Genomic DNA, 144,179 nt, shown 5'->3' with positions numbered 1-144,179 from the left:
TTTTAAGAATCGTTTGACAGGACTGTATCCCCTCAGATTAAAGTTTTACAAGGAATTGTGGCAGGGCAGTATTTTTTAAAATTGCTGTTGTGGCTACAGAATAGAAAATGTAGTCTGGACCATTATTAAGCAGTGGACTCTTATGTGTTGTATATGCCTTTGTTTTTTCCGTTTTGTTTCAATTATATCTTGGGTTAACCCATTTGCGCCAACTGTGCCTGAATTGCACGGAGCGACTAATCTTGGGAGCTCTTACCCACGTGAACAATAACATGTTTGATCAAAGGATGCCACCGAAAATACTGGAGCAGGTGTCCATCATATATCCAACTGTTTTCAACATGGTGTTTCGCCAGCGCCGGCAGCGGGACACCCTTCATGTGTTTACATGAAACAAGGGAGACAACCACATCAGAAAACCTATTAGGACCACTTAATCCATTAGAACGATCACCGACCCAGAGACTCTGAGTTTGCCAGTGTTATCCTCAAAGGTTTCCTGTATTAAAAATAGGTTTAAAACTACGATCGTGAACCATAGTCCACCAAACTGTCACACGCTGGTGTTGGCTATCAAACAAAGTTGGAGCTGGAGAGCATGCCGCGCCGTCATAGTCTTGAATTCATGTTTGCAAGTCCAATGCAATGAGTGTGCTGTGTGTTCATCAAAATTCTCATCGCAGGGATTGTTTTTGGCGGTATATGGTGTACGATAGGTTATCGCCCATCCCTAGTGGTCAGACATATGTCGGCACGGTGGAAATGCCCCATAGCCCTGTGAGGGTTCTTGGACTGAATGCTCAAACTGTCAAGGGCCTGTACCCTGCTTCCGTTAGCAGCCTCAAGTAAGGCGTTCCTCTGTCAGCAGACAGGAACCAGGGGTAGGAGTCTGATGACATGCACTGTGCCGACCGTAGCAGCCATGCCATGCTCATGGTCAGATAGGGCAACATGGTGGTTTGTGAGGTTGGGTGTATGACAGGACGTGAGTTACAAGCTCCTTCCCACCCATAGAAAACCACTACCGAGCAGAGCTTAGTTAGATGATGATCCCAATTCACTGTGTTTGAAATTCAAAATTAAGAAATTGTGTGACACATCAATGGTAGACCCAAACATCGGCTTACATCTTTTATGCGCAGCTCTTTGTGGAGTCCTCCTCAACCCAAGTTATCTGATCCTTGGATCTCTTGAGTTGCAGGCTATGTGTTCTGGTGAGAGAGATACTTTCTGTGTGCAGGAAGTCATGCTGACGTCATCTCATTCAATGATCCGTGTATTTATCTCACTCAAAATACCGTATTGTATATTGGAAAGCATGAATGCTTTGTAAATATGTTCCTAGTCCTTTTTGGAAGCAACTGAAAGCACTTTCCTTGCTTGTGCGCGCCTACTAGGAGACCTGTCTGAATTGCACCTGAGCAGGCTAACACAGTGGCTATGCAACAAATAAAAATTGGTCAGCGATTTGTTTGAAAACATTAAAGAATTGGCCTAGCTTTGGATCCTTGATACTTCAAATGAGAGGGGAGAACCGTGTCGACCCCAATTAATGAACCGCTTTAAAAACGTGTTTTTCTCAGTAACTTCTATCTGAAGACTTTTTTTTTTTTTTTATTTCAACTGTACGAAGTGTTGGCTCAACTTTACCATATGTGATCCATTTGTGAACGTTACAGCTTTGTAAAACTTTTTCATTGGATAAAAAAAAAACAAAAAAAACTAAACATTCTCCGAAGGTGATATGGAATTTGAGCGAGTGACCTTTGTATCTATTCGGCCTTCATCTATGTTTGAATGTGAATGAAATAAAGGCTGTTTCACATCAGTGCTGCAATGGAGAACAGGAGACTGCTGCAATGACTTGGACACTCAAGCCCAATATTCTGTGAAATAAATCTTATATGCCTGTATATATTAACTCGTACACTTTTGGTCCGCGCTTGCAGGAAAGAAATTAAGTAACTTGTTAGCAGACATTTTAATGTATGCACTATCTGTTGCTCTTAATAATGAATAATTTAACTATATGAGTTAAGTTATTTGCTTTAATGTCACTGTAATTGTGGTTAGACTACAAAGCTTTGGAAGTTGTGCGTGTGTCATGAGAAAACTTGGTAACAAATAAAATCATTAAATGGACTCTTGCCAGAACCTAGTTGAGCCTCATCTTCACACCATTTTGACAATCCCAGTGGCTTCCACCTCTCTTCCCTTTCTTTCCCCATCTTGTCCTCCCTTCCTCTGCTCTGTCATTTCTCTCTCCGTCCAGGCTGTGCGGATGACAGCCATGCTCTCATGGCATCTGTCTGCTGCTCCCCAGCTTGTCTGCGTGTGATCAGCTCCTCTCCAGTTCTCCTCCACACTTTATCTCCTCGTCTTAGTGCTTCCCTCTTTTTTCTTTCCGCCGACCGTCACGCAGCTCTCTCACTGCCAACTCACTGTCGCTGTTAACTTGCATACCATCTTATGTATTGCCAAAGCAGATTGTGTTTGGAGGGCAAGCAATTAAGGGGGAGGCAAGCTCAAAACTGTAATGTAATTTTGGCTGCAATATTTACGGTGGCGACGGGGGAGGTTTGGTGGATGATTTGGGTGTGGAGACTGGGAGGGGGGCAAAAAAACAGAGGGGGCTTCAGCAGCTCGGACACTGCGGAGTCAACACCATTGAGAATTATGATTTTGAGCTGAGATTTAGTGGGACGGAATCTGGCACTTTCCTAATTACGAAAGGCCAAATGTCAAGCCTGCTTGCTGTCAGCTTGGTGGCGGGCTCTGCTGCTTTCTCTCACACTCCCTCCCTCTATCCCTCTGTTTTTTACTCTCTCTTTAGCATTTCTTTCCAAGTTTTCCGGGCTTTATGGATCTCATTAAAGTCAGTAAAAGTGAGATTTTTCACAGCCTGTGCTCTGTTGCCCTTCCATCCTCCTGTCTGACAGATCGAAGCAGACAGAGAAAAATCACAACCACTGGGGCTGTTTTTCTGATAAACACTAAAGAAAAGGGGCACAAAGAAGTTCAGCGGAATGGTTTGTAAACAAGTTCTTATTTTTGTAGGTGTGTATAATAAGCCCTATTCCAGGGGGTTGATAGTGGAAAGTGAGACTTGTAGGTGAATGCTTTTGGACAATTTGGTCTATTTGGTGATCACGGCATTCTTTTCAATAGAACTATTCTGCATTCAAGCCACCTATTTTTCAATTTCTGCTATAACTAGGTGTCGGAGTCAAGGTTCCTCTTTATCACAGAGTGAGAGGAAATTTCAGATCTTGCTTGCACGCTGATACAAAGATCGGCTTTTTTTCCCTTGTCTCAGGGCAGGTGGAGTTGGGGTGAAATGTCCTACCTTTTACACACCCAGCAAAAAGGTCTCTCAGGGAAATCTTGCCGAGTACATCTACCACTGAACAAGAAGCTTGCATCCCATTCACATGAAGGTGGAAGGTTAGAATGGCCAATGCAAAGTTGTATGAAAAAATGAAAAGGGTGTGTGTGGACCAGAGAAGAAGAGACAGCACTAAAAGCAGTCGAGCTGAGGCATTCTGTTCCACCGACTCGGTCAACGGTCGTGCTCCCAATTACACCAGTTCAATAGACGTGTAGGAATCACTTTGGCCTGATGTGTTTGTCCTCTTCTGCTTCAGTGTTTTCTTCAGATGCACAAACATGCTTCAACACCTACACAGATTGCAAAGGCATCACCACATTATTGTAAAAACACACATAAGAATCTGCACCATTTTCTCCAGACTCTGCAGATGGCCTGATGTTGTTGGTGCGTGCACCATCGAGTTGTGCTGCCTTGGGTATTGATGGGGAGCCCCCTTGTGACTTGGCGCAGGGAAGCGGGTGAGGAAGTGGATCGCGGGGGTGGAGACAGCAAGAGGTATGAAATGGTTTAGTTAGATGGGGGGTCGTCCTCTGGGGCAAAGAGTCAGCCAGAGGGCTGAGTGGGGTGGCAAGGACCTGACGGCGTTTAAGAAGGATGTTGGAATTGAACACTGATGCAGCAAATCTGTTTGTAATCAGGATTTTTTTTTCAATACAGATAATGAAATGCTTATTCAAATTTTTAAATGAATAAAAATTGAGCTTGCTGTGGCTTTTGGATGACAAGAGTTTAAAGCCATGTGAAAAAATGCTTGTTTTTCAACTGATGCCGTTTTGTTAGGAAGTTTTGGGGCATCACATCACAAAGGTATTGCATAGTATTGTGGCGTTCCTTAAGTGAATTTAGTTAAAGCCTATTATTCAAAATAAGTGCTCCAGTAGTTTCCAGTGCTACATCTCACCACAGATGCCTAGTCATTGACAGGACAGCCACTGTACTGGCAATGATAATGATACATTTTGTGGCAAAGCAAAGGCAATATTGGTGGGACTAGATCAGAGCCAGCTGTCTGGGCAAGTGGGCAAGGAATTATTGAAAGCAACCAAATGTCCAGGATGTGATGCCTTAATACTTTAATAAATCATTTTTGAAGCTAATTCATTTGGTGAATTTCAAGTTTACAAGTTCACGAATGACTGGAACGAAACAGCTATTATTCTGGTCTTTTGCCACATCCCTCCCTGGTCCCACTGCGCCATCATGCCTGGTGTCAGGTTTGCAACTGAGTATAAATATAGGAACCAGAGACATTGAGACGTTATTATTAGAAAAATGCAGACATCATTATTCGGACGTACTGAAGCACACATGCAAAACCTGCAAATCCCTCATTGATGGCAGGAGAAATAGGTGATCTGAGATGCTTTTGAGAGGCGAGAAGTGTGGTGGGGTGGATCCCCTACTGGGCATGAAGATGTATATACACACATCAGACAGAGCAGTGCAGACCCACCTTTGACACTAAGCTTCCAGAAGCAGGAACTCTTGCTCATCCCTCCTAACACAGACTGGCAGGTGAAGCTAAGCACTCCCTCATTTCTCCTCTACCTCTCCCCCTTTCTGTCTGTCTTGCACCTTTCTGTTTCTTTCTTTCTTTCGTTTATTACTATTTCTGTTTGCGGTATCCATCTGTTTCATTCTTTCACCTGCCCCCCCACTTTGCCTCTTCTCTTCTCTCCCTTCCTCTCTTCCCCTCGGCGGCTTCGGCTGGGGTTGAACTCATCTGTCAGGATCAGAAAGGGCTGGAGTGACGGCAGACTCCTGTTTCAGGAAGATAAACAGCCAGCACAGATCAAAAAATACTTTCCCTTATATGCACACGCGCTCATGCACACACACCTACACACAAAAGAGGCACGCACAAAGCGAGCGATCCATCTTTCACAACAGCGATGTCAGATTGAAGGTGTTAGCTCCTTGTCAGCTTAGAAAAAGGTGCCACATCCAAATTCAGGAGGCACCTGGTTATTTACGAAGTTAATCAGGGAGAATTCTGCTAAACTTGGCTGGGAAACTCGCTTGTCTGATGATTGACGGTGACCTAGCCACATTGCTGATAGAGATCTTTAGAAGAGACAAACACAATTTTTGGACGAGGCATAGAGACATCTGTATTCGCTTGTTGAGAGCGACTAAATATCTGAAAAAAAAACTTCCTTCTCCCTTATAAACTTGCAGACGAGAGATACTTCAACACTTGCCAAGATGACGACACTTGCCCAAATGTTCTATTTGATGTTTGAAGCCTGGAGAGCAAGTGGGAGAGTAATGCTGGAAGAGGGAGAGGAGGACGGGTAAATAGCAATAAGAGAGGAGAAGGGGGGAGAGAAATGAGAATGAGAGGAGTGGAAAAGAACATTAGCTCGAAAGATGCCAAGTTTACTATCTGCCAGCCTGAGGTGTGCGCAGTCCCGGCTGTTGTGCCGGTGATGGGGGAGCAGCAAGGGATGGGGGGGTGAGGCAAGTGGGTGTCAGGTATGTCTCTTTTTCTATCCAAGCTCTCCAAAGCATGATGCTTGCTGCAGTTGCTGCTTGCCCGGATAACAAATCATTCCCTACAGCGCCTTCTGGTAACCTCGTCATTCCCACTAATAACATTTGGAGATGCTAAGCTTGTAAATTAGCGGATCTGGACCGAGGAGATATTATTTATGCTTGTCTCCCGTCCTGAAAGACTTGTCTTGATGGGTAAATTGTGTTTAATTCTTGCAGGAAGCATTTTTTTTTTCAGCGCCCCAGCGTGAGATGAGATTAATCCCTTGACAACCTTTGCGGGTGCACTTCAAAATTGCTCCCAAATGTCACTGCCGCCACTGAGATTTGTAGAAACGAGCAGAAATGGGGACACATCCAACGCTCATGATCTCCCCTTGTACACACGCACAGACACACCTCCACACACACACACACACATTCTTCTTTCTCATCTTTCGGAGAAAAATAAAAACGCATAAACTCAAGGCGCTTGCCATCGCACGCCCACGTCCGCAAACACACACCTTGCACCCTCCTATAGATTATGTTCTTGTTATACTGACACACACATACTGTTGCAAATAAACTGCATCACTTTGGAATGAACGGTGACAGCAGACGCACATTCACACACGGCAGCAGTTGTCGAACACACACACACACACACACACACAACACATCTTGTTCCCCAGATTGGCTTTTTCGAAACTGTTCAACTTTGAAAATACTTATTTGATTGACAATATTGCAGACCTGCAAATCTTGTTGGCGGGATTTAAAGCACACAAAAAATAAAGGCTGTCATTAAGCCAGTTTACAATCGCATGTCAGCCATTTTTCTGCTCACCTAATGCTGCGAGTTGCTCCACATTACTATAAATTATCAAAAATAGTTGCTGGCATGATGTAGTAGCTTTTTGTGTTCAAACAAACTCACACTTTGCGACAGTACATTTCTGTGGACATACTGGTGAGTCATATAGTATGGTTGTGAGCTCTGTGTCAGTTGTCTCTCCTGTCACCCTGTTTACCTGATGATTACTAAACACTCACCCCCACCTATCAAATATTTTCTCACCTCAGCTGTGCAGACTGGTCTTGTGTGCAACATGTTCAATTAAAACACAGCAGACACTGCTTTGATGGCTGTTTGTTGGACCACCACAAACATGATGTTCATGAAGTATTCAAAGTGCACAAGATTTACTGTTATACTAACACAAAATACGATGCTGCTTTGTCACTGGAAGTGTAGTCAGAAAATAGTATCCTTGGCTAGAACTTCTGAATGAGTCCGCTGAATTTAAATGGAATGAATGTCAACATATTGTAATTTTTAACAATAATAATAATAATCCAAATAGTTATTCCAACTGAAAATGTGTAATTGCAGGATGTCCTTCTTTTCCTGTGAATGAAAGATGACTTTTTGTGACACATTTGTAGTCCACAACTTTACGTCCCAAACAAATTAAGTACAGTGATTGCTAATTTTAAATGTATATTTCTATTTCGTTAGTGCATATATGTGCTACCTTCTTTTTATATAATTAAACAAAAACATAAAAATGTTCCGACACATTACAGAAACTCTGGCCAATCTCTGCATCGTAACATGAGTTTAAACACAATTTATCTGCTTTAAAGGAGAGTTTAGAGTAGATAAACAGTTTATCTCACACTGTACCGTTGGTATGTGGCAGCAACATTTTAGCTCATAGAAAACAAAACAACGTGGAGTCTCAGGAGGAATACTGGTTGTTGGAGCTCTTAAATGTTTTGATGCCTGGTAAGGTGTATGTGGCAGTTCGGCTTGCTGTTATTCGTGTTTGAGTAATGGTGAAGTTAATGACTTGTTCTATAAATGTGAACAAAATATTATGGGGAACATACAGTTTGGTTTGGTTTTTGTGGTTGGGCCAGGGGTCGGCAAACTTTACTGACTAAAGAGCCATTTTGTTCCGCCTTCCACTAAAGAAAAATAGTCTTTAGTCTCATTATGTACTGCACAGCTACTAAACATTTTCAGCTGTTTAAAAATTCTACCTGGTGCAGAAGAACAGTTTAATATAAAAAGTATTAAAACACTGAGCTATACAGAAAAAGAGAATTCCTTCCATTATTTGCGTAAAACTGAAATAAAACCCATGAAATCAAGCACATTTAATATAAAAGAAAATGCTAGTTTCCCTTGAACTCCAAGAACACTGCAACAAAGTGTAAAAATAAATAGATAAAAATGTAAAAAGTTTTTGTTAATCCCATTTTTCTCTGAAACACAAAAGGCCTTTGTGACGAAGTGTGTTACTGTGCTATCGGGTGAAAGATGAACTCTCTCTGTGCTTGACTCCATGAGTAATAAAGAGAAACCATGCTTGAAAATGTGTCTGACTGGTTGTGTCCTTTTGTATGTTTTTTTGTTCCATTTAAATGATCATAGTTGAATAATGTAATCGTCAGTTTTGTCCTTCCACTGTTGCTATAGCTGGTGGGATTTGTGCGCAAACCAAACTGTAGTGCAATTGAGTGAGAGAAACCAGTTCCACTCTGAAGCGCTTCTGCTGTGGTAGGGTGCAAGGCAGCAAGTTCAAGAAACTTCCAGCCTGTACTGGGACGTGGCCGATTGTCACATCAGTTTTCTCTTATTTTATCACATTTTTTTTGTTAGTGCGCATGCTATCCCAGGTGTGACGTGCAGAAATGCCACCCCCATCGATGACCTACTTCAACCGTTGCACATTTGTCGCACTTATGCTTTTCTGGCCAACATGCCAAGTATTATAAGTTCAGTATTACTCAAAAATGACTGTGGCTGCGACTGTGAACACCATGAACTGTCAGTTTGATAGTGACATCGGATTCATCCTATACCTCGTTCACCTCACAACTGTTGGGCTTTTCTTTCAGCATTGACAATCTTTTGTTCGTCTTCATTTTCTTCTGTGAGATTATCAATCAAAACGTGTCAGTTTTTTCCCCTCTCATTAGAAGTTAAAACGGTTTGATGTATTTACCAAGAACAGACATTGCTGCAGAGCCTGAAATGCTTTTTTTTTAACTGCTAATTTCTATTTAATACCTTAAGCCATCTTTGCGAAACGTTGCGGGGCTACTTAATTCTGCTTCTCCACCCCCCGCTGCCAGCCCACTGGGATTTTTTGGACATGTTGACCTGCATGATGAGCTCTGGTACTGTTTCAAACTCCCCTGCAGCTTCCCTAGAGTCACCATAGCGGCAGCGGGGGTATCGCTTTCTTAATGACCCAAAAAGTGGCAGGCATACCAACTGTCATCATTCATCTTGTTGTCTTCCGATTCCTCGCTGTGTGGTCTTTGATTTTTGCTGTCTCTTGGTTATCGTTGGCTTCATCCCCTCCTCTCACATTCCAGCTTTGGACACACTGTCTCCAAAAGCTTGCATGTGTTATGCATTATCATCATCAAAAGGGGGCAACTGACCCTTCTTTCCACCACTTTCACAGCAGCACAAAAAGAGAATCACTCCGGAGTTCATTTTTGCACCGACGTGTGAAGAGTTCAGCGGGCACTGCAGCTCGACTGAAAACAATAAGCTCTAATGTGCAAAAAATGAGTCGCAAAGTGCCGTTACCCAAAGTTCCACTGACATCTGACCGCCACATTCAGGCACTAAATGACACGCCAGACTGTTTTCACGCAACAAATCATCTCTGGTAATTACAGTTATTTGCAGCAACCGTCCCTGAACATCAATTACTCTGGGATATCTGCGAATGGACACATTTGAGAGTGAAAAATTGTTCATTGCAAGACCAACGATACATAGAAATCTACCAGACAATATTACTTTTAACTCGTCAACTCTTCCTCCTCTAACTTCAATAACAGAAATTCACCTCTGACCTCTGCTTGAAGAGGATTTGTTGACTTCCTGTCTGTTGGTTTGCAGCCAGCTCAATTTCTGCAAGAACATGTTGACTTATTTTTGGCAGGACTTTGATGAAATATGTTACATGACGGGGGGAAAAACAGGGGTTTTAAATTTGTTTTTGCAGAGTTGACAAGATGTCATTTAAAGGACTATAATCCATAATCTGAATAGCAGACTGTCTGTGAATGTGTGTGTGTGTCGCCGTCACCACACCGCAGACTGCTTATTTACCAGGACATGGTGCAAATGAACATCTTCCAGCCCAAGTTGACGCTTTGTGTATCATTTTAATTCCCACAGACAAAAGAGGGAAAGGGGAATCATTCTGAATAAAATGTAATGACATTTTTCCCAACCATAATAACAGACCTGCAGGTGATGGCTACTATGTGATACAAATACAGAATTGTATTTGTATCATGTAGTGGTGGTGATTCTATTACACAGGAGTAAAATTACGTTGTCATTGTCAACTATTTTAACTGCACCTAAGCCAAATATTCTCACATTTAATGATGTGTCGGCAGCTTACATAAAACATGGTCAGTTGTGGTAGTTAGTATTGAACCAAGACGTCTTTATTTACGTATACCCACTTGTTTCTTGTGGTTCATCCATTTAGACAAATGGACCTACGCAAGAGCAAGAACTGCTCTGAGCTAAAGAGCAATGTGCTACAAGCCTACTTAAGAAGAACCCCAGTATGTTTGTAATTAAAAGCTCATAATTGCTTCAATTATTGACGTGAAGTATTTGGTGTCTCCAGATCTTCACAGAACTTGTATCCAGCACCCATGAAAATTGGTCTGCTTGTGCTGTTCAACTCATGTGTTTTCAAACATATGCCTTGTTCAAGTTCACCTTACTGGCCTATAGCTCAGAACACGCCTGAATGACCGCAGAAATGGCCAATGTGCTGTGCCTGTGGTGCTGTTCCAGTTTCACCCGATCAAAAATAACAATCACTAAACCACTTAGGGCAGCTTAAAATAAAATAACTTGTTAGTAAAAACAAAACTGTCACGTGTGTTCTTAGGTGACATTTCGGAGTGCATTAAGCATTAATATCGATCCATCTAGTTTTGAGCTTGTTTTTATGGCTTAAAGTGGAAAATAAACTCCATTTATTGTGAAGAAATAACACAAAAAACATGACTGATACTGATGGTTGATTTTGCCACACCTATCAGCTGAGAGATCCGAAGCACAAGCCCTACCTCATCTGTGCCCTTTTTTGCCATTGATGCTGCTAGAAACATGTTTGGCCATGTTGAAGGCTTATTTCAAGCAACAAACAGGCAGTATGCATGATACACAGAGCCATCAATGTTTGAAGTGCTTATTCTGCATGGATGCCGTTACTCTTACTGAGTGAAGCATAGTTTGTGCACAAAAGCTGGATTTGTTATGAATTCATGTTTGTATCCAGATTTCTTGATAAACACTGATGTTCATAAACCGACTGTATGTGGCTATAAGTAAACTCTATGTCCTCCATGTAATAGGAAATAATAGGAAACTCCTCTGTGATGTTTATTTTTTCTTCCCTGCATCACAAGGGAGTTTTTTTTAATATAGTGTGTCAAGTCTGTCTTTGAATGCCTCGATGCAAAGTGGTTTTCAAATTTTTTTTCTTCATAAAAGTGTTATTGAATTATAGACTGAATTACAAAACCTTTCAGCAGAAGTGTATCTGATCAATAAAGGTTTTGCCTGGAGGCATTTGTTTTTGTGTCGCTTACAATACTGGACTCAAAATATGTTTTTAAAAAAAGCTGTAAATGAATCATCCAACGTCCCGTTGTCACAAGTAATCCAATCTAAATAATATGTGGCTAACATATTGACAGGAAAAGGAGCTGTTTCCAGAAAAATCTCACTTCTCACTTTAGTTCATTTGTGATTTAGAATCATATAAGATGAGTCGCACTTCCACGATCACCTTATGGTGATTAAAAGCTGCTTTTAATACCAGGAGTTTGTCTCTCAACTTTTATTTTCAAACAGTTAGATTTGTCTTATATCACAGACCTTGATGTTTTTGTAGAGCTTCAGTGGCAGAATTTAAATCTCAGCTTCTTGTTGCTTGATCTTTTTAAATGCAGCCCTCGACTCCCACCCACGTGCGTCCTGCTCTGTCCTCTGCTATTGAGCCTTCTGCATGTGTTTATGGAGGAGCGTTTTGTGGTTGGAGTGGTGGCTTACTCATCCCCAAGGTCTTGTAAAGAAACTCACAGCAACAACCCACAATACCAGAACACACACATCTGTCGAGCAGCAGCATGTCTACGCACCAGATTTATGTGCGGTAAGCTACGGGACATCAGGAAGTCGAGCTATGTAACTTTGGATTTGTGCTGTGATTTGCAGCTCATATATAACCACAAATAGTTGTTCTTGCAGCTGTGGACAAAGGCCAGTTGTTACTGAACAAGCTGATATTAAATTATTATTATTATTAAATGAACACTATATAATTTGAACAACACAAAGCTGTGGCCCTGTTTTGAGTTTCCTAGGTCTAGTTTGAAGACCAGTGACAAATAGGCTCCCAACACATTGGTTCGACACACCTTAGTAAGTCTTTTGTGACCTGGCTGGAAAAGACAGGGAGGATTCTTCTTCTCTCTTCTTCTTCTGCCGAAATTACAGACAGAGGTTTCACAGCATTAATTGGTGAGATTGTTCTGAAATGATAGTGCGGCGTTTGTTTTTGCTGCTGCCTCTAAATATGATTATGCCGGGTACACACTGGCATGCAGAAGCGACACCTGATCAAAGAGATGATATGCAAAGGACTTCTGAAAGATGCACGAACCACATTTCCCTTTTTTTTTGATCCATGCGTCGAAAAGCTTTTTATTACCCGCAGAGCGTTTGTGCTACATTAAGAATTCAATTAAAATCATTTCAGGCATTTCAGCATGAGCATTGTGACGGAGATTGGATTGGGATTTCAATAATCATCGACACTCAAAGAGCAAACAATAGGGGACAGTGCAACGACCAGTTTTCACACACGCAGGCACACACACACACACACACACGCTGGTACTGTATCCCCTCTGATGGCTAACACATGCCGTTTAAACAATCACTCCAATCCCTCCTTATCTTCAGGAGTTATGGGCCTAAATCTACTCATAATACACAGCTCAGCGCGGGTGTAATCCCTGGGAACATCGGCATAAATCCACACTATATCCTCTACATGCAGACGAGTGGCCAGAGCCGGGGCCCATTATGGTCGTGCTGAGAAAGAGGAGGAGGTGAGGTTTAGAGAAGAGTGTTAATGGGCCGTCTATGAATTCATATAAACGTCCCCGCCATTAGGACACCTCCATCCAGGAAATCCGTCTGACCTTTGTGCTTCAGCAGCTGTTCTGAACTCTAAACCGACAATCCCTTTGCAATCTTCCTCTTTTTCTCTATTTTTTCCCCCCTTCTTCTCTTTACCATATTGTGGCTGGATTGGCCTGGATTTGTCCCAATCGAAAAAATCTTAACAATTGCACACAGGCCCAGGGGTATGGAGACGGAGCCAGCTGGTCATAATCACTCGCAATAAGATGGGACACAAAAGCAGCCGAGGACAAATATGCACCGACAACTGAGAGGGCAGTGCGTCTTTCACACAACCTCTGCCACCTCCTCTGAAAATACATTTAAGCAGCAAACAAACAAATCAAGTTGAGATTCAAAGTCGCGGGCTGGCTGCAGAGAGCCCAGTGGCATCTGCCTCGCTTCCACACATGCCGGCGAAATCCTTGTCATATATAAAAGGCAAACCCTGAAGCAAAGAGAGGAATAAGTGGGCTTTTAAATCTTGGAGCGAAATTAACAACGAGGCAATCTAATTAAATTTGCAAACTTGAAGACTGTCTGCCTTTACCCGGCCTGAGTGAGCAGCCTTCTCAGAGATTTGGGGGGGTTAGGAGAGGCCTCTGGGCTCTGTTGCTTCTTGGCTGGACGACAGTTTCCTGGCCTGAAGGGGTCAGCAGTGGGCTGTCTGAGAAGCTGGCAGCCACTGGTGCTCTTTTTTTGATAGTGGGGTATCTCCTGGCTTCTTGGCATGGACAGGACACTGACAGTTTCCAAATAGCGATGTTCCTGCCAGCCACTGCTGAGCTCTTACACATTACGTACGGGAACAACCGGAGGCAAGGAGGGCCCAGTGCTACAAAGCCCCTGACGGAATTTGAGAGGAAAAAACACTGCCTTATTTATTTAGGGTGTTGAGCCTGTAATGTTTCACAACTCTCAATACTCCAAACAATTATTTATCGCAACATAAGGGATTTAGAGGAGGACTGTTGGATTATATAAAGCTTTTTATAATCGGACCAAGGAATATCTCGTAACTTCATAGCATTAACTCATCTTAGCAGCGCTGCGGGAAATGTCCAGTGGGTCTCCAAAATAACATATGCAAGGTCAAAATATAATTTGTCAAAGCTTTTTTACTATGATTGATACCTTAATGTCTTCTGCGTTTGAATGCTCCATATTTTTGCCTGTATTATGCTGTATTGGTGTTTGTTTCATGACCAAACAAACAACGGTGTGAGGCCATGTACTGACATCGGTGGCATCCCGCTACTGCCATATTACTGGACTGAAGACTGGACTGCAGTTGCTTGGAACCCTTCAGACTGGAACACGAGTTTCTTTAACACTACTTTTTTGTGAATTAGAATTTAATAATGACTTAACGTAAATGTATGTGGCTTTATTTTTAGATATTTTTAAGAAAAAGACGGATTTGTTAATTGAGTCATCTCCTGAAAATGGAATTGGTTAAACTTCTGTATCTTCTCATTTAATTATTAATTTCCTTCATTTTGCTGGAACAAATATTTGGAGCAGTTGTAGTTGTTTACTTTAAAGAAACATTTGAGGAACTGAAAGACATGAATGTGTTGGAAATCAAAATTGATTTAAATGCAACTTGTTATTCAGGAATGCAACTGTACTGCCTTACTGAATACCTGAAGGTTACCTTCAAAAAAATATCAGCAAAAGTGTGTTTGAAAACCCACATCCAACCACACGTACACACTTGTTAACACCCACTCACCAGTACAGAAGCACAGCAGTGAACACACTGTACTGCAACTGTTTTTCTTCTTCTTCCGTTAAATACATTTAATTTATTTTATTTTATTTTATTTTGTTTGCAGCAACCATTGAGTACATAAGTCACCAGTGTTGCTCATCTTACTTTAAAAAAGTAATTACTTACAGTTACAAATGACTTCTCCCAAGAGTTTAATGAATGTTGTAACTCACTGTAAGAATATTTAGTAACTTAGCACGTAACGTGACATTATTTGCTATTACATTCAATAACATATTTAATGTCTGACGTTTATATTAACTGACTTAAGAATAAAAACACCACAAACTATGTACAACATTAATTTATGATTTGAATAACATTTTACTTCTGAACTGTAAAAATAACCTTAAATCTTTTAACTAAATCTCTAAACCTTAAACCTTAAATCACTGGAATATTGACTTCACGCCTTGTAGACATATAATTATCAATAACTTAAATGAAATCAGGGAAAGGAATAAAACATTGTACTGCATTAAAAATGGCATGATTCCAACCCTGGTCACACTGTAAACGGGCACCTTCGGCCCCAAAACTCTGTCTGTGTCAAGTGTTTGCGTTGATAGAAAGTTCAATGATCTCTCAAGCAGGGAGTCGATAGAAAGCAAAGCGGACGTTCAACACTGTTAGCAGACTTTGTATTACACTCTACGCTGTGTAAGTGTCACCAGGACGACGCAGCCTGTAGCGCTACACAATGGTGATGATCAAATAAAAAGAAAACGTGGGAAATGGGTCGTACAGTCCAAATCGTTTAGTCATCAACTGACCCATTGCGGAACCTTGTGAAAGTGGGTTGCAGTGCGCCAGTTTTGGAACCGTTGCGCTCACCTGGTGGGATGGGTTGCCAGGTATTTTTTATCCACCCAGCCAATCACCATTGCATTTGCAACGGTCTCCCACCCCTGCTGTCTTCAGGCAGCCATGTGCGGCCTTGCAACAACTAGAAAAGTAATTATTTGATTACACGTTATTGAAAAATAAATAACGCAGTTCGTAACGTTACTCCACCGCTGTTCTTGCCAATCACACTAACCTACACTTACCCGTGTGAACTATTCATTTTAAGTTGCCCTGGATAGAAGTTTCTGCAGCTTGTAATGTGTTATACACCGTCTTGGGATGTTGCTCGGAAGAGCGCTGTTTATTTAATCATACTTCCACCTATAAAATGTCATTACAGTTTATCGTTACATCATTTACGATTTACAATTTTGCTGTCATTAACAGCAATAATGATGTTGTTTGATGGAAACCACTGTAAATCACTAAAGTAATTATATTTCTGTTTTAAGATCTCCTGTTATTTGTAGTAAATTCAAACGTCGCCTTTCACTCCCCGTATAAACCCTGTACCTCTTAGGAGTTTTGACTTCTGACTTGCTCCCTCGCCTCTCTTATTCTAATCCTGTGTCTCCTTCGTAAACCTTCTTATATTCTTTCCCCTTGTCCCTTTTGCTTCACCGTGTTTTCATATCCCCAAGCTGATTCCCTCGTCCCCTTGCTTCCAGCCTGTTGTATTCCCTGTCTCTCTTCTCATCCGTTTATCACTGGCCCTTGTTCCGTTAATCCCCGAGGGTTTTGTTTATTTGTGTTGGAGCTGCTTTTACAGCTTGAGACTGACCCCACCTATTTTCTCACCAGTCATCTGAACAGCAGGACTGCTTTGCAGCTACTCCTCCAATTAACATAGCATTAGCATAATATTTGCATGTGTGCATTAGGGTGTTGATGGGGAGAGAAAATAACAGTTTTTTACAGTGCTTTTTTTCTCCTCATGTCTTCGAATTATATAAATATATGTCTCGGAGAATGACGTTAAAGCGCCCACGACCTGCTTTATCTCACTTGGGTGCTGCTGTTCCACTAACATCATGTTTTCAAGTTTGCTGTGATAAGTTGCTCGAGCCTGCCTCCCACTCATCTGATGATCTGATTTGTTTGTTATATCATGATGATCAAACATTAATGCCACAACATCAAAAGCCAGTAAATATAACACTTGAAATGCTCTTGTTTTTCAAATGTGTCAAGTAAGTTTGTTGTACTAAGTTTGTTAATCCATAGCCAGAAAACATAATTTTCTCTGCCCTGTATCAACACGACTCATTGACTCGTCTCGTGACTCGTGAAAATGCAGGTAATGCTGAGGTGACAATTCCCTAAAGAGGCTGTTGTCACGTATCGTTTTCATTTTCTGCATTCTGAGTCATGGAGAGTTTTGTATCGGATCGGACTGGAACTCTGATTTACAAAGACTCAAAGTGAAAAATCTGGACCTGCTAGGCTGTGAAAACTACGGTTTCATCTCACTTTTGAACCATGTTTATTATGATGTTAATAAGCAGCGATTGATGCTGGGAAGCATTTTGTCATTTGTCACATGTCACTTTTTTGTCGCTAGAATTGCTCTGTTAATCTTGTTTTCCCTCTTTCCACTTCTTTGGGACCCACTATGAGCAGTCTACCTTCAGTGCTTGTGTGCCCCAGTTTTAGAATGTGGGAAGTGAAAAGAATGAGGATCTGGTACCCAAATCTACTGTACATTAATTCTCGCTCTGTATTTTTTTTTGTGTGAGAGTAGAAAATATGAATGGTGATGTATCCTCTTCTCAAGAATGTCATGGGTCACACTCATCTTGAGGCAACCATGGAGCGAACCATGTTTGTGGAATATGTATTCTAAAGAAGCTTTAGATGGTTTCAGCTTCTCAGCTGAATAAGTGAAAGAAAATGAATTAACATCAGTTTGGTTGAACACCACCTATGGCGGACAACATGGCAGAGAGAGAGACATGAAAAAAACTGCACAAAATGTCACATTTGGTAAGATAAGGGTTTAAATTACTAATTTTTGTCACATTTTCTGTGGAAAAACATTTATTTTCCACTGTGTCAATGTTGGCTGTACGTTCCAACGGCCGATAAAGTTCAAGTGTGATGTCAGGTTGTGCCACAGAAGCCATTGTCCTGGGTTTATTGTCCTGTATTCTATTTAAATAATATTGGTATGAAACATGAGCTGCCACAATAATACTTTTTCGTTTATTTTTAAAGGTCACCTATTTTAATGGAATATTTTCAAATTGCTGTAACTCTGACATTTGTATCTAGTCAAATCTAGCCACTTCATTTTTAGAATAGATTAATCTGACCATGGTCCATTCATGATGGAATGTGTCACAATCAAACAACACAAGGTCAGCACACAAAGCATCCTGTTTCTAGGGAGTGTCAATTTCTTTTTTTTTTACTGCATAGTGTTAGCCTCCATTCAGAAAAGTAGAATTCAAAACTGTAATTCATGTGTGGTTTTCTTTTCCAATGTCTCTTCTTTTCATATAGAAATGTGCTCAATGGAAAATGATAGCGACAAAGGTTCAGACTTTTCTTTGTTATCTTCCATGAGAAGGCATTCAACTTTGAAGAAGGCTACTGGCCAAACTGAGAACCAAGAAGATAACGTACCCTGGTGAGGGAACATCATTGGCTGCCTAGATTAGAATAAAGTAAATAGAATTTATATAAATCAATATAAATTTTTTAAACGAAACAAAACCTGTGGAGCTGTTTCCGTGCCCTTCATTGGTTAGCTGAGTTCTTATGTTGAGGAAAACTTTCAACACGTAAGCGCAAAAATTAAAGCAAAGCCTTGAGAGATAAAAATAACAAACTGAAATGCTTTAGAATGACAGTGAGACGTTGAAATGGCTGTGGAAAACAATCAAATTAGGGAGCAGACAGTTGAAGGCAGACAAATACCTCCATTTTTGACAGAAAGACAGAAAACGGGGGGCAAAAGTAGGGCAGCTGCCGCCGCCCCAGAATGAGTCGGTGAGCGTTTTATGTGTGAGTGGCGTTTGAGCGCAGGGGCGACAAGTTAGGCAGCGAATGTGTTTTTTTCACGTCTTGAGTGCTGATCAGCCTGCGGGTCGTGCTTCTCCGTCGTGTGCCACGCCTGTCCTTCACGCACTTTGCGGCTCTCAGATCTGTCACATTAGGCTGTCCGTCAAAGGGCTACCGGCACTTCGCAATTGTCTCGAGTGGTGTTGGTAACTGAGAACTTCCCTAGGTTTTTTCCAGCCAGGTGAAACATTCATATAAACATGAATTAGACCTATCTTGAGATTCTACATCATTTTCTGTTGTGCACAGTATGCATCATTAATATAACTTTTAATGTCCACTGTAGTTGCTACGTCATCATGCTCTGAATCATGGAATGGGAAATTCTATGTGGAATGTGGAAAGAAGTCTAAGTAGCTGGTCAATGAACAATTACAGTATGAATGGTTGGTGCTCAGTTTGCTGCACTGTTAACTGAGATGTTGCTGTACTTAACACTGGACTTGATGTTTTAAACCAGGCTGGACCGTCATTGACTTTCCTGCAGTCTGAATTAGGTTTATTTCTCCCTGTCTCCCTCAGCTGTCCAATCTCATGACCCTCTTATGGCTTCACAGACTGACCCTCTTTTGAAAAGTAGCACACTCATTTATTGATCAAACTAGGCTCACACCCAGATAAGCATACACTGTGTTCACGTTCATTTTTTCAGCGATCGAAGGATGTCGAAACATCATGACGGTTTGATGTGATCATTAGTTTGTTGGTGTGCAACTTCGGTAAACAAGGGACATTTAGGCCAACTTTGACCAAGGTCAGTTTAAAGGTCAGGTTGTACAGAATATTTCATTTTAGCTCTGCAGGTAGCAGGTAATTCTGAAGTGCATTTCTATACGTTATCTGTCAGGCCACTTGGCCCGGCCGCTCCTGTGCTCTCAGTTCTGGAGCTGCTCTTGTCTCTGTGTAATCCCTCCTCTTCATGAATACATTAACGCTGGAGCCTTAAACTCAGCTTAGCTGGCGGCTCAGCGTCACAGCACATCCTATTACCGACTTTAAATCATTAATGTGACATCGTTTTCAGTCAAGTTCCAAACACCCACGGTCGAAAGAAACGACACGTTTTAACCGAACTCGTAGTCCCGCAATCGACCAGATGCACGAGCGATTGGAAACTCTTCCCTTTCGTTCAATTTTCGCAAGTTTCCCTCTGAGATAACTGCAGTCGACATGCAGAAAAGTTCAAGCTGTTTAATTTGAATATGTGCCGGCTGTAATAGTTTTTTGTCTTTGTCTCTGTGATTGTTATGAAAATAGCCAGTGGATGAACGTGATTTAAGCTGAGCTAACTCCTACAGAACACCTAAGGCTCTGAGTGTGTGTGTTTAATCTGTGTGTCTAGCCGTTCCTGGCTTCCTCTGGTGTTCTGCTGACAATAAAGGAAACTCTGAATCCCCTCTCTTGCTCTTCAACTATTCACACATAAACCTTTTCTCAGGTTTTTACCTCCAGGCAGCCTCTGAAAAATTCACAATGCCCAGAGAACAACTAAGTCCTCCACTTACCGTAGGAGTCGCGAATCTGCACCCATCGCTGCTCTTTATTGCATCAAAAGAGCTTTCTCTTTTTGTGTGCGGCTACGGTAATTAGCAAAGCGTGTGAAATCATCTCCTTAGAGTGCGTTTAACTGTTTTCATATGCAGTGTGTTGTACTTGCTGCTGATTTGTGGAACATATGGACAGAGATGGGGACGGCGTTTCCATGAGTGCGCTGAGTGGTGTTTTGTGTTTTTAACCCTTGAAAGTGGAGCGATGAACATCATCAACTTCCAGCGATTCCAGATTAGCCTGTAAATTGGTTGACAGCCGCTGAAGCATCTGGCTTCGCTCGCTTTGGAGGAGATCAACAAGACAGCGAAGAAGTACACACACTTACTACCCACTTTTGTTTTGTTTTTTTCCAACTCAGGCGCCACTGGCTTCTTACCTCTGTCTCTTGTTGAGCTTAATTGGGTTATCAGGCAGCTAACAGAGCGTAACTCATCTCCACACCCTCCAGCTGGCCTGCTCATTGGAGGGGTGAGAAGGTAGACTTTGTTCATTAACTTGTAATGGAGATGACTACTATTCTCCTCATAGATCTATGGATGAATAACACTGCATCCGACATTCAATGTCCTTTGCATGATGTTTTATTTCTCATACTCACCCCATACTCATACCATAGTTTGTTCAATGATACTTACTGTCATTTTTGATGTGAACCGCACCGTAGAACCATGTTGTGGTGGCAACCTGACAGACTGCTCTGCCAGTTTTATTTAGGGGTTAAATTGTGCTGTCTGTCTCTCTGTCCCCAATATAGCTCATGTCTCTCAACAGTTCACCATCAAATCACTCATTTCCTCTGTGCTCTTGAGTAAATATTTGACATAATGTAAATACATTATGGTTCATTCATATTCTCTTTTAAATACTAGTTTCTCTGGTGATAAAATATTTCCACAATTCTGTCTGATGAGTTGACAAGTGCGTTGACCGACATTAGTGCTGCCTATGAAACCGTCGAGGCGCAACACAGAGTGATGCGCCAATACCAGAGCGGATGTCTCTTGAATATCTGGTATCCAACTATTTTCACCTCTGTCCTTTGACAGTAGCGCTGTGGGAGACCCTGTATGTGTTGATATGTGTTGATGTACAAGTCAGACAACTGTGTCAGAAAACGTATTTGGACCACTCAATCTAACAAAACCAACTCTGAATAAGAGGCTTAGTAATAGTCTACTAATGTCATTATTGAAAGTTTTTTTAAATTCAAAATATGTTTAAAACTGTGATTGTGAACCACAATCCCCCAGACTCTCCACGACTGTCACTCTCCAGTGTTGGCCTTGCATTGCCGTGTAACATGCAAGTCCAATGCTGCAAGCACACCATGTGTTTATGTTTATGAAATTTATAGTGAACACCATGCCAAAGGAATGGGGAAATAATAAAGGGCAAACTACATGAAAGGGCACCTTAATGAGACAAACTACAGATAAAAGGCAAACTACCACTGGTGTTGATCCGTCGGTTCAAGGTGGTCACCATCCGGAGGCTGACATCAGTGCAACAGCCTAAATTTCTGGATGAACCCAATTTTGCAAATTTGCAAATTTATGAATTAATTATTCAGAGAAGTCGTGGTCATCGTTTTGTTCTTTCTGTTTTCTTGGTATTGTCAGAATGGCAGGATGTACGTAACTGTAGTTCAGGTCCCCATTCAGGAAAAAAGAAAATCAGAAATGAAAGATTTCTACCACGGAGTACAAAAACAATATGGTCATCTTTATTTGGCGTGTTCAGTGATATGGTTGGCATTCAGTTCCTAATTTACCTTCTTCTTTTTTCAATTATTCTTTCTCTCTTCACATTGTGGAGCATATTTATTTGGTTCTGCATTTAGTTTTTAGCCTACTCGAAAACAACAAGGAATGGTCTATGAGTGTCGAAGTTTTGAACTGAGACATCATGTTAGCCATTAGCTCTGTTCACCCTGTGAGCTCTGTTTGCGCTGTGAGCTCTGTGGTGCAAACTGTCTGGCATCGCAGTTCTGACGAGGAACAATCCATCATTATGTCGTGAAGGTGTGTGGTGAAGTTAAAAACAAAACTCGAATTGGGAAGTGTCTCGAAGTGACAGACGGATCATGGTGTGAGCAGAGATTTATACTGTATAGAAAGAATGTGACCAATTCCGTGTAATCTCCTCACATTGGTAGCTCCTCAACAATTCTTCACCATTTAATGTCATCATATCGCCCACCTCCATTGCCGGACAAATGAGGTGAAATGGGATCATTTGCCACGGCACACTAGGTTGAAAAACACTGCTCTTTATGCTTAATAGTGCTTTTAAAGAGAGTATAGCATCCACTTCATTCTGAGATTTTTTTGGAGTGTTTTGGAGTCCTGTCCATCTCTGACCAGTGACCATAAGACACTGCCAAGTGTGAGTCATTGCTTCCGCAACAACATGGTTTGAATAAAAATATTTTCCTTTGTTTACATGAATGCGCTCTTCTTTCTCGAAAATCGATCAAAAAATCATCAAATTCTCACCGATACTGTTGTCACTACCTCCGCGTCAGAGCGCTCATGCATTTGATACCTCCAGCTACGTCACAAGATGGTGGTGGCATTTGACCCACTTTCGAGAACCTTGTCAGAATCACGGTTTAATTTCTGGTACTCAGAATGAAGAAGAACACTTTCTCCTTTCTAATTCTAATAATGTTTGTTCACACACTTCATGGTGCTTAAATTCAGTGTTCAAATAACACTTGACCATTTTGTGTTACTCATAAGCTCAGTGGCTATTTAACACATTTTAATATCATACAATTGAGGTGTGTGTTTAGAAAATCCTGGCTTTCACTGTCAGTATTCTAGGTAACAGAAAAAAAAAATCTTAAAAAAAGGTTTGTATATATTTACACAACCCTCATCTGCGTTTTCTGTGCTGTAAATCAAAGTTTCTTGTGACCTTTTAAATGGAGAATCTTCATCAGGGTGTTACATGGGCTGTATTAACATCATATAGTATTTCTATATGATGATTGTAATACAGAATAAATAAAAAGGTCAAGCAGAAATAAAATAACTTTTTAGTTAAAAATTGTTAAAAAAAGAAAATGAATTAACAACTCAGCTTAAGCCGATTTATTGATTATTGGAACTCACCTATTAATGGGTGTGTTACATGGTGGTTTGTGTCATTTAATGTGGCGTTGTTATTTTACATGTAGAGATGATGAGCCATTTCTGGCTTCAGTTTCTTCACTTAATAAATAAATAATTATTTACAAATAATAATTGCAACACTTGTTTAACACTTAATCAAAACCCTGACTTCTTTACTTTCTGTCCTTAAAAGCAGGTGTTGTTAGTGTATATTTCAGAGTGTTGCTGTGAACATGTGCGTGACGAGGAAAGAAGTGACCAGCACCAACAAGTTTGTACCGAACACATTGCTGTCTTTATTAGAGCCTTGGCTGGCAGTAATACTGAAAAAAAGTGAACTTGGAACAGATGGTGGTGGCAGCTCGTGGCTTGTTTTTTTCTTTATTTCATCAATGTTTTTCTTCATATTTTTTTGTGCGAGTTCTGCGACTCCCAACTTTTCTGTGGCATGAATAACATCAATAAAAGAGACAGGGGGAGAGAGAGAGAAAAAGAAATATACAACTTATATTACACTGTGTTATGAACAAAATATAAATCTATAACTCTATGTTATATTTACATAATTATCTTTCTTGATTTTTCAAGTTGAGATGTTAAGATATTTATTTAATAATTCTCACTTTGTTTTGAGCTCCACTCATGACTTTGATTGTCTTAAATAATATTATTATCATTGTCTGGATACATGGGGACAGACCTAGCCAGCAGGGGCGATTGACGTCATCCAACTCCCACAAATGTCTTTCAAATGGAACCCGTCTGTCCAGCATCGTTTTTGAGTCATGTTGTGGTGACGGGGCAACTTTACAGCAAAATGAAGAGGCTCATTGTGTGGCAAACATCGCACCTGAAGAGTAGTCATGGCTCCTGAAGCATCACGTGGAGCTCAAACAAAGCAAACTGCTCCTGATAAGTTTAAAGATATTCATGGTCGTCCCTCCCACACACACAGATACACTCATCTATCTCACGCACACACACAGTGGAACATCCTGGGTAGATCACGGGAAACACTGCTTTCTGAACAAAAAAAAAACAAAAGAAAAAAAAAGATATCAGATATGTACAAGAACAAGACAGCATATGATTTGGTTGGATGTCATAATCTCTTCATTAAAATGTGTGTGTGTTCACACCGATGATATTCCACTGTGTCAGCGAGACGACCGAAGTAGTAAACAGGTTTCATAAAGGAAAATAAAATAATAAACTTCACATTTAAAATGATAATAATTACAAAAAAACAACAAATGATAAATCATGTTCTTCTGTTCATCTGACCACACGGAGTCTGAGTGCTTTTTCAGAAATGGGTTTCGGACATTTATAAAGGTCTTCAGCTCGGAGGAGGGCCGCGTCAAGTCCAGCTCGCTGACCTAACTCCATTCGCCAGCTCTCCGGAGAGGTCAAACTTATTCAGTGAAAGGGGGTCAAATTAATACGGGGAAGAAAAAAAAAACTATCTACCAGCTAGAATAATGTTTTATTATTTCATAAAAACTTGATATAGAGGAAAAAATAAATTATACTGTACATAACTTACTAAACTTAGGAAAACCTCCTTATATTTATGTTAATAATATCAGACTAGAGGCAGTTTGAAGAGAAATGATAAAATACAGTATTTAAATACAAACAGAAACACTGACTGGCTGAATGAGTCCGCTCCGCCCCTTAGGGGTCAGCAGGTTGTAGTCAAACAAGGGTTGAGTACAACAAGCTACATCCACGTAGCTGATTTTTGAAAGTGTTCTTCATTAATCTTAGTTTGGTAAAAAACAGGGTTTGGATTACATTTTTTGCTTTTCTGATTTAGCTCCTTACAGCATGCTGGTTTTAAACCAGGTGTAGTCAGAGAAAATGAGATCCTCCGTCCTTCTCTTGAGAGGACTATTGAAACTGAAGAGTGCCACATGTCTCTCTCTGCAGAAACCTCCTGCACCTTTTCTTGAGGAATTACGAAAGGTGTACAGTGTTTACCCCAGGTCAACATTCTGACAAGATACCCTTGCCACCTTAACTGGCTTCTCTCATTGTGGAGCAGCTTCGGTTCTTTTTTCTTGGGTGATTGAGTTTGTCTTTTGAGTCCAGATGCCCAACTTTGTGGGTTAATAGTGACACGGGATACTCAAATCCCATCCCATGGGGAAGGAGCTCATCTCAAGCCTCGACAGGACATTCTGTCCTTTTTCCAATGAGAACTGTGGTCTCTGACTTGCTACAATGATGCATGAACCGTTGATGTTCAACAAAATGACAAATGACATTTGACATCTTTTACAATTCATTTCAGTTAATGGCCTGTTGCCTTGTTAAAAAACAAATCTGGATCCAGTTTTTCAATGACATAAATACTTTTCTCAGAAGCCCTGCTGCGTGGATGTAGCCTCTTGTCATGTCAGTGTTTATCTCGCTTAAAATGAATAAACATCAACATAAATTGAAACTGTCTCCAGACTGTCGTTTTGCCACGGGACAGAGCAGAAATGGATAAGGTGGATTGTCTCACAACACAGTGCTTAACTTTCTGCTCTGTAATGAACCGCCTCTCGAAGCGGAACGGTCCAGGCTGCGGGCAGTCCTGGCTGGACCGTCAGGTTCCTTTAAAAAGGGGTGACAGCGAAAGAGCAGGTGGTCACAAAAAGGGGTTTTGGGCAGCGAGGTCTGTTTTTTTTTTCGTCTTTTCTTTTGAGGAAAAACGTCTTTTTGTTAAAAATAAACACGTCTGATGTCCTCCAGGTGCTTTACAACAAAAAGGGAAAAAAGAAATGTCTCTTTTTTCTATTATTATTCAAACTCGTAGCACAAAAACAACAAATCACATTCACAAGCCACTTATTGGCACCGTGTACCTGAGTGAGAATATTATAGAACCAAGAACAAAAAAAAAAGCTGTTTGTAAGCTTAAAAGTGTCTCTTGATAACAAACAGGTCCACCATCTTAAAGTGTCATCTGCCTGTCGATGTGCGACAGGTCAACTGCTCTTTCTGTCGCTTTCAAATGTTGCGAAATGATTCCTGCTCACGCTGCCTCACTTTTGCCCTCTCGGTGGTTTGGGACTAGATCCAGTCCTCCCTCCCAAACCTGTGTAACAGTCAGTGTGATTGACAGGCCCTGTGCTTCGTTTGATTGGTCCGATGCTGGTATCAGGACTCCAGTGGGTGGGGTTAAGGTTCTGCTCTGCCCTCAGAGTCTTTAAGAAAAAGGGGAGGTTTCTAGGAGTTGGCAAAAGTTGGCGTTCCTGGTTGGTGGCTTTTTGGGTAGCATGGCATTAAACCTGCTTTGCTTGGGGTTAAAGTTGTTCCGGCATTCTATTGGGTGATGTGATTCTCGTTATCGCTGACGTAATCGGCCTCTTCGTCCTCGTAGTCGAAGTCGTCGTACACATCGCCGTTGCTATCGTCCAACCGTAGGTCCTCCTCCTTTATACGAGGCTCGTCCCCTTTCAGGCCAGGCATATTGGTGGTGTGGTGGTGGTTGGCGTTGGGCTCCGGGCTGCTGGACATGCTTGAGTGCTCTGAGGGCATCTGGGGGGACGGCATTCCTGCCACGGACAGAGCGCTTGGGTAGACGACGCCCGCTGAGGACAAGGGTAGCTGACCTTGTTGCCTGTAGCACAGAAGAGGCATTAAAATAGCAGTTAGATGGGGAAGTTGCAGAGCGTGTGAATTCAGAACCTACATGCAGACTAACAACTTAGAAACACTGGCTAACTATGGACTAAGATGTTTCTCCAAAGACCTAGACGGATATTGCATTTTTTAAGAATAAAGAATGACAGCGTATTTGGGGCATAAAACTAATAATAATGTTAATAATGCCAACGGGTGATTCATCCATATTGTACCGACTGGACCTCTTACTCACACCCGCTATTCTTCAATAGCACGGATCCGCACATTTCATGTTCAGTGCTATCGAAGTAAGATACTGGCTTATAGCAATATTTTTCTAAATAAAAGCAGTAGGTCTAAGAACAAATGTTCAGAATGAAAATGTTCAAAACATAAACTGAAGAACGCATTTCAAGAGGCCAAACAAAATTAAAAAAAAAACATTTTTTTTTGGCCTGTGACTTTTAATCGAAATTAGTTTTTTCGCCATTTTTTCTACCACATGTTTACAGCTCTTGTGGGAAAAACAAACTATTTGGCAAGCTAGATTTAGCCCCAGTACCTTTTGACCACATGGGTCAAACTCAAGGTTTAAAGAGTATAAAATTCACGTCACTTGATTTTTTGAATCTACACAAATAATAATATATCTTTTTAAATGAATCTATTTTAGGTCCTCCGAGGAGCCACTGACCCCACGCTGAAGTATTGTCTCATTTCCTGCCGACGGGACCTCATGATGGCTTTGTACTCGCCAATGCGCAGCTTCTTGCCGTCCACCAAACAGGTGCGTTTGGGCCGTGGCTTGTACTTGTAGTCAGGGTATTTCTCTAGGTGCTGCTTGCTGAGGCGAGCCTGCTCCTCGTAGTACGGCTGCTTCTCCAGATTGGTCATGGCCTTCCAGCGGGAGCCTGAACGTGAAAACATTGTGTGAAAAACATGTCCCATCCCACATGTTTCTTGCACCTCATGATCAGTAAATGTTTTATCTGGTTGGATTGCTAACATAACCAAACCAGGCTATGAAAGCAAGCGCTCATGTGGTGGTCTTACCTTTAAGAACTTAGTTTTAAGTTCATGTCAAGTAAGTGACCTGTAGTTCTGCAGCATCAACAGTTTATTGTCATTTGGACTTTCAGGAATTCAGGTCAGACCACACAAGCAGAGTAACAGTGATTGATAAAATCGTGTGTGATGAACATGATTATTAAGTAATAGTTTGGTGATATATGTTACAGTTATCCAGCTGTAAAGAAATTATTGTTCATGTGCTTAACAAAGTGTTAAGATGCATACAGTATGGCTGTCCCAACTGAAATGCTAGAGGGGCAAGTATATACTGTAGAAGAATGGAACTACAGACCAGATGTGACAGATGACGACATTGTTAAAACATTTTTTGTGGCTGAAGTAGAATTTAAATTCACGGGCCATTGAATTAAAATCTATTTTTTCATCTGCCTAAAAATTCCACTTTGCACACACAGCACTTGAAAACCCATTATCTTTGTCAGAATCCAACGTAGACGACTGACACATGCTGGCTCAGCTCAGTGACATGTGAGGAACCAATGTTGCAAAGACGAGGAGAGTCCCAAACGTGGCAAATATTTCAGGAACACCAAAATACCAAAGCACATTAATGAACAAACATACCATGATCTGGCATGAACACACTGGTGAAGAGAGGGAGAGAGAGGAGGAAGAAAATCCAGAGGTAATGAGCCGAGCTACGAGGACGACAGGTACTCATCTAAACTAATGAGGACTTCACTTAACCTGCTGTCATCTATCTGCTCACTTCCTGCTCGTAGAATTCTCAAATCAGTGTGTGTGTATGTGCGCAAGTGTAATGGGGAGCATGTTTTCCCCTGTGTGTTTCATATCTGGTCTGAATTTGCACTTGACTACTGTATGTTTAATGGGTAAAAGCTGTCAGCACTTGGCCGTTCCCTCTCTATTCTGCGATCTGTTAGCAATTGAGAGAGAAAAATAGCAAGAAGGAGGGGGAGGCTTATTAAAACCAGATTTCCCTGTGTTATAAAACGCTTAGGAGCTCTTTAAAATGTCAAGGCCGATCCCGGCGGTCCGGGGGAAATGTCAGGCAGCCTCGTGCTGCTTGTTTAATGCATAATGAATTATATCATCATTTATCGGAGGCGCTCTCCCCAGCCGTTCATTAACAGCCACTTACACTGAAGACGCTGCGTTTGCGCGCTTTTTTTTTTTCTTTAGATAGAAGACGAGAGCATGCCACATGCCTGCGTGATTGATCGCAGACCAACAAATTCAGGATGCGTGCACGTGTTTACCGAGGATCTTGCTGATGTTGGAGTTGTGCATGTCGGGGAAGGCCTGCAGGATCTTTCTCCGCTCGTCCTTGGCCCAGACCATGAAGGCGTTCATCGGCCGTTTGATGTGCGGCTCGCTGCTGCCGCGACCCCGAGTCTCTCTGAATATTCTGGAGTCTGACACGCTCGGGGAGCCTGAAGAGGAAGTGGGAGGAAAAATGTGTTCACAAGCTGCAAATATTTAGCAGTTAACTTTAATGATCTTTGCACTTCACATGCTCTAGCTGCTTTGATGGCATCGGAAGAACTGTCAGTGTCTCGTCTGATCCGGTCTTCAATCATTTATCTGTGCTGGGTCACAACAGTTTCATTCATCCTTTCCCAATATTCCATCTTTCAAGTTGCCCCGTAGTTTGCCCCATGTTCTCCTTGAGGCTAAATACAGCTTAAAGTGTAACTGCCGTAGATAACTGGACCATGTTTGGATTTTCTGCTCTTGTGAGGAGCTCAAAGATTAAATAGATTTCTTTGTAGAGAGCTTAAAATTCACTTCGTTTTGCTTCTTATGGTGGTAAGACGATCTTGAATCATGCCTTTTTGACTCATGGCGTCATCCCAGCGAGACCATGACCCTATTTACTGATGAATGTAGTCACTACATTTTACACATCTGACTGCAAAACCAGCATCCTCATCCTCACATGAATGACTTGTACACGTGAGGGATTTCACTTCATTGCATTTGATTGTAACACTGATAATACAAATCAGACATACAAAGCTATTTATCGTGGGGAGCCTTGTGGATGACAAAAGTTGTATGTATGACAGCGGAAATACTTGACTCTATGCAAAACAAGTACAAGCTGAGACTTTTCCCTCGCACCTCTAGTCTGACTCAATATAAACCTTGTGAGTCACTCTGCCGAAGAACGTTCAGACCTGCTTATGTGCTATTGACCCGGAAAATAAATATACAAATTGGAAATATTGCACTTTTGACTTCATGTATGTGTGAGCACAAAGACAGTTCACATTAGAAACTGCCATGGAAATGAAATTTCCAAAAAGAAAGCCGGAAAATGACGCATTTGTCTGCGCACGCCGACAGATTAATCACATCCGTTGATGCTTCCATCTGGCAAATAGACATAGTCGCACCATCCTGACTGCTGGTGTTCTTTTTACCGTCAGAGTCTCCACTCATGGTGAAGTCCAGCATGGCGTGGTTGAACTTGTCCTCTGCCTGCTGCTTCAGCTGTTGACTCAGACTCTCCAGGGCCGCCTTGTCCTGAACGACACAACGTCAAAAAGTTAGTCAGCCACTGCACGTCAGTACGTTTGAACAGACATTTGAAACAGTCTTCTGATTGAATGCTGAAGTGTGACTTAAAACACTGCTTTTGACTCAAACATTTGAAGGGAGAATGATGTTTTTAAGGTGTAAACCATGTCTTTGCAGGTATTATTATTCATAATTTTGAATTTGGTTTTTAAATGTATTATTTAAGGCTCCAATGCAGGGCAACCGCCCAAACTGTACGGCAGCACTGATACAATTTTGTTTCACGAAAACAAGGACACCATCATTGCTTTGGTTCAAGATAGCGCAAACGTGAAAATAACATCAACTCACAGTACAAATCCAAGGGAAAAATAGGTCATTCCACTTGTCATGCACGTTATTATTAAAAGATAACAATTATCAGCAACAATAGACTGCTGAGTGATTTTTTAAATAATGCAAAAAAACACAAAACTTGGTTTCATATATGGTTAATGTAGCAAAGAGGACAGTACTGCTTATTTAGAATGACAAAAAAAATAGACTGTCATGCTAAAGACGTATGGCTCTGTCAACTCCAGAAACAAAAGTTTGTGCCATGACTATTCACAGCAATCGGGATTCACTTATATAACAGAAGCCCAGTTTTTTTTCTCTTATAACCTTTAAGTGATAATACTGTGAAGCCAACTTTAAAACAGTGTGGCTCATTCCTCGACTACACACGTGCACTCGTGTGTACGAGAGTGTAGAGCAACTGCTGGCAGCCACCTGCGCTCGCGGAGTGCTGCGGCTTGCCTCTCTAACAGAGGCCCCCGAGGGTCGACGCATTAGCGAGGGAGAGAACGGGCAGGCACGAGATCGGGGCCACGCCGCTCGGCCCCCTGGGTATTTATTACAACCAATAAAAGGCTGATTTACTGAGCATTTACATGCTTAATGCAAGCAGCCGGTGCGGCCGACACTCCAACGGCACCGTCCACACGCACACACAGACGCCGCAGCGTTTTACAGTTTAATTACACGATTATGAGCAGTAGCCAAAACACAGTCGTCTTCTAAAACAACCTTCCGCAAAGTGTCCCCTTACATTTACATATGAACCCTGGCAAGCTGGAGAGGGGTGAGGATGATAATGAAATCCATTTTCCCTGTTTTTAGCAGTTTAATTGTTAAGAGATAATTTAACCGGCAGTTTTGGATGAATAAAGCATTGAGCCAGATGCTGTTCAGAGGCACAATATTTATCAGATGGATCATATGTTGGCTAAAATATTTTAGCCAAGAATGTAAGGTTCCCATAGGGGGAATGCAAGTGATATTATGGTTCATGATATTTATCCTAGTTTTATTGCTGAAAGGGGTCCTACCCTTCTCATTTTAATGGGCTTTTAAAATGGAACTCTTGGGTTCAAACCAAGAATTGAGGTTTGGCCCCGCCTATTCTTCCAATTTGTTCTTGTCATGCATTGAGCTTGTGCATGTTCCTGCAGGTGGGATTCTCCCAATCCGCTGAGAGATCACTCCTTCAGAATAACACCTTTGTTTCACATGTTTCAGCTCAGAACGATATGAACGACCGACAAAATAACTTTATTGGGGCATTGATGTTCACCACTGTATATTATACATAATATTAATAATTATTAATAATGAAATATTTATTAACTCATTGACACTGTGACCGCTAACAACAATTCTGTTATGACATTCTTTGTTGTTCGACTGATCGATGATCTGTCTACTAAAAGAGTTTTGATGCTCCTTTAAATGTCCATTTTAGCTGTAAAAAACAAACTTTATCGATACCAAATTTCTGTTTTATGTTCAAAAGTGTCTTTTTTTTGTGGATCATTTGCACATCACAACAACTTTTCGTGTGTAGTTTTCCTTACAAACCTATATTTGACCAAGTGAGTCACTACTGGGTTGAGCACATTATCTTGTTGGTGATACTTATTAAACTACTATATTACTTTTTTGGCATGTTGATGTTTAGTCACTTATCAGTGTTAAATATATGTTTTGAAAAGTTGCCTTGTTTTTGTTTCATGTCCTCTGATGAGCAGAGTGGAAAAATGGGGCCAGAGAATATGTCTGCCATGTGCGATGCTCCAGATTAAAAGAGCGAGATGAACAGGGAGACGGAGTGGATGACAGCCTAGTCTGACATTAAGCCTCGGCGCGGTACATGAGAAAAGTGGATTGAATGGCTGACACCGGAGCCAAGACACAAAGTAGCGACAAAACTAATCCTCCGACTGTGTCAGTAGATGACTCTGTTGTATCCTGCGAGCTCGCCGGCTTCACACTCGCGTCGCACGCAGCCAAAAAAAGAGACAGAGGAAGCAGTAGTTGAGAAAGAACCGCAGCTTTGAGATTCACTCGTGTCTTGCTGCTACTGCTTATTTAGTTGGTAATTACAATCATAATCACTGCACCGTACTGTGATGTATTTGTATTTCACTGTACTGATGTCACCTTAGTCATCCTCAATCAACACATATACCACAATTACTCTTGCTTTATTTGTTCCATAAAGCAAGACTTTTAATCTTCATATACTGGTTTCAGACAATGTGTAAGAATAAGAATGTATAAAAACACAAACAATAATAATATAAACTACAAATAATAATAATAGCTACAGACACTGATCCATCGTAAACTGGTGAAAGAATTGCTGTGCTCTCCTGTCAGATGCATATTTATTTGGCCAAGGATGAACAAGCATACTTGGAATTCAGTGCCGGAAGATATTGTCTCTCTAGTCAAATTTGCCAAAATGAATATGGTGTGCAAAAACCCCCAGAGGTATAAAGTACCTTTTTAGTATGACAAATCAACATTCCGACACATTACTGACATCAAATGTTCTTTATGTTGTGCAAAATTTCTTTGTTTCGATTTATTTTGTACCAATTATTCATAATTTTTTGCATATTTTTTTATATCATTTATTTATCATTTTGAGTCAGTGACTCTCTAAATTGAGATGAAACTGACTGATGGAGCTGTTGAATGTCATCGGTGCAGATGCTTCAAGCACACAGTTTTCCCTGTGTCTGTGTGCCTGCGTGTCCTTGCACCAGCTGACTCCTGATGTGTTTAACAAATAATCACAATTTAGCCACGCTGCCGAGGAGCCGGCGCCGTCACTTCACATTATCGTCCCTGCGATGCCCCTCTCTGCCACACATGCGCGCACACACATACACGCGCACACTCGACCCTGCAGCGCGCCTCACAGACACACTCATTACCTCCGGTTTTTACCTTATCTGGCCCTGTTTAGCTTCAGCACATTTAAGCGAGCACTATGCGGAGACGCTTACCTCCTACATGGCGACGCGGCACAAGGCAGAAATTATTGCACACTGGCAATGAGACGCAACTGAATGATTGCGATGATTTATTGGCAGGAAATGTTTGAATAAGTACCGGAGGACAGGTGAAACTCGTTGTAATCTTTATGATATTAAGACGTTGTTGGTCATTTGAGACTAACAGCCTCCTACATTGTTGGTGTCATTTGAGTTTTTGCCTTAAACACATGAAGATGTATTTTACATTCCAACAGGCCTGCTCATGCACGCAGCCTTCTACACATTCTCTGACACACAGTGAGCAAGGACACAAATCACATGGATGTGTTTTGTAGTGTGAACTGCATCATAGGTTCAAGTAGCCCTAAAAACGGTGCTAAGTGGTCTTTTATCAGCTCCGCTAGTTAGTTTTATACAACACAGAGGGAAGTCTACAATTTATGTGTTCACACTGAATGATCAGAAAATTGACATTACATGAACGGAGAACATGTGCCAGTAAGATTCTTGCTGTCTTATGTACATTCAAGAAACACCCACTATTTATAACTTGCCATCTGATAATTTCTGCCTGGCAGATCCAACAGCGAGGATTCCACAGGACAGCCAGGGTGATGGGAGTTTATATTTTCATGAATATTGGATCATTTAAAAACATTTACACTCTGTAGTTGTCGGATCAGTCTGGGAATGCGCAAGTCAGGGGTTGATCATTTCAAATATGAATGCAATTTGGACAAAAAAAAAGTTTTCACCAGATGCTCTTTCATTATTATCTACTTGAATTTTTATGTTGTTTGGAGAATCTTAAAGCGCTGCAACCTCAAGCAAAAGAAACTAAATAAAACACTCTCAGAGGTCACTGCAAAAAAATAAAAAAGTGAAAAATTATGTTTCCCGTCTCACCTTGTCGGAGCGTCCATTGTTGAGGCTGAGGTTGCTGACGGCGGCCACCTTGGCGTCCAGCACCTGCTGCTCCCTCTTCAGCTGCTCCTTCATTTGGCGAGCCTCAGCGAAGGCCTTGGTCACGGCCTCGTGGTCATTCAGGTACGCGCCCGAGGACAACGAGGACAGCAAGTCTGCTAAGACCGACAAATGGTAGAAGGGAAAAATGGGAGAGAAGGATAGAGGCATTTAACTTGGTTTGAGAACAGGAGTGAAGAACAGTATGTTTAAATTTAAGGCCTTGTCTGTGGTGCTGTATGGACCTTCATTATAGAAATCTGGAAATTTCTACTTAATGAAGTTAAATCAGATTTATGCTGATTTCAAAATAATGATAATGATCATACTGGTAAATGTGTTTGAAAACACTAGGCATTGAACCTACAGTACATCGATGTGTTTATAAAATCCAGGATGCTTTCATTTTATGTCTGCTGTTGAAGTGAGAAAATTCCTTCCTTTTTTTTTTAATTAACGCTTGGATGATAAAGTAAATACATAAGAACACACTTGATAAGTCAGCAAGCACATACTCTGACCACTCGGCTTTTGAGAGCATCATGTGATTCAGTCTGTGCCTGTGGCTAGCCTTGCTACAAGCAGCCCACCGCCTCCTCACCTGCCTTCAGCCTTAAAGCTGACGCACACACACAACCAAACCCATCTACACACATAAATCTGAAAATGTGTCCACCTCTTAGATTTAAAGAATGCCAACATCTGCCCAGCTGAGATCACATCTCTCATTTGTGTAACTTCAACAGCAAAATCACTGATGAGGCATCTGATGTGATTTGTGTGTGTGCCTGTATCGCCCCATCAGATGGGTGAGTTCTCAACAAAGAGCCACTGCTGGTTTATGGGGCCTTTATCTGCGCTAATCCCGACTGTTAATGCCATCTCAGGCTAGATTACCAGCTTCAGATTGGTAATGACAGAGCCGCGAACTCTTTTAGAAGTCATAACCGCAAAATCTGGACGTGAGCAGGGCCCAAAAAAAAAAAAAAAAAAAAAATCCGATGGGGGAAGGAGGTGAGAGGAGAGTGTGATGGAATCGGGTGGCAGTCAATTTTAATCTGGGCTCAAACGGGAGGAGGGGGCAGACGGATATTCTCATGAATGTGTGTGTCACACTTAAACTGACAGCGATGCCAACAATTCAGACATGTGAATGTGACCCAGATAGTTGTGTGTGTGTGTTGCTCTCTCTGGCGACACACACTTTTTTGTCTCGTCTCACCACATCTCAGGTGTTAGTTCGGGTCGCAGAGTGTTTTTGTGACATGGAATGCATCAAATCCGGTGATTTTGAATGCCCGACTGTGACAGCTCTCCGTTTTCATTTCAAATGAGAAGATGCCGGCGGTCTCAACAACAATCCTCCTTCTATAATATAAATAGTAAACCACACTTCACTCTGGGCCCTTTTTTTGACCACAGCAGCTCCTTCATGATTGGAATTTGGCAATAATAAACATGGTTTAGACGACACTTCCATACACTTTATAAAGATTCACGTGATGGGAGATTTCTGACTTAAAAATCACTTGAACGTAAAGGAGCAGCTTGTTTGAGTGCCATCTAGTGGTGCCTCTTCTAATACCATCTGAGAGGTTGAGCTTGTTCGGTCTCCTTTGAACCCCTTTAAATGAATGCCAATAAATGAATCAATCAATGGATGTTTCAGAAATGGAAACACAATAAATTACTGTTTACAAATATGTATCAATATTACAGTTAATACAGTGTAAAAAAACAGTAGAAAAAGGGAAACAAGGTGATGATAAATTATATTAAACCTAAAATTAATAATAATAATGATATGAAGAAGAAGAATCTGTTCAGTTGAAACACAATTCTGCTTTGGTTTTCGATGAAGCCCACACACACAGACACAAACTCTTTGACATTAAAGCAAGCACATTTGGAAGGGCTTGTTTTATCCCCTTCCTCCCCATCGGAACCTATCACAGGAACACCAGCGCAGCTATGGGTCCACAATATCGGTGACCGTATGGCAACAGATGGCACCTGAGACACAAACAACAGCAGATACACGCGGTTCTCACCACACTCATATATTCATTGGGGCTCACACACTAACTTTAAATACTGTAATCCATTTTTCGGAACAAAAAACATCTGGGACCACAAATCCACTAATCTGATATTAAATCCACCGATTTGTTGAAAACAGTGAGATTAGCCAAGAAGTCAGGGGGGAAAAAATGACTGCTGATTGCATAGGAGGATTGTGTGCTCATGAGTCTTTGTGTGTGTGTGTGTGTGTGTGTTCTGTCATTGTGTCATTAATGCTGGGTGTTTGCGCTGTCCTGGCTCATGTAAGAGGCTTGTCTAATCTCATTGGTGATACCTCCTGTCTGTCATACGCTCCTCTCTTTATTATTCCCCGCTTCATGGCTTGGGAAAAAAAAAGAGTGTTAATCTTCATCCCCCTCTCTCTCTCTCCCTCTCCGTCCCCTCACTCTCTCTCGCGCACACACACTCACTCGTTGCCTCTCTCTTCTGTCTCCTTCACTCGCTAATAAACACGTAACAATGAAGCAGCCCGCAGGCAAATAACGACACGGAAAAAAAGAAGCACAAACACACCAATTATAGCCTCTTACATATGTGTAATTTTTGAACTATCAGCATTGCGTGAAAAATGGATTAAGAATACAAAATAGTGATTCATTTGTGTCACATTTAATGTACATGTGGTCCAGGGTGATTATGGTGCTGGCACTACCGACAATTGCAGCTGCACAACAAAACGTTCTATTCCTGTCGTGCCGGCACAAGCTTGGCTACTTTTACCTAAACAATATGAACAGTGCAGTTGTGGCTGAAGATTCCTAGCTATAGCTTTACGATCATCTGCCGTTCATTGGATTTCCATCAACCCGTCCATCCGGGGACACCCAAGACTGGTCATCAGTCTCTCATGTACGCACATCTAGGTACATCACTGTGTCATGAATTCATCTCTCTTTTTGGACTGTGGCAGGAAACTCGCTTAAAAAAGCTACTGAAAGAATAGTCATCGCAGTCCACCTACCTATTGAGCTGACTCTGCTCTGAGATCCTCCGATGCTGGAGGGGACACCGCCGTGCTTCATGGAGCCCACTTGACCCAGCTTGGTGGCGGCAGCAGCAGCAGGGACCTGTGGGGAAGTTGGGGGGGAGTTGGGTGACTTGCTCTCGGATGCCTTAGGCTTGGCCGACAGGTTCAGTGGCTGTGCACCCTCACTGTCCTGCAAAAACCAAAACAGCACAGTTTCGCCTGCTGTGACCAGCGTAGAAATTTGGAAGCGGGAGGCAGCGGGACCCAAGTCCTTGCCATTGCCCGCGGAGGTGATTCGATTAGTTCAAAACAAGAGCCCATGCATGGCGAACTAGAGCGGGACAGGTGATGCGGTGCATGCCACTGGCCCGATACGGAACAACAATCTAAGGGCACAAACAAAAACGGGATCACTTGGGTGCAAAACCACTGACATTCACATGCAAAAAGAGACTCATGCACATGCACAGTATGCCAGCTGCATGCCCTGGAACTCTGCGCCACATAACACCTCTGAACATCGAGGGACCCAGGACTGTGACTCCTTCAAGTAACAAACAGGACCAGAGAGTAGCAGCGGCTGCCACTACAATGTGCACTTGCTTCATTAGAAACTACGGACCTTCACCGCCATCATCACGGTGTGTGAAGGGAACAGAGAGCAATCAATAGCACTTCTTCTCCTCAGGTTCATGTCACAGGTGGCAACATCATTGAAAAGAAAAATCACGTCAGTGAAAGCGATGTACTTCATCTTGTCCTTCAGTATACTGTATGTTGAAGTTTGTAAACTCAGGAAATCCTCATTAATCAAACTTCAACTAGAACATTGTGTCTCTGGAATTTGTTTGTCATTATTCTGTTCATTTTCATTCTGTGTATTCCAGCGCTGATGGTGTGTATTACTCCCTTACTTCTGAAAGTTTATGGTCAAAACTTTATGATGGTGGTATTCTAACCACTTTATAGTTTGATCTTACACCCCTAATATACTTAAAGGAATTTTCTGGCTGAAGATCAGATCACAGGACCACAATGAAATGCTATTATGCAGGTCTCACTGTATGAACCATGTGGACCGCTGTGATGCTGCCCGTGACTGTCATCACATCTATTGTCATGGCAATGTCACTCCGACTGATGATCTCATCCAATAGGACCAAGGCCTCCCAAAGTCACATGATGTCACATGAATTAGATCACAGAGGGGCCAGATGTTCAAAGGCCACTCTGATGGGTAGGCAGTTTGACCTTAAGTATTTTTGTAGAGACAGTGTCAGAGACTGAAATAATGTTTCTTTTAGATCAGTGGAAATAACCAGATGACTCATTTCAGTGGTGTAGATTCCAGCATGTTGTCTAAAGTTATCTAACCTAAGATATTTGTCTAAAATTGTCCCATATGACATGTTCACTTTCTGGAATTTTTGCGCTAAAAATGTGATGTCCTCCACTTCCTCTCCTCTCCAAGTCTCCTCTTCCTCTTTCCTTGGTCCGAAACTGGCTTGAGAGCAGTAACACAGCTCGGGAAGAATCACATAGCAGTTGGAAATCAGTGCTCAGTTGAGTATTTTCTATTTTTTAATTTCGCATCATTAGCCTAATTGCGGCTTAGACCGAACAGAATACACTGGAAAGTGAGTGTGTGTGTAGGCGCGTGTGTGTGTGAAGTCATTATGGCCGACTTCCCCAGATTTCTGACTCCTTGAGTCGAACTAAGCCTTATGAGCCCCTCACAACTCAATTAAGCCCTTCCAATTAAGCCTGTACATGGGCGCCATCCTGTGTGTGCGCGTGTGTGTGTGTGTGCGTGTGTGTGAATGAGCTCAAGTCTGTGCAATGAGGCCTAACAGGATTGTACTTCATTAGGAGGGTATTTCTAAATAGATGGGGACCCCCAAAGATGCCTTCAGTGAGACAATGGGCCAGAGGAGAAGAGACGAGAACAAGTGAGCGGGATCTTCTCAATCCTGACCCATATTACGGTGGGCTTTGGCTTGAACGTTTATTACAAATAGATAATGCCTCTTGTACAGTGGATGGGGGAATTTGCTCTTCGCGCCAAGACAAATCCTATGGTGGGAATATGGCCAACGAGTATAATGCCAGTGCCGAGGAATTAGTTTAGACATTGTAGCTGAGAGGCTTGGACCGACTTGTTCATCTGTGTGTGCCACTGCAAGACATTGTTCATCAGGCTCTAAATCTCACAGCAGTCAACGGCACAAGTGTGTTTGAGGCCTCTAAAGCCTCTCGGAATCTCAAATTAATACAATTGCTTTTGTGTCTCTCTTGGCTGATGAAACTGTCTCCAGCTCTGGAAAACATGCAGAGTGACAGCGAGAGCCAGAGGGACGGAGACGGAGAGAACGCGGGAGGGGCGGGATGATCAGAGTGTCTTACTCCTCTGGAGTGACAGCAGGATCCTGTCAATGAACTTGGCAGCTTGATGAACAGGCTAAGCAGGTGTGAGCCACATCCTCTGTTAGCTTTTCAAGACTTCTCTCAGGCCTCTTCCCCTCTATTTCTCCCTGCAGCATTAAGTGGCTCTCTGATTATTAATTATATTGTCTTTCTTAATTCTGTCTGACAGACAAAACACACGATAACACGGACCACTGCTTCCTTCACATCCACTCGCCGTGTAATAACATGCGCGTTACACATCCCACTAATTTGAATTTCTTCTTCCACAGTCATCTGTCTCCATAAGGTTCTAACAAAAGTCAGATTTACTCACTTACTTTGACGTCTGTGCGTGTGTGTTCTGCATGTCAGCGAACAGGCTGCATATGGCGCTCAATCTCTTTATGGTAGAGGTGCGTATGCATGCTTGCCTTCATCTAAAGATCCAATCTTGCATTCAAGAAAGCTCCACATGCGCTGCACTGATTTGTGCTTGTGTGCGTGTTTTGTGTGAACGGGGTTGCTCGGCTTCTTGCCTGGCACAGTGCCTTGCTCAACACCTGTGTGCCTTTTGTGTGTGTTGGTTCCTGCGTGCTTGTGAGCGCGCGCGCGCCTGTGTCTCACCCGAGGGTAAAGCACTTAAGCGGTGTGTGCCTGAGTCCAAACAGCTGTGAGCAGAGGCGGACAGCGGGTCTCTAAATGGCTTGAGACCTGTAAGAGAGCCCACTGGGTCTGCACACCTCTAAAATATACATGTCACTCATCCAGAGAGGGAGAGAGAGCATGAGCACAGTGGTCAGTCTGAGGAAAAGACAAAAAGAATGAGATCATCTCATCCAATATTTGTCCCTCTGTGTTCCCAAATATTGCCACCACATGGTGCTGTAAAGCCAAAACACCACTCTGACCAGCCAGCCGTCCCCACTCCACAGGGACCCGCTCAGATCCACAAGGGTCCACTCCCTGGTTAGTAGCTCCTGCTGGACTACAGAGCCCATTTTTGCTCCCCACTTCCTTTCAGTCAGGGCCCAACTCTATATATATGCTAATGTTTGTGTGATTCAGGGGTTGATGGACACGAAGGCAGGGGTCCACGTTTGGGGTCAACCACAAACATAAACCTGCCCGGCCATGTGTGTACAGATTTCGAACAATCAATGAAAGTTTGACTTATGAGACACTCTGTGGGGTGCGATTCTGTTGTCCGACTTCAACTTCTGCCCTGACGGAACTCAGCTTGTCAGGGGGTCTGACACAGAGCAAAGGAGCCTTCTGAGTTTGTGTGTGAGTGTTTCAAGGAGCCCCGTGTCCCAAGGCTTGACCACATATTCATTGGTTTTTGCTCCGTTGGGCAAGGTTTCACGTCGGCCCTATTGGGCAGCCAGCCGAGAAAAAGGCACAAACACCAATAACTCCCAAATCCACTGAGACGATGGAAACTGGTTCAGAAAGTTTCCAACACTCGATTGGGGGGAAAAAAAAGGCTTTGTCAGAAAGAGTTTGGACGCATAAGACAGTTGCGTGTCATGCAAACAAAGAAGCATCACATTCCATCCAGCTGGTTTTTGAAATCACACTGCGTAACACTAAAAAGCTGAGAGTTGATGAAACATATTTTGGGGTTCGTTCTGTTGACCCGTAGAGGCCCATCACATTGGGTATATTTTGGGCGATAGCAAAAGCTTTCTTTCAGCGTTTGTAGTGTTCGACACAGTCATGCACAATCCAAATTTCTGTCTGCTCTGTTACCTTGGTCTTGTTTGGTGGTGGGGACGTTCTGGTCTTGTCGCTCTGTGAGTGTGTGTTGCTGGGTGGGGAGTGTGTGCCCAAGTTGCCCTGGGGGGGTAGGCCACCTCCGTGCTGCTTGGCCCCCGGGGAAACCTGCATAGCCGCCAATTGCGCTGCATACAACTGCTGCAAGGTCAGATAGTCAGGTAGAGAGAGACAGCAGGAGCAAAGTTGAGAAGAGGCAAGGAAAGAAAAGGACGAGAGGGGGAGAGAAAGAGGACAACATGAATAAATGAATACTTGAGAGCACACAAACAAAAAAGAAGATGCAGGCTAAAAAGCTCTAGAAGAAGAGGCCATTAGTGTCCCAGACTTTGTGTGACAGAGAAAGATGGAGAGGGACATCTTCACTGTCAACCGACTCCCTTCCCCTCCTCCCACTCCACCTCCCCCCCATGGGACCAGCGCTAACAGCTTCTCTGACAGGCCCAGAGATGGCCGATGTCCCCTCCAGGTGCAGCACAGGAAAACATTCGGACTATCGAGGTCATTCCGGAGAGCCGAGGTCACGCTCAGGGTGAAAAGAAGTGATGATGGCGGAGCAAACGAGAGTGAGAAACATTTATCAGGTGACACACCGGATGCCACTGCTTTTGGCTGATGTTCTTCTGATGACAAGAATTCAATTGCAACTCAAGGAACCATCTTCCCGATTTATTTGTTGTCTCAACTGCTGCGGGGAAGGCAGATTGTGCCCGATCCTTTCTGTTGTAAATGAATTTCCAATTAAGCAGAGACATTCTGGTGTGAGCCTCTGCATAGTGTCACTTATACCAATCATTGGCCAGACGCTGGAACAAAGAGGAAAAATCACAAATGGGAAGGAGTATTCATAAGCTGTCCTTCTATAGCGCAAAATTCTATCCGCTGACTTTCATGTGGGCTAATACAAATCTCCAAGATGCCATTTTTCCTTCCTCAGAATTGTTATTTCTTTCTCTGAAGAACGGCCCAACGCTTGTTTAGCACGAAGTAACAGATGTGTTGTTTTTTTTTTGAATAGTTATAATTGTTATTATTTATTTCTGGTGGGGGATTTTTCTGGAAGCGGACCATCTTTTTTTCCCTTTAGTTCAACTTCTGTCCTTCTGTTGATGCTTGGCTGCCGGCCACCGGCGTCAAACAAAGGCTGGCTTATGCAAATGGACAAGGAAGAGATGCTGTCTTTGCTATTTCTCTCGCTCGTTGTGTTCACTTGTAGCTCTCTCCATCAATTTTGACAGCCACATTTGCTCCAAAATAAAGACTTCAGAATAAAGGCACAAAAAAACTGCACATTCCGAGAATGCAAGAAGTTCTTCAAGGTGCTAACTCAGATTTGAATATAACAGTATTGCAGTCACTTCCAGGTTCAACTGAAGTAGTTTTGTTGATAAGACAATTTGCCTTCAGTGCCTTCCATGTTGATGGAACTCCTTCAATGTTTTGCCTACTTACAGAACAGGGAAGTATTCTTATAAATTCCACATTGTTGTAATAGCAGAGCCCCTATAGTCAGTGTGGGTTTGTCAAATTGCAGTCAGATTTGCATTTGGTTTGCCAGTAAAAACTGCTACCGCTGTCACCACTGGTGTTTTGTTTTATGGTTGCAGCTTACGTAGAACCAAAGAGGAACAACTAGCAGTAGCTGATGTAGAAATCAGCGGGAGATTGTTCTGCCGACAAAGAGGCAACACAGAGGAAGAACTGACTGATATCGGATCTTCCTCTGCTCACTCAATTGTCTTCAATTAGCAGCTCAGAAGCTGCAGGAAGAAGAAGGGGTAGCCCCTGTTTCCCCACCAGCCAACCCCTCCTACCGTCCACAGGCTGTATGTGTGTGTATACATGTGCATGTGTGTATCCTGCCATATTCGGACCAGTGGTTCAAAGGCCTCTTTATTTGCTGAGTGAATTGAGTTCCATTACAAGGCCAGCTCCCGTCACTCAAAGGCTGCTCAATGGGCCGGTGAGCAGCGACACACACAGATACACACACATGCTCAAATACACTCAGTACAGAGGGCAGAGGCACTGCCGAGCATGCCCAGAGCGTCGCCACAGCGACATGCATGTCAACAAACAGGAAGTGACAGCGCAAAGCCTCCTGGGGTGACTGGAGGAGCACACACACAGACACACACAACCCGATGAGTGCGGGGGGCAAATGCAATTGTTGTTGGTGGATGAGACGAAGGAATTTAAAATGTCAGTCACCGTCCAGGCGTGCTCCGTTTTTCTTTGTCACTGTGCCTTTTTTTCTTAATACCTAGTGCTTTTCAGTGCTGCACCTTCAGTGAAAGTGGACGGTTTGGAATCAAAGAAACAATTGAAGCATCAGATGTAATTGACTGTTGCAATAACTTGCAACAAATCAAGTCCATGTAACACGTGTGAAAGACGACAAACACGGAAGGCAAGTCTTGTCTTCACGTTTATTCATTATTGATTCCACGCTACTATCACTTAAAAGCATTTCCTTGCAACTCAATAAATTCAATCAGATATCAACACTGAAGCAAAATGACTTTTTCCATTCCAGATAAGGTTGTGTGGAGTGCCACATTGATTTCTAGATCTCCTTAGTGGAGCAGTTGTTTCCCCTCTTGTTTTTGTCCCCGTCATCCCCCACCCCTTCTTTCCTGCCTGTCCGTTGTTGGTCCATCTATCTCTCCGGTGTACACTGTGGTAATCCAGGACAATATGTTCCAACATCTGCCTCTCCATATGATGCCTAAACCCACGCTGTTGACCCTCTTTAGACTGCACACATTTTCTCTGCCACTCACACGTTCGCCACACTTTACCTCCTTCCTCCCCATTTCCTCTGTTGATCCTTTTTACTGATCATCCTTCTAGGTTTCATCACTTCTTCACGGCTTTCTCTCATAAGTGCGTTTTTCCCTTCTGTCTCTCACTTTCAGTGCATTTGTGTGATAATATCAATATTATTAAGGGTCAATTCAGAGCCAGATTAACATGCTCTAATGCACAATGTCACACTCATCCCAGCAGATTAAGATGCTAAATGCCAAACTTGCACACACGAAAGCTTGGCAGCCTTGAAAAACATGAAGCTTTCAATGGTTGTGAAAGCCTCACTGTAGTGACAGAGGTATCATACATAGAAAGCGCTTTAAATCATTAGAAGATTAATATTATTTCTAAGAACTGCACTTCACTTAAAAGTGCTGCTGTTGAGCTTTTTTTTCCCTACTCTGTGTCCAGTCGTTCCACGGTATGCTTACGCTGTGATCCATGAAAGCAGACCATTATCTCTGTCTGACGTCAATCTTAACTTTTATTCCAATGAGACCAAGACGCTAATTAAATTAAGACGGCGCGAAGATTATATGTCGCTTATGTTCGCTGAGCTTTATTTCTTTATTGCTCATCTCAATGGACATCAAGGTGAGCTACATGACAGCGTTTTAGAATGCAAGTATGGAATTCACTGGCGTTCATATATATATATATATATATATATATATATATATATATATATATATATATATATATATATATATATATATATATATGTAGCTCTTTGTATTTCAGGATCTAAATACTCACTTATAACTGAAAGAAAAGGATTTCAGATTCAAATTGGCTCCAATTGTTTTCTGAGGCATCTCACTTACACAAGGTCCAATTTTGGCTTGTTTGTTTGAGATAGTTGGGGCATCTTGTTGTCTTAACCTTGTTGTCTGGTTGCCAGGTCATGTTGTCTGAAAGGTTTGGCGGGCACTGTCTGGTTTTAGACCTTTCATTCGAAGCATTTTTAGAATGAAATACAAACATATACATTGCATTAGATATTCATACGCATGCTGTTTCAGGGCCAAGCTTTTGACTGTTTTTCTTTTTTTTTCTAGCCACCGTGTCGGCTTCGTGACCCACTAAGACCGTAGCAAACTACCATGTCCCTTCACACTTGCAAAATCACCCCCATCTCGAATGAAGGCGCGACAGACAATCCCAAAGGAAATCCCACCACGCTGAGATATTTGTCCTCGTGTTAGCCCAGTGCAAATCTGTTTCTTTTCTCTGACAGAGCCTTAATCTCAACTTGCTTGTTTATATGTGGGTGGGGGTGTGTGTTTGAGGGGATGATTGTAACGAAATCTGCACTTGTCCCTGCTGTTGGGGACACACATTCAATTTCAAGGTGGACAAAGCCAGATTTTGACTCGCTGGAACATATGGTTGGCTAGATTGAAGCACTGATAAGGAAAGAGTGACATTATCCTTGCAAAGAATGAAACAAGTCTAAATCTAATCAAGGACAATGACATGTCTGTGATAGAATTCTTCAGCTACCCTCATCGCTTTTTACCACAAATCATCACGCTGACTTATTTAACCCACACTGTACTTACCCACATGTTGACTCAGCCATAAGCTGCTGTTCTAGTTCATTCACTATTCCTGTGCCACTCGCATATTTCAGCCAAGCAACAGCACGCGTTTCTAAAAAAATCTGTCATTTCTTGAGGGATAAACTAGTTTATATGGTCAAGCATTCTTACCTGGAGTTGCAAGGGCCCCAGGCCCGGTGTGGCAGCCGCAGCAGCGGCCATCGTCGTGGGGATGAGTTGAAGTGGGTATGGATCACCTTCAACAAACCAGCAGAGAGTTGTCATTCAATTTGATTATTGGGAATGTTAAACCCACCACTGCCACCCCCTTGTCCTTCCGGCCTTCCCTATTCACGGTCCCCATCAACCCCTCGGTTGTCTGTGGCTGGCCCCTGCTCCAGCCAAATCTACTGCCTCCCACCTGAGTCTCTCGCTCGCTGCAGCTGTTAAAGCCAGCCTTTGTGCGAACTAGCAGTGGGGCCTTAATGAAAAGCCTGATTGTGTCCTCCCTCCTTAATACCCCTGACAAAGAGCAGCGAGGTGAGAGTATTCTGATAACGCTGGCCCGAACGCAGTAATTAAGATCGCTGCTCTCTTATTTTTTTTTTGAGCTTCAACTCATGGTTCTCTGCTTTTGTCGAGACAGAGCAGCTCACGCTCACTCACACTCCGATTCTTTTCCTTGTAATGGTCTTTGTTTTCTCAATCTAGTCTCCATGTGTCTTGTCTAACCCTCACTCCTACCTCTCAGGGCTTTTTAGGTGGACTGCATATGTACAACCAAGGCGTAGAAAACCACCACTGTGAGATAAGATGCAGGATAGTCTATGTTCCAATTACTCACAAAGGTCAGACAACTAGGAATGTGGGCACAGTGATGTACTTGATTCCAACAATTTAATGTTTTTTTTTTAGATTGCAAAGACCAAATGAGGGTGATTTCATAGGCCTACTACCCAAAAATACACTGTCTGAGGTTTTTATTGTGCTGTCATATTGACCTTTGGAGAGACATTCCCAAGCACTTAACCTTGGGGTTCCTTACTTGAACTTCCCATCCCAGCGGTTAGCATCTTGGCGCTGTCTGCACTACTGTTCCGTGGGTGTTCAACCAAGTGTCCTAGCTTGGCATTAACCAGACTTTCCTTGCAGCATATTTTCCCATACATCCCAACAGGCAGACAGCAAAGAACAGAAGGGATAACAATTTTCTGTGTATTCTGGAAGATTGCTCTTTTCTTCTTGTTCCCTTAGACAAACATTAGACGACTGGATATTTATGCCCCTCCTGGGGTTCTCAGTGACATGAAGCTAGAAGGACAGAAGAAAGCAAACATGTTGCACTTGGCATAAAGACAGGCCGAGGGCTCTCGCTGCTAAATGAAGGGAATTTAATATCTCATTATTTGATATGTGAAATGCATTTCATGTGAAAAGAATTTTCTAACCCTGACTCCTAAATCCTCACATAGTAGAATCGACAATCCAAAGTCCAGGGTTGTACAAATACTATATCAAACAGTTAAAGCTATGAACCTTTGTGAAACTATGTCTGTGCACAATGTTGCCCGTGTCCTATTTAGAGCTCCAGTAAGGCTCTACATCAGCTCATAACAGCTTTGAAAGTTGCCAGATAGTTTTCTCAGGGGCACAGAAGCCTGGCATGAAGTTTCAGTCCAGTAGGAGTTGGCGGAGGCAGTGAAAAGACAAACCCACCGCTTGATGGGGCTATATAGGTGGGCAGTGGGTGTGGGTGAAGATGGCACTAATTAAAATGGACTGGACTTGTTTGGGAAGCTGTGAAAATGGAAAGAAGGCTGGCGTTGAAATTAAAACAAAGGGGGGTGGGTGGGGTGGGCCCGTCGCACACGATTATATATTGCTGCAGCAGCATTCACATATCGATGTCCGTGTGTCAATATTTGTCATTTTTTATGTTTGCTATATCACAAAAAAATTTTGGCTCAACTGGGCGTTTGTGTGTATGTGCGCGTGTAGATGTGTGTGTGTGCTCTTCCTCATCTAAGTGTGGGCTATGTTGGAAGCATGTTCTGGCAGCGTCTCGTGTTAATGTGAGGAGAACCTGGGGCAGGTCACATTAGCACCCTCGCTCCCTCCCCGTTTTGCAAAACCCCCCATGGAGCATTTATTCTCAGCGTCTACTGGCAAGTACCCATCTCTCTTTCTCCGTCCTTCTCTCCGTCACTGTCTCACTAACTCTCTCATGGTAAACAACACATTGCCACACAGCCGGAGCGCGATAGCCAAAAAAGCAACAAACCCCCCAAATAAAATACTCCCGGACGCCTGGTTTCTGTCGCTATAATGCGTCAAAAAATAGAGAAGGAGATATGGCCAAAAGGAGTGAGCAAAAATGGAAGGATAGATGAATAGTGTGTAAACAGGAAGCGTATATTTTGGCGTTCTTCTGTTAACTAAGATTGGTGTGGTGGCGCGCTTATCTTTTGGGAAACAATTCGTCTGCCTGTGTGGGAAACTGCACCGACCTCGCTTGCCTAGGCATGAATTCTTTTTTTAGTGGTACTCACTGCAGCCAGGCTTGTAGTTGAAGCCAGGGGGCATCAGGAAACCCTGCTGGGCAGCGGCGGCCGCCAGAGTCCTCTGGTCTGGAGGAAAGACTGGGATCATCAGCGGAGGCAATTGGCCCTGGACCTGCTAAGTAAGGAGTGAGTAAAGATGGGGTACAGGGATGAAGTCAAGAAAGATGACGGGAGAGGGGCAGTTTCGGAACGAGGAATGGAGAGAAGGCAGAAAAGACAATTAGTGTCAGTTCATTGAGTGATGACCGTGAAGAATCAACATTTGCTGGTGCTGCAGCAGGTGTGAAAGTTCGGATGGGATCTATTGCATACATCTTTAGATCAAATTGGACACCGCTCTTAATAGTACCAAACCCTGACATTACTTTCTTGATAGAAGGTTCTGCCTTCCTCTTGCTGGTACCCCACCCACAGTCATCCGAAATACACACCAAAAGACTTAACTCTATCTCCCCGCTCATCGGCAAAGAGCCATGCGACTTCACAAGGATTCCAGGATTTATAAAGGAGGAGCAGAAAAAAGCTCCTCCGATGGGTGGCTTTGGCAGGAGAGACAGGAGATGGAGATAGAGAAGGAGCGGGAGAGAGGGGGAGACAGACAGAGAGAAAAGTACGAGACAGATGGTTGCACTAAACAGCGATCTGCCAAAACTAACACACAAAGACTTGTGTGTGATGGACTGACTGACAGTTTGAGAGGAAGGATGGGGATAGATGACGGGAGGAAGCGAGGAGAGGAGAGGGAGAGTGGGAAAAAGGTGAGCGGGGGAGCGAAACAAGTCATCTTATCTTTACGAAAAGCCTGCTGCCTTAAAAAAGGGATGATGCCCAAAGTGTCTTCACAAATCTGTCACTTTCACACGTTTTCTCAACCTATGATGAAGTGAAGAAAACTACTTTATGGGGCATTTTTTTCATTTATGAAACAACTTATCAAACACTTTAGTTGGAGATGTTCGCCGACACTCTGCTTTGAACTTGATAGATATCTACTGACACCCTGAGAGCTTCATGTATTGAAAAAGCTCCAGGCTTGACCTTGCAGAATGCGAACGTGAGTAAACTAATGACCAAGTTAAAAGAGACTTGACCTCACTGCAACAATAGACAAGCTGAAAGAAAACTAAATAACAAGATGGCGATATGGAAAACCCAAAAGAGAAGGTTGTATTGATGTTATTCCTGAAAAAGTATGTCTGGATTTGGGCTATCACCTACTACGCGGTTGTGAATTTGACTTTGGATTTATCAAAACAACATCAAGACAACAGGTGATCGTACGACTGGTATTTTGGCGGAGTCAGATTCTGCAGTCAGGCTACTATTTCCCTTAACAGCGCTAGGTGAATTGTTGGTTTGGCTAAAACAGCCTTTATGCTGTGTCCCATTCATCACTGTAAATGACATAAAGCAATGTCAGCAACGTCAGGTTGTATATTGTCCAGTCAAAATGAGTTGATGGCTAAACATCATTGGACCGGGCAAACCTTCTTCCATCCACCCCGGCTATTAGCTCAAGACCTCTTTTACGATGCACTGCTGCCTCCCTTATTTATTTCATTGAGTGGCAAGGACACAGAAGAGGAAGATTTAGTGCGATGGGCACGGCGGCCTAATCACTGTGATGCACCATCGCTGGCCCATGGTATTACAGTTCTATGGTTACTGGAAGAAGATGAGACGGCAAAAAAGTGGCTATAAGTCTTTGCAAGTGTGAATGTGTCTAGGAAGTACCTGTCTATATATACAGTATATATATGTGTGTGTGTGTCATCCCTCCTCCTACTACTACTGTTCCCATGTGTCGGCATGCGACAGCCAGCAGCACTGTAATCAAACTATCGCCGCTCAGGGGAATAGTGCTCTCTTCAAGCGGCTCCTGTTTCCCCTCTTACACCAAAAACAATAATTACTCCACCATTTTGGTTAACCATAAACCTTGCGCTTGCCTGCGTGTTGTGATCAGAAGGGAAAGGCGTTCCAGTGCGATGCTCGGACAGGACCCCCGCGGGGACGAATCACAGACAGAACAGTTCCGCTTTGCCTTTCAGGCCTAATTGGACATATGCTGGAGTGGAGCTGGCTCGAAATACTGTAATGTGCCGTTGGGAGAGGAGAGAGGTGGAGAATTTGGCTGGCTGATAATTGGTGCTGTACAATATCATATGCAATATGAGATAATAGAAATGTATATACTCTTTGAATATACTCATACTGATCAGTTTCTCAGTCCAAACTGGGTGTGGAAACTGAATGCAGCAATGTGGACGGCTGAACTTGCTTGTGGATAGTTATTTGCGTGAGTTATTTGCGTAAATGTTCCTGTGTTTGTTAGTGAAGGGGAACATCATGTAACTGGGCACAGTAAGGACTGGTTTTGTGGGGTTTATCAATATGTTGTTGTGCCACTTAGCGTTTGTTTCCCTAAAGGCCTCAGAAACATTGGTGTATAAAAGCCGAAAGTTGTATTTAAAAAACAGAGAGGGCATTTTGTATGTGTATATGTTTCTTCGGTTGACTCGGTTATAAGATGGACCGTAGCTCAGTGACATTAAAAATGTGATAATGTAATAAAGGTAGCACAATCTAATCCAGCGCAGTACTGTAGACCTTGCTGTTAGAATAGAGAAATGTGCCTCTGTAGACACAGTCCATGCACTGGTGAATCTAAATGTATTAATTTATTAAGCTTCTTTGTGCATTGAATTGACCCTTGTCCAAGTCTATTTCTTCTTTTTGTTTCACTCAAAAAGCCCTCACACACACTAGTCTTGACATTAACCAGATCACGGTACTTGTATTGTGGAAGATGATCAAGGAAATTTAAATGGTTGGGGGGAATAAAGACAAATGGAAAATCATTTTCTCCCATATGTTGTTATAGTAGTTTGAGTGTGTGTAACAGCTGCTGGGCCTTGCACGATCGCTGGCACACACCAGAGTGGTGACCTACAGTGGGTGAAACCCAATGAACACGCAAGGCTGGGAACATGTGTCTGGCAGAAAAAGACATTCACCCTCGAAAAACAATGACATATGACCTCAGTGTGTTAAACAATTCTTCACACTGGCTGAATGACTTCATGTCTCCTGATATTTTAAAATTAGCCACATGATGTAGACTTGGTGAACAAGTTGACAAAACGTGTGAGTCTTCAGGGGGAAAAAATATGAGCTTATGCGAGAAAGTGACTGAGGATCTATCAGACAATCTCTAGATCTCACATAAAGGAAAAGGCACATCTGAAACAGCGGGCACTTTGGGGAAAACACAGGCGCACACTTCAGCTCCTTTTCCACATCAATGTGAACATGAAAACCTACAACATCACACTGCGACTACTGTAGACCGCCGATGTACTGAATAGGTTTTTTTTTTTTTTTTTCATCTAAGATCCTTCTCCTCTGTGTCCAAAAGGGAAAAAAAAAGAAACAAAAGTGAAAAATCTTTAATCAGCCAGTGTGAAACAAAGATGGAAGACGAATAAATGAAACTTAGAATTTCCTGGAGAAGTTTGACTGGGGTGAAGTGGCAAGTTCACCTTGGCGAGAGAACTTTCTCAGGAAATAAACAGCAGAGAGAGAAAGACGAACGAACGAGGAAAGGAGGAAGAGAGGGGAGCTGGGTAATTGGCAGCAAGTGGAGGCTGCGTTCACCACGCGCCAGGCGGCACAGCTTGAACTTAAAGCGCCGCTGCGGCATAATGAAGATGTGGCCGCTAATTAACATATGGGGTGCGAAACAGGTTGGTTGGCACGCGGCGTGCTAAAAACTCCAAGGTAAAGTTATTATTGGGGAGTAATTAGCTCTATGAAGTTAATGCAGCGAACAATAGCTGCCAGCGCCACACAATATGGCTTGCATCTGAGCGCGCGAAAAAATAGCCCCCGCTAAAGTGCAAGTCCCACAGCTAAAAATCTGTTGGTGACCATATGCTCCGACAATTAATGCAAGACCTGGGTGACCTGACGCTGCTGAGGGGTTCGGCAAGCGATGGAACCATAAATTAATTTGCACAGTAAAACGTTTTCATATTTGTCCGCTAACTTTCCTCCGTTTTCTTCTAAAGGTAGCTGGTAATTGTATGGCTGAGAGAAAGGGTGAGCCTCAGTGGAGAACGGCTGGTTTCAGTCCGGTGTTACGAATGCGAGCACAGTGACACATAAAGTGTGTACGCGAAACACAAATGACATCGGTTGCTGTGTAATGGGAGCGATTAAACAATTACACAGGCGATTGGGTTAGCCACTCAGTACAGAGGTGTGCTGCGATTGTGTGTAGACTGGTGATGTATGTGTGCATGAAAAGTACTTTCCGCTTTTATGTTCTCAGCGTCACCGGAATGAAATTCGTCTACACATGTGTATACATGACGCGCTTTGTTTTTCAACTTTATACCTGAATGACTAAGAATCAGGAGCGACACCCTGCAAGAAATAACCATTGTTACATTTGTTGTCTTTTTGTGTGTGTTCAAGGAAAGGCTGAACTTATGGATGAGTCTGGTTAGACTCATGATTAAACTAAGGAGAAATGGACCAGGTGGAGATGCAATGCGTTGGCAAACACTTCTGTATTTTATGTCCTGCTATACAGATGTTTGACACAATGCTAAGAATTTGTTGTATCTCTTTTATTCTAAAAATAATATTTGATCACTCCTTTCATGGTACGGTATAAGTGCATTCATGGCTCAGACTCCTCCCCTCTTTTTAAACTTTGTAACGGTCCATTCAAGTTAAACTGAGATGCTTAAATTTTGCGATGCTAACCAAATTTCTTTCACGTCATCACGACCAATAAAAGTTTCCGCGTGATCCGGCATTTCCAGGTCAGCTCAAATAAGTCTGTTGAAAGCTTTAGCTTAGTTTGTACTGAGCCATGTTTCTGTGGAAAAGCACAAGGTTTGCAAAGCGTTTTCCTCTTGTCTTTAGAGCGAGGATTCAAGCACGTGACTCCATCAGGTATGACTCTCCTGTGTGTGTGTATGTATCTGATTGAGTTACAGACTCGGGCAAACCTTAATGGAGAGCTTGTTAGCCGCTGTCGCCATGGCGTCTGGCCTCCTAAACCAGTCAAAGCATCAGGTGGTCTTACCCATTTATTTTTCCCCCTCTCCCACCTCAAAAGACGGTTTGAAGCAAGGAACCCTGTGTGGAGGTTTACACACACAACATTTTTGTACGTGTGTTCCACTTGAGTGAGTTTGGATTCATTAGCGTGGACAGACTCATCCCTGTTTCAAACGTATAGTGTGCGTCTGCTCTCTATTCTATGAAAATGTGTTCTCAAGGTAAAGCCCCGAGCCGCTTCGCAGGTGAACTCCTTTCATCCCCGATGCTCTTCCCCGCTCGGCACCCACAGTGGTCTTCAGCATCACCGTGGGGAGCCTCTCACAGACAAGTCACTTAATTAGAAAGAGACAGGGACAAGGGGGAAGAGCTGAGAGAACTTTGAGGGAATGTGTCCATGTCTTGTAGCTTAACAAGAGGGCTCCTAGCAGGGGGGGGGAGCAAAGGATATGCCTTCAAATAGGTGTGTGTCAGCCAGTGTTTCCTCTAAGCTGCACGGTTACATTCCCCGCCTGGGCAAATCTACCCTGCGCATAAAGCAACACCTGGACTGTAAGTCAAGTGAGTGCACAACAATTTATCCTGTTCCATTTACCAGTCCGACTAAGTAGCAGGTGACAAGTAGTAACTACTAGTCGTAAGGGAAACCTAACCATAGCATGATTTAAAACTGTTCAGCCAGCGACATGATGCAGTTCAGACGTATTTCATGCTCAGGTGAAGTTTGGCAAGAACCTGTGAGACCAGCCGGTTGTCACGCGGCGCAGAGCCGAGGAGGTGATGATAAAGACGGACAATCATGGAGTTCTCATGCGCTCCTTCGTAGGCTTTTAATGTTTCATTTATTGACAACCGCACTCATCTGTAGGCATCGTGTCGTTTCCTGATGTTAACTCTGCAAGCATGGATATTTAACAAGGTGTGGCGAGGTGAGGCAGAAGATTCACATCATGAAATTGATGACAGAAACTAGTTCAATCAAAGCTAGACTTTTGATCAATGTAACTGTCAAATGCAGTTAATACACGTTATTTTCACAAATGTGTTAAAAAGACGGACTCTAGAATGTGGAAGACATTCTATTCTTCTAAGGACACTGACCCAGACCAGAGAGTCTGGCCACAAAAGTACACAACTGGTGAAAAACTCTCATTTTAAGCCATATCACTTCCTATTACTATAAATATTCATATGGAAATTGTTTCTGCAGTTTGAGTATTTTAATAAGAAGAGAGGTGCTGCATTGAAAAAAAAACAAGCAGCATTGAAATGCATTCACTTTTTAATTGATCAATTGATAATGTCTGTAATTACCTTTCACAGATTTCTGTATATTATGTGTTGATGTGAAATATTTCTAGTACCAATCTAACCGTCAGTCATGCCAATTTGATTTCGCAAAATTCACAGGGTCAAGTTTGAAACATAGGTTGCACCACATTGACAGCTGCTTCGGACACTTCACTTGACTCGTGTTATGCTCTTTTGTATTGAAGATCAATCCCTGTATTTAAATTCAGGATATTTCTTTTTTATATCTTATATAGAGTCAATAATCTAGCTAAGGTGCAAGCACCATTGCGTGCTCTGTGGTCATGTAAAGCCATAAGCTACCTGATAAAGCCAGCATACGTTGCTCCCCCTGCTCAGGGAGGATCTTGGGCCCCGATGCTGAGCACAGATCGCATTGCTTAAATTTGGGTACCGGGGTGAGGGGAGAAAAATAGGAAACCGGATACAAGGACAATAAATAATTTGTCCTCCTTTCAAAAAGGGATGTGTGTCACTCTCCTCTCTTTTTCATGAGCTTGATTATTCGTTTCATTTCATCACCTCTTCCAAGTGGACGGTTGAAAGCATTCTTCACAGGCCTTTGGGGGTTTGGGCCGAACAAAGCCAAGGACGCACACACACACACACACACACGCACTCGCACACATAGATACAAGAAGGGACAGCTGAACTCAGCCTCGTTAGGGGGAAACGCAATCACAAGGGGCTTATCATACAGTCACAAAACACACACACCCCAACATACTGAACCTGGTGCCCTCGCTCTGGCAGGCCATTGTATTGTGGGATTGTGCGGACAATCTCTTCATGAATGATTAAGCAGCGCGTTTCTAGACCAAGTCTTTGATGATGAGTGTGTGTTTGATCGTCGGGCCGACTGTGCTGCCTGCACTATGTGTGTGAAGCCATAAATGTACTACGTCTGCGCATACTTTGATGTGTATACGTGTGTTTTCCTCTCGCCCCTGTCGATTGCGGCCCTCTGCCTGCCCACAGCTGCCCCTTGCTTGTGAGAAACTATTGTTGGGCCCGTTCAATGGAGAGACGCTTGTTTGGGAAAAGGTTGCAAAGTCATGGGAAAAGAGAGCTTTGTCTCGGCGGGGTCGTGAGGGAGTGAATCATGAGCGGACGTGTTTATAGCTTAACACACACAGCTGCGGCGAACAGCGTACGCACGGACCGAGTGGCGGACGCTGGAGAACAGAGACTCAGAAACAAGCATGTGTTCTGGCTTTTTTTTTTTTTTTTTAATTGTCGAAAACAAAAGTGAACAATTCCGAATTTAACTCACACAAAGCAAATAAACACAGCTGCTTTGCACACAAATTTGGACACACATAAACACACGTCCCACCCACATGATATCACAAGGTCTCTTATCACATCAACTGTGTATGGCTAAAGTCTTGAGGGAGAGGGAATGTGTGTGTGTGTGTGTGCGCACACAGTGTCGGACAGGGAGGTTTTTTTTGGTGATACAAAGCCTGCCATTCTTAGCTCAAAATTCAGTGTCATCTGCCTTTACAAAGGCCTGGGCTATTCCTTCCAAGCCACCTGGACCAGCATAGAGACTCCAGTGTCACCCTTTCTGGAGAGTTACACACATCCCTCCTTTTATCTCGGCATACATTTCACTTAATAGTTTGCGTTTGCTAGTGTATTTAAAGTAAGTTGAATGTTGTTAACATTTCCTTGTATGAACAATTTGGGGGCTTCACACTCGGGACGACCACCAGAATTACTGCACCCGCAACCTTCCAGAAGTGGTTGCAGATCATGTTTCTCTTTTGGTTTTGTTCCATCAGAGTTCTAAGATCTACCCTTTTAGTTTGTGGTTCTCAACAAAATGTTCATCATGTTCTTCCCCAAGTGGAGAGATTTTGTTTTGGGCTCTTTTTAAAGCAGGAACATGATGTGATAAACACATTAGTGAGAGAAATAGTAATGGCTCTATTTCAGGGGGTACAAATACATTTGTAAGAAGGGCTTTCTTTTATAAAGATGGCACTTAAAGTCTTGAAGAAAAGCTAGATCCTCTTTTGACTTCACCTTCCATCTGTCTTCAAAGGTACAAAATGGACAGGGAACAATAAAATTGTCTATGGGAAAAGCTTAGGAATGCAGGCAGCATTTTAGTTGCCATGCCAAACCAGTGCCTCAACAACCAGGCAGGCTAACTGACTGCATCGCAGCAATGGCTATGGAGTAGGACGTCGCGGGGAAAGGATGCGGGCCCATAGTGTAAGCTGCTACTTCTAAAGAGGAAGGGGGATAGGTTTAGGAAAACTCCTTGTTTTCACTTGTATTGTATGTGCTTAAATGGTCATGACTGCGACCATGAAGTTCATGTGCAAACATCCAAGCCTTTTTGCCTCAGGTGCCTTTTACAAACCCTCCAAATCCAAAACCCAGACCTGGTAAGCACATTGGGGACGTGTGTACTGTATGAGCATTTTGAGTTTCAAGTTCTTGTTGGTCTAAGAAGTTGTTTTTAAGTGAGGGAACTGACTCGAAGAAGCAGTTGATGATGAGGAGGGTAATGACTACTCCATGTTTGGCACAGGTGCAGATTCATACAGTTAGATTTGAATGAATCAAACAAAAAAAAAGTTCCTGTCCTTACATAAATGATTTACAGGCTGCCTTGAAGGACGTTTGATTGTTAAGTGGCAACACAGTTGAGACAATCATAGCTCACGGAAATAACTGCCAATCAAGAACACAACGCAGAGTGAAACTTTGATTCTTGCCATGAATCATTTCGCTGTGGCCATTTTTCTGACCAGCCTTGTCTGATTACGTTCACTGCTGTATGTTTTTGAAGGAGGATCTGCTTCATGACAGTGTACACCAGAAGCTGAGAGTCACAAACTTGACATGCACAGAAGTCTCTCACCTGGATTTGCTGCTGCAGGAGGTTGATTTTGTGTTGCTGCTGCAGGAGCTGTTGCTGTTGTCGCGCAATCTGCGGAAAGAATGCAAAATATGTTAACAGAACGTGCAGCATTCGTGTGTTTTGATGTGTGTGTGCCAGGGGCCGAAGGGACATGCAACACATCTGCAGGTCTCAGAGGCCCCAGTTGCACGACAGAGGGTCAATACCCTGCTGTAAAATATTAAAGAGCTCATCTCATCTGTACTCAGCTTACAGCCAAATGGTCAGCGCTGCTGCATCGACATACTTATAGAGACAGACATAAAATCCATAGAATGGTGCCTCATTTTCACATTCCAAACAAGATGCAGATTAAAATAGTGGTGGATGAAAACACTCTGTAATCTGTGTGACACCAAGGCGTCTCAAAAACTCGGCTCACATATGGCATGCGCTTGTTCTTTGCCTTCGGGAATTATCATCAAGCACTTTAGTCAAAGTAATTTCCTCTTTTCTTATTGATATCCGAATCCACTCATCCATTTTGTCTAATCTTTGCAATAATGACTTGTGCTGTGTGCGAAATCATTGTTCTTCTTCTTTTGTACTTCAGTTGTTGCGCTACATCGCAAGAAACGCACAACAAAAGAAGACAAGCTTAAGATGCTCAGCAGTGTTTCTTTGCACACTGCGTCAACTCCAATACTGGAGACGCTCAGTTTGTTCAGCGCTGATCAAAAGGCAGCCAAAGGCACTTGTGCTTCCAACCCTGTACACTTCAGCTCGACCTTCATTTAGATAAAACACAATATTTTGGAGTTTCTGCACCTACATACGTCTGTTTGAGGGTAAAGCTACACAAACGGATTAGGAATAAGGATCATCATTGGAAATGAGTATGTGGAGTACATTTGTTTTCTTTGATAGTGACAGCAGAAATGACTTTCTACTTTCTACTAGCTCTACTGTAAACAAAATCAATTCTGTCAGTGTGCAATATGCCATGGTCACACTGGCCATCGGAATTCTGTTTTTGCTGCTGATTCATTGTTCATCACAAAGTCAGATTTTTATTTCTGTTGAGATGAGGGAATGCATCAACCTTATTTTTGACCTAAGTTTTGTACTTGAAATACAGTCCTGGATTAAAACACCGCAAACAAATTTGATTTTACTTTTTAAATTCCCAGTCATTTTAAAATATTTTTCCTACCTGGTCTTGCTGCTGTTTGGCCAGTTCCATCTGCTGCCGCTGCTTCTCCATCTGCGAGGCGGCCAGCTTCTTTTGCTCCTCGTGCGCTGCCAGGAGCTGCTCCCTCAGGCTGCTCAACTGGCCGATCATGCCCATAAGCTGGCGCTCTTTCTCCGCCAAACTGTCTGGGGTACCTAGAAGCAAAAGAGGGGTGGGGTGAGGGTCAAAGGTGAGGCTGAGTGCTTTGAAGAACTCTGGAGTGAAGTTGCGCTGTTAAAATTCTGTCATCGGTTCAGAGGGAAACTTTTTTTGTGTGTTTTGGACACAAGCTGGGCGGCTCGCAAGTGTTGGTGGCGCAGAGAAACTGAGAAAGTTAAAAGCTGTTCAGGACGAGCTGTGACTTCTCCAAGATTTTCTAGTTTTCAAGACTGCAAACAAGATGCTCCGAGTGCTGGTGGGTGTTGGTCACTGTTCCCTCTCACTGTGACCCTGTCTTATCGACTGGTTGCTGTTGTGTTGACCGAGCGGAATCGGATCGTGTTTGTAAACCAAGATTACATTGCTACATTGTCCTGTCCCTTGTCTTTATCACGCAGTAGTCACTTCATTTAAGAGAGTTGTCTTTTTATTGGTGCTGGATTCGCCACTTCTGCAAAATGCCAATAAACATTTGGAAAGCCATTTAAGCGCCATAAAAATGCCATAATAGCATTTAAATTGCTAGTTCTTATCAACAAGAGCCACTTTTGGAATCAGGTTACGTTCACAAGGCTGTCTTAAGCTATATACGCACCAGACCTTAATAATGGACTTAAACCTGCAAGACTCACCCATGGCCTCGTATCCAAAAGTGGACGGTTCAAAAGCTACACCAAGTCAGACTGCTCTCATTTTAATCACTTTATATGTTCAATAAAGATTTAAAAAATTATATATTGTGACATCCATCCAGCAGCTGAAGTGAAGAAGGCTAAACCTTTCTTTTCCCAGAAACCTCCTTTAGCCCTTGTGGTGGTATATAAGGTGTTCCCAGGTCATCTTAAGGTGATAGTCTGTACTGCGTCCCTGTTGTGTGTAACACACCTTCAATAGAAACAAAATTGTGCTGCTGAAAGAATTGCTGAACACACCCACAATTGAAACAGTGTCTTTTGTCGACTGTTTTTCTGCCTGTATTTAAGTAAGTCGAATCATTGTCATATCTATCTGAATATTGATTGTAATCTTGACTTACATATCTTAACTTACATAGTGTAAACTTTTAAGGAAATTTTAAATTGGTCAGTACTCCGATCGATGAAGGTATTTGCTCTGTGATCAAGTGGTTGACTTTAAATCAATAAGTCATTTTACTAAATCAACATCACTACATGTAGATGAACCCAAATTATTTATTTAAGAAATTCAGGATAATTTACACCAAACTAAATTCAAGTGTGAAACCACAACAACCAAAACTAGAAGTAAGTGCACCAGAAAATGTAAACACTTTTCCTGGCAAAAAATGTCTTCTTCTTCTCTGCGAGAGTTTAACGGCTGTCCAGAGGCCACTCAGAATTGCAGGGTCATAGGTCAGAGGCATGAAGCAGAAAGGCATAAATGTGAGGAACAACAAAGCACCATAAATCTCTCCATGGGCTTGTTGGTGCAGCTAATATATGACTGGTTTGGGGGATTTGGACAATCGAGGGGGTCAAGTTTTTGAATAGGGATTGGTGCTTAGCAGTTGTAAAACCAGATGTTCCTTTACTTTGGTGAATCGGTCCGCATCTATCACTGCTGTTGTGGCTTCACCGATAAGAGGAGAGAACTGGCAAAGATAAGATTTGTCATATACGCTGGAGAGACAAAGCCAAGCCAAGTTTTGTATGTTTGACAAACAGAATAAAGCTTCCACCAGGTTTAAAAATTTACATAGCTCGCTGTGTCTATATTTATTCCACTGATGCTCATTTTGGGTACATTCAAGGATCGGCTGGAGAGAGAGGAAGCAAGAGAAAACAAGAGAAGGAAAGTATGTCTGGTCTGTGTTTACCCTGCAGTCAGCCAACCTTCTGCTCACATTTAGCATTGTCTGACCCTTGACCCTTTAGATCCTGACATACCAGCTCCATTACCATTGCGCAGAGACACACACACACGCACACACTTATGTACACAAACACACCTCCACACAAGGCCTAAATCATTCAACAGGATGTAGTTAGAGGGAGGCACACGGAGGCACAATCAGTGTGTGTGTTTGTGCGAGTGCTCATGTCTGGTCATTTGCACCAGCTCTGTGGCTATATCGCTTGTGTGTGTGTGCGCGCATATGGGTGCACGCACACGTGTGCGGCTGGACTACAATCCCCCATTGTTCTTCAGCTGCTACCTTTAACAGGGCCACATTCCTGCGCCAGTCAAACCAGATGAGGACGAGAGAATGGGGGTAACGAAAGGGAGAGGGGGACAAGAGGTGGTCCAAAGGGGGATATGAAGAAGTCCAAGAATGGAGGAGGTTAAGATTACGAGGCACGGCTCCTGACCTACCCTTTGACCACTCTGGAAGGTGAGAGCCATCCATTTGTCCTCCCGGTTGGTAGCCGCCACCTCTCCCGCTGCCCACCGACACCCGGGGCCCCTCCTCTGCCCCCTTCTACTTTTCCTCACTTCCCCCGAGCTCCTTCAACCCGCCAACAATGAACAATAAAGGCAACTGGCGGGTGCACTGGCCGCTGGAAAAATAAACACGCCGCTGTCCTAACTCACAGACCCACCTTTGTCACGCCAGAAAAACAGAGAAACATGTGTGTGAGAGAGCCAGCGAGTGTCCGTGTGCATGCGCGTGTGTGCGCACAGCCAAAGCTGACCAAGACAAGAAAGAGCCCTGTGTTGAAGACTGTTCAAGTTGGGGTGAAGGGATCGCTGAGGAAGGGGGTGAAGTTAAAAAAAAAAAAAAAAGATGGGGGTTGTAAAGGTGAAACGATGGATCAAAGGACTCTTTATTGTCACGCTCTGAACTCACTTTACACTCACACCGGTGCACCCTTACTCACTGGTCACTGGGGCACGAATGTTTGGTGTGCTTTGCAGGTTGCTTGCATGTAGATATTTCAATATTTTATGGATTTATACCTTAGGTACTGTATTTTTAAGCTCTCAAATGCTGGGGTTTTTTAATGTTACCCCTTCTTTGCAATCTTCAACAACTAAAATTTATATTTGGGAACAGTCATTTTTAACAGGTACATTAACAGCAATGGTATGGACAAAATAGTTTCCATTCACGTCTCTGATGACAGTTCAAAGAACTCGGTTTCAATTGCCATCTGTGTGACTCTTCCTTAACAAAGCAACTTTTACATTCAGAATCTCTGGACACCAGCGAAATCGCTGAACAGTGGGTGTCTCTACTGCAAGATTATTGCGTATTGACTTGGTGGTTGAGAGAAGAGGAAGTATTAAGGGTACAAGTTTTGAGAGGGCTTTCACTTTAGCTGTGTGCATGAGTAGAAAAGTGAACAGCACAGAACGGTGGAGATTTGACTGTATGTGGAATAGGACTCTCACACTAACTCACACAGGTAAGTGTGAGCCAAACCGTGTGAGACAACTCCTTATTGCGTTTTCCTTGCAAGCTGTTCTCAAACCTCCCTTCATCTGCGGATGTTTTGTCAGCAAACTCCAGCTCCCGCACGATCCCAGACTTTTGCTCTGCCACTCTCATTTGCACTCTTAGTATTTCCATGACCGACCCATAAATCAGCGCGCGTCCGCTCGGACCGATGCGAGGCAGGCAGGCAGGCGGATCGATAAGTGGTTTCCTCCATCGGTTTACACACATTCCTCCTGAGGCTGATTGCTGCCTGCCGAAACCCATCCAGTCCACAGACTCCCTCTCACGCACACACATGGTAATTAACCAATTTGTAACAATGTAATACTTGTCACTGTGTTTCTGGTGCTAATTAATGACCCCTGCTGCATTGATAACTCCCTGTAGTCAGAGGGAGGAGAGGCAAGTGCACAGCCAAAGAGAAGCGGCGCTAGAGACTTGAAGGGGAACAGTTGGTCTCGCGCAGTGAGGCTAGCGCCACAGACAAATGCGAATAAAAGTAATGACTCCAGGTCGTTGAGTAACTAATAATTACAGTAAGTAAGTGGATTACACTCAACCGTAAGTGTTTACAGTACAGATGTTTCCAGTTACTCTGGTTTATGTCATTAGGTTGGCTGCGGGGGGAAGCCAGCGAAATGGGAGGCTGAGTGGTGTTTGTGGGCAACAGAATTAACATCACAATCCGGAGTACTTGTGTTCACAATTCAGGCCGTTCATTCCTGCAGGTGGTTTTGCTGTTACAAATATGGCCATAGACTGATTGGTTTGTGTTTGACGTTGTCAGGAAACTTTTTTTTTTCTTATTTATTCTGGCTGCATTTCTGAATCATTCGATCACTCCTCGACACTTGACTGTTCAAACAGTGGCAGTCCTCATCAGTCCTCATGAATCTTGTGGTACTGGATTACATAGTGCGTCATAGGCATTATTTATAAAGTGAAAGATATAATGATTCATCGGGCTCTAGATATCCAATATCCAAGCCTAAGTTGACCCCTCCCTGCATTTCCACCCACCGCTGAGTTCAGGAGAAACACACCAATGTCAACGTGACAGTTTGTGTTGTGTCCTTTTGCATAGTTTTGAAGAGCCAGAATCTTCTTTTCTTGCCATCTTATGGTCGAGATTGCAGAAATAGGAGACGTTTGTTTGCTGACTAAATGATCCGACGTGTCCTCAGCTCAGGGCCGACAACTCTCCAGTGAAATGTGACGTCGATTGACGTTATATTAACCCTGATATTGTCACTTGTTGTGTAAGAGCTATGAAGTGTCTTTCTCCGGCAGACCTACCCCTCACCCTAACCTTGACACTCCTGGAGTGTAACATGAGTGTTTGAAGTGTGTTCTCTTACAATCGCAAGTTGGATGATGAAGTGAAGACAGACAGCACATTAGAATTTCTGTGACAGTATAGCTGAAATAAATGCTCTGCTCAGGAGAGACTGAAAGTAGAAGCCCTGTTCCTCCACATTGGGAGGTGTCTATTGAGGTGCTTCAGGCTTTATCAGGACGTCTCATAGACACCTTTCTTGTGCGATGTTCAGGGTCTTGCAAACTTCATGGTGCACACCCTGGGACAGTATTGCCCCAGAAGAGGTAGAGGAGGTCTGGACCTCTTTACAACATGATAGACAGATGCCTACACATTTGCTGTGTATTTGGTTCTATACTACTTTTGTGTCTGTATCAGCCAGTGTTTCTGTGAGCCCCACATGAAGTTTTCACTGACGTCGCCTCTCAATAATGCAGCTGTGCAGCAGGCGACAGCTCAAAATCACTTTGTCGCCCTCAAAAAGCTCTTCAGTGGAACTCGATGGGGTAAAAAAAAAAGTCAAGCGACAGTGAATGGGAGCGCAGCATATGTAAATCATGCTACATACATTTGTGGCTTTTATCCTAATAAGACACACTGTTATGTAAGACAAGTGTTTGACTCCTAAATGGATTCAATGATGCAGACACGCTCAGTTATACACACACACACACGACTTTCCAGCTGCTGATGTACCAAGCGGGATGTCCCTGTGTAGAAATGTCAGCACAGCAGGGAGCTGGGAAAATGCAGGTTTGATCAATACTGTACCCCATTCCCTCCACGCTGGTGCACCACAAACCTCTTTGATTTCATTTTACACCGCTTCCTAATGAAGCTCAATCACTGAAACAGAGGCTTTTGGTGGTGTGGAATAATAGGTATTTTGTCACTTTTCGCCAGCTTTGTGAGTTCCCTCCTGGCTGTAGTGCGGGACAATACGAGTGATTGAAAGTATTATGTAAGTAGTACACATTTTGCTGCTTGTGGTCAAAGACTTTATTGTCAACCCAGGGTTGCTCTTGTACTGCAGCTGTCTCCTCTTTCTTTCTTTAAACCCCTTAGGTTTTTCTGCTGGCAATTTAAGCATTGTGATCTTTTAAGTAGATGAACAAGTTCTTTTAAATCCAATGCCAGCGGTGTAGTTTCAGCTCTTTTTCTGATTTGGGTTTGGGCTGCCACCTTATTTTTCTTTTATTGATTATTATTTTTAAATAAGATTCATATCTCACTTCTGACTATGATTCTCCCTCTTTACATTGTTGTTTACTTTTATCGTGTTGATAAAAAAAAAAAAAACATTCTCAACAGAATAACAGTTTTCTAGATAATATTCATCAAATCATAAGATCAGAAATATGTTCATGTATAGTGCACTGTTTGTCCCATCAAGCCAGAATTGGTACGTAAATGAACATGCTAAAATACATTGTCAAAAAATTGGTGAAAAAACCTCATCATTGCATCTGCATAATGTGTGAGGCCAGGCTTCCAGGAATCCCTTTCTGCTGAGGAGTGATGACCCCGGTCCAAATGAGAGGCGCTGTCTTTATATTGTGTCCTGGGTATGACTCCCATTAGTTACCTGTAACACTGTAACTGGGAGATGCCTGAGTCACCTCAGTCTGCTTTGAGTCTCTCCAGTATGACTGAGCTTCCCACCCTATCTCAGAGTCGAGACACTGCGCGGAGAAAACTTGTTTCTTGTCTGTATAATCTTGCTCCAAAGATGGTGAGGTGCGATGTAAGAGTAGGAAAGCCAAATAGAGAGGTTTTATCTTTTGTCTCAGCTCTGCTTGTGGCTAAAGATATGAATTAAAACAATCAATGAATCAGTGAATGAAATGAATTTCATTCAATCATGCATCAAAGTATGATATTTTGTATAACGGAATTCATCAAAGTCTTTTAAGGTGTTCTGTCATCTAATGCGTGGTCAATTTTCTGTTTGAAAAGACCACCCTAAAATGTAATCCATTCTATAAAAGGCAGTTTCCCCAGATTTTGTTGTGATAGCTCAATTAAACCCAATTACTTTTGGGCACAAGTCGTGGTAGTTCAGTGAAGTCAGTTTACTTTTCGAGGATTCCTGAGTGAACACTTCACCGGAGGTTGCTTCGTGATCAGAAACATACCTTTGATTTCTCCGATGTGCCCTGAGCCCATGGCCAAAAGTTTATCCTTCCAGTCCTTTGACAACAGCCTCTCAATGCTGGGGGGCTCTGTTTTGGGAAAAAAGAGGGACAAGGGGAAAGAGAGAGAGAGAGAGGGGATTCAGTCGACTGGCCAACTCGACAATAAAGCTCATTTAAAGTCCATTTGCTGTAATAAAGGCAGCGGCAGCTCAACCTAATGGCCGCATCAGCAGGAGAGAGAGGGAGTAAGGGAGAGAAAGGTGGAAAGGGAGAAGCTGATAATCGAAAGAAGGGGGGATCTGAAGAACAAAAACAAGTGAGCAGAAAGAGTGAGAGAGCGAGAGAGCCACCACAAGATAAAGAGAAAGACAAGTGGAGCAGAGAGGGAGAGAAAGAGGGAGGCTTTTTCCCTCTCACCTGCTGCTAGAGAATCATTAGCCCTGTGGGCCCTGAGACAAAGAGGGCCTTAATGCACCCGCCACAATGGACACATTATCAGCTCGCGCTTTGTTTTCAACACACACATACACATGTGCGCGCGCACACACACACCAGCTGAATCGCTAATTAGAATCCTGACTGTGGTCACATTTGCGCATGTTTTCGTGCACGCTCGGCGGGACAAATGGAAATGTCACACAAGAGGGCATGCAGCGACTCAATCCCAAAAGTGTCCACATGTATAGATGGACTCTGGTGTCGCTCACACTGGACTGTTATGGACTGGAACAAAAAGGAAATAGTCATCAGACAAAGACAGCGCGGCAAAGAGAGTATTTTATTTACTGGCAGCCATCTGCAGCCGAGGCCCGATTGAAGGAGAGGTTCTTACTCGCAGAGAGCGGAGATTAACCCCGTCAGCCAACGCAAACACACTCACTCCGATGCACAAACACCCGCAGAACAAACATGCACAGCGCATACATTTGAACGCTGCGCAGTCATTACATTACACACACACTGGCGACTGCTGACGGCAGCTGGAAAGTTTGTTTGTCCCGGATTATTATTTTTTTCTTAGCATTAAGTGGAATGACAGGAGTGATTTAAGGAAAAGAAAGTCTTAATCTGGCTGGTTGGAGACAGCTTGCCTGTAAACACACAAACGGTCAGATGGAAAACACTAATACCTTCCATGGAGAGTGGAGTTGTCCGGCGTCGAACAGTTTAGCTTTTTCATACAGACTCTGGTAAACAAACCTGACTATGTCTCTCCTCACCCAAACGCCTCTTTTCATCCTTTTGCTTCACACGCTTGTGCGCAAAGACAAAAATCTTTGTCAACCCTTTTGTGTCAACTGAGGGGAATTTTACAGTTACAAGTGAAATAGCTTAAGTGGAAGAAATGTTTGCTGTTGCCATGAGGCATCGTACAAATTGTGTTCAAACTGAAATGCTGGCTTTCGCTGGCTTCACCCAAGAGAACGTTCTTCAGTTCTGTATGACAAACCGTGCACTTTATTGTGGTTAGCATGTGTACTTGTGTTCGGTGCTTATGATGTACTCTGTGGATGCTTCACTGGTGGCACTGGTAAAGGTATGAGGGAAAGTGAAAGTGAACTTTATGACTGTAGGAATCATGGTCCTGTGTGATAGTATTTGAGGTAAAAAAAATTGTCACCATGCACATTTCCTCATAAATACAAGACAAAAAAAAACAATCGCTGTGATATTGCCAAACATTTGAACTAAGATCTATAAAGAAGGGGCAGAAGGGTCATAACTGTGTGGCTTCAGTGTTGCTGCATTCGGTCTCATCTATTAGAACTGACTCATTCCCGCTTCATCGCTGACAATAGCGTCACAAACACACACAAAGATCAATGCTGAACTTCAACCCACTCACATCACACTCTTTTCTTGTTGTCTTTGTCAATTATCCTGCGTCCTTCGACTGCTTGCATCTGTTTTTTCGCGCAGTTATTCAACAACTAAAGTTTCGGTGCGTGTCCCTGATATGCCCTCTGTACATTCTGTCAGGAGCGGCTGTAGCCTCGGGGGAACAGGTTAGCAGACAAGTGGGATAAAGGTAGGGTGGATGAAGGGGGGCACTGGAAGGAGCTTGCGTCGATAGAGGCAGAAGATCGGAATAAAGCTCCCGTGTTATTTTTCCCGTGACAGCTGTCTCACCATCACCCCAACAGGTGCTATTAGCCCCTGGCGCTCCCTTTCTCTTGCGCTCTGTCTCTCTCTCCTTCTTTCTGTGTCCCTCACCCCCCACCCTCCTCTTTTCCTCAACAATGACAGAGGCTTTTAAGCCAAAGAGCTTTGACAAGTGAGAGGGAACAACAAATGGCAGCGTCGCCTGTTCCCTCTCCACTGCACTCCCTCTTCTGTCTCCATCTCCTAGTTATTATTTTTATTTATTAACAGGGCTGTAGCCATTGTCCCAAGTGACAGGCCAGGGCCACTTTAACTATTAATAAAAGCCGAGAGGCTCTTTCATTGTGCTGCGGAAGGCACTGCAGGAAGAGGCCGACGAGGAGAAGAGTGAAGAGCTGCTGAGAGCGTCTTGAGACGTTGATTGATGTGCTGGACCAAGACTCGCCCGGACACGGAGATAGTCGCTGTCTTAGTCACGCATGCTAGCAGTCATTGTGACTGGACGATGTACCTGTACCTCTGCTTCTAAACATGAACAAATGCTCCAGGATCACCTGTGAAACTTCCTCAGAACTATGACTGAGTTTGTTAGAGGACACTCTTCACCGTTGCTGTGTATTCACTGAAATGGGGAAGTTGGCATCCAAGATTAGTTTGTTTATGCTGTGCTTTGCAACATGCAAATTTGCATCTTTGCATGTACAGCTTCATAATGTCATTCATTGTAACTCAGGGATGCTTTTTACTATGATGACTGTGAGAAGTTCTCCTCCGCATACATTTTCTGAAGAGATGAAAACTGATGGAACAGTTTTTTTATATAGTTATATTGAAATTACAGCACTGTGTTACAACAAACAAACTTACTTTAGTCAGACCTAATGCATATGCTTAACTGGCATTAAGTAGCATTACAGTATTAAGTTACAAGAAACATATTTTTTTTACATAAAAGGTGGTCATGATCATAAAGCATTTTTTTACGCATTTATTTTTTAGATTTGATTGCATTTTTACTTGCTGTTTGTCATATTTGTAATGTCTTTGATAATATAAGTCAAAGTATTTTCATGTTAAGCTCTCTTTCTTAAAAAGTAAATGATTTGTGTCTATCACAATAAAAGAATCATTACGAAAAATTTACATAAAAAAAGAAAAAAGTTCAAAGTTGTATACTTTTCAAGGAGGTAGAAAGAGAAACTGATGATTGGATGTTGGGTAAAGGGAAAGCAACAAATACTAGTTTCGTAAAGATTGAAATAAATACCTGTGAAACTCAAAAAAGGGTCCACATTCGAAGCCAAGTGACTTACTTTTTTTTTTTTTTCCGTAGACTGACTTGAATAAATGAATTCAGTCTTTTTCTACTCCATGGAAACAAAGCAGCATTTGTGGCCAAGTGGAATTAAAAAAAAGTGAACATTATAGGAGCTACTCCCTGTTTTCGGCTGACGTACGCGGGTGTTGAATGTGTGTGTTCTTTGAGTTTTGTGCCCAAGCTTGGGTGTGGGCTGCATACTTGCAGGGTGGGACCTCTGGGAGTGGAGCATGCCCGCCTTCTCCCTTTTTACATAAATGAAGGAACACAGGAGCGTTAGAAGGAGGGAAAAAGAGTATGTGGAGAAATCAAGTATCTTAAATACTGTCCTCGGAAACACTGACTTTGCCATCGAGTGTGTTGATTCACGAAAGAGTGATTCCAATTGCGCAAGATGCGGAGACCACTGACAATAACTCTGAAATTGTCAGCTATTATTTTGGCTCATTGGCTCAAACGGAGTCAAGCTGCTGCCCTGCTGCCGAGCCAAAACAACCCTGTCCACCTGCTGAGCGAGGCAGAGGCGCAGTGTGTGTGTGTTTGTGTGAGTTCAAGCCCTCATCTTGCTCTGGATCCACATGGGCTTTTGAGTCAGAAGCTTCTGGACAGGACAGGGAAGAGTGAGATTCGAGGGAAACAATTATTCTGCTGCTCATTCTACGTTCACTTTTGCCCTGAGTCACCAACAGCGGCCAGCTCTAGTTTTCCTATTATCTCATATTTGCGCAGCCTGGAGACCTCGAGAGGAAAAGGGGGGAGGTGGAGGAGGTGCACAAGTGGAAAGGGAGATGGAGAAAAGCGGAGGAGAGGAAAAGAGAGCGGCTGGGGTCCTCGGGTGCGCAACAAAGGGGCCTCTGTGCCAGCGCCAGACCCAGCCGGGATCCGAGGACGGAGGAGGCGAGAGAGGCGGAGGAGGGCCCACAGGAAAAAGACCTGGCCCGGGACCCAGAGCCAGCCCTTATATACCCGAAAAACAAGCTCCACATTAACTTGAGACTTGGCAGTGGTGAGGAAGAGGCAGCGACTCCTCATTCCCCCTTGCTTCACTTCAAAACAGACTTTCACCAGACGAGACAGATTACATTTAGATACAAACACCCGATTAGATTAGCGGCATGTTTAGGAAGACCCCGATCTTAACTACCCTAATGTAAACCTCTTAAGTGGGTTATCAAGATGCCGCAGCTGATTGGGATTCACAAGATATGTTCTCGTAGAACACTCATTGTAGAGACTCGTCCACAGAGTGAAAAGCCTTGAAAACTACTAGATAAAAACTAGATAAAAATAATGTAACTATGTTTATATATATATATATATATATATATATATATATATATATATATATATATATATATATATATATATATATATATATATATATATATATATAGTGATCTCATCTTAAAATGCGTTTCATTCCGTAAAATATTGAGCAATGCAACTCCATGAGTAGGATGCAACTGTATAAAATATTTGGTGTTTGTCTGTTAACAATCTCAAGAGGAAGAAGAAAACGCGTGTTGCCATTTCTTCATTAATATAGTTGTTGTGGTGAAATGGTGTGTTGTCACTCAGTCTGTCTCTTCCCCTTGCTCACCGGCCGAGCCAATACACGGCATTACGAAATGATGATGTTGATATTTTGATGATCAATTCATGTGTGGTTGAGATGGGCCATGTGTCTGGACACATTTTCATAGATTCCTTCTAAAGACGGTCCAATGGCTCCGGAGCACGTGCCAAGATTATGGGCAGCTTCTTGTTTAAAAAAAGAAATACAAACAGCGGCACTGTACGGCAGATTGAGAGTGAAGCTAGAGGGAGACGTTTCAAAAAGCTTTTTGTCCGAGTCCACCTCACATCGCCACCTCCACAAGGTTAGCGGCTAAAAGTACCAATTACTGGCTTGTTGTTGGGGAGAACGGCACTTGGCAACAGTTGCCACAGTGGCAGGGCCAGCGTGTAAACACGAAAATCCCTCCTCTCCTCCTTGTCATTCACCTCCTGATATTCTAAGTCTTCCATCCCTCGACGTAGTGGGGTATGTAGTGGAAGAACGGAGGAAGAGTGTGTTCAACATTCGCCCTGACTTTTCATTCAGAAGTGGTTCCAACTTCAGTGATTAATAAAACACCAGGCGCAGGCTTGTGGGACACCATCAAGTCTTTGGCGCACACAGGAGACGACTCAGACAGTTTGTCACCTCGGAAAGTTGGTGGAAGTTTAGTAACGTGCGCTTATAGTTCTTCCTTCACACGCAGAGCTCTCAGGAATTGACTTTGTTGTCAAATTACAGCCCAACTGTTCATTATTTTGATGTAAACTGCGTTTTATGTTCAGAGAAGCTACAATATTATTTTTTTTTTATATTATATTTATTTTTTTGCCCAAATGGTTCATTTTTGCCATTAATCGAGAAGATATAAACAGCAAGATTATTGATATTTTCTGGATACATATGAACACTGAATCATAACACAAGCATATACATATTGCTTTTGTTGTGACATAATGGACATAGTCATTTAAAAATTCTTCTTTTGAATATCAATTACTTTTTCAATGTTAAAGTTTTTTTTGTGTATTTTTCCTTTTATTAAAGTTATTTTAAAAAATATTTATTCCACGCTCACCAATGAAATATATTTTTTCGCCTCAATTTTGGAGCTCTGTCCTTGTCTAGACCAGGGGTGGGCATAAATTTCTCATTGTTCACATTACGTACAGTGACTGATGTGAGAAGCCAAAAGACAGAAGAAAAAGATTTGTTGCTTAAATTGTGTTGCATAATATTATGAACAAAGAGTAGTTCAATTACACCATGACATTAAATGTTTGAAATAAAATAAATTATATCGATATATTTTCAGACTAAGTATTAAAAGGGATATACAGATGTAAAAAAAAAAAAAAGAGTTACACTTAAATGGTCATGATTAATGGAAAAAAGAATAAACCGTGGAGTTTTGCTGTGACCTCAGGCAAAGGGCCGCATGTGGCTACCAGCCGCATTTTGGCCACATCTGGTCAAGGCCGACAGTTCTGCATCTGGCCTCAAGAAAGGATGGTCACTTTTCTTTGGAGGTTTGTTTCGACAACTTGCCCAGTGAAGAAACAGCGAGGCAGACCCAGGGACAAGCGGGTGGAAAATCTACATATTATTTCACATCTGTATAATTGAGAGCGGAAGTCTGAGACATTCAGATCCGTCGGGCTTCATTCAGAACAGAATCTGCTAACTTAGTGAGAACACAATGAAGTGAGAGTAATACACTGGCCCACCAGCGAGACACCAGGTGCACTTTTAATGTGAAAAACAAATCTAGCAACCATCCAAACAGCACTTCTTCAAGTGGTGCTATTATTGGGAACCGCATGGGTGAACAACAGCGAGTCTCAATATAATGTTCTAAGAATAGCGGGTGTATAGCGGACAGTTGTGACGCTGTCAGTCACCAAATTAATAAATTGAAAATCTATTTATCTGAATACAGAGTTCTGCCCTTCACTCCACTGCCTTTCCCTAACAGATGGTGTTGTGGGTGCTTATGTCCAATTTGATTTGAACCAAACCCTCAGCCAATTTTTGTACTGGCATGGAATTGCAGCGAGCCAGATCCACACACTGGCAGTCAGAAATAGCAGCGGAGAGGGCGCGACACTGTGAAAGAACGATGAAGGGCAAAATCTGGAGCGACATTTTGAGAAAGTCGCCGGAAAACTTTGCTTGTTGTCTCCGCGTCACTTTTGCCTAGTGCTTTTTGTCTTCACTGTCTACGGGAAATGGTGTGATCACATGACAACCGTGCGAAGAAATGCAGAGAAAGATGAGTTAGACTCCTAGCGTTTTGATCTGCATTAGCATCAAGCGCTTTAAAGGCAACTGTTCAGTGCAGCTTTGAAGCATCTTCCTCATCTTCTTTTTGGTCATTAACCATCAGGAGTTGCCGCACCCAGTCAGATTTCTCCACCTAGTTTCGCCTTGCCTTGTTTCACCTGTGCTCTTTGTGTCTTCATTTACGACATTCATGGTTTTTCCTCGGCTCCTTTTTCCCATTGCCTCGACTTCAAACACGATCACTTCCTCCATTCCTTTATCAGCTTCAGTCACTGGTTGTTTTCTTGTTGTCTACCTTGGTAATTTTTCATCCTTTTCCCCTCTTTTTGCATCTGTCTGTAATATGCCTGACAGGCGAGGCCTTCATAACTGAGCTGTCTGACGCAGAGCAAACGTGAGCCGAGTCCCTTCTTGCACTACGAACACCATAGACTTGTCATGACTGAGACAGTCTCCCTGTCTGCCTGCTAGACTTTGCTCCTGCGACCTCCTTTATTACAAGGTAGCATTATTAACTCCAGAAGTTTAAATACACGACAGCCATGGCTCCTCATTTAGGCAAATCTATGAGGTTCCATCTTGACTTTTAGTGCCATGTAAGTCACAGGCCTTTGAGTGTCGCACGGCTCTATTGATGACCCTACAGCCACGAAGACTGCATCAGTTCCAGTCACACGTTGTGAAGTCTCAGAATCTTCACGTTGGTGAAACAAATCAGAGAAGTAAAAACTGTGAAGCTCAAGTTCGTCTTCTCCCACTTACCTAGACGGTGGTCGACATTATCTGTCAGCGGGGTTTTGATGAACTAGGCCAAGGCATTGGTGTGTATCGGCTTGTGTGTGTGTGCCGTTTGCAGTTGCTCGGGCTGCCGTAATGGAAAATGACACTTGCAATCTGTCTCGTGGCAATAACCTCTCTTCAGCGCTCTTGTCTCAGCGACGGCGGCGCACACACAAGCACACACTCAACGTCTCCTGTCACAGCAGTGGCCTGCGGGCCGTCCTTGTCACTGCACAGCTTTATTGCATCACTTTAACGTGACAACAAAAGAAGACATTGTGTGTCGGACCGGCTGTGTGAGCAAAGGGGGAATGGACCCACGCATTAACTCCGCCAGAGACATGCGGCAGTAACACACAGCTGCAATTTCTCTTGTGAGTCGTGACATTTTTCGTCTGCTTGTCAAAGAGACGACAGAACAGCAAGACAGTCCTGACACACTAATGCTGCTTTACATGTTGTATTCAAACTGAGACTCGAACTCTTGTTTGTAAGATGGCTAAGACTGTCCTTCCTATCATAGTTTTGGCCAACTGTGCAAGGTTTGATTGACAGCTGGCTCATAGACCCTTTGCATCGCCGGACATCAAGTAGCAAGTCCTGCCTCTTCCACTCGTCACTCTTGACAAGCACAACAAGACGTGCCTCCCTGTTTATGTGTCTGTTTCCGATATCCCTTTCCGTCTCTCTTTGCCTTTGTCAATGTGTGAATGCGCTGTGCGTCGATACGGCTGAGACAGTGCTTTGTAAAGTCTTAAGAATAGCCCACATTGTCCTGCGTGTTCAAAGATAGGACAGCAGACATGTGAGAACCATTAGACCAATGGCAACAACAGTCCAACCAGCAGTGGAATGCCCTGCTGACAAGCATGAGTGCCCTTCTGTGTGGGAAAGACCTGTAACTTCTATCCTACTATCCTAATTTCCCCTGTCAAGATCACACTATTGGAAGAGACAGCATATTGAAAATTGTTTTATGAGATTTGCATCGCTGAAATTTTGATCAGACTAACATCTTTCGCCCTCAAATGCCCACAAATTAAATAACAGTAAGATGGTTTGCAGAAGAAGTTGTTGGACTTTTTGCAATTTGTCTATTTGAACATCAGTGAGACCACCCAGGTCATGGCTGGGTTAAATGAGTTTTTCTCCCCACCGTCAGCCCACCTTGGTGCCTTTACTGCAGAGAACAATGGCATTAGACTTTGAGGTGGTTAATGCCTAAAACATGACTAGTCAGGTGGTGAGAGGTATTAGGAAACAACATAACTCAGAGGTGCCCAACAGGTAGGCTGCGATGTCCCAGTAGAACACAAAAGCAGCTCTGGTAGATAGACTACATGGCATAGAGGTCATGGGTATGTCATACATCACAGTTTATTTAAAAAAGATTTCAGAGTTGTGTGATGCCGCTGATGCTTTTCAATTGATCCAGTATGATTCAACTCATGGTTCGTGTCAATGGCTGGTTTGTGAGGCAATTTGTCGTCACAAGTCTTCCTCTGAAAGCCGCCCTCTCATTTCCTCAGTTCAGCGAATAGGTCTACCATTAGTCTGTCTAATAATAAATGCTGCTCGCTCATTTCAAGGCTCTATACTGTGTATGTGGCTTCTCAACATTCCTGTTGGTCTCAAACTCCTACGCCACCACTCCCCACCCCCCTCCACAAGACACCCATGACTTCTTGAGTTGACTAATTGTCTTAACTATGATTGGATCAGTAGAGTCTCTGAGACTTCGGTGGGGTGTAGCAGCCTTGGCTGTAACCTAGTTAGCCCGATCAGGCAAGCTAACAAAACCACTCCATGGTGGGGACAGAATGTGCCAGGGCCGGCGGACAGCCCGGGGGGGGTTCGGGTTTTCACGCCGTAAATGGATTCAGGGGCTAAAGCAGGGTTAAACAGAGGGTTCAATGTGAGTGGGTGTGTTCCTGGTGTTTGTTTTTGAGTGTAAGAATGTGTCAGTGAAACCGACATGACCTCACAAACAAGAGTACAGTGTCTCGGAATGGGCGGCTCCTTGAAGCAGCATCACAAGACTGTTCAGTGTGAGGACGGCAAACAAACATGAGGGAGCAGAAAATAAATGCACAGATCCAGCGAAGAAAAATAGTCTGGTACCAGAAGTTAACCTGCACCCACATATAATTATACGCCGCTGATCAGTGATAGGGCTAATCATCAACAAGGATTCTAAATTTAAACGACTGTCAGGCGGGTCTGCAAGCGTAGGATGGGAAATCTGTGCCAGAAACATGGTGACAAACCTCGACGCACAGAAATGCGCTGCTTCAATTATGAGAGGTGTGTTTCAGAAATTTGAGAGGAGACGCTCACCTTAACTGTTGGTACTGTTTTTCGTACATCAGCGTTGATGCTGTAAATATTCACATTTAAATGTCTATCGTGGATGATAGTTAAGGCATATTGTGTTTCTTTTTTGTCATTTTTATCTCTCGTGACTTCCCTTGTTGGGGTCCTGCAATAATGGAGCTTGTCTGGATATGGACTAGATATACCTCTGCATGCTTTTGGACTGTTCACTTCGACAGCATTTAAGTCACTCAAAGCTTCAGGATTGGACTTTTATATTGACATAACTGCAGGTGTCAATGCCTATGTTTAAGTGTTCTCAATAGTCTGTGTGTGTATTAATTACAGCTGAAGCATCATGTCACAGAGACAATGATTCAGAGGGGCAACAGCAACACACACCTGCGTTACAAATGCGAGTGGTGTGCAGCAGCTGATTTGCTTTGTCGCTCTCACCATGAGCCAAGATGGTCGTTGATTGTGTGCACGGAACTCCTCGCTGTGCGCAGAGTGTGTGTCTGTGCGCAATGCATCTGTGTGTGCCTATGTGTAGGTGACAGCTCCAGCCCAAAACTGACTGGCATCTGGCGGTGGCAGTTGTTTTAACAGCTGAGCTGACAACATTAATCCGAACGCACCCAAATCAAAAAGAGCCAACACCTGTTCACTGCTCCTGAGCGCAGCCGAGAAAGATGAGGAGGGAGGAAGCCTGTGGGTGGAAGATGGAACTAAGGAGTGAAAGGTGGAAGAGAGCAATGAGAAGCAGGTGGAGAGGGCGACAGTGACAATGAGGAGTCGCCAGGTTGGGCTGGATGGAAGGTGGTGAACAAGCGAGCGACGATAAGGAAGAATAGAGAAGGAATCAGAGGGGAGTTGCGGGACAGGATGAGAGGAGGCATGCTGCCAGGCAACACACACAGCACTTTCTCCCTTGAGTGAAGCGGAAAGGGGCAGTGGGCCAAATGAGGAGGGCGGAGTGGAAATCAGAGGGGAGAGGTGATTGGATAGAGGGATCCCACGGGGGGACAGACAGAGGGACAGCTGTAGAGGGGAGGGATGAGGACATCAGGCAGGAACATAACAATCAATCCAGTCTTGCTCTGACATGAGTGGCTGGTGATGAGAACTGGCCAGGCAGCAGCAAAGCAGAAGAATGCTGCTCTGGCGGGGCGGCCGGTGGCGCAGGGGGGAGGCTTTGGAGATTCTCCTCTCCCAACATCTGGCTTGAATAAGGGTGGGCCATGCTGTGACCCCTCGGGCTGACATCATAGACACCAGCACTTCATTTGCAGTGCCCGCCCCATGACCAGCCGGCCAAAGGTTAATTGATAAAGACCTTGTGGCTTCAAAGAGTGACACACTGACTGGCTGTCCAAGCTTGAGCAGGGCAGGCTGATTTACGCTCACGCCGCCCTTGTTGCTGCTAGCTTAAAATGAACTTACAAGAACACTGGTCTTTAACAGGCGTTTGAGGTCCACTCCCAGACCGCTGCTCTGTGTAAAAGCCCACTTCATCCATGTCAGATATGAAGCACCTCAAGCGGGTGGTGGTGACTGAGAAGAGCATTTCAAGCATGTCGCTGCTAAAGATGCGAAATTGAGCTAAGCAGCTTGTAGGTGGATTACATGAGAATGTGTAGATTCTGCAGTATGTAGCGTGTTGGGCTCAAACAACGCATGACTTTCAGATATGACTGCTGTGCAAAAGTATATTTTTTATTTGCTTGCTAAAGATGCCTGCGCGAGCTACAGTGCAGTTGGCTGAATCAGCTCAAACAGGAGGGTCAGTGTCCAAACATGGACATTTCTGTTGATACTTGACCCATTTGCTGAAACTTCTACTTAGATTTAGATCTCTTTGAACAAAATAGCTTTTCAATGTCAACCTATTTACCTCTCCGTAACATAAGGAACATAATTCATGAGACCAAAATGTGCCATGAAAAGTGAAAATGGTTGACCTACCCACTGTGGAGTACCAGAAATATATAGAGGGGAAAATGCCAGTACCAGCCACAGGACAAACCGAATAGAATATCAGCAATTGACCATCAGGAAGAAGCTGTTGTTGATAGAGACTTGAGATCTTAACAGTCATGATTGTTGTTTGTCTTAACCGCAACCACACATGTGCACTTACAAAATAAATGTGAAACATTAGTGTTCATATGATGCATATGACCCCACAGGAAGTACAAACTCATAAACCCTCCTTGTCTTATCAGAAGGCAACACACACACAGAACGGTCAAAAGTGTGACGAGGTCATAATAGCTCATCTATGGAAGCACAGCCTGATTCATGAACCTCCTGCTTTTGTCCTTAACTTAATGCCACACCGGGGGGCCAATATCACACAGGCCGACACACACACACAGACCATCAGGAAAACCGCAGGACCCTCTCCCCCTGCTCTAAGCCCCTTTATGCTCCCGTATTGGACAAAAGCCGGGGCACTACTTTCCCCACCACACACAAGAATACCATTCATCTGCTTAATATCGCTCATCTGGGACGCTAAGAAAAGCAGAAAGGAGTTTCATCCCCATCGATTGTCTCGTGCGGGGCTGCAAAAAGAATGCCCCGAAAAAAAGCAAAACAATTCATGAAGAAAAAACTTGAATGCGTCTTTCATCAACGCAACAATGCGCGCTAACACAATAGGCCTCAGGTTTGCCCTGTGATGTTGCCAGTTTCTCATGCTGCCGAAAGAATTGACTCGGAATTGCGAGATGTGCCTGTGATGATTCCTCCCCCCTTGTCTGACACAATGACTCTGGCAGGAAAGACTCGCAACTCGATTGATGTGTTAAAAGCTTGTTTTCTTACAAAAGTTATGATTGTGTTCGACAGAAGTCTTTGAATTTCTCAGCATGGGTGGATTTAGCGAAGAAAGGCAACATACGTCGTGTGAATCTCCTCAGTAAATAGTTCAAGTCTCATAAGTGTGATGTCAACGTCGCGTCTGAGAAGATTCTGCCTGAAACTCTTTAATTGGCAAACACCCGCACTTTCTCTCTTCATTTGTAGAGAATTCAAAGAGAAGACAATTCTCTTTTTCAGCCTCTCCCCATTCCGTTTCCATTCACTTCTGTTTCCCAGAGAAAGAAGAATGATGGAGACGAACAATGGTAGTGGGAGTCCTGCTGCACTTCATGTTAATTTATACATCTAACTAATTACCAACAAAGGCTGGAAATCACATAAAGACATTCTCCCGCTCCCACGCTAAGGCTGTGAACCTGCTGCTGCTGCTGCTGTTGTGATTTTCCTCTGTTTGTGAATCTCAAACTCCCCTCAGGGATATGTTTAAAGTTGAAGGTCTGTGTGATGACTTGCATATGCCATTGTCATAGTTGATGTGCATGTGTGTGTTTGACATAGCCCCCCAGATAGTGAGGCAGGATTAGGCAAATTGTACGAGGTGGTGTGCGGACAGGGGGGGGGGCTGAGAGACAGATCCCTTCACTTCTTCTGGTCCTTTTTTTCTCCCTGTCCTTTCTCTCTCTCCATCTTCTTGGCAGAATGTATCCGCCCTTCCCATTGTCACCCCATTGGAGTGTACGGAGGCGTGAGGGAGCTCCGGCCACTGTGTGCTTGTCTGGCACAATGGCCTTGCCTAAGTGCTGTCCTATAAAATGCCTCAGTGCTCTCTAAAAGCAAACCCCTTGGATCTCTCTATGCCTTGAAAAAAAAGCAAAGTGTGCATGTATCGGTGTGTGCTTTATTTTGTGTGTCTATCTATCATGGACTTTTCAATATGGATTCCAGTGACTTGCAGTGGCAAGCCATATAAACTCCCCAGTGCCTGACCTCAAGGTTCCCAGCTGGGCTGTTAACAAGCATATACTGTGTTTTTGTTTGATCAAAACCATAAAGTTTAGAGGCCAAAGTCTGACCCTGGAGGTACACCTTGACCCACTGAAACAACAACAACAAGGATGGCTGTTGCACAGACAGCTCACGGCGGAATTAATTGACAAGCGTTGTTTATACTGTACTGTAAAAATCATCCTGGGATGTTTTTTTTGTTCTTTAAGCTGTCAAAACGGCTGTCACTCACACCCAGTCATGTCTCAACAGAAAGCCCTTTCAGTTTATTAATCTATAAAGTGTGGGGCCAAGGTCTGAACCCAGAGAGGCCCCCCTTGTCGTATAACTACAACAATATAGATTAATATTTTAACTGTAACATCAGAGGAGACTTGTGGCAGCAGGAAGCTTCAAGGAGAGGAGTGCATGTGAAAGAAAAGAGCAACAATAGGAACGTGTGACGTTTAAAGCAACTGAAGGGCATTTATTAACACATCAAACATTGGAGAGCCCTTAAGGCCTTTTGCTTACATCTCTGAAGTACTGCTAGATCTAAAAGTTGACCAAGTAAGAATGGTGTCAAAGCCATCATGGCTTTTAAAGTTAACATGGATTCCAACAATTTCCATCTCTCTCTCTCTTCTTCAGCAAGAAAAGAATCCTCTTTCCAGTAGTGACAAGTTTACCACAATGTCCCGTCCTTCATTTCATTTGTTGCCCCTAACATCCTGAAGAGATGCACGAAACGGTGGCTTAAGTCTTTTTTTTTTTCTGTAAATCACCAGCTGCTGGAAATAAACCTTTCCAGTTTAGCGAAATGTTTGTAGTTTGGTTGTAGTGAGTGGAGAAATGAGGCTGAGAGTCTGGTGAAAGTCTAGGCCAGCAGAGGCACCACTCCAGGGGCATAGAAGAACAGCTGTGTCCCATTTAGTGGTGTTTCTTCTCCTTTACTTCTCCCTATCCTGCGTTTGCCACCTCTCTTATGTCTGTCTGTCTGTCTGCCTGTCTGTCCGCCTGCTTCCTCTAATAGATTGTTGTGGGGTTCAAAGGGGGTTAAGAGGAAAGTCCTAGGGAACTGTCCAGTCCAGGTGTGTGTAAGTTAAACTGTGCGCGTCTGAGTGCATGCACCTTCATCTCTCCTGGGCCTTAGCGTCGGCTCTCCTCTCAACCCCTAGCCTCCTGCACCACGCCGCTCTCTGCTCTCATTAGTCCTCGTAATGACACACACACGCTCTCCTGCACGGGCTGCCTCTCACCTCCCTCCACACAAACACATGTACAGTGTCATGGCATTCTTATCCTTGCTGTTCCACCCTGTCGCTTCTGAAGAATTCATTAAATATGGTGGCGGTGTGTGCGTGCGTCTGCTGGTGTCTGCAGGGTAGCAGGTGGCCGCGAGTGTAAGACAGGAGATGAATGGAGAGCGCTGGAAAGTGGTTGGGCCAGGCCATAGGGGACAGCATGGCTCGTGATATATCAGCAGCCTTCCCGGACATGCTTCCGACGCATTGTTTACTGTTTTACCTCAATAGACACGCGGTGAAATATATATGCAAATAGACAACTCCTGGACTTAAACACACACTGACCTAGTATCTTCCGCTCGCCATTCATCTCCTGTAAGTAGAGCAGAGTCACAAAAGCTTTCGAACTTAAGCTACACTGTTGTTTTGCTCTCAGCCTGCCCAGGACAAAATCTCTAGCACTGGTCAGAGATGTTTATTCTTTCTGACCCATTTTGTGTGTGTGAAACCCGCTTGCTGTTAAGGCTTGTGCATTTGAATGCGCGCTGGTGTGTCATTGATCCAGCTGGGAGCGATACACAAGTCTTGTGTGTGTGTGTGTGAGAGAGAGGGAGCAGTAATATTCCAGGCCTTTCATAATGATTAAAGCCTTCATTAAATTTTCATCCCAACCTGCTGTTTGCTGCTAATGGCCTTTGTGAGCAGCGCAGAGAAACAATAGCTAGCCGGGCACAGAAAGGGGATTTCTATCACGCGTTCAATCCTGCCCCTTGTCATCTCTCTCTCTCTCCCCCACTTTTTTTTTTTCCATTTGCCTTTGCCTGGCTTCATCTTTTCTCAGTTCCCCCTTTCTTCCGCGACTATCTTTTCTTTCTTCCTTTCTCTCTTGCTTGGCCTGGGTTTTTGTGCGGGTCTGCAGGCGCTGGGGCCTTTTGTTGGCGCGTTTCATTTAAACGTAGGGCAGATAATGCTCGGGGTTGGACGCCGCACCACTGTGGCTCTCCGTTAATGGGATCGACGAACACACAGCGCTCTCACTCTCTTCTTTACTCTCCCTTCTCGTCCTCCTTCTGTTGTGCCCTCTCCTTTTCTTTCCCTGTGCGCTCCCCTCCATCTCTCTTGGTTCTTCTCTGTATGCTGGCTGACTCATAAAGATCCATTATTGTTGTTTTTTTCCTTTCCTGTGTAGCCAGTTCATGAGGTCCAGTGAAGCTGCGAACAACCCAAAACACACCTCAATTACAGCTCAGCTCCACAAACAGCTTTTTTTTGTTGTAAAATATGCCACAACAGGCCTCTATATCGACTGGAATGAAAACAACCAGACAGCAAGAGCTGACCGGCAGTCTAGACCGCATTTAAAGCCTCAAAAGCTTTAAAAAATAAGGTTAGCGCATCACAGCTTGAAATGAAAGCCTGAGATGTACTCAGGGAAACAACATGTACACCTACACTTGAAGACAAATACACACTCTGCACGGCTTCCCTTCTTGTTGTTTAACCTTTCGGGCATAGTGTCATTCCAGGCTGCCTACAGTAGGAGGTATGGAGGCGTATTAGTGCCTCTGCTGTTTGCTTTGGCTCGCATCTTTATTTGACTGCCCCTGAGCAAGGCGTTGAATCTTTATCAACTCGTTTCCAAACTCTATTGATACTGTCCAACCTTCCTAAAGTGGTGACACACCTGTTGCTAATCTCTTTATCGCATCATCTCCATGTCATGCTCTTCATAGTGACTTAAGCCCTCATTTATTTGGGAATGGAAATTCGTGTTCGCCACTGGGCTAATTTTATCTCTTTCACAATCACCGACTGTTAGCTCAGGGCTTAATTTGACAACGAAATATTAGGCTAAGCTAAACTGCGTGCCCTGGGGCGAAATTCTGATTTCCTATTGCAAACTGTCTGTGAAATATTTCGCTGAAGGCAGAGCGCATAATCAAAACAAATTGTTCCAGAAGGAAGTATGATGTGCGTTTCCCTTCGCCAAACATTTGGAGAGCTTTTCACACCCTCAAACATGCGCAAAGTTCCGCAAACACACACTCACACATGCACACACACCTCCTCACATACACACATGCACATCTTTACTTGTCAGGTTGTGATAAATATGCAAAGCATGGTGGACAATGGGCCCAAACAGCTGATGCTGTCTGTCTGTGTGCTGGGAAAACAAAGAGTCGCCTCTGATGCGTTTTCTGTGTGTGGGTTCACAGCAGAAGGAGAGAGATGCAGTCACAGGCTACATCCAATCATTTAGTTTGATGAGTTAACCGAACAGTCTAGCTTGTTGTTGACAACAGTGGTCTATTGTCTCGTCATGTGTTTGCTTCAGCTATTTCATCCTCAGCTGAGTGGAAGGGTGACAGTTTTATGAAAAACACAAAGACTTCCACCATTCTGTGCAGGACACCTACCATACCAGGCCGGCCGTTTCTGACCTGATGTTTTTGTCTTGACCTGGTTTAGGTTTCACGAAACGCATTGTGTTCACAGAGTTATGTCATTGATTTAGCATGACTTTGCTGAGAAGAAAGTTCAGATCAGATCTTCACTCTGACAGAGGTGGGGGCGGGGGCTGGTTAGAAGGGACTATTCAAACGTTCTGGAAAATGAGGATGGAAACTGAAGCACAGACGGAAAGCAATTGCTCCAATACCAGTAACTTCACTATTTAATCAAGATAACATACACTGGCAAACAACACACTTTTCAAAAACTGTATTGAGTTGTATCACAGACCAATATTGCTCCCAAAAAAAGTAAAAACCTAGCGCTGCAAGTGAGAGTGAGAAGAAAGGGAGAGAAAAGAGAGCGGAGAAAGAGCCAGAAATATGTTTATATGGCACATCTGGCCATGCAAGTCTCTCCTTTCATCACTGACCTTCTGGCTCGTTCTTGATCAACTCCTCCATCTTGCGTTGTTTCAGTGTGTCCACTACATCTGCCAGACTGCCCTTGCGTCTCTCTGGGGTCCCCAGTGTGCCTGTGGCAGAACCTCCGTCGCCACCCAGCCGCCCCCCTCCTCCGCCATCTTCTTTTCCTGGTGAGGTAGCATTGTGTGGGGTGTATGGACTGAGCGAGTTCCCCTTTGAGCCGTCCTGCTCCTAGGAGGAAGAAAGAAAAGTTCAATAAATGATTGTGGGGCCCAAAAGTTTTTTGAGCTCGATTATAAACAAACGCTTTCCCGACTCATTATCTCAGTTCCTATCGTATTTATTTTCTGCGTCTCTCTTGCGCGATGCCCACTGCAACCAGCTTTCATCCTGAGCCAGATATCTCAAGTTGGGGCGTACTTTTTATTCTCCTTCACGTTCTCTGGATATGTATTCATCTGACTTGGAGACACTTTACAGACTGAAAGGGAAAAAAAAAAACATCTCACAAGCTTAAAGTCATGCTAACGCTTCATCGCTAAAGCTGTTCAGCTTTGAGGGATGTCCAACTCTCCTGTAAAACTCCCATTCCTAAGTTCCGCTGCTGCTGCTTCGACATTCCTGACAATTAATATTAAAGATGCAACTTCATCAAAGTTACAAAAGAAGATTTGCTTTCAAGTGGTGTGTATTTGGAGAGTCATCAAGTGAAAATAAAGAAATAAACAATATATAGAGGCCACAATAAGCCTCCACGTCTGCAGCCAAGCTGTCATGAATAATTATCCTGCTGTCTCTTGCAGAACTTTTCTCTGTCAACTTGATCGTGGCAGGTTTACAGTGTTTGTAGCTTCAATATTTGTCCCGTGTACGCAGAGATTGAACGGGGCCTCGGATTTTTACACGCATTTTCAACAAATTACAGCAGCAAAATACATTTTTAAAAAAAGGATTTGGTCACAAAAAGAGTAACACACTGTAAACATCTTATTGTGTTCAAGTAATTAAAGCTTAACCCAAATACTTGATGTACTGTAATTTGAAGTTAAAGTAGTGATGCCAAGCCTTTACTGGTTAATGTGTTGTCTGTGACATAAAGAACATGAGTTGCTAACAAGTGTCAGACCTTTGTTTCTAACCCTGTCACACAAAGGTCATGCTGCTGTTGGTCACATGATCTTCATTGTGCTGTCAGTCAGCTTCCTCACTGAAGTCATTGAGGGCACACAACATGTTTTATTCATTGTTAGTATATTGAAAAAAAAAAACTAGAGTAACAACAGTAATGATGGTTTAGTTACAAATCCTTGGGATTCTTTTGTCAGGGGTGGTGTCAGGCTGAAGAAAGTCCTCACTTCCTCCCCCTGAGAGAGTTTCTTTTTCATTCTACTTGTGGGCGGTGCACTGCGTCTGGATCAATGTACATAACAGGGGTGTTTCAGGAGCTCTAGAATGTTAAGTAAATATCATCGTCTTAATCTTTGACCTGATAACTCTGGCGTTTGTTTGGACAGCCCGCTTGATAGACTTAATTCCAGCTCAGTCCAATTAACATTGACACTGAGAGTGAAGCACTAAAGCGCTCGCAGCTCTTTGCTGTCCGTTAAACATATAAGCATAGGAAAACCAAACACGCATGCTACAAATGAGTGGCCTCGGGCACGGCTGCTCGCGCTCACACCTCCACAGTTTGTTCAGGTATACTGTGCTGTGTTTAATGACGGCAGCAACTGAGTTAACAGAACCAGCCAGCCAGTCTGTGAGCTCAGCCGTTTGTAGACAGCAGGGTCAATGGTCCACGGGGTTAATCTTTGGCTAATCTCACTACAGTGTGGAGCACACCACCTGGGATAGCGCCGCACACTTCAGCCACCTCCGTCTGCGTGTGTGTGTGTGTGTGCGACAGAGAGGCGTTGATACATTCCTGCTCTATTAAGGGCATTATGGTGTGTTTGCACAGCAATTGTTCATTCAATCATTAACCATTTAGTCTCCAGTCACACTCCGTGACTGAGCTTTGCTTTGATATTGAGAGCTTTTTCCCCTCATCGACACTGAGAGCCCGCCTTTTGCTTGGTGTGAGAAAAGTCAGTGCTTTATAATCCTCCCTTACCGATGTATGGTTAGCGCTCAGGTGTAGTCAAACTCAACCTGATGTGCTTGCTCTCTCGAGTAATCTGTGATCCGATTGGCCACTTCACCTGAGCAGACCCACAAACGGTGTGCACCACTTTATAAACGTCTTCATCAGATCCAGCAAACTGAAGGAGCTCCGAGAAAGTGGGCAGTGTTCTGAATGGTTTAAAGTGTATAGAGTCACGGAAAGCAACTTTGTTTTTGTTTTGTTATATTGAGGTTGTCTTTCCCATATGACTACCATCAATATATAGCAATATATAGTCACATAATTATACAACAATCCATCCAACCTCATGAGTGTTATAATTATGTAACAAAGTTTTTATCTTTTTTTTTTTTTTATGGGTATTTTATAATCTGCAAACATTATGGGAACCTTTTTTCATGGAAAAATATTAAGATGAGCTATTGGAACTGCAAAAATCTCAAACATCTTTTATATAAAATGTCATTGAAATGTTTCAATTTCAAGCCATGTTAGAGAAACTATTTCAATTCAGATGAACTGTTACCCAAAACACAAGAGAGTCAAACAACTTGCTTTCCTTTGGAATAAAAATAGTTTACCGGATTGTTTGCTTTGATGTATGTTTCCAATCTAAGTTGTATACAAGGTAGCCTATGCATGTTTTGTTGATTTTGTGAGTAAATGTTCATTCTCTGAAGCAAATATAGGGATATTTATTCACCATTTTAGGTGACAAACAAAAGTGAAAACTGTGGTTAAATCTCTAACCTCTTTGAACGTTCTGAAAGACTTTTCGCGAGCAAGACCTTCTGCTGTCTTTCTTCCTCCCACTTGTCTTTTGTTGCCTCCTATCTCCTTACACCCGCTCCCGATGACAGAAAATCAGACTTCAAATGAACGGCTTTGTGATTACAAGTTGCATCATTGCGAGCATGACATGCAAATGTAACGAGCCAGGGAGCGATAGTCTGTGTAAATGACAAGAAGTCAAAGAATGAAAGAAGAGATTGAGAGAGGTGATGTTATTAGAGGAAATGAGAAAGATGTACGGAGTGAGAGAGGCGTCTTGAAGGCAGCGGTCACACCTGTCACATCCCATTTATCTAATCCAGCGCCTACTTAAAACTGCCGCACACTTTCTTTCAAGGAAGATGTGGCACAAAACAAAACAAACAGAAGAATACACGGGGGACGGAAGAGGGGGCAACAGAGTCTTGGGGTTTTCAGATCTTTTTTTCATGTTCAGGATCCGCCAAGGAGATGTCATCTTGTCGCCTTCTACAATAAGGGTCATTTCCCCATCTGAAGGAATTATCTGGGTGCCACTGAGTCGTCTAAGACCTGGCACATTACGGTCCACGCCATTATTTTTGTTCAGACACACAGACTTATCATAACCACAACTTAAATAGCTTATAGGTTCTTTTTTTTTCCCTCAGCGCTTAACGCACTTTATAATCCATGGGCCTCATTTGCTCTGACGTTCAAACAGAAAGATTTAAAAACAGAACATGATACAGGGCAGATTATTTAATGAGAAAGCTGTCACTTTGCATTCCACTCTTACATGGCACACATGATGGGTTTGGCGTCAGAGTGGATCCATACGGAGACACTCGTGGCCATCACTGGCTAAAGCTGCTCACGCCATAATTGGCTTGTATTGTCATACATGAGCTCATTTCGCGTTGCATGTCAAGGATCCTAAAAGGGGAAGTTCACAGGAGAAGGCAAGACTGTCGTTCTGAACTGGTCCAGCTTTAAGACCCATCACCCCTAAATGACAAGCTGTGAACTATATCTATAACTATATATATATATATATATATATATATATATATATATATATATATATATATATATATATATATATATATATATATATATATATATATATATATATATATATAAACCTAGCTTCTCCCTTTTAGCCCAGTGGTATTGTAGCCGTGGACACATCATAGATTTTACCCTTTTGAAGGTTTATCACCTCTCACATATAAACGGCAGCCGTTTTTCCATATGTAGATCAAGCGAAAAAACATTTGTGAAAATCTGTTCTCGAGTTCTGCCTCTGTCTTCATCTCCCATCAGGGATTGCTGCAGTAAATCAGCCAGCTCCATCTCCACCTGTCTTGATGTCCTGTCTAGTCACACTTCTGTCTTTTGCTTCTTTTAGCCGTTACCTCCACATCGAACAAGTTGACTTCTTCCATTTTTGTGATTAGAAATATATACTCTTGTGTGAGGCCGAGCTGATCTATGAAGCAAGCAAGCTGTGGGACAGTGAGCGCCACTCACATCTACTGTCTGAGACGTTTCACTGGGTTAGTTCTGTCGGATGACGTTGTGCAACGTGATTTGAGCAGCTTTAAGGCTACCTGGAGAGTTAGAGTTTATGTCTGAAGGTGAACACTGTACTTAGGCACACGTTCCCCTTTTTGCCCAGACTTGGATGTCTGCATTAGAGATAAGTTCAGCGGCTCATTTGGGGGCAGGCGACTCTCAGTAAAGAGCTCAGGATTTTCTCAAGTTGTCTCGTGGCTTCTTGTTTTTGGAGAGTGAATATATCTTCACTGGTTTGGCGTGTAATGAAGTGGAACTTTGGTGGGCTAAAGGGGACGGATCCCTGTCCACCTGACCCCAGCTACATTGGACTGGAGACATAGGGACATAATGAAATTGTAAAAATGATGTTGAATCTGTGAAGCTGACCTCCCCAGTCTGACCCGGTCCTTACAAAGATTGAACCTCTTTCCATCCTAATTGTCTGATGTAAAGCTCGAGCATTTGCAGGAGTAGCGATCCAATTCATGTTTTAACACACAACAATGGTGTTTATGATCTGAAGAGTTCAGACTCCCCTCATCAACATGCATTTATTCAACAAATTCTGGATAATGTTAAACACCCATGCCCTCGTCTTATGTGTTTGAGCAGGTTCTGCCATCTCGCCGTGCACATTTGACACCGCGAGTGTGCACATAGCCTGTAGGTGTGCGTGCAAATGCGCGAGCGCCTGCATATATGTATTTATATGCTCTGGATGTGGCAGGCTGGCAGTGTGGGCGGTTCTGCCTTTAGTTTGCAGATGTCAATTCTCTTCCAAATGACTGGAACAAAGTAAAAATTGCGCCTCACTCTCTTTATCCCTTTACTGCCTCTGCAATGGAACAGAATTAAACAACTTTTGTCTTCTTAAGCTCATCTGTGAGGGGAGGTTGGTTTAAAAACACTTAACTCTTGCCAGGAAAGAGAGAAAAAAAAAATCCAAATGCTATTTTTTCCCCACTACCAACCCAGATGCTGCAGTTCAGTCCTCCTCTTTAACCCAACAGAATAAAGTATCCGTCCCTCCATCACACTCCTACTCGCTGACATGTCTCGAGCCGTTGCAAGGTGAACGTGTGGAAAAACAATATTTGATGCTTGCCTCGCTGCCGTGGATCAAGACACGGACAATGTGACAGTAGGAAGAAGTGGAAACAGCTGCCTGACTCACACACACACACACACACACACACGTATAAGAGTGTCACTGATCGCTCCTGCAGGGGGGTAAGACTTAGCTCCATGCCAGAGCTGCCAATCTCCACGACATCCACTCCGGTACACAGCCAAACACTCACACACACACACACATACTCACACACACACACATAGCAAATCCCTTTACATGCCATGGCTAAACACAGACACTGTCAGTTTCGACTTGGAAGTCCCTCAGGCAGGGACAAGCGAGCAAACACACTTACTTTTATCCTCCTGTTCCAACAATATGATTGAGCTTTACAATACAAACCCCCGTTTTTTTGTTTTTTTTTTGCAAAAGACAGAGAGAAGTTGCTATTTTTTCCACATATTTCGTTTAAAACCTCTGATTTAAAAAGCACGATTGTGATTTGATTATATGTAAATAAGATGCTTGGCCTTATCTGAACACGCACAGCTGTATTTTCTATATTTTCAATAGCAGTTTGCCTAAAATTCATGCCAGTGTATTTAACCAGGACTCCCTGAGTGTTGACAGGCGAGCGTGTGTTTGAGCACCGCTGGCGTGAGAAATTAAGTGTGACCACTGTGTCTTGAGACCGCTCCTCCATTGTGTTAAATCCGTCAGAGTCAATACCAACACACACATAATCACACTTTACACACAACAAAAGGGAATAAGAGGAGCGGCTGATGAAATATATTTCTCCAGCGTGTTTGCATAAATCCTGCCTGTCAACACAAATAATTACTGCTCTTCCATTAACACTGAGAGACGATTGTTGGGCTCATTTAACCCCGCCTTTTATTTCGAAACAAATACTGTCAAACAACAGGGATGAAAATCTGAAAATGAAATGTAACATGAAATGGTTTCGGATTGACTCTATGATGTTTGTCAGCTAGACATAGTGCACCCGATAATGAAAGTGGTTCACTAAAATACTGCATTTGAAATTTTCCCTCAAGTGGAAACGTTAATGTACATGCCTTTGTTTTGCCTCAACTTTGTTAAAAGTTCGTCTCAAACATCAAGAGATGAGCATCACAGATCACTTTTTTGTACACTATAAGTTTGGGGTCTTCTCTGGAGTCAAGACGTTTTTTTCTTTTGGCTCAGCTCTATTTTAGTGCATCATATTTCTTAACTATTTTGTTCAGTTATCTTTAAAACTGGTTATGTGCTGTGTTTCACTGGTTGAATGTTCCCTGTAATGTAGGATTCTTTGATGAAAGTACATAGGACGTTGAATGTGGTTCATACCAGCAAAATTTACTTTGTATTGAGGCACTAACAAGAGTAGGTCATATTGCTCAATAAAAACTGTAATAAATATAGAGGTAGGGCTAGAGTTTTGTCATTTTGCTGCTCCTACACGAGCTCGCAGAGTGGCTTTTTCTCTGTAAGACAGGTTCTTGGCCTGTATATGACTTGTGATGCTCTGACTACAGACTTTGAGAATAGGCCATTGTTAGTGCTTCCACCACTTATTTTCTGTCACGGCTCCTTTATTTGAACAAACATTTGAAAGAGGTGTGTCACCTCTCTGCAACTCTGAGTTCAAGACTAAATATTGACAGAGAATGTAGGTTTTTAAATATGGATGAGCTTATATTGATTCACCTGAATCAAATTCAGGAAAGCTGTGGCTGAGTTTTTAATGCGCGATGTAGGAGTAAAAATATTTCTGGTATAGAGGTCCCTGTTGGTTATATGAGGCACTTGCTCTCGTGTTCAAGGTGAAGATGAAAAATGATTGTTTCTGTGCAAAGTATAGTGCCTGTTTTTCTGTTTGCCTCTTCATTTGAAAATGCTTTTCACCCTGGGTAGCTGGGATGGACTTGTGTTACCTCCGACGCCATAATATATGCATTTACACTGTGTTGATTTCTGTAATTCCTGTCAAATTATGAGGTATTATGTTCAATTATTCTGAGAGAAAACTCCTGGCCACAGAGCACACTTATGATGGTCAAACCCTATATTACATCAGGGAAAACATTTTCTGAACCAAACAAGATTCATTTGTGCCAAGGTGTAAAATTGGTCATGATTTTAATGACTACCTCCAGGAAGTGGCGACAACCCTCTGTGAAAGTATTTGAACAAGCCAGGGAGTAAGTGCATGCAGGTCTGGGCTGTTGTCCCGCGTCACTTTTAAAGGAAGGCAACTTTGCGTGTGTTTATGAAACAGCAGGCAGGTAAAGTGGCAGAACTAAAGCTGAGCAGGCAGCCGAGGCGGGCGGGATGAAGAGGTCACCGTGTAGCCGAGCGCGTCTCCGCCAGCGTGTTAATTTACTATGACAAGATAAAGCTGTAATCTCGTCCTCCTCCCCCTCCGCCTCCTCCCCTGTTCCCCCTGCTGCCTCACTTCCAAGTCCGCCGGCTGCCGATGAACCATTTACTTCCCCCTATCACTTTACGACAATTGCCCCGAGAAAAAAATAAAAGGAGAACCCCCCTCCTTTTGCACCCCTGTCCCACTAAATCTCCCTCTCCAATTCTCTTCTTCCACTCTTCCCTGATTGAAAACTTACTAGATCTCATAACATGTCAAAGGGTCACTCAGATGAGCCCCGATCCCACCGACCACACATGCACTTCACATCGAGCACCTCACCACCTGAAATAAGTATATTGCTCATTTGACTGTCGTCATGCCTGTGTATTTGCACGTGTGATTTGCTCCCAGGACTTTGATTTACCTTGTCACAGAGTCCACAGTGGGCGGAGCCTGCTGGTTTATCAGTGGGTTAATTACAGAATTAGTGTTCTATTACTGCTCCTAAGTAGCCTCATTGTTTTACATCACGCTTCATAAAAAAGAGGCAAAAGGTCACCTCTCCACACAGCATGAGGAGTTGACTCACAACTTCATGCTCTAGTGTATTTTTACTGATCTGATCAATCACATCACCAGTGGCTGAGCGCACAGTAGCGCTGAACGCCAGTGCTGACTCACTAAAGGTTCAGTTCAGACTGAAAATTGTGTTAGCGTTTTCACCAAATCATGACGAAGAGGCAACTGTGCAGATGCAGTATACATTCAAAGCTGCCACACAATGTCACACTTCATCCCCAAGAAAATGACTCATTGCAATTGCTCACAGTTTGTAGTCATGCAAGTGTGCATCAAACGGACTGGAGGCAACGACTAGTGGCGCGCACGTCAAAGAAAAAGTGCACCCAAACAGTAGCCTTGAACCTCAATTTTCATTTTTGTTTCTTTTGGAGAGGAAACAAACGGCAGCCTCGAGCACTCAATAACGTTCTCTCTCGCTGTGAGAGTCGAGTTTTTGTTCAAATTTCTACCTTCATAGTGGCACAAACGTGGATACACTGGAAAATGAACAGAATCCCCAGATTGATCTTCAATATATGCTATATATTGGCGGAGGATCTTACATAAACACCACTCAAAGTGTTGTGAAAATGCACAACTTTTTTCAATTAAGAGCTTGACTTTGGACTTGGGACTTTAACTACTCAAATTAAAACTACTGCTTGTATTCTACACCTGTCCTGTCCATGGTTCCGTGCTGTGGCCATTGAAAGTGTTGTTGTGACCCTCAAAAGTACAAGCACATTTCAAGTCAGTCCTTACTGTGTTGGTGGGGCTGTCCAAGTTACGGCTGGGGGGCGAGCGAGGGGACACCTTGCTGCAGTAGGAGGCCAGGGGGAGGTGGATGACACCGCCCAGTCCTTCACTTTCGTCTTCCTCCATTCGCTGTCTGCTGGTTGCCATAGTTACCTCTCCATCTGTCCCCCCATATGGAGAGGCTGGTCGCTTGGAAGACATCCTGGAAAAATCAGGGGAGATGTATAAGGAGGACTGAGCACTATTCAGAAGATGATATAATGTGTTGACAGCTGTAGTGTTCTCCAGTGCACAGCACTCTATTGTATTGTATTTTTCTTTGATCTTCTGACCTTTCCATGCTTTCTACCTCTGTTTTCTAGTTTCATAAAACGCAAACTCCACTTGTTGAGTTTGAGCAGGTCGAACAATACGCCCTTTAGTCGGTTCATGAGCACCCGGCTCCTTGGCAAACCTTCAAATACACTTTCAGGTCTTCCAGTATGTTTACCATGGGGGCCGTTCAACATTCATGTTTCCAAAAAGACCGGGCCATTACTGCAAATGGAGCTCGCTTGCACTGGCATTGTCGAGGAAATGACCATGTCTTGACAATAGGCTTTCAACCACCGAGTGGGGAAAAAGAAAAGACTGAGAGCAGTAGGCAGACAGACAATAATATGTGTTTATGGAAACCTCAGGACAATAGAGGGATAGAAGGAAAATGGCTTGCAACACAAGAACCCCACTGTTAGTATTTGTTACTGTTGCTTTGTTCCTTTGAAAAGAAGCAAAGGATATAAAGCCACATCTATTAGGTGAACTCTGTCTCTCACAAGGTAAATTTGCCGCCCTCTACTTCAGCTGAATAGGGATGCAGTGACTATGTGGCAATAATAGAATTTAATGTGGTTCTCAGCATCGCCTGAGTGCTTTCAGATGCACTTGTCAGCCTTGAAGCTACTGCGACTATGACCCTGGGTAATAGGCTACTAACGCTGACAGAGGCGACGCATGGCAGAGCCGAAGACACAGCAGAAGTGTGGAAACCTGAGGGAGAGGAGCGCGTGATGACAAATAAGCAACAGGCGTCTGACTCTAACCATCTCATATCTTTATCTCCGAGCCTTACCTTAGCTGTCTGATTTGCTCCCTGGCTTCCTCACATGTCTCTCTCTCTCTCTCTCTCTCTCTCTCTCTCCGCTTGTCTCCTGTAAACTGATTACACTTTAGACTCTATTGGATTTACTTTGGACTGTGCATCTGGCTTTGTTTCCTCGGAGCAGCCGTGCTGCTAATTCATTGCTTATTTACCTTATGACACAAGAAGGGAGAAATGGTTGCGGTGAGGAAACTTAAAGGCAGTATCAGGGAATGAAAAGGAATGAAGTGAAGCTCGCTGTAGATAAAACTGTGTTCTAATCCCTGCACTCCGGAACAGAACAGCTTCAACTATCTTCATTCAGCAAATGTGTTGTAAAACGTTCTCAATTCGTGACCACACACTTCAACTTTGCAATGTTGGTACACAGCAAAATGCCATCTGTATTTTGGTACAGCACTGTTTCATCTGACCTCTGCTCTGCTACTCTCATCCCTAAATCCAGAGAATTATCTGTCCAGTTACGTACTTCACTTCTTAGCTGAAAACTGTCACCATAATTAACTGCATTTATGTCTAAGCAAGTAGATTCCATGGAATACAGCAAATGAGTTTCTACAAGAAGGTTTTGGTCTGAAACTTTAATTCAAAAGTGTTCCTCTGAATCTTACTAGTTCGGCGGGAACATTTCACTTCCGCAGAGTGAATTCACACCTCACTCGCGGATGCCCAGAGAGCTTGTCCAACCCTAAACTTCACATATCTGTGCATGTTTCTAAAAACTCCCAATTGGGCTTCAACTGTTTCCTCGATTCTTTCCACTTCAGCGACTGTTATCATGCAGAACACAACACATTGGACATGCTGCTGTCGACTGTCTTTATCTGTCTCCCCTTCATCAGCGTGAGCTTGCTCAGCAGAAAAAAAAGGCCCATAAATATCTGATAAATTGTATCGGTCGTCAGCGCGAACAAAAGGCTAGAGATCAAATTTCATGCTCTTATCGCTGAAGTCAATTGGAAATTGACTGGTGGTAACGTTATTGTCATCTGTGGAAAAAAGGTGAGGAGTGATCTGTGAGCGCACCCACAACCCTCGCTGTTGTTCCAGCCACACACGCAGCCAGATCTGATGTGATTGGCCGACCCAGCTGTGCAAACTTATGGGGCTTCACGCCACGCGGTGCACACACACACACACACGCGCACATGCGCTCAACACAGGCCTGAGCCATACAAGCCTGTCTTCATCACTGCCTGTTTGCTTTACCTCCTCTCACTGGCCAACACTGAAGTCTTTTGTTTCGCACTCTCACATGAATATACTTTCACACCTTAACCTGACTCCAACCTGACGGTGAAATATCACACCGGTATTTTCTTTTTACTCTTCCATTCCATTTGAATGTGTGTTTGGATAGACAAGCTCCACAATACACTCTTTCTTGTTCCTCACCAGGAACTCTAACATCACTTCCTCTGATGGGACCGTTCATTACGCCTCTCCAGCTGTAAAATCCCATTCTCCCTCCTGGTTGTTCCTTTTGAAGTGGAATTACCACACAATTGGACATGGCGGGTGTGCAGGTTACCGCGCTGTTTAAGGTTGTGCTGCCCCGCTGGAGGACAATGCTGTGAGGGAGTGAAGTGAGGATCAATTAATATGACCTTGCCCCGGAAGAATTCAAAATCATTTTGCCCATATTTTGTATCTTTTTTTTTTTTGCCACCGCTCTCCCCAAACACACAAACACATCATGTACATGGTGACAGAGCTAAGCTGAGATTAAACCGCCACTTCCCCTTGGCTTTTTGATGATTAGCGGCTCCTCAGTTAAGTCCCGCTCATATCACATATGTCCACCGCCACTAAGTCACTAATCGGACAGCGACGGACGTCCATTAACCGGCCAAATAATCGGAATCATCTGTGGTTAACCGTCTCCTGGCCGTCGCTTAAACTGTAATCAACCATTTCATGTTGGCACGTCAGCACTCGCCGGCTTACAAACACGCAGGCATGTTTAAATGCAGGCTTATGAGCATGCAAGCAGACCACACACACATGGATCTGTCGAATTAAGCCCCCCCCCCCCCCCAAAAAAAAAAAGATTTGCTTTAATGAAGATTTAGGGAGAGACAAACACTGGCTGAAATGTCACTGACAATAGCTCACACACATGTGCGACGCTGTGTGTGTGTGTGTGTCTGGCTGCTAACATAATCACGGCACTAACTGCTCTTGTTAACTCCTTTACTCAGAACGAGCTTTCAGGGAGCGTGGGAGCGTCCTCCAGAGAATTCCGCGGCAAAGTGGATGTTAAAATTACAAGCCATTATTTTAGACCGCGACACAACCACAAAGTCAAATCTATCAAGTCTAATAAGAGCAGCGGAGTGTTCGCGGCCAGTCACGGTGACATTTGTGATTCAGCCTGCCACTCAGGTGAGTCTGTTGAACCCGCTCTCTCTGGGACTGTATCACAAATGGTGATGGGGAATGCTCCTTTTAGATAAGACGCCTCGGGCGCTTCGCCTCCTCGCAGCCGACCGCTACTTTTACATCCTTATGACCCCTCAGGCGGGAATTTAAACAAATATATCCGCGGCGCGTCTCACGATCACTTCATTATTATCGTTTCTTTTCCTTCTGAGCCCTGAAACGATTATCCCGGCTCGCTCTGCCACACACTTATTTTAAAATCCTCCCCGTCCCCCCGGTGTTGTCTTACTTACTGTTCCCTCTTTACACAATCAGCTGTTTGTAAGAATGTCCCTCCGTCCCTCCCCTCTCCTTCCGTCTATCTCTCTCTTCTCCTCGCAGACTCTTAAGGATATTGCCTAATATCTATTTATAGGTTGTCCTTTTGAACACTGGGAAGACTGAGACGGAGAGCGAACGGTGCGGTGAGAAGCTTCGGTTATCATGGTTCTGAATGCTTAATCCACAGAGTAAATACGACGGATAACTATTTAAAAACTTTTTCCCTCCTGACTTGTGTAAACAAGGAATAACACAAGTTTCATATACTCACTTATCCACCCACTGACACACCCTTGCACACACACGCACACAAATGCTCAGACACACAAAGCATCCTCTGTGAGGTGCCCTGAATCGGCGGCCGACAGCCCAAACCGTGTTTCCTGTCCAACTTAACCACAAAAGGCAATAACACACAACCTAATGTCACTGCTGTTGCTAACACACGCACGCTGGAGACAGTCATGAGTTTGTGTGTGAATGCACAGAACGATACGGACCAGCTCCCGGAGGCATCTGATTCCTCTTGTGTATTACCTTTGAGTGTTGTTTCCAGAACTTTACTGGAAGCTCCTGTTTAAAGTGTTTTCAAATGACATTTCAACTTCCAAGTTGCTCCTGTTTCAGTACTTAAAGTTGTGCAGAGTTTGAGACATGAAACAGCGAATGGAAATCATGACCATTGATCATAATAAGCGTCTGAAGCAGGTTGCGTTTGTCTTTTATATTGAATACTTTAGTTCCTTTACAAAAACTGACTTGCTTTGGGCTTGTCAGTGACTTCTAGACATTAAGTGAATGCAGAATCACTGACTCGCTGGGGAAACCTTCGCTGCGCTGAGTCCTCATCAATAGCGTGTAAGCTCACTAACAATGACTGCAAGAATCTGTCACAAACACTGTGGACATGCATGTTCTTCAACTTGCCCTTTGTTTTTTCTTTCTTTAACTTCGATTGGGTCCAGACAACTCGTGGGAAAAACAGAAGCGAGACAGAAAGAGTGTCTTGTGCAGGGCGGCGGAGGAGATGGGGGGGGGTTGAGCGACAGACAGATAGAAGGGAAAAGTGCATCCGGTGGACGGTGTCCCCGGCTCCCCTGCTGGTTTTTTTTTTTTTTTTTTTTCGAGGAGGAGACGACGCATAATGTTTATTGAGCGAGCGACTGTGTTTTTCCATTGTTGCGCCCGGCCGCTATTTTGTTAAACAATCCATAAAGTGGTCACAACATTCGTCTCACTGTCAGTGACTCTGCCCGCTCCACACACACATTCTATCACGTGAATGACAACACGCACACACATACACAGCTGGCTTCTTTCATTGGTCCCTCACTTTTTTTGACCTCTTTCTCTTTCCCGCTCTCTCGCTACCTGGAAGGACAGAGGTTCCATTGTGGCGCCGCTAACACTGTCCCCTATTGTGGACTGGGTCGGTGCGTGCGTGCGTGTGTGTGCGTGTGTGTGTGAGGAGAGAAATGGAGGGATTAGTGTAAGACAAGACGCCTGGATTGATGATTTTTTAAAGAACTAGAGTGCCAGGCCGCTTTTAACAATCCAATACCTCGACCCGAACTTTAACCCCAACTCTGTGACCTCATGTCATATGACCAGACTCTCGTTAGCTGGCGAAGTTGTGCTTGCCTCTCCTTTGCGCTTAAACTTTCAGTCTAGGCTTCTCGTTTCGCACGGCCGCTGCAAGAAATTCATTTTCTAACTTTATTTTCCTCCTTTGACTGGTCAGCTGATCGCACCAGGGTGGGAGGTCGTAGCGGTAGAGAGTTGCAAGGGTGCAACTGGGAGAGGGGAGGAAGTAGGGAGGAGATGGGGGGTCGGGGGGGATTTGCATTCTCCTCTGGTATTTTTCTGTCTTTCTTTCCCATTTCTTTTTAACCCCCCTCCTCCTCCTCCCTCGCTCCGAGGATGGAGACACGGCTATCAAGGCTCTCTGGGGACAGACAATATGGCCCAGACAATGGCCTCCAGTCCGAGGTGGTGGTGGCGGCGGTGGTGTTGGAGGGAGAGAGGGAGGCCTGGACAGGGCCACAGGGGAAGCGAAGGGGTAGAACGGGGCATTAGTTTGCAGAGCACGGACACTCGACTCAATTACTCGGCTCTCTCTCCTCCAAACACACACACCACTTTAATCTGGGGCCTTTTACACCAAAGACAGCTATAGCCGGAATTTCACTCAAAATATATTTTGATTCAGCCAGTTTACATCCATCTTTGTGGTTGTTTTCATCTCCTAACTGAAAGGTTTCTGGACAGAAATAAACAATAACAGCAACGCTTTCAAGCTCCCGACACATCCGATGAGTGTGAAACACCCCAATAAACAGAGGGGGACAAATGGACGGGTGTGAAAATCCTCCGCTGCCCTTAACACCACGTCAACAGATCAGCGAGACCTCTCTTCCTCTGCTCCCCTCCTCCCCCCACAATAGCCCCAGAAAACTTTCATTCCTCATCCGTATTATTCCGTCAGTTATTTAGACTCTCGCGGTGATCTTAACTTAACATTTTCACTGAAGCGAAATATTAACTGACTGTCTGATAAATCTCACATCCAAGCATGATATTTGTCAACGAATGACGGTTGAATTCCATTTTTCAAAATTGTTTCAAACTTTTTGGATCCTTCTGGTTCTTTTGGCTGCATTCTGTTTGTATTTGTTTGTTCAAACAGTCTGTGTTGGCAGTCTGCTCCTCAATATTTTCACTTTAGACTAAAAAGATTCCAGAAAAAAAAAAAAATCAAAAGATTCACAATTTTAAGCCTTTTGTTTAGAAGTCAAAAGTGATGCTGCTGTCCAAATATCACCTGAGATTTAGAAAAGCAGCAAGTTCAGACAGTCGCACAGTCGCATGTTGAAAGTGAATTAAGATTAAAACTTACAGAGACGCAGGAATGGAAAGCATCACGACCACCGAAGACTTGAAGCGCACATTCACTGGCAACTCGCACACACACTCTCGACTCCGCCGAGAGACTGGCGCTCAACACACACAAGATACTGCTCCTGTCACTCTCGCACATACGTCCACGTATGAACACACACACACTCGAACGCACACACACACGTCCAGTGATGGAGTGCATTACTGGAAAGCAGGAGTTTTAAGTGCTCTCCTCCTAAATCATTGTAATCCCCACATTTATCTCTGTGCATTCTGCTTTTGCGTTGTAATCCTTTAAATTTTTAATTCCTCCTAGCTGTTGTTATCTTTTTTCCCCGCTTCAATCACTAAATGTGCTTTTAATTCTGAACCCCAGTTTATCTGCGAACAAAAGATTAGTTTCATCAGGCAAAAACAGACCGTAATGCAATAAAAGTCAAGTGAGAAGGATGTGTGTGTGTGTGTGTGTGTGTTGAAAAGCTGGGTATTATAACATAATCTGACTCTCACAGCATTAGCATCAAACGACCATTATTCCGAAAGCCACTTGTGTTGACAGCGAAGGTTGGAGGGTTAGCACCTTTAAACCAAAGAGCGGTCCGCACAAACATCAGAGCAGCACAGTGTGAGATTATCATTAGCATAAGGCAGAGGATTGACAATGGGATTATGAGAGAATCTGGATTATGAGAAGGTATAAACAACGTTTGTTATTGAGAAGTTTCCCGACTTGTTGATCTCAACTTCTGTTCGCTCAGAAGTTGCGATGAGCACTTGGCTGCACATAACTTTGGGAGACTTTTCTGAGATTGTGGCGACTGAAGGAGACGTTTGTGTGACTTTTTTCCTCAAACAAACATCACGCAGACATGAGACTTCCTGTTTATTTCCCCTCAAATTAGGAATCTCTGTGATCACTTCTCACACACCCACTCTTCTGCCTAAAAACTCCTCTGAGACGCACACTGCTCTTTAACCCCTGCACTCACACACACACACACACCTTTCTGCCCCGGTGCAGGGCTCCCGTCATTATTGCGATCCCGTTATGTCCCCCCGTCCTGTCACCCGCGCGCGTGAGAGGAGGCGTCACATACCTGTTACACTCCTGAGGTAGCTCAGGCTCAGTGAGCATGCTGGAGTAAGGGTCCGTCTCTCTCGACAACAACAACATAAAACAGTCCCACAGTGCTCAGATGAACAAGGTTAGTCTCCCCAAAACAAGATGGGATAGAAGTGATCCTTCAACCTCTCACACACTCTGCTGGTTGTCTCTCTCTCTCTCTTTCTATCTGTGAGTGTGTGTGTTCCTCGCTCTCTCTCTACTCACACACTTTCTGCCTTGCACCCTCCCTCTCTCCCTTCCTCGCTGCCTCCGTCCCTCCTCTTCTCCCTCCCTGGCTGCAAGCTGTGAGATGTAGGCTCTGCTCTTAAAGGGCCAGCAGCAGAGCCCTGCTCCGTGCATGTGTGTGTTCTCAAGGGGGAGGGGTCCGCCTGACCACAGGGCTCATCACTCTGAAGTGCCATTGCACAGCAGTGCTGCCCCCTTCCTCAAGAGCGGCTTCTCCCTCGCTCTGACGAATTATGAGCCTGACAACTTAAGTCATGAGGCATGTTGTCATCTAGTTATCAAACTGTGAGCGACGTGTGGGAGAGTCAGTTCCCTCTGCCGACAGAAGAGGTAAAAGTGATCAAGATGTGTGTCTCGTCCGAATAAAGTTCCAGTTCTCGATTGTACTTTAATTTATCTGCCTCCATTCGAGACAGCCTTCAAGTGCACATATGTGCTTCTCACTCCAAACCAGGAGCTACATGGTGACATAGATAAGGGGAACACTTTTCCAGTGTCTCAGGTAGATACCACCTGTGTTCTGGAGAGTTGTCTGTCCAAATGGACACCGTACATCTCTCTCCACAGATCGCTTGTTTAAGTTGAAAAAGGTGTGAGAGAGGTGTGAGCATTTTCTGCTGACAAGAGCTGTTAAGAATGACATCACTCATTGTTAAAAAAATAGAATAAAATCTTGGGTCATGGGTGGAGGTGACTGCAATGTCAGAGAGTCACACCTGTTAGGTTTAGAGAAAAAAAATACAGGAATCAGAGTTGTCATAGATGAAGAGTCTGATCTTGTTTTTCAGAGTGAGAGGATGGAAGATGAGAAACAAGTTTATCAGAGGGACGGCGCTTGAGAAGAGGAGTGACAGTGGACCTGTTGGACAAACAATGTTAGCGGTGGCGATAGTAGGAAAAAGGAGAATCGGAACAACTGGACGTTCATGCGTGGTGAATGCTAGAGGAAGGAAAGGTGTGAGCCAGGAGGACGATCGTGATAGGTCAAGATGGCAGAGGGTGAATTGCTGTGAGAAACGCCCAAAGCAGAAGAAGAAAAGGACACATGTCCTTTGACATACACCAACTTCTAAATGGCTGCGAATAATCTTTGTCTAATATTCGCTGTGACTCATGAGGGAATGACGCCAGACATGGGGTTCACCCTTCCTGTGTGTTGGTCCCAGAGAGGAGCTTTCCATTTTACAGCGTTATATAAACACACATGCACAGAGGATCATATCTACTGTCCTCATGAGATATTTATTCAGTTTATCTGGTTTGGTGATAACAAAAAGGTGTTGCTTCAAGGGTAAATAAAGTTCCTCTCTGACTGATACTGAACAAAGAAGCCTTTTTTTGGTACTGTATATGTTATGCTTGTGAAAGCTTATAGTGTAGCTTCAGAACCTGCAGTCTTGTAACAAGTCCTTGAAATACCTCCCATCAGTTGTCCAGCTATTCAGCACTCTAGACTACTACCTTTTGTGGGTGTGCAGCAGCAACAACTCTAATACCTCAAATACTTGTCTCAGAGCTGTTCATTTCACTTCCTGTTTGGTATTTCATATCAATGTTCTGTGAATGTGATTTTGTAAGTGCAGCCTAGAAAAGTCAAAGCAGTCAAACACTGCTGTGGACAGTGATGAGTGGGACGGTGTGTCAGTCTAACATGTGGGTAATGTGGGTACACTTTTGGCAAGATTTTGTCATCTTCATATTTTTTGTAAATATGTTTGTATTTTTGTATGTTGATATGATCTGAGGAAAGGTAAATCTGGGCCTCCACAACCCGACCTCAGATGAGTCTCTTTTCTGGTTCCTAAACTGTGTAAGATGGTTTGTTGTTGTGGTTTGATGTTTTCTTTTCATGCTCCATAATTGAGAATCTAAAAATGAAAAATCTATCTATCCGCGTTGGCATTGAACAGAGCAGTTCACTTTCCCAGCGTCCATATATTATGCCATGGGAGTGAGGATGGGTTGCTAAAACAGATGTTCTGTCTCAACGTTTCGTGTTCTGTCTACTCGTGTCACACAACTTTGCCTTGGTTTGCACTTCTATTTCCTTCAAGGCAATATTTGTATTGTTCATATTTAACCTATCTATTATAGAATAACTGTTGGGATTGTAATACATTTTGCAGCAAGTTAAATATTTACCAAGTATATAATTACTTGTCTCCTAATACTGTTAAGATGTTTGCCTATCAGTAAGGATTGCCGTGTTTTGACTGTTTTCAGTTGAGATATTGCTGTCATTTCAATATTATTTACATAAGCTGTCAGGAACAGGTACTGCACAGCTTATAACGCCCTGAATCGGATCTGCTGCAGCAAAAGAAGTGCAGGTGTATGTGTGAATCAGCCTGGCTGCTCTGTCCAAATGAAGACAGGAGTGTCAACAAAGCTTGTGTTGGTTATTGTAATCAGCCATTAATCTTGTTTAGCTCATGTCACAAGTTTCTTCTCTTTTAAATATATTTAAAAAAAAATAGATATTGAACAAATATTTAAGTTTGAACAAAGCCCCTTCTGGAGGGCTTTCACACTCGATATGCATAAATGGATTTATGTCCAGCAGAGCTGAGAGAAACACAACTCAGTGGAGCGTGCATCTCAATGTCCTCAAAACCAACATCCATCTGGAAGAAACCTTCTGGGACTCCATTGTTTATTGGTTTGTCCCTGATGCGTTAATAAGAATGTGTCGTACTGTAAAGAAAGTGTGGGATCTGTTCACACGTGATTTGTGTTGATGATATATGTTGAACGATTTGATCTGTTTTGAAAGTGATACGCATAAGTGATAAAGCTGTCGAATTGTGATGTGTGACATCATCTTTTGTGCCTTCGATGGGACTCTCTCAATCCAAATGTTGAGTCCAATGATAAAGCAACACATCCTCACTCCCATGACGTAAAACAGTGACGTTGGGAAAGTGTAGTTTTGTGTCCTATGCTGACAGAGCGTTGCATGTGGACACGTTAGTCTGTCAATTCCACATGTTCCAAATCCTGACGCTGTGGGCACATAAAAGAAAGACAGAGGTTGATAAGTCTCTAGGCAAGTCATGCGATGGTGCTTAGTTAGTTTTTCACATGACGTATCAATTGCTATTTACAGCCCCTCAGTCGGCTCTGCGTTTTAGTGAGTGGACTTTGTCGCCATAAAACTGTAAGGAGGCGAGCCATATACGTTATAAGTGACAATGCAATGTAAGTCAGTGACGCGAGCTTCTGAGTGTCCCGGGAAGGAAAATGTTTTTTACTCCATTAAAATACGAAGCACCTCATGTCAACATGCTGAGGCATCTGTAAACTAGCTATCTTCATCTGGTTTTGCTAACCGAGATGTTGTTTGCAGATTTGTTTGATACCGTCTGATCTATCATATAAGAGGACTTGACAATTGATGTTTCTCATGCACGTGGTCTGAGTCTAATTCTATAATACTGTACGAATTCAGCATTATTTAGTTTCAAGACTAAATGTTAGTAATGCCTACAGTAGCCTTCCATCTGGAGGTGGCCACTCACTTTCAACCCCTCAACTCATTCCACAAGAAACAAACAGCAAAGGAGAAACCCTGGCCATCGTGGACCTTCATTTTCACCCAGTCTCTATAGCACCCACTGGCACTACTTTCCATGGTTTTCATGGTGCTATTGGCTCTGTAACTTGAACATGTGCCGTCACAAGCCGAGGCAGTCAAAGACTCCTTAATTTCTCATCAACCCACGAGACCAGTATATATTGTAGTGTCAGTGCCACAGCACCTGGTAAAGCGAGCAGGCTTCCCCGGAGCACACAACAGCAGAGTGAACCGCCTTTGGAAAATACTTTTTCTTTTGAAGCTTTTGGAGGTGATCAACGTAAAAAGTATATATTCTGCTTTATTCCTGGTTTCAATTTTACAAAGAAAGTCCTAGGTTTTCTCAAATACGTTTCCACATGTTCACTGAATTGTTTTCTTGGTTGCCTCTGCATTCATGTTCCTGAAAAAGGATAGAGTGTGGGATCTGGAGGCTGATCTGTGCTGTGTCCATGAAGACTTTGTGTCGGTCTGTTGGGGAGGGAAGAGCTGAGCCATGAGACAAAGGTCTCCTTTTAACAGTCGACTCATGTTTGTCCTCTCTCCAGTGGTCATAGATAATAACCCGAAAGGACAAAGTTAGCAAAGCAATGGATGCTCTGGATGATGTCTAAACGCTCTTTTAGTGAGAGTTGCTCCCCCACATCCAACTTCTTTTCAAGGTGTCTCTGGATCAATGCTCTGTGTACTGTACAGCTCTGTATTCCCTCAAAAGAGCATAAGGGGGTTTCTGGAGAGAGGGAATTTGGGGTCTCCCTCCCTCAGCCAAAGTGCAATGGAACAAAACATTTGAGGGGCTGTGATACATTTCTCTCTTGAACTATTGAATTATCATGATTATAAATGTTTTTGAGGAAGCTCCGCAGTGACTGTTGAAGTCCCCCCTTGTTATTTCATGACTATATTCTGGGACATTTTAATTGCTTTTACCCGTATGCCAAACATTTGGTTTGGTTCAGCCTATTAGGTTTCCATCTATCTTCGTCTGTGTTTGGGAACTTTATTTACCTCCCGCAAACATTCACCACAAACATCTCCATAAGATTGTTGACTGATTAGAACAGATGATTATTGCCGTTGGATCTGCTCAAATGAAAGCTCCATGACAGTCTGTCAGATACAGCGAGGAGTTGTACGATTGAACAATAACACAGTCACATCTGCTGCTGGAAAACTTCAGCGAGTGTTAACGCCGCATGTTTCGTACCTCTCATCGTCGGAACAGAAAAGAAAAGGAACTCTTTGATGCATGTTGGATGACTGAACACTCATCTGTGGTCAACTTTTGTTGTTCCAGACCTTTTTTTGTGACTGTCACTTTGCTTCCTCCATGTCGGTTCATTGAAGCTGCTTTGTGCTTCACTCTCTCACACACATCACACTTTTTATGCGATTGGCTTCAGAAACGGAATAAATTAACCAAAGAGAGACAACAGAGACTCATTTGAGTTATTCAGAATTTTAACAAATGAGTATATTATTTTACTAATGTAAAAACACTTGAGTTTGCCCATGACATGTTTGCCAGTGACCTGCACCGTCTCATATTTTCTGCACCTCGGATCATGGTTTAAAGACAGTGTGACAGTGTAAACTTGGGTCTGCCACTGCAGTCCACCTCCTCCATCTTCACCTACATTGACAAGTTCATTTTTAACCGACCCACTTTGCCTATGCTGAAGATTATGCATTTCTTGATGCATGGATGAATGGGATTTGGAGTGGATTCAGAAAATCCTAAACCATCTTTTATCTTGCTTAACAGCACTGACACACTGTGTTGTGATGCAGGCTTGACTCCAGCTCGAGGTAACTCTGGTTTTGGAGCGAAACCCTATGTGGATGTCCTCCAGGCACTCTGGTTTCCTCTCACAGTCTAAGCGGCTACGGAGGTTAATTGATAACTGTAAATAGCAGGTGTTTGAGTGGTCGTTTGTTTATATGTCCTGTCGGGAACCGGTCCCGAGTAAGTGGTAAATAACAAGTGAATAGTCAATTACTCGTCCTTCTCCATAGATTAATCATGTCTGGTATCAAAGTGTCACTGGTAATAGCACCAATACCATTCATGCTTCAATACAAAAACACACAGCAGCAGTTCTCTCAGTTTAAACCAAGTTCCTCACTAAACATTATTAGTTTCAGAAAAGTAAATACATGGGGATTCTGTTTGGCCCCAGAGACGACAGTCTGCCCCCTGTGTGAGATTGACACCACTGATATACAATGTGTACCAGCGATGTGGTCGATGTACATTGATTTGCTTTAAGGAAACGGTACTGTACATAAGGCGGTGTAAATATAATACCTCTTTCAAATTCCAACTGCCGATTGGATCACCTGCTGAGACGCTTGTCTGCCTCCTTGCCCGCTCGCATCACTTCGTCCGTACAAGAAAAAATGGTTGCACAAGCATCGACAAGTATGGTTGGTGTACACTAGTCATGTAGTGTGTGCTTTGTTTTCACCAATAAAAAGCAATCACGAAGTCTTGCCATGCAAGTTTACACAGACGTTAATAAACTGAGGCTGACACACACACTCTGTGTTGTTTCAATATTGGATATTGACTGATTTAATAACACTAATTCCACATTCCTTGAGCTAGAACCTAAAGTGCAGGTCTTCCGGGTTCCAACTGACTCACAACACAACAAACACGAAGCCCTGTTCACACCACCCATCAGTATTTCTCAGTGTTTGCTTAGTCCAAATATCAACCAACTCTGTATGTCTTAATAATAAACTGTACTTACTGCACACCCAAATGCAAATCTACTGTTTTGCAATGCAACGTCTCACATCCTTAATGTACCAGTCCATGTGTTGTTGACTTTAATTTGTCTGCACATGACTCATCACAGGAGTAGAAGGTGGCACTCAGTTACTGTAGCCTTGAGCACTTTTTTAAAAATTTAAATGGTGCTAACTATTCCTTTTCTCTAGTCATTTCTCAAAAAAATGCAAAAAATACTACCTGAAATACCAGCAAAGCATGGGGACACAGCATGACACTTTTTTCCATTATCATTTTTGATGTTTGATGTCCTGATGTGGTGTATTTTAGTTAACTCGTGAGAAGGGATGGGCAATAACTTTGTACACGATATACCACCAAACACAATCTCCGAGATGGACTTGCAAACATGAACACAACGAGACCGTGCCAGTGCAGTGTTTGACAGCCGACACTGGTGTGTGACAAAGAGTTTTGTGGAATTCAGTTCACCATCTTATTTTTAACGCCGGAACGTTTGATAATGACATTGGTCAACTAAGAGTCCCTGGATCTGTGTTTGTTTTATGAGGTGGAGTGGTCCTAATAGGTTCTCTGACGCGGTCTGCCTTGGTTCACATCAACACATGCAGAGTCTCCCGCTGTGCTGGTGCCTCGGCGAATAGTTGGATATTCGACCGACATCCGCTCCGGTATTGGCGGCACCCTCCTCTACCGCGTCCTCAATTAGGGTTCACTGATCCTGGACACACTCTCACAGGCAGCGCTAATGCTACTACCCAGCATCAGTTAGGGACCATCAACAAATTCTGATTCAGTCAAAGGATTAATGAAATCTTCAAACATGCCAATGAAAAACAACCATTTTAGGAGAGAGAATTGTGAAAAGGTTTTTCATCACACAGGACAAAGGACAGTTTGTACAATGATTTGGAGAATGGAATATGACTAAATTATCATTTATTCACATTATTTCTTCAAAAGCACCTAGGAAATGTGTCCAAATGAGTCCATTGTTATAGTAGCCTCTTAAGAGACCTCAGATGCATTGGGGACAGCAGACAGACAGCTGAATGTAAACCCTAAATAAAACTGGTTTGTCAGACACAACCAGATTCTTCCAGAGATGTGAAGCATTACATTTCTCATCTAGACGCTTACTTAACTATTATCTTTCAGCATAAACTAATGACAATGTTGGAGAAAAACTCCACAAATAACATCGACCATAAAACAGTTTCAAGAGAGAATGTAGTGTGTTCGACACATTTAATCGAATGAAAATGTATTTAACGTGATAATTATTGTTATCGCTGCAATAACAACATTCGTCATGATTTTATTTTATTTTATTTTATTTTTTTTGGCTGCATAGCGCCCATCCCTACTGTTGAGTTTTCATTTTCATTGGTGGAATAATAGTGATTTGGTTCATCCTCACTAGAAGACAGATGAACACTTCACACTGAGCATATGCTGAAGCTCACATGCATGAACGCACACTCAAAAAACAAGACACTTACTGACTGAAAACCTCCACGATCACATACCCATTGTGTCCTCAGGTGTGTGTGATATATATGTGTGTGTGTGTGTGTGTTGCTCGGAGCTTTTAGTGCTGTCAGTCACTATTAGGGGTGTGTGGTCTGCGTGTCACACATGCAGCCAATCCCGCTATTGTTCTGAGGAACACGGAGGAAAGCGGAGTTGACAGACTGCCACTTCTGTGATACTTTAACACACATACGCACAGCGGCTTTGGGAGGAGTGGGGTGGAGGGGTTGGTGGTCCCGTACTGTACATTTACATTGCATACACACACACACGCTCGACGAGAGTGTATGGTTGGTCCTCAAATGAGTAATGTCCATTATGATATTATGGTCCAGGTTGCCTGGTCTTCCTTCCTGGCATGATTTCAACAGAGAGGGACCAAGTCAAACACCGCTAACAATCACAGGGTGCCATTGGTCGGCCCTGGTGTTGAATGTGGATGTGCTACTCTATTTGTCTTAATTGTCAAAGTTTTAAGAATGAAAATAAGATATAAATAAGTCATAATGTTTCTGCAGAAATCTAAATATCACAGCATTTGTCTCAATAGAGGTAGAGGTACTCAGGTACCTTTGTGAACAGGTTCCTAGTTATTTTGGCCCCCGAGTGAATCAATGTCCGAGTCCTCATTTCTCAATGTCCACTCCTGGTTGGAGGGGAGATCCTCCTCTGGGTTGAGGAGTTCAAGTTCTTAAGTCATGCGTACTGGTCTGTCAATGTGAAGAAAGAGCAGAGCCTGAAGAAAAACTGGTTGGTTGATCTTACATTTGCACTCTCACATGTGGTCATAGGCTTTGGGTGGTGACCAATGGAACAAGATATAAGACCGCGATGAGTGGCAGAAAATGGATCCATTCTGACGTCACAGTTTATCTTCATTAATCCAAACCCCTCCCACAATATACAGTTACGTGATGATGTGACTCATATTTTCGTTTCCAGTCATTCAACAGCAATCTACCAACACATGCGCATACTTTTGTTCTAAAGCATTTGTCAAGATGGACACATGGAAATATTCGAGGTTCATCAGCTTACACATTTCTCCATCCGCTCACTAATATGATCGCCAATGTCAACAACAACAATCCACGGCTTTCTTGCTAACAAATTGAATTCATGAACAAATGAACAGAACACACTTGGCGGGATGAATAATTCAATCACATTCTCAATCCAGCGTGGACTGGCAGCGCTTCTCTCCTTGACCCTTTAAACAGCTGCAAACATCAGCGTTAACCTCATTTTCCAATTACAGAAACTTAATTCCAGCGCTTGGCTGCACATTTGGCAACAAACAAGGCGACACAAAGCTGACCTAGGATGCGCACAATGGCCGTCGTACTTTCCCTTCATCACCAGCATCGCACCGATCTTTTCTTTTACTTGTGCCAGGTTAATATTGGCCACGTCTCCGACATAGCAGTTCACCTTCTGCGCCGACCGACGTGCAAAGTCAGGGTCTGTTGCTGAGACACATAAACAGCCCAGGTGTTTAAATCATTTGTGAAGAGTGGGCCTGCGTTAAAAATGTTCAGCGGTGGGCGATAAAGGAAAAACAATGCCACTGCGAAGATAACGTCTTTCACCTGAGCTGAAACAAAAGAGGCTTGTAATGTGACTCAGAGCTTCATATTGGGATTAGATCCACTGTGAAGAAAGAGAAGCAGGCGACAAAAGTATCACAAAGCCACTTGACAGACAAAAGACATTCAAAAAAAAAGTGAAGAAATTAGAAATCTGGCAAAAACATCTGCCAACTGGCAAGTGCATGTGCGCAAGCACAGCAGTTAACACACTGGAAAATAGTCTTACCTTTTCTTTTTATAATTTACTCTATTATATGTATTTTGTTTCAGGAAAAAGGAGTTTACTTTTTGCTGTCACATGTTCATCCTTTTTTCTTTGAACCTCTATGACTTATACTGTAGCTTTGCCACATAGTTCCATTATTACTTTTATACATCCTGACACTCCTCATTAAGTATTTATTTCCCCCCATTTACCAATGTCGACACTGTATTTATTTTTTCTAATAATTTTCATAATTTTCTCAGTCATTTGGCAACTTGCTCTCGTTACAGCTGTCAATTTTACACTTTACACTGTCACAGTGACCTCAGTGTGACCTGCATGTGCAGCCTCCGACACCAGTGTTTCCATCCACTTGTACAGCATCGCAGTTTCGTTCCCTTACTGCTCGTCCATTACTCATTGTCGCGGGTAACACCCTTGCAGGCCACCAGTCCGAACACACTCTCATCTACAGACATTTTAGGGTCATTAATTAATGACTGTTTTGGACTGTGGGAGGAAACCAGAGTGCCTGGAGTAAATAAAACAAACAATAAAAACCCATGTCGGCCGACCCCATGACTGCGGCACTGAGCATGTTGTGTATCTCCTCGGCTAATGTTGCACATGCAACCATTGTCTTTTCATGCAAATGGATCTGTCGCTCTTTGTTGCACCGCTGCTCTGATTCAACATCGCCAACGAATAATCTGCTTTTGTTGCAAAACTTGGCAGAACACAAAAGACCTTTCAATTAATATTTCAATGACCTTCAGAGTTTAACTATTCTCTTTGTTAAAATGATGATGAATTGAATCCTGCCTTTATTCCGCCGCTAAAATGTCAACACCGAAGTGACCTGATCAGAATTATTCAATTAAAGGCTTCCAACGTTATACACAAGTGAGTCAAACTTTTACAAAGAGCACGCGTTTTTGAGGTTTCCCTCTCACTGATCTTGACTGCAATAAAAACCCTTACCCTTTTGTCATTTTTATATTCTAATAATACAGTTAGCATAATAGTCACAGTTTTCTTTCTTGAACTTGGCATTTCAGTCTTGGCTTTACTGCGAATGTTCCTGAAGTTGGTACACAAGGTATTCTCAAGGAAATGGAGAGCCAAAGAACTAGAAGCGGAGGAAATGTATTTCAATCCCTCTCTCTTATAGTACATCTACAATACTGTACTTAAAGTACTTCAAATATAGAGTTTATTTAGTTTTTTTCTACCTCTATTTTACTGACTTGCTCCCCCAAATTTCATTCAGAAACACCCATGTAGACTGACTCAGCTCACCTGGCACCTCGAGAGAAGCAGAGCAGTTACTTCATTCACCTGACGGCTGGAACTTTGGCAGCAACAACAGCTCAGTTTGCCAGCATTAATACATTAATGATGCTGAGACACAACAATGGAGATGGAGCCAGATGGAAAACCTGAGCACAGACGGCCTAGATCCGGAGGTATTCACGGGAAAAAAAGAGTGGAAAAAAGCACGAACTGCAGCAGAGAGCCAGTTAAAGTTAAAGACAAATTTTCACTGTCTCTCTGCCGGAGTGTGTACTCACATGTCAATACTCTGGCATCTTTCAGTCTTCCTCAGAGAGGAGAGGCGAGCGTGGAGAGGTGCGGGCATCTGTGAAGTGTCGTTTATCGTGGGGCGACACTTGCACAGAACCCCGATTGAAGGCTGAGTGGCAGGCGGCTGAAGCCATTAAGATAGAGTCGCTATCTCTAGCTGCCAGAGTCCTCTTAATACTCATGCGCACCCTGACAACACTCAAACTAGCGTGCGCCGATATTGATGGGGACTTGTTCGAGCCCCCTCACCCGGCTGTCTAGCACGTCTCTCTTGAGTCATCAACATCTACTGAAACCATCAACTCCTGCTTCTTCAAATGGACTGATAAAGGTGTTGCTGGTGGAGACCACAAGATGAAGCTTCATTTCAAACTTGCCACCAAATTCCACCGTAATGCAGATTTCATTGGGGTCACTATGGCCGCCTAAGTCTCCGCCCCTTCTGGGCCGACCATGGGACCTGAATTCAGGAAAATAAGTGAATGGAAGTCTGTGGGGAGATAAATCTTATTGTCTGGTCCACTTTGCCTCACAGCTAATATCATATGCAGTGCCTCAATTTAAATGATAAATAATGTTGTGAGTTCATGTGCTAGTGAAAAGTCTTAACATTTGATCTACGAATGAAACTTCTCATATTTGATGTCCCAGCAGATTCCGACTGCTCCGGCACAAAGGCAGATGCTAAAGGTACTAAACTATCAAAGGTAGAAGACAGCAAGCATTAGCTGACAATGTTAAACACCTACTGTGACTCTGTAGAACAATGTCCCGTATGCTGAGTCTCACTCAAGCATTGTAGTTCTCCACCACGTATCACACGTAACCTTAAAGTAACTTTTGCTGCCGGTCTGAAAGCAGTTCTCTCACAGCATTAGAATGTGTCTTTCAGATTCATAGACATCATATGTGAGATCATATTTCAAGCGAGATCAGAAAATAACTTTCATCTCTGCATTGACTCACATTCATATTTTTTGGTAACCTAGGTCCCATGAGGAAGTAGATGGGTGTGACTTAGGCTCCCCGTTGGATCACTCAATCTTCCAGTAGTGGAAGATTGAGTGATCCACTACTGACAGAGTTTGTGGCTCTGGGGCAGATAGGGTCAGAATGTCCAGAGAAGTTCTAGTTGCTTACCCTTCACGTGCAATGGAATGATGGACTGTGAAATGCACAGCTCTATGTTCTTGCTCTCACCTATGGTCACTGGCTTCAGTTAATGAGTGAAAGACTGAGGACACCAATACACGAAATGATTTTTCACTGCGTGTGCCTCTGGTGAGGAGCTCAGTCACTTGGAAGAGACTCAAAATACAATCTGTGCTGTGTATTCAAGAAGCCAGCTTATGCCGTTGTCTCCTGAACACCTCACTTGTGAAGTATTCCAGGCGACTGGGAGGAGGCCATGGGGCAGACCCAGGACCTGCCGCAGAGTTTATGTCTCTCTGTCGACTCTGGAGAAGGTGGAGGAGGTTTCTGGTGAGCCTGGCTAAAGATCCAGAGAAAGTGTAACACTCTAAAAAACTAAATGAAATGAGAAACACGGGGAAGACAATCTGACAATCAGACAAGTAACACACCAAAAAAATGGTTCCAATATTAATTATCAAGCCACATGAAGAGGGGGCGCATAGTGGCGGAGATGAAAGCGGCATGGTGAAATATTCTGTGAGAAGCAGGTTCTTTGTCTTGGCTCCGGCGGGAACATCTGTACGGGGGATCGTCTTTCTCAAGGTAAAAGGACAGAAAGGGATGTGTTTCGAGACCTTCCCCATCAAGTGCACTTCCAAGACAATAGCACACAAAGCAGTTTTCTCCTCCGTCAACGGCTGCACGGAAAATTAATTAACGATCGCTTCCCTTTGTGAGTCGTTGCTAATTAGCCATATTTTTTTCCCCCTTTCCATTTGTCTCATTCAAAACATCAAGTCAGTTAATTACGTCTTTGGGAAAATACAGCATATTTGGTGACACTTACGTATTAGCGACCTTTGCTGCAGTGAGAGCCGAGACAGCGGTTGTGCGCAGACAATACACAGAGTGGATGAAAGGGAATCTGTGTCACAGCAGGGTTAATGAAACACTCGCCTGGTAAGATAAATAAAAAGTGAATGATTTACAACAACAAAAAAAGAAGCGCAGCTCTCCCGCACAGAAAGTGGAGAGCGGCGGGGAGAAAAGTTGTCATGCGTCGCCGCTCTAACTTGCTCACAAAGCGATTGTGCCGCTCTGTGAATGCAACAATTGAGACATGGACTATTCTTCTCATTTAACACTCAGCCAAAGACCTTGACGGAAAAATCTGGATCTGTGATGAAGGAAACGTGTTTGTTGTGGATGAACAATAAGTGGCGAAGAAAATGATGCCAGGTTCATTTTTACCCCACTGTGTGGTATCAGAACATTAGCTGTATGGCAGTTCCTACCTTGCAAGACAACTATTGCTGAAATGTCAACTTTTCTCTGGAAGCTTTTAGATAATGTTGCTTCGGGCACGTCTGCCTACCCCTTTAAGCGCTTCACCTTATACAAGTGGACGCATCAGTAAATGTGCACCAATCGTAAAAAGAAAGTTAGAATCCTTTGGAAACAAGGTTCACTTTCACTTTTCCTGCCTACTCGATTTCAGCTTTTTTCTTCTCAAAGGGATCTGGAGTCTATTGCAGTGGTGTGTGACATACAGACAGACAACCACTCACAAACTCATGCATGCACAGGGAGAACACACAACACAAGAAGGGAGCAAGGAGTCAGATGGAATCAGTGCCGTGGATGGAGAAGTTGAGCCTACGTTTAATTGTAGGTGTCACTTGCTGGTGCATGAGAGGACTAAGAAGCTTAAAGAGACGATGGGGTGAGTTGAGGAGGCCAACCTCGCTCTTTCAGATGGGATCAGGTTGAAGGTGAGGATGACTTGATCCGGGCTGTGTGAACAGTCAGGTAAATCACGGCGAGCTTCCCAAAATCCAGCAGCATGAAGTTGCTTGTCGTTTGGAATCTCACTGTATCCAGTAAAAACACTCTTTTGGCTTTAGCGAACAGAAGATGGTGGTCAATTGAAACCGTATTCTAAATCCACTGTCACATCTACTAGGTTTTGAGATCCCAAAGTCCCTCCAATACTCACTGGCTGTGAAAGTCCCAAAGAGTTGATGCATTGGATTCACGTGCTATGTCCAGGAGTGTGGCACATCCAACCAGGTAGAGCTTGGCTCCAGGGTTCTTCCTACCACAGTGTGCCGGAGTGATACACTTTTGGGTTCAATGAAAAGAATTTATGTGGCAGTTTTCGGCTGCTTCTGAGTCAGAGCTTTTCTAGGGGTTGTTGAGACTTCCTCCCTCCTCTCTCAACAAGTTTTGGTTTCTGAGGATTTTAGAGTGATTGAGGTGAGCAGAAAAGGCAAACAAAGTTGAGGATGGAGGAGGTGGGGAATTCCACTTGTGAAAGTCTGAGATGTTAATTTGGTGTCTTCCAAGTGTTTGAATACAACTTGAGAATAGCAAAGCCAACTTGGAGAGAGTTAGACTTAAGGCAGCAACTTTAGGAGTTTTTTACCATCACCAGCTTCCTTGCATCTTAATCCACCGCAATCTTGTCTGTCGTTCACCCCCATCTCCATTCTTTGCCATCTCTCCATCGGCCACCCCCTGCCCACACCAAGCTGTCAAGATGTTGCCTCTTTCCATCTGAGGCTGAATGGAGGGATTTGGCAGTGTCCCCCCCCTCACCTCCTCCTTTTTAAAAATTTCTCCACCAAAATCTTTACACTTTGTGTTTCTCCACGTCAAGGAACAAGCTCAACCCCGGGATTGATGCGCCCTGGCAGGGCTCTTGCTCTGAGGGAGAAGGGGGACGACAGATGAAAAGAGAGCATGGGGGAATCTGGAGTGGAGAGGAAATGATTTTCCTGATTTTCTGCAAAGCCTCTATGGAAAGCTTTTAATGTGTGTGTGTTTTTAAGTCCATTGGTGAGAACAAGAGGAGCGGAGATTGTGCTACCCGCTGCCTGAGGGCTAAACTGAGCTATATATTTAAGCACCCAGTGTTCCCTGCGCTGAACAATGACGCCCACTAGTTTTAATTTAATTCAGCTTTTTTTTCAAACAAATACTCCACTTCCATTTTCTGAGAAGCAGCTGGTGAAATAATTTAAATCTTATCACTGAGACTGAGCGGGTTTTAAGTTGAGTTTCTTGCCATTTTTTCATCAGCGAGGCATCAATAGCAGAACAATGCCTTGAGCTTGCGAAACAACCATCAATTTAACTTTGAAATGTGTGTCAACTGAAACGATGGAGACGGAAACGGCTGTGTGACGACGGATTCTTTCTTTCACACGTTAATTTACCAAGTGTTTTCAGGTTTATAAGTGCCCTCCAAACACAAATGCTAGTTCATGTAAGCGATGAGTCTTGTTTCACTAGTCATAAAATGGCCATTTATTTCACTTGTGACTTTGAAATGTGTTTGAAATTATATGTGTGTGTCTGGCAATGTGAAGAGACTTCAACTCCTCCTCTAGGTGAAGCATCCCATCTCCACCCTGGATATTCCTACCATGATCTCCGACTGAGGGCAGGTGATCTTCATGTAGGCGATTATTATATTGTTTCAAAATTGTGTAGTTGAGGGTTTGATGTGATTGCAAATGGTTCTTTTCTAACTGTCCCTCTCTGACAGCACTGACTGAGTGAAAGCAGTGGGTGTCACTGGCTCTACTGCTACTTACCATCCTCTGGCTGAGATATTCGTCCTGAGGTGGAGGTGCATGACAATGCAGTAATTTGTGTATTAATCTGATAAAAGTGTTCATTGTATACTTTTTTTTAGTTTGTTTTCTGATTATTGTTTTAAAAAGGATAACAATTCAGATGAGATCTTGAGGTCACCAATCTTGAGACCTTCTTCATTCTTTCTGTGCTAAGAAATTATGTCCGTCAGAATGAAGATCAGAGTTTGTGACAGATGTAAAGGCAAAAGTCACAATTTACTGATCTGATTCCCTGGTCTCACCACTTATCATGAACCGTGGGAATTGACTGACCAAAAGAACACTGATACAAGTGCCAGGAGTAGTTTTCTTTTGGAATTATCAAGAGAGTCAAACTTCTGCTGCTTGAAGAGAAACCTGTTGTTCTTGCCATGATGTTTACTGGGTGCCTTCTTAGTTCGATGATCTGGGAAAAGTGGTAGGGAACCTACAAGTTTGAAAATTGCCTGGCGCCACTGCATCAAATAGTTTCCGTTCTTGTCAGCCAAGTATGTAGTCTTGCGACATTAGCATATCGTTTGTTCTCTTTGGACATTCATGCTGTGTATTTTAGAAGATTGAACCAATGACATTTGTAATGAAATCTTCTAATGGTGCAGACTTTCTAGTGACTTTGTCTGATGCACGTTAGCCTATTTACATGTGGGCGTTTTCTAATTTATACTATGACATTGTAGTTAACCCTGGATTCATTGCAGTTGTGATTGTATGGCACATTGAAGGCCTCTTAAATGCCATACTTGTCTGTGACTTTTACGGTCTGCGATCTGAACTCAAACAACTAATGCAAGAATGTTTTAAAATCTGTTAGAAGAGGAACAAAGACAAGAACTTTTAACAACTTCAGTTCATCATAAATGTGTCAAAAATGTCTGGCTGGATGCAAGTAACATAATGGTGATACTTGAACTTTAAATAGTATATACTATAGTTGTGTTTATTTATACTTTAATTCTCAAAAACAGCCAAGACAAGTGATTTTAATGCGGAAATGATTCAGTTTTAAATTACAGGATTTTATTCCTGCAGGTTACATCACTTTCCTCAGTGTGACTGGCCAGTCTTCGATTGATGTATTTATGTGTGAAGTATTGCTGTGTTAGCGGTTGTTTGTATATGAGACTGGTGACCTGTCCCGGGTGTCCACTGGCTCTCCACCCTAGTAATGGTGTAAAGACTACAGCCATGTGTCCCCATAAAAGACACTGAGCGGGAGAATTTGGGTGTTGTTTGGGGATCATGTGACACAACTTTGCACAGTGACTGAGCTGCGCTGATATTATCATAAGGTGGTAACATCTTCTGCGGACCCATTCATAGTTTTTCTGACTACAAAAACTACACAGACCTTAGGCAGTGGAGGATGCAATGGACATTCTCACTTTTGCAACACTGGACCACAATATCTTATCGTGTCGATGCTTTCAAAACCTCACATATTCCCTCTCGACTTGTCTGTGTACAGTGGCTGATTCCATTCTTTTAAAGGGAAACCATATTTGTCAACATTTCATTCCAAACTCAGAACCAAAGCATGAAAACAAATCTCCTGAGAATGGAAGCCAGCTGTCTCGCAGCCACTCCACTTGTGGTGAGCCTCCATCATACAACCCAGATGCCTCAGCTGAGCAGCGTGCGGCCCGCTCACTCCCACATGCCGTCATTACCAGACCACAAGTCACCACCTTTTCATGAGGCAAATTTACATCGCATTTCTGGATTGAATTTGTGGCTTGCGAGTTTGTGTCTTTTACACTGGGCCAGGCCTCAAATGTCACCGCAGACTCATGGTGAAGTGAAAAAATAACAAAACGTGTATTGCAACAATGCGGTTCGGAGGTCTTTTCACACCTCAGTGTTTATGTATGTCACTGTTGCAACACAGTTCACTGGATATTGGTTTTGAGTCCTTCTGAAGAATTGTGACGCTGCAGCGTGGAGAGAACAGGTGACTGTAGCGTCTTCTCAGGATGACTCCCTAGTGAGGTGCAGACACATGTCAAACTAGGAGGAGGCACAAGGACAGGCTGGGGAGATTACGTCTATCTCTGATCCTTGCTGTTCTCCCAGAAGACAAGGTGTCCGACAGGGGGAATGTGGACCTCTTTGCTTCTGGAGGTTCTGACACTTCTTGGCCTCAGATAAATGGAAGGAAATGGGCATAGTCTTGTTTGAGCTATATAAGAGCATAGTGTATTTCTGAATGAACCGTGAACAATTGCCTCTGTACATCCAGTTTCTTATGCTTTTCTGAGGTTCATCTGAGGTTTGATCGCTGGGACGGCAGTTGAAGTAAAGATTCTAAGACATTTTTCTCCCCAAACACCTAACAAGGTGTTCCTCAAACATCCAAGAGACATGGCATCCTCTGCTTTGGCCTTCTAGGGATTTAAACAGTTAAAATGACCTGGCTTCTGTTGATGTGGTGCAGTGTTCTATTCTGAACATTTGGTCCTCTTTTCTGTCTCCCAAAGGTCAAGATCATTCTCACTTGGTTTTGCGTTACATCATTGATGTAATGACTGGAGCCTACGTCACTCCTGCAGGCTGATAAAGTATTCAGTTTACCCCTGAAGTCTGTTCTGCATAATGAGTTCATCAGATTTCATGCCAATATAGTGAGGACCCTAGCATCTCTAATGTGTTCCTTTTTTGAAAGGGTAGGGCCTGGCAAGGCACCAAGGCAGGTCGACAGTCAACATCTTATTTACCATAGTTTAAGGCAGGTAATGGGGTCTCATGAATCTGAGGAACATTAAAATAACACAAATCATTTAATGTTCATCTACATCATCCACATTTAACAATGTTCTGGTTTGATATGAAGATCTAAAATAAAAATAAATAAAATAAAAATAAAGCACCTTTTCCCTTCACAATACCCCCTTCCTAAATGTCTCTTTAAATATTGCTGTGGGAACACACTGGCACACAGATGGTTAAGTCCACCCTTGTGTTGAGTGGGAAGGGTGGGAGGTTGAAAAGGGGGGTGCTGCAGATGGCACAGAGGGCATCGCCAGTCATTATTCATGCGCTCACACTTGAATCTATACACAGAGACGAGGGGAAGCGAAGAGAATAGAGAATGAAGGGGAAAGCTGGTATGGAAGGTGTAGGTGGGTGTGTGAACTCTGTGTGTGTGTGTATGCGATGGCTGCTGCTGATCTTGTGTGGCACACAAAGCCTTGGCATCTCGCTGGCACCTCTGCCCACGCTGTGCCGCACTGAGCGGCACTGTGAGGCCTGCCAGAGGGCCTGGCAACACATTGAGTGTACCTCTGACTTTTAGTGTGAACATGTCACCCAGCAGTATGTATTCATATCCATATGCACACCAACCAAGCTAACACGCAGCCACAAGGTTTGAAATGTAAAAAAAGAAAAACAACAACAACAAGGTTGTTTGTCTAACAATGACACAAGGTGAACTCATTTAATCCATTAAAGGACTTTACAACCCTCCGATAAATTCTGCAAGGGTACAGAAACATTTCAGAAGTGTCGACATTACCGTAAAGGTACATTGCTGCCGTTCACAAGCTGGTAGTCACAGGAACAAAGTACTTAGGTGATACATAGGTCTATCAGTCACTCAGTAGCACTTGAACTGCTCTAGCACTTGAAAGGATTTCAGCCTCACAATGAACCAATGACCTACTAAGCCTCTGGGTCTCCTGTTGTAAACAGGACCGAGATGAATGGCTCGATGAAGAGCTTTTCAAAAAGCCATATGAAAAGATCATAAAGATGATTCACTTATTCTGTCTTTGACGTTGGTCCCCATGTAAGGCCCTGGGGATTGGGCTTAGACGGCGTTGCCTGGACGTCAAACCTCTTCCTGTGAGGAATAGCTTGACACTGGCCAAAAGAGAAATATTTTTCCATGATCAAATGAGGCTGTAATATTGGTTTTAAGTTTGTGCAAGTGGAGTGAATATGGGTTTTTTCCTACAATATCTGAGGACTGAGCCGGAACAAATGCATCGTTTGCATGTGTAGAGCTCCATGCCTAGAGACAAGCCTGTAAACATGAAGACTTGGTTCCAAAGTTTTGGAAAGGTGATTCATCTGCTGTTTTTTTGCCCAACATAGAAAGCTGCCTTGTGATGAACACATCACAGATGGCAGCGTGGCAGTGCCTGGATTACGGAGTAGAGCCTCTTTGTTCCCTTCAAGGAAGTCTCATTGTTTCAGAGAAGTCCTTTTGCATAGACCACTGCTCTTACGAGAGGGAGGTCAGTGGATGGATGTCATTGATGGTGTCAGTGTGGTCAACAATGATGTATCAGACCATAACCAAAGGTCAGCGCTGGGGAGAATGCGTGACGTTGCAGTAGCTCAGGTCCATATGGCGGCGAACTCAGTGTCTTAAAACCACCAGGTGAAAGTGAAAGTGCAGGAAACATTTCCTTTTATCGTCTTGTTTAGAAGCAGGACTTCTTTGTTTCGTAACAAACAATGTTTGAAGGTATGCTGCCTGGATCGCGCTGGCCTAATGTGACCTAAAGACACTGCCGCGTACCCCCTCTCATTAGGAGGAGCCACCCGCGTATCTCTAAAGGCTGAGCCTTTGATATGCAATCATGACTAATTCCCTCCTGTGTTCCACTCTCAGCAGACAGTGCAGTCATTAGACCGCAGACACAATCTTGCACACTGGTGTTTGAACAGCCATCTCATCATTTAACCCGTCCAGAGGTTCTGATTCTCCTCGGTCTCCTACCTTTGCGTCCGTGGGGGGACCCCTTCCTCTCACTTGTGATGTAAATAGAACAACATTTACATAAAAACATCTGACTTTATCATTAAAAACATCTCTGGGCTTGATGTCGAGTGCGTCCTTTTAAGGCAATAAGGTGAAGCCTAATTTGCTTGTCGCTCTGTTTGTCTTGAATGCATAAGTTATTCCCCCGTCCATCTCTGGCCGTAATGAGGGAGGAACTCATTCAAATGCACCTACTTTTCAGTCGTCATTAGGACACAGAAGTAACGGGATCCTTTGTTGAAATGCGGGACGCTGACATAAATCTCTGGATTCTCATCGATGCCTGCACACGTTTGTCTCAGGTTGTGCGCTTCAGGTCATTCTTCTGCCGATTCTGATCCTGGTTTATCTGATCGCTTTGCAGTGAAGGAATGCAGAAATGCCTTCCCCGCCTCTTTTACCTGCCCATGACCTTGTCATTCTTTAGCTATCAACCACTCAGCCCCTCTGACTGCCAATACACAGCAACACTGGCTGGTTTGGCAACCCTCCACTTCTGCCTTTCTTCGCTGAGCTCCTCCCACAAATCCTTTCTAATCCGCCCCGTCTGATTGTTCTGGGTGAGTTTTTTATGTAAAGGTTTCTCAGTATTATAATTTAGAGGCCAGGAAAGAGTGAAGATTGAGGGATGGCTTTCCGATAGAACACAAGAACTAAGCAAGAATAGCTTGGTCAGATCAGTGGCACTTCGGGCCAAGGCTCATCGGCACAATAGAAGCACAACAACCCAACAAAGTTTTGCTTTGTAGTTTGACTCAATGCAAACCATGATGACCACACCACTGTCAGCCCTGCCACATATAGTCTGCCATCTCTGTCAACTCAACACTAGGCACATTTCAGGCTGCCACAACACTATAGGGAATTCAATGTTGAGCCTCCTCTTGTTACTCTTGTGTTAAATCGCCGGCGATTGTCTGCCGGTCTTGACGTGATGCACTCCTCCACACCCATTGGATGTTATAGGTGCGGTTTCTCTGCATTCAAAGGTGGTGGAACATAATCCCACGAAAAACTATCGTGAACTGTTTCATTTTTTTGAAATATTTTGATTGTGAAAGTTGCAAAATACTGGTGTTTAGAGTGGGAAATGCTGTGGAGGAAATTGGGATTGCTAATGTCTGACAAAGTCTACGACGCAGGTACACAAGATTTTCAACTTTTCAAACAGCGGCATAGACGGCTCGAATCAAAAGCAGCGGCCCTCATCAAAACACTCTGTATAGAAAGCATTTGTATACAAAAGGTGCACAATCTGAAGTGTGTACGTCTGCAGTCTCTGTCAACTCAAGACGAGGCACATTTCAGGCCACCACAACACTGTTTGAGTTCAATGTCGAGCCTCCTTTTTTACTCTGTTAAACTGCTTCCACACACATTAGATCTTATACGTGTGGTTTCGCATTAAAAGGTTGTGAACATAATCCCACAAAAAAACTATGAACTGTTTAATTTTTTAAAAATGTTTCGATTGTGAAAGTTGCAAAATACTGGTGTTTAGACAGGCTAATGCTGTGGAAGGAATTGGGATTGCTAATGCCTGACAAAGTGTAATTACCAATGACAGTCTGCTTTTCAGCAGCAAAAACTCAGTTCTAATCGAGGGTAAAACAACTGGGTTTGGAGCCAACTGGGTGTCTTTCCGTGTGGAGTTGGTCATTTCGTGTCCTGTGATGGAATGGTGACCTGTCCAGGGTGTGGCCCGCCTCTCCTCTTACGTGGGCGCGTGACTTACTGCAGTAAACCATATGGTTCTGCAAGTGGAATAAAATTAAACAGCTTGGTCTGAGCTCACAAGTGTGTCAGAGGTTCATGAATCACAAGAGACTGAAATTAGTCTGAAATCTTATATCATGAACCCCGATGCTCGATCCCATTAAAAAGTTGCAAATGATTTGTGGACACCTCTGGTGTGTGGTGTTTTGAGTGACAGTCTGTGAGAGAGAAACAAAATTCTCTTTGGAACCCTTTACCACAAAAACAATTACATCAAGTACTCCATCAAAACAATGAAACATTTACTGTATTTTTGTAATTTTTTTTTTGTTCTCATATTTCAAAACAGATATCAAGCAGGGGACATTAAGACTGCCAGAGTTGTGGCTCAATTGGTTTGCAGCAAGGACTGTGGAGCCAGAAGACGCAGTGTAGGATCCCAGTCTTGGTCTTGAGATTGTATTGTAAGTATCCTGAGCCACCTGCTCTGGAGTGTGTCATGTGGCGTCCTCCCATGATGTCACAATACAGTGGATCACAGTGTCGACAAACCTGCGTCGTTGCTTTTATCCGAACGCCATGCGTCCTGTAGCGACGGAAACTTAACATACTTGTGTGCCTGCACAACAGCGGGCAGCAGTTAAGTGAGCGATTGCATTTAAAGGGCCGTTTGGGCGCCCAGCTCGCTCATTGCCTACGATAATGAGGATGTTTTCTGTCTTCAGTTCAATCAGTGCTCCCGGCTTTCTGAGACGACGGAGCCGAGCAGATGCACGGCTCGTAGCAGATGTGTGCTATTGGAGTGACATCTGAAAGTAAAACTCTGGAGCCTTTTTACGACATTGTGTGCTGCTGCTCAGATGCTTACGATTTCCTGGCGCACGGCGCCGGTGACAACGGCAACTTTGGGAACAAGAAAAAGCAGCGTGGATGGAGGTGGGGGAGAAGAAGAAAACAGGAGGAAATCTTTGGCAAGGGCCTCATCTTTGAAGTCATTTGGAATGAGATGACATGTAAAATTAGAGAGTAGCATTGCGCCCTCTCCACTTTGACTGCACATTAAACACAACAGGGAATTTTCCCCCAGCAAAGATAAATGCTGCGCAGGGGGAATGCGCCGGCGTCCCTAAACAACACAGATTACCTTGTCTGCGCTCTTTCAGAATCTGTTAGGATTTCAAGCCCTTTGATTAAAGTTTGCCGTTTTTCTTTAGACGCAGGTACACAAACTTTTCAACTGTTCCAACTTTTCAAACAGCAGTATAGACGGCTCGAATCAAAAGCAACGGCCCTCATCAAAACACACTGTATAGAAAGCATTTGTGTACGAAAGGTGCACAATCTGAGGTGTGTACGGCTGCAGCCCTGCCTTGTTTCAGTACGAGTGAGAAACATTTAATTGCAGCAGCAGTTTCTCTTTGGCTCCGAATCAGACGTTGATCATATAGCGTGGCATTTATCAGAACCATATGGTTTATTATCCTCTCCAGGAGAACAACTGCTATTTACCATTTCCCTCACCATATAATTCAACGAGGGTTAAATCAACAAGGCAACCTCAGCAGTAATTACTTCCAAACAAGATGCTTAAGTACTTTGTTTCTTACAATACCACGCAACACTTTCTGCGGTGGGGCTGTGGCTATTAAAACATTGCAGCTTGGATGAAAAGAGCGAATCACATGTAGAAAGTGAGAACACATGGAGGTATTGAATAAGCATCTGTAGACTTAAATGAAAACAGGTTTGCTCAGAAGGTGCCGCATGTAAGCTGTACACTGGGTTTGTTTTCATAAAATCATAACCATATATTGGTCAATATCGCAATGTTTGGAAGGCTTAAAAAAACAAAGTAATCTCACTACAGTAGCTCACAACTGTGGCTGTGAAAAGGTCAGCAGGTTTAATAATATTATGTGTGTCACATTTAAAAACGGAGGAAGACGTACTGAACTCATATATGGAGCTGGTGCATCAGCGATAATATGATAATAAAGGATACGATAATAAAGGCCATGTCTTCTCAAAGAACATTTCAACAACCTTATCCATTTGCTAAAATGAGATTTAACAAGGGCGAAAACATTTGTACTGTTATCTAAAAAAAAAAATCTTTTCATGTCCGTAGTGACCGTGTGTGGTGACCGTAAAAAATTTTCTTCACTCCCATGGTTTAGTTAGGAAAGTTGGGAAGGTGAAGTTGGGAAAGTGAACTTGTTGCATGCTGACGCATGTGACTTCAGGTGAAGCAGATCCCGCCTTTTGCACCATGTCCTGACATTGTGGCCAGCACATCACGTGAGAGAAAGACAGAGGTCGTGGTTAGATAAGAGGGGATGGCGCTCCTTTCATTCTTCATCGAACAATGTAACAATTGCTATTTAAAGACCCTCAAACGGTTGAGCGAGGCAAGGTGTCATCCAATGTAATTCAATGGAGACAGCTTCCGAACGTCTCCTGGCACCTCACGCTTCCCCTGTGACTGATGCACCTCGCGCTGATGGAAAAGTCCACTTTTCCAACATCAGTATATTACGCCATGGTAGTGAGAATGGGTTAATGTAACTGTGGAATGCAACATAGTTCTTGCTTATCATTTGTCAGCGCTCCTGAATAATAAAGACTGAAGAAAAAGAAGTGAAGTAGTATTTTCTTCTGCCCAGGTGTTGTAATGGCTCAAAAATGCGTCAATGCAATTCCAACCTCTTCGGTTGGAGTACGTGGGTAGCAACATAGAGGGCTTCGCACTATGGAATTTGCCGTCATTTAAGTCTGTTTGGCTCAAACCTTTGAGACATGGTTTTGCCTGGAGTAGTCCATTCTTCAGCAAAAGCTCAGCGGGAGGTGTGAAATTTTGTCCGAGGCAACTCAACACAAGATGCAGGAAGCAGTCTGCAGCTATTAAATAAAATATCCAAGCTGTGTTTGGGAAGAAAACAACTCCACAAAAGACAATTTCACTAAGGAAGAGAGCCAGTAGCCACCTGTGGCTGCTGATATGGCGTTGTCTTTGTTGGAGAATTAGATGCTCTCAACAACTCTGCGCAATCCAGAGTGAGCACTACAGACGGAGGAGTGAAGCGGTGTAGCAGGATGGGCCAAACCGGAAACATTCTCCTGGAGAACATTCTGTGGGAGAATCCCAAAATATTAAATGATAAACTTAGAGATATTGTCTCGGAAATCTGATAATGGATGCTTGAATCTGGGATAATTTTGGTCTTTTTGAGAAGCTTTTGGAACTTTGAACGACGGGTAAATCTTGAGCACAAATCTCTTTTATCACCATGAAAGCTGTCCATATGACTGATGCTGCTGCACTGATCTGTTCGGCCATCCCACATTCACTGGAGAAGAAGGCCACAGATGTTCCACCACGCAGGAATTCACCTTCCGAAATGGTTCAATGGTCACATAACATCACATATTTCGCGCATAGGAAATCAGTTTGTTCACCACAAATGTTATGCATACAATTGATTTACATGTGAAGTCAATGTAGAGATGCTTTTTTGCAAAACACATTGTCACACTACAATGAAGGCTGTGACCTGGCTGGAGCAATGACTCGTAGTTTAGCTTCAATGTTGTTCTAGTGATATGTTTCAGTTGCCGCGATGACTCTCAGCATCATCAACTGTATAAAGAGAAGAGGTTCAATGATGTTTCATGACATGTCAACATGACAACATCTATCGTGTTATTTTGGTCATGTGTGCTAGCACAAGAAGACATTGTGGGAAAAGCATATTTAGAAGTTGGAAAATGAAATTATCGGACTCAGTATACCAGCTTGGTTTCACAATTTCACTGAAGTTATGGGAAAGATAGAGAGAAGAAACTACACCAAGAATGGGGAAAATATTGCTTTAGCTAAATAGCAAAACACGATATTTGTGACGGATTTAGTAAGATTAGCTTCAGACAGTAATATTATTTTTGATGTACTTGAACTTGCGTAGTTATCCATGTCTGAGGGCAACACTCTAAGTGAGAAAAGAGATAAATGACAAAGTCATTGGACAAGTTTTACTGCTCAGTTATAATCATGTTAACATTATCACAGGATTTTCTTTTTCCACACACTGAAAGAAAGACAAGCTGAGGTACAATGACTGAAGATGTCCGGCTCATGTAGAAGCAGAGACAGCCTCGCCACTTTTTGGTTCACTCAGTGTTTGTGGAATTTCCACGTTGTTGTCAGTAAATAACTTTTAACAAGTGATGGCACAATTATTGTGGGATTGAGTGCAACATCGGGGACGTGACTGGGGTTTGGTCCACTGCAGCTGGAACAAGCAAATCAATTGTCATTCCTTCTGAATGAATGACCTTAGAATGGCATAAGATCAGTCAGGGAATGAGACAACGAAATCTCCGTCCTTAAATTTGAGGCCACCTGGTTTTGCAGTCTAAATTAGTGTCAAGAAATAATAATACAACTTGCTTTCAACATATTCCTTCCCATGCAATTGACCTTTGATTTAAAAAAAGTAAAAGCTGTCACAGAGAATGGTCATATCTACGTCCTTTACAGGCCATATTTTTGCTGAACTTCAAATTGGATTTGGATTTAATTCACGGCATCTACATGTGTCGAATGCTCTCATGGCCACATGAAATGACTTGGTGGACTGGGTTAGTCCAGTATGGAAACTCTCTTCTCTGAATCATGTCGGATGTCGGCTGCTGTAATTCCTTAGTGACAGTAACGAAAGTCACAGTGACTTCGACCCATGGCTGTTTGATGGTCTTATGCAAAAGTCAACCTTCCCTACACCACTATATTACGCCATAGCAGTGAGGGTGTGTTGGTTCAAGTGGAATCAGGTTGTTTATTTAGTTTATTTAGAAAATAGTGTGGGTTTTGAGGGGTTGCAAAGATAACCTAGATAGATTTCAGCAACTCTGGAAATATTATTTAGTACTGAATGTATGGATGTCAGTAGTAGTACAGTGTCGTCTTTTAGAGACAGATCTAGGTTTGTTTATTATAACATGATGATTTGTGTGACACAGCATTTGAAACACCTGTTGCTGGAAGAAGCAAGTCTAGAGTTCTGGTTTTGAGGCTAAATATCAGCATTCATGTAAATTCTATAGCACATTGGTAAACCTTCATGAGGCCACTCTTGGTTCACACAGTCTGGAGGAGCCTGTTGCATTGTGTTGGTTTGTAGTGCGAGGCTGATCTGGAGGGAGTTTTATTGTTGTGCCCACGGGAGCAGATGTCGCTGGCACTTACTCAATACTTTCTCTCATTCTCCTTGTTTGCGCCCTCACAATCCACTTGTCTGTTTTTCCTATTTCCTTTTTTGGCAGAGACCAGATGGAGAGATGCTCTGCTTCCAAACCTGTCTCACTCAGGATCACAATTCTCTGAGTCATATGATCTGTCCCGCTATCTTCCTCCCCACTGTCTGTCTGTCTTTGTCCTTTTCCATCCATAAGAACTCACTCTCCCTTGGTCTCTGTGTCCTTTTCCCGCTGACAAAGCCAGACAAAGGCCTTTCATTTCTTCTGCGCTCTGTGTTTGTACTGTACCAAACTAGACTCTCTGTCTTTATTGTGTTGCCTCCAGAAGGTGTCTAGGGGCCTTGGGGCCCCTGTTCTTAAACAAGGGGCCTGCCACGGCACAGTAAGGGGTTGGGGAGGGTTGAAGTGGGGACCGAGCAAAAAGAAGTGCTGGAGAGACAGAGTATATTATTTCATTAGGTGCTTTTGAGCTCGGCAGGGATTGTGGAGTAAAACCTTGCATCTCTCTGTGTGACAGGGCCACGACCTCCCACAACCTGGGAACTCAATCCACGCATTGCGCCTCTTTCATCTGATACAGGGGGTGTGTGTGAGCTCTCAGTCACTGGCGCTGGTTGGCCCACGACGGGCACTAAGCTTTTTAGTCAGGGACCAGTGAAGGAGGGAAGAGGTGGCAAGAGTGACAGAGGGAGGGACAGGAGAAGAAGAGTGAGCTGTGAGGATGCTGGGGGTGGCGGGGGGGGATCGGTTAGGTGAGGTGGGAAAGAGAGAAGGGTATTTTTTTTTCCGCCTGAGCCACAGTAAGACAGAATTGGGCATTGTCGCCAGCAGAGCAAAGCAGAGCGAGCCCATTCTGTTGATCTGAGCAGGATCCCGGAGAAAACAAAACTGCATTGTTCGCCGCAGATGGAAGCCAGTGTCTCCTGGGTAACAGCATTAATCTCCCCTTTTCTCCTGCTTCCTCTCTTGTCGGGGCCATAATCGGTGGGCTCTTTTCAGCAGCCGAGCCAGCCTCAAAGCCTGGGCTCCTAACTAGCCTCCTAATTAGCTGCAATTACAATGAAGACAACATGATGAGATAATAGAAATTTGCAAAATAATGACATACCACGGGAAAATATTCCTCCTCCCCAAGCAGCGTTTTTTTTTCCCCTCTCTCTCTCTCTCTCCGTGAGAGGCACAATAGAGTGCCGGGGCCCGCTTCTGAGCGCGGGGAGCTCAGACAAAGATGGTGGTGCATTATGTGCCATAGAACCCTATTGTCTGCCTTCTGGTTGCTTCAATCAACAGGCCATTGTCTGGCTGCTTAAATCAAAATGACTCAAATTCAGGCTCGGTAATGATGCCCTCTCAGCGCTGCATACTGAACAGAGACGGATTGATGGAGAGGAGCGCGGAGGGGAAGAACGCGGAGAGTCATGCGCCGGGTAAAAAAGGAAGAAAAAGGAAGGGATGAAATAATCACGCTTTAGGAGAACTGTTGTGAAATATCCCGACAGAAGTCAGGAAAATCACAGCGAAATAGCGGGGAGTGTCTCGGAGGTCTTGTTAGATCAGCTTTAACAGTTGTCAGGGTAAAAGAAAACATGATTCTGGAATCAAACAGTGAGACAGTAATAGAAAGGGAGGAGGAGACGGAGGGGGTGGGCGTGTAGACAGCAGGTGGTAGTCATACAGAGACAACGTTTTGGCAACAACGGAATAGGACTGTCTGTTGTCTTTTTTTTTTTTATACATATAAACTCTTATCAGTCAGGTAGCACTCATCATGCCTTAGCTTTTTTTGCTTTCTCGGCCCAAAATGCACCTGTGATTGTACTTGAATCATCATGTCCTGCAACCTCGAATCTGCAGCTGCTTGAATGTTTGTCGGTCGGTTGAACGTAGGATCTGTGGTCCACTGTTGAGCTGTGCAAGTATAAACTCACATACTCAATTCGAACCGTGCCTTATTCATATAAAAAGGCAATGTGATTTGGTCATGGCCTTTTGTGCTGCAATGGCAGTGAAGTCCATACAGACGTGTGGTGTGGACACGCAGCCGTGGGATTCTGATCTGAGCTGCTTCACTGACCTGTGAGAACTAGAAGAACTTCTGTGCATGTGAGCGCTCCGTGACGTGTGCGACCTTACTGCATTTTTTATTTATATCCACGTACAAAAGAGGCCTGGATTTGAAAATTTTCATGAATTTTCATGTCCATGTCAGGAGCAAAAGGAATCCAAGTAGGACTTTCAGGCTTAAAGTATGAAGTTTAATTTAATTTCTACCACTATTTCCATTGCTAGGGTTGTGAGGAGACTGCACCCGAGTTTAACTACATAGGGTGGGGATCCCTGAGACATGTCACCATTGTGCCACAGGACACGTATAAACACTCCCACACTCTTGTCAAGTTAAAGCCATCAGGAAACTTCTGCATCTGCTGTGTACACTAACTGAGGAGAACTTGCCGGATGGTGTGTGAAGGCCTGTCATGTCTAAAGGATATGAAACCAACTTCAAGCATTGTCTTCGATTCCCACAGAGGAATGACAGTGGCACAGTTCAATTTCATGATCAACAGTGTCAGTATCTGCTCTGAGATGGAGATGAACTAAAATGGCACTTTCATCCTTGTGTGCTGCTGACAGGAAGTTGTTTATCTAGCTTTCTAAAGTAGTGAAAATGTGAAATTCGGACTCCAAACAATGTTCCTAGAATCTAACCAAAAGTGGGAGAAAAAAGATTGATAGTTCTGAAACTGCTTGCTTGCTTATTTGAGGTCTATTCAATGCAATATTTTTTAACACTAGGGTTGTCAATAGGTTACAGTTTTTAATCTCATTTAATCGCACAGCAGAGTTTGAACTTGCTATTAATCGCAAAATAATCACACTTTATCTGTTCTAAATGTCACGTATGGGCGTGTTTTATCAATGTAGCAGCGTAATATGTGTTTAATTGTGAGTTAACTCTGCTTTCGTGAGTCCTGTTTACAACCTTTGCACCAAGCCAATGTATCATTTGACCTGCTGCTGTGTGAGTCAAATTATTGAAGAGTCGTGGAAACGCGCTGTCAACATTGCGGCTGCTGCCGTTTCCAAGCCTGTATTTTTTCCTGCCAGTTTCCACACGAATCACCTGAGAACTATGTACTATGGGTTACGTTGTAATGTTCTGACAAGGAAGCTGGCACTGTGCTTGCCCATTAAGATGCATGAGCTGTGCGTTACATTAGCTACGAATGTTGTGATGTGGTGACTTTCAGGGAAAGAGAGGAGACAGGCGGGGTGTGATCGTTTTAGGAAAGTCAGCTGCAAAGACGGGGTCACTGATCCGCCGTCTTCAGTCGCTGGTTCTTACTTCCTGAACCCGGATCTGAGGAGGAGAGAGACAGACCTTGCATGGATCGGAGCGATGCTCTGAATGTGGGGCGTCTGGAGTCTGGTGTTATAAAGGGCCACCAGTGATGCAATGTCCTTAATCTCACAACTCGAACACTTCCGAAAACCACAGCTGAGTTCCGCTGACTAATTAGCGCGTGTCAGATAAGTTGTTAACACGCCACATCATCCGTTACTGTCGCCTTTGTTTGTGTAGGCATCTGAGAGGAAGTTCACGTTCTACTTAGCACAATTACAACTGCTGATTTATACGGCTGTAATAAGAGAGCAGATATCTGCGGAGGAGCTGCCCCATCCTGCGGCTCCTGCCGCTCTTGAAGAAGCCCTCCAGTGGGGAGGCACCCTCACAGGTCTGGATGGTCGGGAACCATGTATTTAGAGTTGCCACCTGAATGTGGAGAAGTCAGTAAAACAGTAGTTTTGACTTGAATCTCATCCATCTGACTTTGTTACCTCAGATGGTTGACTTCAATTTTGAAACAGATACATTACGATATTCTGCGTTACTATGACATAAAGTCACAGTCTGGACTTCCGTTCTGAAGGCGGAGAATGGAGGATGCAACATGCCAGTGGGCAACTGTCTCATTGAGTTGTGGTTGTGAAAAAATAAACATAAAACCGCCCTAACAAAGGTACAAAACCCAAGTTCTCAGGCTAAATGGTCAGAGGGAGGGAGATTACAGCAGCGTTTTGGTCTCTATTTTGTACTGTTCCATTTGAGTTGCACTGTAATAATATTTCTCCAGTTAGTTATTGGTAACAGTGCATTCTTTGGCCCTTTTGTTTAAATCATTTTTTGTTTGTTTATGAGTCACATATTGATAGTTGCCTGATATTTTGACATATGCGTCTTATTTTGAAATATATATATATATATATATATATAATATAAGTTTTCTTTAGTTTCACTCCGTTTAGTGTGAACTGGATTTCTCACTATTTGAGTTGATTTTTTTTAATATCGATAACAATATTTACCTATTAAATTTTACTTTCTAGTGCATGAACATCGTTTTGTTGTATTTTTTCTCAATCGTTTTCTCTAAAAATGTGAACAATTGGCTAAATGCCAACGTTTTTTATTTCGTTATTTTGCTCTGTTATTTACCTTTTAGACATAAAGAAAATCCGAACTTACTGTTATTCTACCTCTTGCTAAAATGTGAGATTAAAAGTCATATTTTAGCCTTGTAAAACCCTGACCCTCTGACCCTGATTCCTAGCAGAGAATAGATGATGTATTTTTAAACTCAGCAGCAGCACAGCTGCAGGTTTTGCTTCCTCCCTGGGCCGCGTACAGAAGGCTTCCCGACCGCCTGTGGCCTGTAGGCCACCACTTGGATCTTCCCTCCTCTTCATGTTTACCTCACAAAGTCATCATTAGTGCATCATTGAAGTTACAGAATCGATTTAAAACAGCTTTCCCAACAAAGCACTTTAAACTGTCACCATGGAGTGAGGTGTGAAGAGATGAATCAGAAGAATAACTCGCACGTCTTCTCGTGCCTTTAACACACCAGCGCTCCCAGCTCATTCAGACTCTTTGAGTGAGAGAAAGTGAAAAGGCGAGAAATTAGCATGACCCATCCCAGAAGTTGACCTTAATTGCAGCCGACGTTCACCGTAGGACAGTGAGTTAGAGCAGTTACCTCTCGCCTGCGCCGTAACAGGTCAATAGATTACCACACACACGTACTGTACGTCGCCTTCCTGCCAACGTATTGTGGGGGGCCGTCGGCTAATGTCAGCAGCCTTCTTTGTGACACGGGGTGAAATCGGGGTCAGAGTTAATCTCCGTGCCAAACTGGCTACTGTAGTCATTTGCTCCGCAGAATCGACCGGAGGCTGGCTGCCATTAACTCGGCAACACACTCGGTGTCAGGCGTAGAGGAGAGGCTGCCTCTTCAGACCAGTTTTGTCTTTGGATGAGTCTTATTTGCATCCTTTGTTGATGGCAGTGCAGCTCTTCTGTACATTCCACAGCAACACGCTGTTCTTAAAATATGAACAAAAAGATATGTTTCACCCATCGCAAATCCTCTTGTCTCTGTGAAACAAACATTGTATTTCCTAAAGTAAGAATATATCACAATTGAAGAAAATTCAGCTGTAGTGACCTGGACTAGGCTTCGTCCATGAGCCAACCAGCAAACAAAACATATGCTTATATTATTTACTTTGAGAGTGGAAAGTGCCACGCTGTTCTCAGAAGAGAAAGACGGACGGTGTCAAGAGGATTGATGTGACTCAGGAGGCTGATCAAGAGAGGTGGAATCAGGCGGCTGATCTTGATGGGAAATGACTGATCAAACAGGGAAATGACAGGCAAAAATAACCAAACAAATTGATATGTCATGTGTCATTAAATTAACTCCATTTCAAGTTTATGAAGTAATTTTTATAAATTACTGTTAAAATGTAGAAAAATAACTTGGTTTTGCTAAACACGGAAGTCTTAAATGAGACATTGCTCAAAATAATCTTTGTTAACAAGGAAGTCCACAACAGACTCTGTGCAAAGCTACAAACAGATTTAATGAACTAAGGACTATTTGATGAACGATTATGTCAAGTATAAATTGGTAACATGCTGCTCACAGTGTTTATAATAATCTCAGTAAACTCTGAAAAAGAGGAAGCTGGGAACAAAACTTGATTAGTATGAAGCCCAAAATAGCTGTGAAGTGGGAGCCTATGAAAAGACTTCACTATAATGCACTGCATAGACTTGATAAACTAGAAGGACTCAAACAAAAACTTGGTAAACTACAATGACCAGAACTAGAAAATGCTTTCTGGAAAGTATCAAGTTAGAAATTTCTCAGCGTTGTTTAAGTATGATCTCCAAAGTAGACTATTTGTGAAATAAGACTCAGTAGACAACAATGTCCAAAACAAACAACTGGGATCTCTAAAGAAGACATGGCAAACTCCGGTATCAGAAGTCAGACGGAAATCATAAATACTGTACTATTATTACAAAGTAGAAAACAGCCACACAACAGGAAGGTCAGTAAATGATGTCCTTGGTCACCCTGGAAAACTATGGAGTCTGAAACAGTCAGACTTGTATCTCCAATCTATCATAATATCCTCAACTCTACAATGGTGCTTCCACACCACAGAGTCTTGAGTCAAAGTCAGTTTGGCTCGAAAAGTATAAACACAATGAATTTGGACTTGAGTCTGCCAGGAAAGGTGGATTTCGGAAGCTGACAACGGGGGGTGTTATTCTTGCCCCAGGCGATCGAGCGCTGGAGGCAGGAAACGACGTAAGCAGCATGACTCTACCTTAAACAAGATGTGTGTTGTTGAACTGTCTGTCTGACATTGTAATACATAAAGAAGTTGACAAAACACACTGGGCTCTTTGGCGGCATCAGCAAGGATTTGGCGGAGAACAGGTGTCGGAAAAGCGGCACAATCTGGGGCTCACAGATGCGGTCAGGTGCTTGACATCTACATGTTCCATGGACCACAGCAGCTCGGGCCGCGGTGAAGGAAGCGGTCAGAGCTCACACATGACGGTGAATGGACACACCGAGTGCGATACCCTCCTAAAGCAACATTGTGTGTGGATGTTGTCTGATAAAGTCCAGCGTCAGCTGCCATTAGAAGCCATCAGCGGCTCACCTGGTCGATAGACCTCTGCTGTCGTGCATCACTGTGTGTCTGTTTGAAGATGCTGTGGATTAATTACATTCATTAATTTAGTGCCGACGACCCCCCGTTAGATGTGACTAATTAGACATTAACACGGAGATGTAATTACCTAAGAGGGGTCGACGCGCTTATCTGCTCTTGCGAGCCAGAGTTGAAGCCATTTGCGTGTGTGAGGCCGTACGTAAGATCTCCTCTTATCCTCCCTTCCCTCTTCTCGACCACCGTGGTGGAGTCTGTCTGTCTTTCTTCTTCTTCCTTCCGTCTCTTTCCGTCTCTCTCGGTCGAAACTGCATTAGTCCTCTGTATGTGTTCAATTCTTGATCAATATTCAGCACTCTGCCGCCAAAAAAAGCCAGGGTCCGTCTTAGAGACTCGAAAGAGATCAGTGAGTTTGTTTGCGGTTGTTGTCATGGAAACCGCCTCAGACAGCCTTGACACTAGAGGTGCATTGTCTGCGATCCCGAGATCCATTATATAAATACATTTCACAGCCTTTTTTCTGATATGACTGTATTTTTTTTTTTTGGCCTGGTAGGCTTCCATAGTTGGTGGTAAAATCTGAAGGGGAGTGTTGATATCATCTGTACAGCAATATATCGTGAGAACCCTGTAAACTCCCACAGTGTTGGAGGGCTGGAATCCATACATTAGCATTGACCACATTTTCATGCTGACATTAAGGCAATGGATTGATGAAGCCTCACTGCCATTTGTTCTGGTTTACATGCAGCATAGAGTGAGCCGAGTTATTGAGTAACGTCCATGACTGTGGGCGGCGCTGTGAGCCGATTCCTCAGCTAGTGAGGAGACTCTCTGCACGACAAGATATATTCCACTTGTTACTTTGTGCCAAATGATCAAGTTGTTTTAACAAAAGAAAGAATATAAATATAGTTCCCTCTGCCACAGACGTAATGTCGCCTGTCGCATTAAAAAATGCTCATGTTACACAGACGCAGGTCACTGGCATTCACCGCACTGTGTAGATATCTCAGTCCAACAAAGAGAAATTTGAAATTTTCTCCTTGCACATCAGAAGCGTATTTTTCATGCAAATATTTCACACTTTATTTTTTTATTTTTCAATGCAAGCTTCAGCTGCATTTATTTTTTGGACCAAGGTTGATTTTTGCTTGCGATGAGAGCGCGATCGAAACCCTCATTGTTGTCACGTCACATACCAAAACATTCAACGTGGCAGAGCGCTTGATTGTGTTCACATCCCAGCACCTGGTTGTTTACAAAGAAACACACAAAAACTGAAAAGACGACTATCAAGAGAAAGTTTGGAGGAGAATAGCTGCGGAGATTGAATATGATGAACTGCCGGCCTAAATACAAGCGTCCACCCACTCCATGTAAACAGAGGTAGCAGCTCTCTGCTTCTTTTGTCAAAAATATTGCTTAAAGTCAATACGCCGTAATTGAGAGTCTATCACATTGAAGGGAGGTTATAGCTCAGGCTCTGCTAAAAGTGGCAAGAGATGGACTCAAGCAAGAGGCCAACTGAGCGGTAACTGTGATAAGCTAAGTGAGCCTACTGTGTGGTTCCTTTTTTTTAAATATCATGTGGAAACAAAGAGCCAGATCGACAAGTAAAGTTCTTCTGACCAAGCTTGGAATTGAAATATGGCCGCCCATAGCTTGGTGGCTAAAAGAGAATGCTAATGGAAACATGAAGCAGCTTATATGAATGAGAACAATAACGTGGAGACAAAGCAGCGACAAATCCATTGTAAGTGAGGCGGAATTATGTCGGCTCAGTGGATTACAAAAGGCCTTGATCCAGCGGGAGTCGGGAAACATGGCTTCTTATTCCCGGGCACAGACAGATACACAAATATGTTCATGCGCTCGTGCTCTGCTGAGTGTTCGCAAAGATGAGTACATAAATCCATGCTAATGTCGCACACGTTCCACAATGGCAGGGGGAGAAGGAAAGCACACAAACGTCAAACACTGATATCCACTCTTGCCGCGAGATAATTGAATTAATTCTGCGGAGGGAGCAACTTCACAGATTAGCGACTTTACTTTTCAATAATAAGAAAAAAGTCAGGCAGGCGTGATAATTTCATTTGTCTCAAACGAGGGCAGCCGTCTCAATACATTTCCGCTTCACTTTGGTCTCCAGCACGACCCAAACACACACCCACACACACATGACTTAAACATGAAGGGGACTGGGTTAGAAACATGGACTGAAAATAATGGGATTCATACATGGCCTCTGCAACATTGTTAAGTTTAATGGCGGAAGGTGGCATCACTCTGGTTCGAGTCGCAGACGGAGATCATGTTGCAAGCATTTGTCATGAAAGTGATACTAAAACATTCTCATTATTGGTGCTGGCCCATTCCTCTGTTTTCTTAAGCTCGTTCTGAGGAGCTGTTGCTGTGGTGAAACCGGTTGAGACTTTCTCCAGACTATTTTAGTCTGTGTAGTTCTGCATGGCCAGCAGGCAACGCTGTAGACACCTCATCTGGCATTTTACTTTCTGCTCTTCACATCTTACTCCCAGCTGACCTTATACTTTAGTGTTGTAGTCATGACCTCACGAGCCGAGACCAAGCCATTATCATGACTGTAGAGTATCAAGACTAAGAAAAGACCAAGGCCTTTGGAGGTCAAGACTAAGACGAGACCAAGATATTTGAAGGTCAAGACCGAGACAAGACGAAGACAGTATATATCAGGAGTCTGTAGTGGTTCAGTTTTGTTTTGTGGTTCAGTTTGACTCCTCCTCAAATGATTGAATAATTTACAGAATAACAAAGAAAGCTTGTCAAGTCATTGGAAGTCCAGGTCAAGTCTCAAGTCATGAGTAGCTAGTCAAAGTCAACTTGAGTCTTTTATTACTGTTTGTCCTCCAAGTCACGTGTCTTTGATCTGATCACTCACTGGAGTCCCACATGTCTGACTGGAACACAGAACATCAGGAACCAAACAAAGCTCATAATACAAGAAAAGCAACTGATAATTAAGTAGTGCAACAGGGTTTCTTTACTTTGTTAAACTAATGTGGTTGACTTAATTTGTCTTCTCACTTCCTGTGACCATTTGGTAATTGTTTATTAATTCTTGGGCAACATGATCTTGCGAGGTGATTTTCTGGTACGACGTGGTTGGACTAGTTTGTAAACTTGGGCTCCTGGATGTACATTGCTTCTGATCGACTGTTCAATAAACATTTTTTGGCAGGTCTTGAAATGGATGGAATGAAATACATATGGCCAGATACTGGAAAACCTCAGCGCAGTGTTGCTGTCAAAACAACTTCTTGCCTTGTGTAATAAAAACCTTGAGAAAATAAAGTGTTACTGGGCTCTGAAACAGACCATCCTCCACATCAGCTTGTAATTCAGACTTCCAATCCATCTAACTATGCAGTGTTCTGCTGTCAAGAAAGTGTCTGTTAAGACAAATGTTAACTGAAGAACAGAAAAAAAATCTCAATAACTAATATCACCACACTGTGTGTTGTCATCATGCTGAGTTTACCGTACTACCATGAATTACATCGAGACGACTAGTGGGGCAAACACCTCCACCATTTTTTAGCGTAGCTGTAGGTACCAATTTCTACAGCTACGCTACAGAAATAGGTACCAATTTCTGTAGCTGCAGTCACTGCGTCTCTTTGCGTCATCGCTTTGTTTACGTTTGAAAACCGTGGGTATGGGATTCAGTTTCAGGATCCAATGAACAAAAAAACTTTGTCCGTCTCGCTTTTGGTTTTGCCTTGAAATGTAGTAAACACCTCACACAAATAAGGTTGTTCCTTTGAAGACTTTACTGCCAGTAAACCTGCTGCGTGGTCACCTGCTGTCTGTGTTCTGAGCAGTAATGGAGGAATTTGACTGAAACGGAGACACAAAGGTTTTCGTCGCTTGAGAAAAATCAAAAATGTTTACCTGATCTACAGCGTTTCATGAAATCCTACTAGCGAGGTAGACCCAGGTGAAAATTCAACCACTCATATCTCATGTCTTCATGACCCCGGTCTCTCAAATGGCAAAAACAAGCCATAAAAATTCCAGAGGGGGAACTGAAATCCCCGCTATGTACCCGTTGCTCCCCACCGCCCTCTCGATCTTTGTCCCTCTGTCCTATTTTTGTCTATTGTTGGTACAAAGCAAGCCATTCAGACCCTGATGACTTCTCTTATGGCAGAGAGACTTAACGGACAATGGCCGCAAGGAAACAAAAGACAGTTTATTAGACCGGGAGAGCGATCGAGACGGAAAGCGGGAGGAAAAAGTGGCACTTTGAGCTCCATTGTGGCTGGACTCACATCTGGTGACCATGTGTGACCGAGGCAATAGGGCTAATGATGGGCTTCCTGAGGCCAGCTCAATTAGGCCAAGCCTCTGTGGACTCCCAGAGAGATGCAGAAAAAGAGATGGCTATCGACAGTCGCTCCACTATTGGCGTGTTTGTCCGTACGAGTCAATCTGGCCTCTCGGTCTGAGTCAGTTCTGAGATGCATGAGCTGATTTCCTCCAGGTTTACATCCGTGCCCCTCGCACCGGACAGCGCCACGCCTCCCCGAGCCCCACTCCGCCTGCACGGACTAAAACCAACTAACAAGCCGTAAAGCTATTAACTGTTGGGGTGCAACTTTGATGGGCTAACAACAAGGTTTCTAACACACTTAAAACGACACATGAGGAGGAAACCAAAAAAAAACATTTCCTCAGGCGAGTGTGTCCATGTCTGCGTGTGATGTCTGACTGTGTACCACAATGAGCTTAAGTCAGATGGAATCCACTGACTACTTCCTATTATTCCTGTAACCGTGGCAAGTCAGAAGGCTAATTTCATTATCAGAAAGAATGAAAAGTCCGTCTGTTTGTGTTAATAAAGAGCTTTATTGGAGAAATCTGATCCCGGTCGATTTCATAACCATGTGTTACCAATCAGATGTGCAGAATTAACATTGCATAAGCAACAGTAGCAGCTCGGGTCACGGACGGGCCTTTGTTTCCCGCCAAGTACAAGCCACCGCAAACCTCGGTCGGTGTCTCCCGCTGCCTTTGGTCAGCTCGCTTCAGGTGATGTTTTTCATTTCACTGAAAAATTAACAGCATGTTTTGTACCAACATGTTCAAAACAATGGAGAGAGTTTTGGGACTCCTAAAGTGTGTTTGTTGAGCCAAAGTCTGGTCATGGTGGTGGGATCAGGTGTCTTGTTTGGCTGGGAACAAGAGGGCAGAGGGAAGTCTGGGCCTCTCTACCGCGGCTGTATGTGGCCAACTTCCGTAACAAATCCCGGCGTCTCCTCATCGTGTGGGTCGACTGTAGTTTTCTCTTCATGCTTAATATCGAAACGGGTCTTGTGAAGTCTGATTGACGCAAGACACTATGGCTATTAGTTAAACAGTTATGTTTTATTGCGTAATGACACAACTGTGCCAGAATGGGGTTTTTTTCTATTTTTCCATACACTCAAATAATGTTTTTTAAAAGGCCAAACATGGCCCAAAAGGATCAACATCCATTCTTGTGACTGCTGTTTTGCAACCAGATTGTGAAAACAGATATGCTTTTCGGTTGAAACTTTACAAAACTTGGAGAGGCATCAAAAGGGGTCGCAGTATTTGCTGCAATAAACCCAGGTTTTTCTTCTGAAGAACTTCTTAAAAACAACTGCTAACAGTGTGTTCAAGGAGAGAGACTGATGGAGGAAAAAGAAACCTGTCGCCATCAAAGTTTCTTTCTCCTGCGGAGTGAATCAATCGCCATCCACTCAAGCATTCGATCTGTGTGACTTTCCATCCATTTCTTTTGTCCTGATTTTGCAGATTGTTTCCATGGTTGCCCAAGCTGCATCTGACAAGACAATATTAAGTTATAGTCACATCAACATTGGTTCCTGCCATTGTTGTCTGCCATCAGCCATCCTTCATTTTTGTTTTGTTTGGATGGTCAGAATCACTTTTATTCAACCGACTGTTAACTGTGAGTATCAGAGGTTCCTGCAGGTCTCCTTCATTTGGCTTTTGTAATTCACTTTTTAAAAATGACCTCACTTTAACAAGTCTGTTGATTCTGCTAGGGGAAGGCACCTGGATGTGGAGGGATTCATCTCTCGGTGATTTTCCCTGCTTACTGGTCCTTCCATGAGTTGAACTGTGAGTCTTTAAACCTGTTTTGATTGACTGGCCATGGTTGCTGGTGACATTGTGGTCATGAGAGTAGCATCTGTAGATCTGACATATCAAAGTCATGTTTAAAGGATGTAGAAGTCAAGGTGAAGAAGGACAGGTATTTTACGTACTGTGAGTTCTTATATTCAACAATGTGTGGTGGGTATCTGTAGAAGAGTGCCAGGAGTTCTGTGAGACACAGGAAAGGTTCAGTGGAACTGAGGTAGAAGCGGCCGTCAAAATAACATAGAAGGACCGGATCAGAAATCAGATGGTGTGCAACAATTTAAAGGCCAAATTGAGCAAGGCCGAAGTGGTCGTGGGTGCAGGAGAGATGGTCATATAGTCATAAACTCTGTCATAGAAAAGTGGCAGCTGGAGCGTAAGGGCGGCTTTATGGGACTTTAGTGAGGCTCGCCATCATGTATGGTAGAGACCGCAGCTCTGACACAAAGAGAGGAAGCAGAGTTGAAGATGCTGTGGTTTTCATTGGGAGTGACAGGAAGGACACGATTAGAAACCAGTGTATCAGAGGGACAGCTCATGTAGAACAGTTTGGAGGCAAAGCCAAACTCAGACGCTTTGAAGTTGAAAAGTCAAAGTACTGTGCAATAGAAGAGGTGGAACAAAAACATTGAGATTCATGGATACACCGATTCTATTGTAAATGAAATGCCAGAATATAAAGATGAAGGCTCTCATTTCACTTCTTATTTTCAGGTTTTTATTAACAAGCAAATTCGTTGGAGACGAAACATCTTTATGTCACATGCGAGTGAGGAAGAATTGACATGGAAAGACTTTTCATGAAAGTCCGGATGAACAAAGAAAACATTACTTATTCATGTGGTGAATAGCTGGCGTGGTGAATGATGGTGGTTGGTACATCAACTGGTCCTTCAATGGAAATGTGCCACAATACATTTGGTGGAATACGAACACGCAGACAGCGGAGGAGTAGCTTTTGTTGGTCATCAAGGACAAGTCGTGCCACCTGCTACAAGGCTTCAGCAACCTCCGCTCTGTCCGTATCTCTGTCTCCACAGGAAATGAGCGGGCGAAT

At 43.3% G+C, this 144,179-nt stretch overlaps 1 protein-coding gene across 8 annotated transcripts; it reads right to left on the bottom strand.

The window, feature by feature from the left end:
- Positions 1 to 23,727: 23,727 nt before the first annotated feature.
- On the bottom strand, positions 23,728 to 102,161 carry sox5 (SRY-box transcription factor 5). 8 transcript variants are annotated; one of them, XM_053861613.1, is made up of 15 exons: positions 101,905 to 102,161; positions 94,072 to 94,267; positions 84,876 to 85,098; positions 66,577 to 66,663; positions 59,547 to 59,719; positions 58,355 to 58,423; positions 49,081 to 49,207; positions 46,703 to 46,788; positions 42,156 to 42,320; positions 37,995 to 38,190; positions 34,895 to 35,070; positions 30,566 to 30,668; positions 29,399 to 29,572; positions 27,781 to 27,997; positions 23,728 to 27,081 (listed from the first exon to the last, which is right to left on the bottom strand). In XM_053861613.1, the coding sequence occupies exons 1-15, from the start codon at positions 101,979 to 101,981 to the stop codon at positions 26,784 to 26,786; spliced, it is 2,367 nt and encodes a 788-aa protein (XP_053717588.1). In that variant the 5' UTR covers positions 101,982 to 102,161; the 3' UTR covers positions 23,728 to 26,783. The 8 variants fall into 8 exon arrangements, with proteins under 8 accessions (XP_053717588.1, XP_053717589.1, XP_053717592.1 ...); XM_053861614.1 differs by having other exon boundaries at positions 34,895 to 35,067; XM_053861617.1 differs by having other exon boundaries at positions 37,995 to 38,100.
- Positions 102,162 to 144,179: the final 42,018 nt, after the last annotated feature.

The sequence above is a fragment of the Synchiropus splendidus genome, chromosome 4 (assembly GCF_027744825.2).
Source record: "Synchiropus splendidus isolate RoL2022-P1 chromosome 4, RoL_Sspl_1.0, whole genome shotgun sequence".
Lineage (NCBI taxonomy): Eukaryota > Metazoa > Chordata > Actinopteri > Syngnathiformes > Callionymidae > Synchiropus > Synchiropus splendidus.
This window is presented reverse-complemented; position numbering and strand designations above follow the sequence as displayed.

What these genes read in the sequence shown, in the direction of transcription:
- sox5 (XM_053861613.1), bottom strand. Translation starts at nt 101,981, where the DNA reads ATGTTGTTGTTGTCGAGAGAGACGGACCCTTACTCCAGCATGCTCACT. An exon ending in GCACATCGGAGAAATCAAAG is followed by an intron (nt 59,720 to 66,576) that starts GTATGTTTCTGA and finishes TTTTGCTTCTAG; the next exon opens with GTACCCCAGACAGTTTGGCG. An exon ending in CATGAGTGGAGACTCTGACG is followed by an intron (nt 29,573 to 30,565) that starts GTAAAAAGAACA and finishes CTTCCTCTTCAG; the next exon opens with GCTCCCCGAGCGTGTCAGAC.